General features: G+C 34.7%; 1 pseudogene; it reads right to left on the bottom strand.

Moving 5' to 3' along the window:
• Positions 1–30,014: 30,014 nt before the first annotated feature.
• LOC136121962 (dysbindin-like) lies at positions 30,015–133,322 on the bottom strand (annotated as a pseudogene).
• Between the last annotated feature and the right edge of the window lie 10,857 nt (positions 133,323–144,179).

Below are 144,179 nucleotides of genomic sequence, written 5' to 3'. Positions count from 1 at the left end.
GGATTATAATTGAGTTAAATTAACAGAAGGTGGGAGTGTTTACCAGTAATTTGGGAGAAGAGTAATTGCTTAGGGGCATGGAAACATACAAGATGGTAAACACTGAATTTGTTTTTAGCTGTTCTATCATCAGAATGTACCTAGCATATGATAAATATTCAGTAAATACTTATTGAAATATTTGTTGAGTAGTATGAACTTACTAAACTTTCTCTTTCTCTCTTTCCTTCTTTCTCTGTCTCTCTTTTTTTTTCAAACTTGACCTAGTTTTATATTTAAAAAATAATCTTTAGCCTTTGTGTGGAGAACACACTTTAGGGATTGGTGAATGGAAGATGAATCAACAGGACCCATTTAGGAGGCTGTTGTGATGTCCAGATGACATGTACCAAGGGCCATGGAGGTAGAAAGAAGTAAAGGGAATTTGAGATACATTCTGGAGGAGTCCTGGTGCATTTGATGAATCACATGTAAGCTCTGGAAAAGGGAGAATCATGGATGATTTCTAGATTTTCTAGTTACAAAGGACAAGTTTGCTTCAGAAATTAACATCTCTGCTTTGGATATTTGTGGTTTAAAATTATTATTAAACAAACAAATAGAATTGTTAAGTAGTTACAGACACCAATATGAGGGATCTTTTACTTACTGTGTGTGTGTTAGTTTTATTTTATTCTTCCTTAGTTTCTAATTTCTAAGTAAATTTCATTTTGAAAATTTTATTTCATCATTACTTAAGAGGAAAGAAAGGCAATGAGAAGGAAGGTTTCTTTCCACATTTAGACCTGAAGAGCCAAGAATGTTAGAGCACCTCTGGAGAGCAGTGATTATGGTTTCAGTGATTACATTATCTTGAAATATATTGTGGAAAACATGATTCATTTTACAATGAGTTTCCTAAAGTGGAGTAGTTATAGCATCATGATTACAGCTTAACCCCGTGATGGGGCTCCTGAGTTTGTTCGTTAACCTCCTTCCTAAACAATTATCAAACTGTCATTGCTATTAATATTTACTCACATCTACTCCACCTTCAACAAATATAAATGATTAAACTCTCCCTGTGCCCTCACTATGCCTCACGTAGACTTCTAATGTGGCATCCAACACATTTTGGCTCCTTATTTGACTAGATTGTAACCCCCTTGACATAGTGTGATGGTATCTTATTTTTCTTTGTATCTCTTCCATTAGCACTGGAACATCCTAATAAATCATTGCTTGGTAGATGAATGAATAAATGAGTGAATGAGTGAATAGGGCAACACTAGGGTACAGCTAAGTGGGGTTATCCTCCAAAGCCCTTGATTTTCTGGATCTTGCTCTGTTGGCAATTTGGCATTAATCTTAGGTGAGAGTAAGAGATGAAAAAACATAAGGAGATCAAATGTCCCTAAACAATGGGGAACTAAAACTCTGGTAAATTCAGTTATATTATGTTTTTCTATACAGCATCTATAAACAGCAACTCTTTCTCAAAGTATATAAGAGCAACTGCATGTTTTCAATGCACACATACGACACAAGCAAGAATTCTGTTCCATTTATAATAAAACAGAATGCAGACAGATTAATTAACTATAACATCTGTAACTGTTAATGTAACTAGATTCAGTTTGTCGGGCTAGTGTATATATTTCATTATACACAAAAGACACGAGAAGCCAAATTGGAATCAATAGGATGCTTTGTAAGCATGAAATTAGAACAAGAAAATTAAGTTCTGTGATTCAACAACCAGAAAGCATAAAGCTAGGACAGTCAAATATCACATTAAAAACAGACAGACATTGGTGACTGCTATTTACCAAAGTCTGGTTATTGAGTTAGAGGAGCCTCTACTCTAATCAATCCTCAGGTCAATACTTCTAATATTTGACTTTTTTTCTTTGTACTCTGTACTTCATCCTTCTCTCACCCCTCCAAATACAAAGCTTCATATTTATTCCCCACCAACACTGACACAGGTTGAATACTGAAGGATAGTGCACTGATATATAGCCGTGAAGATTGAGAGGGAGAAATGTTGGAACACACTCATTTCTCCCAATACAAGAGATCCATGTTATTACACAGGCGGGATGTAGTTTCAAATATACTTTGAACTAGGTTGTTCATATTGACTCCCTTTTTGGTGCTCCTGTTATGTAACAATATTGTGCCAGTGAAAGGAATAGAAATACAAACCAAGGTGAAGTAGTTATGTAGGCAAATTTCAGTACAAAGTGGAAGAAGAGAGAAATATGAAATATGAATAAGATTTAGAGTCAGCATTATGGAGACAGTGATTAACACTGGAAAGAGTAGCAGCCCAAGTGCATGGTCTTCCAAATGAAGTTTTATTCAGCAGAAACTTGAAAGATAGACAGGGCTTTAGCTGACGGATTGACGGTGAGAACTTTCCAAAAGATGTAAGAGCACACCTACAGATACTAAAGACCCATGTATGAGCATAATGTGCTCAGGAACAATACCTAATTGAGCACTGAACAAAAGTCCATGAATTTACTTCAAAGATATTGTTTCCAAAGACCAACATTATGAGAGATATGTTGTGTTTATGTCCTTTTAGTTAAACTTATAATAAGATATATCTAATTTTACCAATAAAACAGTAATATTCTTTAAGAATATAATATTATTTTTAAAAGTATTGTGTGTATTGATGAAGCTGCCATAATATCAAAATTGAATCATCATCCAAATATAAACTAAACAATGGAAGGTATTAATACTTGAGATTATAATGTTGATAGAAAATTAAAATTTCTTCTCTAAGTGAAAAGTAAACTAACTCTTGGGCTTAATGTCTGAAAATAATGAAGGGATACAGTTGTTATTTTAAAATGTGAAGTATAAAACTGGGATTTTTATTTTAAACACTCAGAGAAAACCAATGTCTTTTCTCCTCTCACTGGCTTCATAAATTGTTTGCTTTTGTGCTGCTAATGAGTAGTCTTTTATTATTTGTAGATGTTCTGAAACATAATCTAAGGTCTCTACTGAATGTCATCTGTGTCTATACAACACAAGTAATATTATGGTGGGACCACACTCTGCAAAATCTTTCAAATGAAGTAGAAGACTGCAAATAAGAAGAAGCTTTCTTCAAGGCTTAGGTCTACTGTGACCTCTTCTAGCAACTATTTCTGTGGAAAAGTGGTACTGGAGTTTCCTATTCAGTGATCCCATATAAAATTTATGTATCTGTTTTAGAAAAAAATTACAAGTATTTATTTACACATCTATCTATTTTTCATAACCTAGAGGACCTTAGAAGCAGCAAAGAGACTCAATTATTTCTGATATCCCAGCACCTATTAAAGTGCATGACATTTATGAAAATACTCAGTGATGTTTTAAATCAAATGTCTAATAGATTAAATTGAATTGAAATGTACAGGGGGAGATAATTTATCTGAAAAGGCAAAATTGGCATGTAATGACTTCAGAAAAACTTGCAAAGCATACTTTTGGAGCTCCTTAACTCTTATATAACTGTATTGTTTTAATAACTACTTAAATCAAAGGTCACTTTTTCATTAGTCTTTCATAATACACACTTGATTGCATGCTATCTATAGCATGGCCAGCCAGACTTTGCAAAGATGAAACAGCAAACAGATGTGGCATAAATCTGAAAAGACAGGAATTAAAACTCAAAATTAATGGAGAATTATCACTCCACCCCCTCCAAGATTGTCATAGTCCAAAATTTCAGTTGCTTTGAAATAGTAACAATTACGAAAAATGAAAATAGCTTAGTCCTTTCTTGCTACCTTAAATGAAGTTTAGAATTTGATCATGGAAAAAAAAAACTGAAAAGAAAATGAAGGTGTTAGCTTCAAAGTAGAGTTCATAAAGCAGAAAGTCTATGGGTTGGAGGTGAAAAGATAGCAGTAGTTCATTATAATGGATTATTCCATAAAGAGATGAACCTAATAGCCACCACCAGAGAGGATAATACCTTAATGTGAGATGTTTAAGATAACATAATGGATAAAACCTGAAGGCTACAGATCAATTGCTTAGAAACTCGATAAGAGTAACTTTACTACGTGAGATAAGGGAGTTTATAAAGCATACAAATTATTATATTAAAAGTGATAAATTGCTTGTCCTTTTGTCTTGGAAATTTTAATGTCTAACTCATGCATTTTATATTTTTGTGGTGTAATTTGATTAATAAAATATCATGCTTTCATTGATGAGCAACCATGGCAGTACTGTACTGGATAAATAGATAGGGTCAAGTCAATTTTTTTTACTTTGAGTTTCTACTAAAAAGACAAAACAGGGAGTGTGGAAGGGGATTAAAAGACAGAGCACAGAGGAATTTTAGGGCAGTGAAAATACGCTATATGATACCATAACGATGGATATGTGCCATTATGCATTTGTCCAAACCCATAGAATGTACAACGCCAAGAGTGAATCATAATGTAAACTGTGAACTTTGGGTAATTATGATCCGTCAATGGAGATTCATCAGTTGTGACAAATATACCACTATGGTGGGGAATGTTGATAATTGGAGGTGCTATGCATGTATGGGGGCAAGGGATAAAGAGAAATTTCTATACCTTCTCCTTAATTTTGCTGTGAAAATTTAAACTGTCCCAAAAAAATAAAGTTGTAATAAAAAGACAAGATGACCTCTGACAACATTGCCATATTTTATAGATTCTGTATTTATATTGTATGGTTTGCATAAGGATAGCAAGAATTTTGAAGTAAACTAGGTGTATTTAAAAACAAAAAATATTGGGCTTCCCTGGTGGTGCAGTGGTTGAGAGTCCGCCTGCCGATGCAGGGGACGTGGGTTCGTGCCCCGGTCTGGAAAAATCCCACGTGCTGCGGAGTGGCTGGGCCCATGAGCCATGGCAGCTGAGCCTGCGCGTCCGGAGCCTGTGCTCCACAACGGGAGAGGCGACAACAGTGAGAGGTCCGCGTACCGCAAAAACAAAAAAAAACAAAAACAAACAAACAAACAAAATTAAAAACAAACCTTTAAATGTCTCTTTTGTTCTTAATAACCCCAATCTGGGCTTGGGGAAGCAAAGATACTGCCACTTGGGGGCTCACGGTTATCAATTCTTTTTTTTTCTGATCATTTTGACGTCTACTGGGCAGTAGCAAGGGCAATACCCACCAAAAATAAAAAATAAAAAATAAAAAAAGGACAGGCTAGAAGAATTGGGCTGGTGGTGGTGTCTTTCCATAGTCTTAATTATTCCCTATGTGTTCCAAGTTTTTCTTTCCATTATAAGGAGCCTCCCAGTTTACTAATAGAAAGCAGCATTTCTTAGAATTTGATCTATAGAACCTTAGTTTTATGGGATATTACCTAGAAACTAAAATATTCTAGGGTTAATAACTTTGAGAAAGGCAGTGTTAAACACAGGCAGAACTCCCTACCACAGTTTTGTTTAGAGGATTTTTGATGCTAATGTGCACTGTAAATCTCCAAAGGGTGATATTGTGTATTTGATGTTTTCCAAATTTATTTGATGACTAATAGATTTGTCTGAATACCTAAGCACTTTAAACCAGGAATTTGGCGAAGTGAGAACAAACTCCTGAGATGTGAGGGTCAGCTTTCTCAATACTCATCAGAGGACAACTGAAAGTGTGTTGATGCATGCTTAAAATATAAAGAATGATTACAAGAGTACGGGAAAGGGACTCCTAGTTTCAGCTGGTGTATCATTCAGAGCAGGGTGAGCAGTGGCTGATTTAAGGGCAGTATTTGACTCCAAGTTTGCCCAAGCAGAACTGAGTACAAACACTACCTCACTCTCAATACCCCACCACTATAATCTTCTAGGTATTAAGTTGGAAAAAGGTAGAGTAAGAAGAAATAGCTGCTCACCTTCACAAGGAGCGAAACACAATACTTGAAGGGATGATGTCGCTGACATGTAGGGCAAATGGGGACTTATCAAGGTGGTTAATGCCCCAACTTCTATTGACAGACTTTCAAGACCTTCACTAAGCTTATCTTTCCTTAGGCTCCTTAAAAGGGAACTGCTGAGGCAAGAAGAATCCAGCATCCTACCTTAATGTGCCATTGATATGATGAGGCTGGGCACCTACAGAAAATCTTTTGAGTACTAGAGGGAGCTCAGACTCATAATGAAAATGAGAAAAACATTGCTCAATTGGGGAGGGTGAAGCAATTCATCAGATACAACTGAGACAAAACCCAGCTACTATCCCTTCCCATTAGGGTGGCTAATTAAGAAAAGGGGTATTTCTAGCAGACATTACCTAAATAAAAATCCAACAGAATCTATCAAAAGCTTAGGCTTGCAAACTGTATTTTGGAAAGGTTTGAAGAGCAAAGAAACCCCAATGCTACAACTAACTAGACTTACCTGTACTCTCTTGCCCTTGCAAAACATAAGTGGGACAGAGAAAGAGGGAGGGATAGAGTCTGAAAAAGTATTAAAATAATGATTGTCACCAATAAGTAGGGACATGTAAATTTATGATGGAACCACCATTTTAATCTGCTAACTAACGTGGGAGTCTTGCTAAACTCCAATCTTAACATTAAGGGTTCATTGTAGAGACAGAAGGGAAGTAAGTAACTAAAATAGAAACTTGAAACATAATCAGAGGGCCTGATACCCTGATGTCTATGAGTCCACTTGTGAGCTTAAAGGAAAAGTGATCAGAAGACATAACAAGGACTCCAGGGTCCATTGTGCATCAGAAGAAGCAAAAGTAATGTTGATAATACCCATGGAATAAGCACACTTTTCTCTTTTCCTGAGCAAGTTAAGGATTCTTGTCAATCTCAGATTGGGGAGATCTATATATTAAGGGGATAAAGAATAATATACCTTTAAGAAAATGGAGGCCAGCCTCTCTTATTAGTGTTTTGAAAATGAAGAAAAGAAAAGAATAAAGATAGTTAACTAAGAGTAAAAAGACATGGGAATTTAAAAAAATACTATTATTTTTATTCATTTTAACAAATTTTTACCTGGGGATGTTTATATATTAAATATTTAATTATTTATGCTGAAAGGAAATAGAATATTAATAGCATTATATTGTTATTTCTAACAGAATAAATGTGAAAGATTTTTTAATCTCTAAACTTCTAAATAAGGCTTTGTGAACCTTAACTTCCATAAATTGTACACATTGGAGCGTAAGCATTTCAGTCTCATACACTGATCTTCTTTTAAATCAAGGTAAAATTTTATTATAAGCATCCATAGCTACACCTTCCAAAAGAGTAGCTACCATTTTTATGTATCAGTTAAAGATATTTAAATACTGATATTGGATTCCTTCACAACTGAAACATACAAAATGTATTAGAATCTGTGCTCATAACAACTTCTGCATAGCTTTGATAGAGTTTCATTGACTTACCTTTTTAATATTAGAAAAGTATCACAGATATAGACTTGTTCCAAAATGAGAGGGCAATCATGTTGCAACATATGTCACCCCACTGATTACCAAATATTATTTAAGTTGTCTGACTCCCTAAGCAGATGTCCTCCTCCTCCCTCACAGCTCCATGTGTGCCTTTCCTGAATTAGGAGGGTTATATTTATTTCGACTAAAGTTTATAATTAGGTCTACTGCTTTTTTTCTAATTTTATTTCACTTCATTAAACATTTGTTCGATGTTTATGATGTGCAAGCATTGCATGGTGTATTGAGGGAAAGTGTGGAATAAAATTATCTGACTTTATGGTCTAGTAGAGGAGAGTCACAAATAAATAAAGTACCATGTACATTGAAACAAAAAACACAAATGAATTACAACACCAACATGCCTATGACTACTTAAAAAATATTTTATGAAAGCTGAGCAATTCCCTGAATGACATCTGGAGGCCAATTTATATTGTAATAGCTGGAGAATGAAAAGGAAGAGTAAACGTTGCAAGTAGTGGTAAAAGTACGAGAGAAGGGAATGGAGGTAAAAAAAAATAGATGGATTGGTTGGGGAATGGGCATTATTACTGTATAACTGGGACACAGGATGTCTGGATAAAATTTTGCACATGAGACTGTCAAAATCAGACATAGAAGACATTACATTTGAAGTCTCGGTGAAGAGTTTTATTTGGGTAATTCCCTTTTGAACATGCTGAATAGCTCAAGCTTTTTCTGAAGAACAGTGTGATAGACTTGTTGACCCAAAACAAATAGTCTGCTGGATATTTCTCCAGCAAAGATGGGTTTATTCGGGATCAACAGAGAACTGAAACATGGGATCTGCGGCAATGGTGGGCCACATGCAAGTCCCCACACGAGAACACTTTCATAGAGGGGAGAAAGGAAGTTGGCAGGGCTATGGTAAACAAAGAGTCCATGGCTTTTCTTTTCCTGAATTCTTGCAAGGAGAGGAGTCTTTTCTCGTTGTTGGGCTCGGCTATCCTCACAAGGCATGAGAGCATCCTCTTCTGGTCTCCTGAGTCTACTTAAGGTTTCTGTTTATTAATTTTTAGAGACTGGAAAGGCAGAAAACCAGCTCAAAGCAAAGAGATGGCAAGAATTGACAAAGTCTCTATTAAGGAAAGGGAAATGTTTACAATTGTCGAAGATTTCTATTTAGGGAAATTAAAAGGATGGTGATACTTTAAACATGAAAGAGAACCCAAGGAGAAGACCAGCTTTTGATAGCCAATAACATTTGATTTTTGATATACTGAGTGTGTACTGTTGTCGAAACGCCCATCATATATGTTCAGCCCAGCCTGAAATAAAGGTTTGAAATTCAATAAGTCAGAGCCAACATTCAGAAGTGATTCATAAACATGCTACCTGAAATGGTGGGAGTAGATTAATCCAAGAAGAGAGCTCAAGGAGAAAACTGGAAAAGACCTAGTGCATAATGTTAAGGAATAAAATTCTTTTTTTTTTTCACATCTTTAATGGAGTATAAATGCTGTATAATGTTGTGTTAGTTTCTGCTGCACAACAAAGTGAATCAGCTATACATATACATATATCCCTATATCCCTGCCCTCCTGAGCTTCCCTCCCACCCTCCCTATCCCATCCCCCTAGGTCATCACAAAGCACCGAGCTGATCTCCCTGTGCTATGCAGCAGCTTCCCACTAGCCAACCATTTTACATTTGATAGTGAATATACGTCAATGCTTCTCTCTCACTTTATCCCAGCTTCCCCTTCCCCTCTTGTGTCCTCAAGTCTGTTCTCTACGTGTGTCTTTACTCCTGCCCTGCCACTAGGTTCATCAGTACTACTTTTTAAAATTCCATATATATGCGTTAGCATATGGTATTTGTTTTTCTCTTTCTGACTTAACTTCACTCTGTATGACAGATTCTAGGTCCATCCACTTCACTACAAATAACTTAATTCGTTCCATTTTAAGGCTGAGTAATATTCCATTGTATATATGTGCCACATCTTCTTTATCCAGTCATCTGTTGATGGATACTTAGGTTGCTTCCATGTCCTGGCTATTGTAAATAGAGCTGCAATGAACATTTTGGTACATGACTCTTTTTGAATTATGGTTTTCTCAGGGTATATGCCCAGTAGTGGGATTGCTGAGTCGTATGGTAGTTCTATTTTTAGTTTTTGTAAGGAACCTCCATGCTGTTCTCCATAGTGGCTGTATCAATTTACATTCCCACCAACAGTGCAAGAGGGTTCCCTTTTCTCCACACCTTCTCCAGCATTTATTGTTTGTAGATTTTTTGATGATAGCCATTCTGACCGGTGTGAGGTGATACCTCATTGTAGTTTTGATTTGCATTTCTCTAATAATTAGTGATGTTGAGCATCCTTTCATGTATTTGTTGGCAATTGGTATATCTTCTTTGGAGAAATGTCTATTGAGGTCTTCTGCCCATTTTTGGATTGGGTTGTTTGTTTTTGTGATACTGAGCTGCATGAGCTGCTTGTATATTTTGGAGACTAATCCTGTCAGTTGCTTCATTTGCAAATATTTGCTCCCATTCTGAGGGTTCTTTTTGTCTTGTTTATGGCTTCCTTTGCTTTGCAAAAGCTTTTAAGTTTCATTAGGTCCCATTTGTTTATTTTTGTTTTTATTTCCCTTACTCTAGCAGGTGGGTCAAAAAGGATCTTGCTGTGATTTATGTCATAGAGTGTTCTGCCTATGTTTTCCTCTAAGTGTTTTATAGTGTCTGGCCTTACATCTAGGTCTTTAATCCATTTTGAGTTTATTTTTGTGTATGGTGTTAGGGTGTGTTCTATTTTCATTCTTTTACATGTAGCTATCCATTTTTCCCAGTACCACTTATTGAAGAGTCTGTCTTTTCTCCATGAATATTTTGCCTCCTTTATCAAAGATAAGGTGACTATATGGGTGTGGTATCATAATAGATTTACTTATGCTTATTCTCATCTCTCCTGAAAGTAAACTCTTCTTTTTCAACTCCATTTCAAATGAATTATTAGATGCTTAAAATTTTCCAAAATATGATTTTTGCATTGATTTAGGTATAAAGGGCTAAATTAATGCAATTTGGAAGATCAAAGAGTAAATCTTGGGAAAGATAAAAATAGAATGCATAGTAAACAAGTATAGGCAAATTATTTTGTTGGAAACTACTACAACATTAAAAACAAAATAACAAATATCCATTATGTGAAGTTGTCAGTCATAGAAAAGCTACTTTTCAAAGTCCAAAGATATAAATATATCTGAAACATTTGAAAATAACAATTTTACCTGTTATGATTTACTAAGGTCTTCTGGACTTATATAATTGACTTACCACATTCTGATTGTGGCACATATCTTTATACTTTGTATATACTTTATACTTTATTCTGTATCTCTTTTAAAATGCATACAATGCTACTTGTCCTTATGTCTTATTTTTTTCACATTTTAAACCCTGAGGTCAGGGACTGTGTCATATTTAGCTTTATATTCTCATTGTCACCCAATACAATGCTTTGAACACTGCAAGACATCAACTAAAATGTTTAATTAAAATATGGTCCAAAAGACTTAGCACAGCATATGTCAATACACAAAGCAAAAACAATGTTTCCCAGCCGTGAAGTGTTTTTAAGGTTTGACCTTGATTTTCAGCAAAAGTTTTGAGCAAGGGAGGAGTAGGGGGAGGATTTGGTTGCTGCAATTCTCTCTTGATGAAAAATAAAATATAAATTTAATATTCCTTATCTTTTCCTCTTTTTCCTTTACACATTTTCAGATCTGTTTGTTGTTTACCAGTGAGCTAATAATGCCACAGGTCTGCTTTTCTTCTTCACCTTCAACACTATAGTGAAATTCTGTCCAATTTTTTGACCACCTGAGTATGAACTCACTCAATTCAAAGAAATTCATCAGTGCAAACCACACAAACATATAAATTGACAATTAGGAAAATTAGCTATAGGTATTCACAATATTTCTATAACAAAGTGTATCAGTTAACAATTCTCTAAATGGTCAAAACAGCTAAATAGCATTTTAATATAATCTTCAGTTATTTCGATGATCAATTTCTTCTGATTATAGGCATTTTCAGTTTAAATATGATTATCTTTGTAACTGTGGCAATTTGATCTGCCATTGGTTGAATCCATGGATGCCAAACCCTCAGATGCAGAGAGACAATCATATCTTATTTTTATTTGCACATTTTTTACATTGCACTGATTATAAATCTGTGCCTATAAAATGCACTTGAAAATGTTCAATTAGTTTTATGAAGTAAGGTGATTTTTAAAAAATAGTTTCAAAATAGCTGTTTTACTGCATCTTGATTAATGGGTTGTTATAGTCCAAGATAGACAAAGCTTTGTCTATAAAATTCACAAAAAACAATTAATGACTAATATAATAATATAGTAATTGTTAATAAAATAACACCTTTTTAATCAACTTAAAAATGGTTCCTTAGAGTCCACTATAGACACAGAGAAAAATTTTCTACAACAATTCTCTGTGGACTAAAACATATACACAAGTGCCTGTCTACTCTGAATAAAGGCACATTGAATATTATCTTTTTTTAATTGTTTAAATGTCTCAATTTTTTAATCATATTTTTTTGCCTAAATGATTTTATTGTACTTTATTGTCCTATATTTTATAGAAGAAGGTTAATAGGTGGGCATACATATTTGATTTTATAAATACATTAGAAATCTCATTAAATTTTCTTTAGGATTAACCCTTCCGAGCTACATAATTGCAACACTTTTGATTTTTCTCAAAGGGCTTATATTTTTCAAAACTTTTAATCATTTGGTATTTTTTTTACTTGCCTCTAGACTTCTCTTTCACAACTCTCCCGATACAGAAGTCATTCTTTTAGTTCAGCAAATCCCAAAGCCTTGAAGAATTAGGGAAAAAGTACAATCCATAGCTTGCCAAATTAGGGCACTGATAAACATCTTATGCTTTCTATTGGGACTACTGTGGGCTATACTCTAGGATTAAAGGTAAACTATCAGTAAACAAGTTCTTATATGGACAGTGATTTAGCTTAAACATATGTAAGTGGCCCTAAGAAATTCAGTCCCGTGTTTGTGTGTGTGTGTGTGTGTGTGTGTGTATGTGTTTGTGTGTGTGTGGAGTAATGGGGCTGCATATGTCAGCAGGTGAGTGTCAGTTGCAGATGGGAATCAGGGAAGAATTATCAGGAGTACTATATAATGAAACTACCTTTCAGTTTATTTCCACAAAACAATAAACAAAAACAAGCACACAACAAAGGCAATCAGACACACTGGGACAGCATTATCATAAAGGAGAAGCAACAGAAACATCAGAAAATAGAATAAAAATGGAGTCCTTATATTGCTATTATTAGATACAGGTTTTTAAAAGACTGTCATTATGTTCAAGGTGATAAAAGGAAAGATTAAAAACATTAGCAAAGCAGGAGGAACTATAGCAGACTAAGGAGAAAACTAATCAAATATAATTGTAAAACTAAAAAAATAGAAAAATTGAAGTTAGTAAATTATTGGACATTAACTGCAGATTAAACACAGATTAAAAACAACTAAAGATTACTGAATTGATAATCAGGTTAAAAAAAATCCCAGAAATATTTGGAGAGGCAAAATGAGGGAAAATATATGTGCAAGACTAGCACATCTAGGAAGCAGTCAGAATCTGAAACATGTCTAATTGGATTTCCAATTAATATGTATTTGTTTTCTAAAATTGATGCAATACTTCATTCTACACATTCAAGAGAAACAATAAAGTTTAATCATGATGACTATTAAGAAATTAATATCAAAGTGTAGAAAAAACAAAGATAAATAGAATATTATAAAGTTATCTAGAAAACCAGAGTATTTTCAAAAAGGCAATGTAGACACAGTTTCTTAACCTATGTATCTACTAGGAAAATGCAGGTAATATGTAAACTTAAAATAAGATGGCTGTTATAATCAATTAGTTTATTTTTGTGAAATAAGTTGAATATTTTGGATTAAAATAGCTTCTTCCACTAATATTTTCAAAAATTATTTTGAAATAAAGTATATTATTTTGAAAATGCCCCAAATCTTAATTACAATAGAACATACAATTTCTCTAGAGTATTGTGTTAGTTGTGCTGCTGTAAAAATATACATACTACATATTTATTGGCTTAAAACAATACGAATTTAGTAACTTACAGGTCTGTAGGTCAAAAGTCCAACATGAGTCTCACAGGACTAAAACCAAGATGGTTGAAGAACTATATTCCTTACTGGATGCTCTATGTGAGAATTTGTTTCCATCCTTTTTTTTTTTTTTTTTCAATTTTTAAAGGATACACACATTTCTTGGCTCGTGAACCTATTCCTCTGTCTTCAAAATCATCATCAATAAAGGGTTGAATCCTTCTCACATCTCATCACTAACTTCCCGTTCTACCTCGCTCTTCCAATTCTAAGCATGCTTACAATTTCAGTGTGCCCATCTGGCTAATTCAGTGTTATTTATCTTTTTAAAGTAAGCTGATTTGTAACTTTAATTCCATCTGTGACTGTAATTCCCCTTTTCAATGAAACTTAACATATCTACAGGTTCTGATGATTAGGTTGTGGATATCTTTGAGGGGGTCATGATTCTGCCTACCACATGTATTTTTTGACCTTTTTTTTGACTCTTTTTAAAAATAGACAAGACACTACAGTGTCACTTACCTATTTCGCTATTACTTTCGATCTCAAGATTGTCATAAATGTCTAACTCAGTGTCTTCTCCTTTCATTGAATAGTAATTCATTTTATTTGACTCCCCTTGAATATGTAGATGTGAATATCAGCAATTCTCATGGAAATTCCAGTCTCATAAGCTTAATATTGGCACCTGAATCAGCCATCAGAGGAACAATGCTAGTAGATAATAAATAAATTTGCTAAAATGCTGTGATATAGAATATTATTTCCATTTTTATATCCTTCATTGATTTTGTAAGACTGAATAAAAGAAAAAGTCATGCATTTATGATTTCAGATTTTTATTGTTGTTATAGATAGAAAACGTGTATTATTTCTCAGATTTTCCAACTAATATTTTCTTTATTTTTTTCTAATGATAGTAACTATGTAAACATATGTTTTTAAAAGATAGAATGCAATGTATTAACAGATGTTGAGTTTTTAATCACTCAATATATTCACTGGGATGATCACTTGGCAAAAACAATGTATAGGAGATATTAACATTGTGTCACATCTAGACTGAATGGCTTTAAATATGGTTCACAACATAGATAGATCATAAATATAACTTTAAAATGTTAATTAAGATGTTTTATGTTTCAGAAATCTAAAATTCTGCCAAACTGTTTTCTATTTTCCTATTGTATTATTTTTCTTCTGTGGAAATAGAAACTGCTATGTTTGATGTTTCAAAGGATTATGCTCTTATACAATATCTTGCATCATATTTTTATGAAGCAACTAATGTCTACATTTAATTTTCATCAATATAATTCTCAGTGATAGTTTATTTTCATCTCTGAAGATGAGTTTCTCCATGAAATATCATGAAAAAGGAAATGCTGACAGTGGTGGGAAGTTTTTATATGTCCCTTGTTGAAATGAAAAAGTGTGACTTGTAGTTGTTTCTTCCAATTCTGTCTCTAAATAGTTTCACAATTTTATTATAAGTCATAAAATAAACCTGCAGGGAAATCTATGTGTTGTACTGAATTGTAAAATACATGATAACTTAACTTCAGTAGAATTACTTTAAGAAATCATTTCTTTTATACTTCAAGATTTAAATATTATATATTTAAATAGGTGAGAATACTTTTTAAAATGTTCTAAAAATTCTAAAATATAATTTCTTTCAAAATAGCATCTAAAAGAAATCCAAACATTGAAATATTGATTAAATAAATTCAGTTTTTTTATTGGTGTAGTACAATAAGCTAAAAAGAATTTCATTGATTATGTTGATGGACAATCACAAATTTCCATAAAATGTATTTGGTTCTTGAAACACTGTAATTTTGAAAACAAAAACAGTGTACTTGAAAAAATTTTAATCACATGCATTTTTTATTACTTTTTTTAAACAGTTTTTGAATTATTAGCCATTAAAACATTTGTAGTATGATACATATTGGTTTGACTAAAAAGTATAAACTGACTATGTTGGTAATGGGTCCTAAAGCTGCACATTTTCTGTGCTTTCCTTTCTTGATGGATTTTCTTTCAATAAAACTCAAGGCTAAATGATCAGTTCATGAAATATTTAGCCACATTACTTCCTGCATTTTCTCATCACCCCTACTTTAAGTGTGCTTGTGATAAATATTGTAGCTTTTCAACTGTGGAGGTTGAAAAGTGGGGTTAGACTCAAAAAATAAACTGTTGAATAAAAACACTTCACCTAATGTGGATAAAAAAATAAAAAAGAAATAAGACTAAAAAACAAGTGAGTTTTTAAAGCATAGAAATAAAAGGGAATGGGATAAAAAGAAAAAAGTAGAAGACTGTTTAAACATTCATTTAACCAGGTGTATTCATTGGGATGATCACTTGGCAGAGACAATGCATAGATATACATTTGGGATCTGACTAGAAATATATCTTTTTATTAATTCAGATTCTAATTCTAATCAAATTTATTGCATATTACCTGCCTTAATTTATACTTATGATACATTTGGAGCCAGAGCATCTATTTAACTTGTAGTAATTTAATTATATTAGATAATGTGTTCACTTTTCATTACTCTGCTAGTGGTTCTAACAACGCAGACTCAATGGTGCTTGCAAAGCAGACAGGAGAAAAATCGCTTGATAAAAACACAGTGTTCTGCTCTGCTTCTGTGCCTGCTTCCTCCCTTCCTCCTTCCCTCCCTTCTTTATCTCTCCCTCCCTTTCTTCCTTCCTTACAAATCTCAGTGATACAGTAATAATTTAATAACATTTCAAATGTCACATGTATCACCTGTGTGAAAAGATATTTTTAAAGATGAATAAAAAGAAATCTCATTACAGACTAGCACTAACAGATGAACGTTTGCAGTCGATATTGATGTAGATAACACTAACCTTAAACACTAATTAAGCAAAAGTATTCCCATTCTTCTCATTAATAGACCTGTATTACAGAAGTTTTACTCAATTATTATGGTTGCTGTTATGTACTGAATTGTGTCCCCCCCAAATTCGTATGTTGAAGCACTAACTCCCAATGTGTTTGGAAATAGGGCCTTTAAAGATGCTATATTCCCTTTAAACTGACATTTATAATAATTCTTTATTATTTTGATATTCATTTTATCCCCCCAATAAACAGAAAACAGCGTCTTCTCTCACTGTAGGCCTAAAGCTGTTTGTAGCAGGTGCTTAATAACTGTTGGTGAATTGGGGTCTTTTGGAGCTAAGGGCAGTCTTTGCTGACAGCCAGTAAGGGAAAGGGACCTCAATACTACAGCTACAAGGAACTTCTTTCTGTCAAAACCTGAGTGAGTATGGGAGCAAATTCTTCCCAGAGCCTACCAGTTAAGAGCTCAGGTTGGCTGAAACCTTCATTTTGACCTGAAATCTGGAGCAGAGCAACCTGTCAAGTTAACCCAGCCTTTTCACCTATTGAATTGTGAGATGTTAAATTTGTGTTGTTTTAAGTTGCTAAACTTATGGTATTTGTTATGGCATAGATACAAAACTAGTACAAGTGGATAAAGGTACTGTCAGCCAGATCCATCTACAACAAAGTTCCCTATAAGTCTCTCACGTACAGGTAGGGACCATTGATGGTTGTTGCTTACATCTATTGTCATTAGGGTTTACAAAATGGTGATTTTCCCAATTCAATCATTTCTTCTGCATTTATTAGCTGGAATTCTTCTCTAAAGAACTTTATCAATAATTTAGCTATCCTAAAATAAATTTTGTACATGAAACACAGACTAAATGCCTAATTTTTTTCTTCTTTATTAGTTTTCAGAATACTAAGATTGATTTTGCCTATCTAAGGCAACCAAGTAGGCTTTTTTGTATCATCATAAAGTCAAGGATTGTTATATATTTATGTGTTTCAACCACATTACTGTCAATTTCTTCATTGCACTTAAACAGTCTCATGTGTGGACAATGCAAACCCCTTCAAGATGGATCCTGTATTTTTTTGTCAAAACTCCATTATTCTATGATAGCATTATTACTTTCTGACACTGCAGATTATCCAAAGTTTATCTTGTGCATTTTATGCCCTGGACATTGCACTCTACATGCCCCCCAAGACTCTCTTGTTTCTTTGGGGCTTTTAGAGACCACAGATTGGGCATTTAGGAGTGGTTTTGTAATTGCTTCAAGGTTTTTCAGTAAACAGAGATTTTTTGTGTTATTTGTTTTTTAGAAATAAAAGATAAATTATAAGTTTATATTACATTTACAGTCCAGAGGTTATAATACATGGTATGCTTAACTACTTTGATTTTTATACTTGAATTTTTAAAAATTTTGGTTTCTAAAAACGTTGCTATAACTTATTATTAGTTTTATTTATTTGACAATTCACATTATAATAATAAGGTTGTTAATTTTGGTTTAAGATTTCTTTGCAGGTTTTTCGTTTGTTTGTTTTGTTTTTTTGGTTCTCAGAATTTATCCCTCTTGGGAAATATAGTCAAAATACTGTATCTTAAAGAATTAAAGTATTCTTCACTAAGTGGTTATGTCACCAACTTTATATAACGTTGATTCATTTATTTCTGTTGTTGTTTTTTAATTTAGGGGTCATGTTTTCTATATATTTTAATTTCATTTAAAAATTTTTAAACATATACATAATTCAAATGTTAGAAAAAGGTCATTCTGAGAAAAAAATAATTGATTGTGAATTAATTATAATAGGAGAGGGAAATCAATGCAAATATTCCAAAAATGGATTCACCCCCCAAATTATTTATTTTAGAAACAGTATCTAGATGCTAGATGTTACTCAGTATCCCAAGCCAGAAATCTAGGAACTGGTTTGCTCATTCCTGAATGAAAAATTCAGCAGTTGTATCAATGTTACAGTTTTAATATTAGATACTTCTCTCCATTCCCAGCATCATCACCCCACTGCAGATCATCCTGACTTTTCCTGGATAACTGTAATTGCCAGCTATCTGGGCTACCTGGCTTCATCTGACTCCATATCCATCAGTGCTCAAATGAGTGGTAGAAGGACTTTAAAAAATACAAATGGACATGCCGTTCACCTGCTCCAAAGAATTAACAGACTTCTATATGCTCCTAGGCTAAAAGTCATCACTTCTTCTTTTGGTAGGTTGTAATCTTATAAATATCTATCTTGTTTGTAATCTTGGAAAATAGACCATAAGCCTCATGAAAACTGTATGTGGTAGGGTAGAGATGTGTGGAGAATCAAATGGGATTAAGAGATGAAAATATTCTCTATGACTAAAGTCCATAATTTCATCAAACTGGCTTTGGCTCCTTGTAGCTGATTTGTTTACTAATATTTTTTACTTCTGTATAAGAGCAAATTTATAAGATATACAAGTAACATAGAAAATTACTAATATGGATTTGTGGAGAAGGCAAAACAATTAATTAAGTACTTTTGCCTTTTAGTGTACATTAAATGAATATGTTAACGTTCCCACTCTTGTATCTTTATTCAGGACTTATCCTTTGGGTAAACTTAAGACCTTAGTGATGCAATATGCAAATCTAAACTATTGTTTAATTTTCAAGATGCAAATATTATATATTAATATAAAAATATGTAAAATGAATAGGCTATTTGTAGCATTGCTTGTATTTCTAAAGAATGTGAAATACTCAATATGCTAAACTTTTACAAAAACTCATATTATTAACTGTTGAATGAGATTAAATAGGAAAAAATATCACAATAAAAATTGGACACTCTCCATATTTCAGGAACAGATTTTTACTTTAGGATTTTTTTTTTTAAAGAAGGAAATTAAAAAGAAAAAGGGGGAGGGAAGGAGGAAGGAAGGAAGGAAGGGAGGGAGGGAAGGAGGGAGGGAAGGAAATGGAAGGGAAGGAATATTAATAAAAATATATGTTTTAATTAGAATGATTAAATCTAAGAAAGAAAAGGAGATTGAAGATATATATATATACACACACATATATATGTGTGTATATTATATATAGTCACATATATGTGGTCTATATTAGGTAGGGTTAAAAATTAGGTGGGTTAAAAGTAACAAAATCATAACTGTTAGTTTTCCTGGGAAAATCTGGGCTCCTTTTCATTGTCTTAACACCCTGTCTAGTTAACATTACTTTTGTTCCCAAAAAGTATGTGGCACAAACAACAAATCACATGGTCACATGTCACACAAATACCTTAAAGGCAGTAAAATACACTGCAAACTTATTGTCTTTTAGAATAATCACAAAATGTATTGCTTGATCCCCACTAATCCTTTGTAAAATTTCTATTACATAGTTCTCAGATGATGATTTTGAGGTGAGAAAATAATTTTTTTTCTCACTGAAATTGGCATTTATAATTTTTCTATAATTATGTCTAATTGAAACTCAAGTATCCTAAATATATCTTCAAATTTAAATGATTGATCACAGTTACTTTTAAAACATTACAAGTATTAAAATCATTAATATTTTTATATAATTATTCTATTTTTTGTACCTCAAAATACAAGTTAAGCAAAATGAGATTAAACACAAGTACTGAGAATGGAAATGATTTCCTACCTTAGCTATTCCAACCACTCTGTCTATTTTGGATCACGGATGTTTTTGAAAAGGATGGTAGAATCAATTTGTTAATGTGGAAAAAAAACCCATGAGGTGATTAAAACACATTAATAGGCATAAAGATTATTACAGAACATGATGACTCACAATTGAAGTAAAAGAATAGAGAGGGCTTTGGACACTCTACTCCATCTGAATGGAGTCCAAAGGTGTATTAAGCATCTGAGTTTGTCTCTCTTAGAAGCTAAGATGATGTCTGGACTCTGTATCCCTATAATTCTTTGGAACCACATAATGGTTCCAATGGAAAATGGAATTTAACTTTTGTCTTTGCCTTCCCTCATTTTTTTCTGCTTGAAGTACTATCTAAAATTTATTGTTTTTCAATTGATTTAAGATACAAGCAATAGAAATATAGAAATAAAATATCAAAATAAATGTGAAAGTTATTTCAAAGGTAGTCTTACCAATCATGTTTCAGATAACTTTTTATGTATTTTTTATCAGTTCAGAATCTATTTCTGGTTATACACTTCTCAGCAATATGTCCTAGCTGGGAATGGAAAGGTATGGAGAAAAAGACAATCACATTCATAGGTTGGTAGTAAACCAAAGAAAGACACTAAATTAATAAATGTCCTGAGTGGTGTATTTTAGAAATATTGGTTCGTAATAATGATAATGATATAATTTAAGCTAGTGCCACTATTAATCATTACTTTTGGTAAGAGAATAATATAGACAGCTTGATAAAGTTGTACTGTCTTCTGTTTTTTCACATAAAACAGAATTAAGAGGCCAGGTATGTTTTAGCTAATGTGCATTATTTTCTCTTCCTTCAAATTTAAAATTTTTTTATCATTATTCTTATAGCCCAAACATTTCGCCACTATATGTCTATTTGTGGATATCTTTTCAATTATGTTGCCTGGAATTTTATGAGCTCTTATAAACTGCACAGAAGTTATATTAATCCAAACTGGAAATTTTTCTTCTGCCCTGTGGAAGGTAGAAAAATTACTTCCCGAAGATGTCCATATCCTAATCCAAATTTGTAAATATGTTACCTTACATGGCAAAGTGGACTTAAAGATGTGATTAAGTCAAGGGTCTTAAAATGGGAAGATTATCATGAATTATCCAGGCTGACACAATATAATCTCAATAATCTTTATAAGAGGAAGAAAGAAGGGTTAGAATTAGAGAAGATATGATGACAAAAGCAGAGCTCAGAGAGGAGAGAGATTTGAAGAAGTTACACTATTGGCATTGAAGATGTAAGAAGGGCCCATGAGCCAAGGGATGTAGATGGCTTCTAGAAGCTGGAATAGGCAAGAGATGACTTCTACCTTACAGCCTTCAGAAGGAATGCAGCCCTACCAATACCTTCATTTTAGCCACATAAAACCCCATTTTGGATTTCTTACATCCAGACTGCAAGATAATAAATTTGTGTTGTTTTAAGCCACTAAGTTTCTGGTAATTGGTAGCAATAAGAAACTAGTACAAAGCCTTTGATTACTACTGTTTTAGCTTTGTTCCCTTCATAGTTGATAATTAAATTTATTTTATATTTGCTCTAAGAATTTTACATTTTTATACTTTTGCTTTTGTTTTGGGAAAAGCTTTAGATGTGTGACTTCCACAATGGTTATTCCATTTACTATGGTATGGATTCTGATTTTAAAAATTATGTGTCTTTCTCATTCCTGGTGTTAAATATTTAGTTGCCTGTCAGTACTACCTTACTACACCATATCCTATTTCATCCCACCCCACTCTTTAGTTGTGTTGGCTTCTGCTTCATAAAGATTGAAATCATGAACCCTACCGAGAATATCAGCTTTCTGAACTTTTCCTGTGGGTCTTGCAAGATCTTTTTTTCAGAGGTTCTTTCTGTCCCTCTCTGAGTTTCCTCAGTGAATCAGTGTTTTCTGTTCTCAGTATATTTTCTCCATTGGCCCCTAATTGGTTACTTTTCATTATTCATTGTCACACAGTACATTGGTCCAACCTTAGTGATTTTTAAACATCAGGTGTTACGGAATCTTTTAGCCCCCTATTCTGTCTGGTGATCGGGTAGTTAAATTTTGTCATTTTCTCCACAACTGAAGGGCAGTGTGATATATTTTCAGTCTGGTGTACTCCTATTTTGTTTTTATTTCTGCTATAAACCAGAGTAGTACATGAAAATATTAACTTCAAATATATATTATCTGCCTTCATAAATAATGCCTCATTTATAAGACTATGACTTAACTGACCATTACCTAGTCTGAATATTCAGATTGGTATATTTACTTAGACCATAATTTGATTTCAGAAATTTAGAGTGAGAATGTAGGAAGCAACTTGCCATTCAATTCTGTCTAATAGTTATTAAATATCATGCCCAGAATCTGGCAGTAGAGGGAAGGGAAGAAATGCACTTTGCAAAATTCCTAAGCTGAGCTACACTAGTTCATGCTACAGTTAAAAATTATTTCAACAACCTCGAACCCCAAAAGAGTTTAATAGCCCCAAGTGAAAACATCACACAAAGATGAAACTACAGTTTGATACACATCCAGTTACATTATTTCCAAGAATACAATCTTTAGTTTTGAACTCACTTCATGTTATAAAACACCAAAATAAATACAGCTGTTGGAAAACCTGGGAGAAGCATTAATGAAAGTCAGTGACTCAAAAGTAAGAAACAGCACATTGGCAAAATGACTACTTATGACTTTTGTGCTATTTGAGGGAAGAAAACAATACCTAAAGGGTTGCAGGCTTTTAGCATCATATATATTTTTTAATATATAAATATATAGATGTAAATGTGTGTGCTAGTTTGCCATAACACTGAAAATTAATTATATCTACTGATGTAGTAATTGAAAATACTCTTACATTGAAAAGTAACAGATACTTATGATTTGTTACAGAAAAATAAGACTAGAATATATGCCCAAAATAGCACTGTTTAATCTATTTAATCCTTCAGGTTTCTCGGGGTCTTTAATGCTGTGCATTTGCTCATTTATAAGTTTAGATGAAGATCTGAAGGGTAAGTAACATGTTGTAGCATTAGATAAGCTTTTAAACTCTTTCCCATGAGCCATGAGAACAATAATGAGTTACTTACTGGAAGGAGCGTGGTCTCCCTGGAGTCTCGGTAAATTATGTTTCTCAAGACCATGAGTTTATTTGTTGCTCTAAACCACTAACAGATTTCACTGGACTGTATGTTTTACCCAGACTAACTTTCTAAAGGCTTTAAAATTCAGAATTAAACAAGTTACAAACTTCACAGGCTTTCGTGGAAATGATCTGTGAACCTGTAAATGTTTTGCTGTAATGCTCTTTTGGGAAGATTCATATTTAGATAAATTTAATTGATTCATAAATTTTTCAATGCATAGAATTTCAAGATGAATTTCAAGTGTGATTCCTTGATCATGACTGATTTATGTAGGTTATATTGTAATTCTTATTTAATTAAGATATTTTCATTTTAACAAGAACATACACCCAGCCACAAAAAAAAAAGAAAGAAATAAAATGGAGGTATTTTACCAGTACCAAGCATGTGAACTAAATTCAAATATATGCATATCATTAACTGCCAATTTAATCATCGATAAGTTGCTTATCCTATGTAATCATTCATTTCCCTTTGTGAAAAATTAAAATATTGAATTAAATACATTCCAAAAAACCTATCAATCTCAAAACATTGTGAATATGTGTAAAGAAAAATAAATCACAATAAAGCAACTTGGTAAGTGTGGCACCAACAAAAGAAATAGACTGTATGTGATGGTTTAACTTATAGGAACTCATGGGTATTCAACAGGTGATAAAGATTTTACTAGTGAATTTCTTTATTGATCATATTTTAGGATTGTCCATTAGAGACAAGGTAAACTAGGTTATTATATCAGTATATCTCTGTTCATAATTTCCTATTTAATTATATAATCAGAAGAAAAATACCTTTTATGCCCAAATGTGAAGTGGGATTTTTTGCTGAAAAGGACCATAAAATTTTCACTTGAGTGATTTCTATCCATAGAGAATATTGCTGAATTGGATACACTAAAAAAAAAAAATCTACTTGCATATGCTACAAATTCATGTCATCCAACCATTAGTAGATGGAACACCATGAAAGCCAGAGGAGGAATCAAGAAAAACTAAAATATTCTGTATAAAGAACAAAAATTTGGCAGAAGAAGAAAAGGAGAGTAGTGAGACTTTATTGGCTGCTAGAGAAATGTATTATAATGCAGGTAATTGAGGATAAATTTGGCCAGTAAAAATACCCAGTTGTTAAAAGATCAGAATGCTTTCAAAACTGTTATGAAAATCTCCTCCTTTAATTGAAGATTTTACCAAAGCTGCTATACTGAAATATGTCTTAAAATAATTTTAATTTCACAATGATTTCTCATAAACATTAAAAAATATAAGCATATATCTTTTGATCTACTTCCTCCCCCAAATTCTACTCTCATCCCCAAGTGGAAACACAATTAACTGTTGTTATCACTTTTCTGTTTTCTATAAACATGTACATATATATAGTTTTTTTTTGACTGTTTGTGTTTTAAATAAACAGGATAATAATAAAATGAAATTTTAAAGCAATTTAGATTATTTTACATTTAAACATTTTAAAATTTTCACTTTGTCTGCTTAAATTAACAATATGTACAGGAAATTTTTCCATGCAAGTACACTGACCAATTTTAGTTTTAAAACATATACATTAAAGTAGGTACTGCTCTCATTGTATTTAAATTTTTTTATTACTAGTGTATCAAAAACATTGATTTTGTGTGTGTTTTGCATTTGTCATACTCATTAAACTCTTTTATTAAGGAAAAACATATTAGATTCTTATCATTAAATGTATCTATTTAAATAATAATTTTTTCTTTCAAATGTGTATACTTTTTGTTTTTTTGTCTGATAATTCATAGAGCTTCCAACTGTTAACATTAATTGGAAATAGGAGCATCTTTTCTTATTTTTTACTTTAGTGTGAATGCTTTCAATTAATTCTTTATTAAATATGATATTGTTGTGGTTCTTTAAAAGATATCAAGTCATTTATAGTCCCATTTTGCAATTACAAAGAAAGCATCAGAAATGTTTTTAATGTTATCATATGCCTTTTCTTTATTTACTGAGATTTTATTATGCTAATCATCCTTTAATTTGGGAGAATTTCCCAATGTACCATTCTTGAATTCATGAAATAAAGTCTACTTGCTCATGATGTTTAATGTACAATTTCGGTATTTTTTTTGTATAATTGCATTCATGTTTAAAATTTAGTGTAAATGCATTTATTTTCCATGCCCAGTTTTGGCTTCAGGATCATGATACCAAATATAAAGTTTTTTAAAATTTTATTATTTTTGGCTGCATTGGGTCTTAGTTGCAGCATGCAGGATCTTTCATTGTGGCATGGGCTCTTCGTTGTGGCATGGGGCTTCTCTCTAGTCTTCTGCCTGCCGGCTTTCTCTTCTCTAGTTGTGGCACACAGTCTCCAAAGCATGTGGGCTCTGTAGTTTGCAGCACATGTGCTCTCTCATTGAGGCGCACGAGCTCAGTAGTTGTGGCACCCTGGCTTAGTTACCCTGTGGCATGTGGGATCTTAGTTCCCTGATCAGGGATCGAACCCACATCCCCTGAATTGCAAGGCAGATTCTTTACCACTGGACCACCAGGGTAGTCCCCCAAATATAAATTGAATACAAAAGTACTCAATTATAGCAGCTCTCATACTAAATATAACTGAACTCAACACTCCAAGTAAAAGATAAATATCACAACACTGCATTAAAAATAAATGTGGTGCATTTGCAGTGGACATACATTATATGTAAAAATACAGAAATTTTGAAAGTAATAAGATGGATAAGAAAAAAAAATTGAAAACACTAGCCAAAAATGGTAAAAAATATATTAATAGCAAAATATACTTCAATGAGAGAATGTTATCAGTGATAAAAGAGGAAAACTTCGTAGTGAAAAGGGGGATTATTCAAAAGAACATAAGAATCCTAAATTTGTATGAGCCGAATGAGACATCTTTGAAATACATAAAGCAAGAGTTTAAATATATAAAAGAAGAAACAGATTCAAAATTATAGTTGGATATTTTTAACACACTATTTTCTCAGTAAATAATAGAGCAAGTGGACAAAATAGTCAATAAATATATATAAATTAGCAAACAACATTAATCAACTTGACATAATTTATACTTTTAAACACAACTACCAAACCACTTTTCTTGAGTAAATATGGTCCACATTCCAAAAATATAACATATTCTAGGTCATAAAGTAAGTCTCAAACATTTAAAAGCTTTGAAATAAAGAATTTTTTTTCTGAGTAGATTTAAATTACACTGAAAATCAACAGGGTTTTCTAGAATTCTTTAAACGTTTGAAAACTAATCAACATAAGGATTTGTGCACTGGTTACTATGAACTGCCATTCATAAAGCATTACAAAATATATATAAATTCAGGAAAAATTGGTCACTTAAAAGAAAGGGAATAGAAGAAGACCTACAGTTTGGGGCATAAAAGTTTGGAAATTTTGACATTTCTAGAACTAAAAGAGATAAGCTTGAAGAAGTTTTTGAGTGGTAGAGGCACACTAAAACTTATTTATACCCTGCAGCAAAAATCAGATTAGTTTTTTTGTTGTTTTTGTTTTGCTGTTTTTATTTTTGTTTTTGTTTTTAAGACTTCAATTTGGAGAGAATCATATTGTCAATGAGAGTATAAGACTGGTCTAAAACATTCTGTGACTCTTCAGTTCATCTTAAGCAATTGTGGAGTAGCATGTGGAGGCTGCCCAATAAGTAATGAGAGGCTACTGGCCTATGTTCATTTCAGATATAGCCAGAGAAGCCAGTACATGAGTAGCAACCTCCAAATGAGCAGAATCAAGAGCAACAGAGAAAAACAGACACAGCAGTTCCTTCCAGAGAGTAGAATCAGAGCCTAAAATGAAACTCATACATGACAGCAAGATTTAAGAATTGCTAGTGACCTTTACTGCTCTAATTTAGTTTTTACTCTTCCATTACATTAATTTCTCTATAGTTATCTCTCCCTGCCTCATTACTGTTATTTGATTGTTTAGGAGTGGTGGTGTGAAGAAAAGTTTCTAGTTCTTATGTTGGCCAACCACAAGGATCCATGTTGCCATCTGAAAGAAAAGACTGTATATCCTCTAGAAATCCTTGAATGTAAATTATATGTAGGAATTGGATGAAACTGTGGTTTTTCTTCATTGGCAAGTGGTTAAATATATTCTAAATAAGAGAGTGGGAGTAAAATACATATTTGGTAAGCAAAATGTTAGATTTTGCTAGAGATTAATCTATGTGCATAAAACCCAATGTACTCTTTTTCCTGGGAATACAGTCAGGATATATTTTCTGTGCCTTTTGGAGTGAAGTTGAACCATACATAGAACTAGGTTATGGCCAATGGAATGTAGAAGAAAGTGATATATACTACTTCTATGACTGAGCTGTAAGTACTTCTCACAGAGCATTCCCTATTTCCTTTTTTCCCAATCTGCATATATGATAAAGAGGATAAACAGCAAATTCCAGCAGACTAAATTATAGTATTTAGCCACTGAATGGTGGTGGAGATACATGTCCTGCAGACATACACATATAATCTCAGCCAATTAAATCTTTAATAATAGTTTAAGCACCTTGCAGGAACAATATCCATGAAAGCAAGGTTTACATTTGCAAGACCAATAATTGATGGAGAAAGAGATAAATTTTAGATTCCAAGGAGCTAGAGATTTAAGCACCTGGACCACCATAGTTTATTCCTGGGTCTATAGAATAGGGACAACTATGTGATGACAGAAGAAGCATTTTTCCACACAAATATTAATGAGCTTTTGAAAACCAGATGGCAGAAGATAATCTAAGTCATTATGACTTGGCTTTTAAAACTGATAGGTCCTTTAAAGGGACCCAGAAACATCACCTCCCTGAATTTACACCCAATGATGGAAATTATTAGGATAATTTAATAGAAGTCCAGAGAAGTTGTAGGAAAACCTGAAAGCAGAAGATAATTTTGTTTTACTTTTATGATGTGGAGAAAGGATTTTGAATCACTTAGGAGATATCCATGTTGGACATGTTTCCTGAAACATAGAATAGTGATTGCTGAGGGCTTTCTCTACATGTGAATCTTAGAACAAAATTTCAATGACCAAAATACTACAATGATAGTAGAAATTCTAGGAGGTTTGACTAACTGGGAAAGACTAAAGAAAGTTTGCAGACAGAGTGAACTTCATGCATGGAGCTCGTATTGATGCATGTGGACATTATTCCAGGTCATAAAACTCTGAGATCAGGCAGGAACCGTGACACAGAGGTGGAGGCCAGAGGAAAGAGTAAAGCGTGTGGATGAGTGACTCTCCAGTACTCCCTTGGGACAATACATAAACTACTGCAAATAATTGAACTGGTAAAAGGTTAGAGAACTGAACCCTAAACTTGGAAGAATATTTACCCAAAATTAGACTGTTTAAAAAATAGAATGAATTTGGCAAGATTAATTTTTCTACCACAGGTAGAAATGGAAGTTGTTAACTAAGTTAAGTTTATTATATGTCTGGGAAGAAAGTTAAATTTTCTGCATATGAGCTACACTATAAATTTTAAACTTACATTATTTTTTATTACACTTCCTTGCTTTTGAATAATATTTACCTGGTGACTTCTATGAATTTCATTATTTTTGTTCTTTTTGGGATAGCTTTAGGTATGTATAATTTAAGTATACATACATGGATATTTTGATTATTCATCATTTATATGCTTTATATAAAACTGTAGGTATGTGTATTTTGAATCTTGTTATTTAACACTTGCACGTTTATTGTGGTTTCTTTTGTCCTTATATTTATTCCAAGTGTTTATTGTATGTTTGAAACTCACCCATGTAGTCTAATTTTTCTTTTTAAAAATTTGTTGGATTATTTAAATTTGTTTTTTACTCTTTAAAGTTAGAAAGCATATGTCCTATTTATTGATTTAAATACTGAAAGAAAATAATAAAGCAAGTTTTAGATATATGTTTCTCAGAATACCAAAACAATAATAGTGCTATCCTGCATGTTATTTGGAATTCATAAAATAAATAAAAAAATAATAAACAATTAAATTAATTAAAATGAAGATAAATATTTTAATATTTCAAAAATTAGAAACATGATAAAGAAAAATGCTGAACATATGTGATTAAAAATTAAAGAATAATTTAAAGAAAAATGCTGAATATGTATGATTATTTTAATATATTTATTAATAAATAAAATTAATCCAAAATTATACAAAAATTATTACAAAATGAAAAATAAAAATGTTTACACAGAGATGGAAATGATATAATGCTTTTTTTTAGCATTTCAAGAATGTTAATAATATAGGAGGAAAGATTCCCATATAATGTTAAGAAAACTTAGATACAAAGCCAGATGTATATATACATTTTTATATCAATTACATAAATAGAAAATCTCAAATAGACTGACTCTTTCACATGCACAAACTGGTAACAGCTACACTAAAATAGTATTAAGGATTATTCTGTGCTGTAGGATTATGTGTATATTTCCTTTGCCTTTTTAACTTTTTTTTTAACATATTCTGCATTTTCTAAATATCTTCAATGAGGCAAAACAATGTCAAGACAAATATGGCATGATGCATCCTCTCTGATTTTGGGGGTCTAACAACAGAACAGGACTTATGAGGACTTTATTCCATGCCCCTTCCATTCTAGGGAGCATGGCATTACACTATCTCTGCACACCCAGGGAGAGTCCCTGCTGCCAGGGGGCCTTCTCCCCAACTGCCGCACCTCTCAGCTATCTGCAGGTAACCTGTGGAGAGGTACTATTCCACGTCCTGCGACACGGCCTCCTCAAAAACCTTCTGCTGCTCCTTCAGCCTCATTTGCTGGGTACGCTCCATTTCCAAGACCTTCTGGGTGTGCTCTACATCTAGTTCAACTTTGAAGATTTCAAGTTCATTCCTCTTATTTTTCCTGTAATTTTCCAGTTATTGGGACTGCTTATGCTTTATCTTTCTATTGCCCATATAAAACCTCCAGATTCATCAGGTGGGTTTTTTTTTTGTGTGTTTTTTTTTTTTTTAAACTGGAGAGGAATTCAGATGAAAGTTCTGAAATCTGGAGAGCCTGAGGAGGGGGTATCCTTGAGAGAATACAAGTGTTTCCTACCCAGTTAACTCATCTGTTTTTTCTTTTTTTTTTTTTAATTTAATTTATTTACTTTTGGTTGCACTGAGTTTTCATTGCGGTGCACGGGCTTCTCACCGCGGTGGCTTCTCTTGGCAGAGCCCGGGCTCTAAGCCCATGGGCTTCAGTAGTTGTGGTACTAGAGCACAGGCTCAGTAGTTGTGGTGCACAGGCTTAGTTGCCCCGCGGCATGTGGGATCTTCCCGGACCAGGGGTCGAATCCGTGTCCCCTGCATTGGCAGGTGGATTCTTAACCACTGCACCACCAGGGAAGCCCCAGCAGCTGGTTTTTATCTCCTAAAAACTAGCCATTAAATATGTCAGGTTTGCTGTCATAAATTCTAAATCTGGTATTAAACCTGGAAGTTGCTGAGGATGCACCTGTAACTCTTAGCTCTGTCTTCTTTTTCTCCCAGCATGCTGAAAGCATAACCACCTTGCTATCCACCAGCTCTCTAGCACCGGCACATTCTTTCATTCTTCTGTGAAGTGCAGCCCATGTATCTTCATACCTGCTAAGTAATTCTAGTCCAGCAGAGCACTTTGGCAAATATGGGATATTTGGGGGTCAATTTTTCCAGTTGTTGAAAAGCTTTCTGAAGTATACTAGTTAAGAAGAATTATAGAAAGATTGTTATAAACGAACTCAATATTTTATCTTATTTCTTTAATTCTAATATAATACCTATTCTCAACAACATATTAAAAAATGTTTTAAAGCTATTTAAACTTAAGCTATTTATGTTTTAAAGGCATTTTAACTCATGCAAGTTCTGCTTTTTGATGAAATAAAGTATTCCCAGTTCTCCTTTATCTTCTTTAGTTTCATCATGCTTAGATTCCAGTGCACTATTCACTTATTTCATATTCTGCCTATTCAAAGGTCTCTGAAGGAGAGAAATAATTATTCTAAGAATAAACGCTTTGCTTTTAAAAATTACAATCGTCTTCCTTCTTGGGAGGACTTCGTGATTTAGAATTCTTTCTAAACTCTGGCACCTTTGTTCCATTCAAAATATGATTGTAGAATTTCCAAGTACCTCAAGGATAATGGGAGCGTTTTAAATTTGAATCTCTACACCTCCTCCAAGGGAAAAACTGCTGATCAACAAAGTTAGATAAGAAAATCTTGCATAGTTAATATTAACAGCATAACTAGGACACAGAGAATACACCTTCAGTTTACTTTAATGGTGCAATAGCCACCCAAGACCACAGAGTGTGTTTAATGCCTGTACTTAAGTGGAGCCCACTCCTGAATGGAGGTTAACAGGCAATTGTGATGAACACAGGAGAGTGCTGTAGGGTTCTAGTAGGGATGACCACAGATGACATCTAATAATATTTATATTTAGAAGCAGAGGATCCTAACCATGGTAAGACAACACAGAGAACATTTAATAGGGAATTAAACAGAATGACTTTAAATTATGTGATACCAAAGACAGCAGTGTCATACAAGCAACAACTCTGAAGGCAATGGAGGATCCTCAGGAAGGGACTCTTTGGAGGCTTGGTGGTGAACAGAAATAAAAAGATGGCTGAAAATCAAAACCTTACTAGAATTAGAAAACAGCAAAGAATCAAAATGTGTTAGAACAGAAGAGATTCTATTACTTTCCATTTGTTGAAGAAAGAAAACTGTAGCAGCAGGAAAGGTTTCTCTTGAACTAAGAATTGAAGTATGCCACCAAACCTCACCTTTATATAATTTTTCTGCTGTTAGTCCCAGAAAAATCAAACAATAATTAAAAACATCAACAAAATATGAACACTGATCCCATCAGAGCTACCATAATAAAAGAAAGCATAAACATAATATTTTTAGACAAAAATTTCTCTAAACTAAGCTAAGAACAAAAAAGAAAAGTGTAAGACAACATTCTGACATGAATTAAATGTAATTAAACAAGCATTTGAAGAATTGTAATAATACCACAAATCAGAAATACAAAGAATCTGACTACAAATGGACAAATAAAAGAATATAAAATCAGAATTGAATGAATTAAAGAAATGAGAATAAAAGACTAGAATCTCTGGAATGAAGGCTAAATGACAAAGGTTTCCAATGGAGAATATGTACAATCAAAAACATAACATAGGTCTTCCCTGGTGGCGCAGTAGTTGAGAGTCCGCCTGCCGGTGCAGGGGGCACAGGTTCGTGCCCCAGTCCGGGAAGATCCCACATGCCGCGGAGCGGCTAGGCCCATGAGCCATGGCTGCTGAGCCTGCGCGTCCGGGGCCTGTGCTCTGCAACGGGAGAGGCCACAACAATGAGAGGCCCGCGAACCACAAAACAACAACAACAACAACAAATGGGATTTAGAAAATAAAAGTGAAAAAAAGCCCAAAAATGTTTAAAAAGGTAAAAGTCATGAGAAAGAAGTTGTGTGTGTGTGTATTCAAGACATACAGCAAATTAGATGATTTTTATAGAAATATTCTACTTAATAAATGAAAAAGAATTATAGAATTAAAATATTATTTTTCTATACCTAATATTAATCAGCAATGACTATTATTATGATAAAATAAGAGACAGTAGTGCTCCATGACTTTCTTTGTGGAAGAACACAGCTGCCCTATGGCATAATAGTCCAAAAGGGAAAAGCCTTCTAGATCTAACTAAGAATTTACAGGATGTAAAGAAGGCAGAGGGGTATGTTAAATCATACCATGGGGATGCAATCAGCATTATCCAGACAGTAGAAAACTCTAAGGACAGGTAAATCTGTGTCCTCAACAAATGAATTATAAGAGGAGGCAGGGAGAGAGAGAGAAGTGGAGGCTACAGCTAAAAACAGGCTTTAAGAGACATAGCAACTAATGTGAGGATCTTATTTGGATTATGATTCAGAAACATTATCAGCCAATTGAAAATTTGAATACTGAGTGAATATGTGATGGTAGTAAGTAATTACTGTCAATTTTTTTTTTTTTTTTTCCGGTACGCAGGCACACAGGCTGCGGACACGCAGGCTCAGTGGCCATGGCTCACGGGCCCAGCCGCTCCAAGGCACGTGAGATTTTCCCAGACCGGGGCACGAACCCGTGTCCCCTGCATGGGCAGGCGGACTCTCAACCACTGCAGCACCAGGGAAGCCCTACTGTTAATTTTAAGTATGATTATGTTGCTACCTTGATGTTACTTTTAAAAATATTTTTCTTACAGAGATGTGATTGCATACCTATGCTATTCTTTTTTAGTTCATGAAGTTAAAACAGAATCATAAGGTCTGCCCAAAGTGAAAAGAAAGGCTTCTCGCTAGAATCTGCAGGTCAAGGTCCCTCAAGTTCTCCTGTTTCTTGGAGTTGGCAAGCAGTTCTCTGAGGCTTTGGAGTGCTTAGGTCTCATCCCTGTGGTCCTCCTCCCTCATTTCATACTCCATTCCACAGTTTATCCTCTTATGGGCTATCACCAAAGGAAAATTCACAGCCTCAAAATTAACTCCATATAGAGTTCCAGCACAGCTTAATCATCAAACAAAATCAAATGATAAGTTTGTTAGGGATTTTATGGTTTCCTTTGTGGATTTTAACACTAAATATTTAATATGTCTCTCTACTTATATCTCTACCTCTATCTCTCTCTCTGTCTCTCTCTGTCTCTCTCTGTCTGTCTCTCTCTCTCTCTCTATCATGAGCTTCAAGAGCTTATGGAATAGAATGGTGAAAAAAAAACCATCTCTACTCTCACTCTGGTGGAATATGGCAAATAAAATGTTGGGTTGAAACTTATAGAATCCAGACAAAGTTCTAGCACATATTAGTGGTGAACCTTAGACAAGACTTTTTTTTTTTTTCGATCTTCAACATACCACATACCAAAGAGAAATACCCATTACAGTAGATCTAACAGAATTGTCTTGTTCATCAGATGATGACATATGATAAAGGGCCATTTCCAGCACAAAAAGCAAGATTTCTGCTTGATCAACAAATTATTTGTTTTTTCAATAGTTTATAAAAGTCGAATCCCAATAAAAAAGGAATACACATAAAAATCTATACATAAGTTTTTGTAAAATTAAGGGAGAGTTCATATCTAATGCAACTAGGAATAAACATAGCCTCTATATTCATCCTATACATATGTGCAAATACATATATACACATATGCATACACTTAAATGTTTTGTTTATAATATCCTTGGTATTAAAATTATAGTTACAATATTTATAATAATTCTTAATGCAAGGTGTATATACCAAATTAATACTTTGTAGATATTCAAAGAATTTCTAATACCTGAAATATAATTGCCTTTATTTTGTAATTTTTGCTTTATATTATGATTCAAAAATAACTATGAAGAAGTGGGGCAAATTCATTATTTTTTTCTTCTACACTAAGATATTTAGATTGATGATGAAGCACATCGTTAACCAAGGTAAAGGGAGGGACTCCTTACAGCTGCAGCTGGGAGTGAAAATCAGAAGATCTAAAGGGCAACTGTAGCTTGACACTTAAATTTTGGAAATAACAAGCTCTATCAATTTTATTTTTAGGAATATTTACTGATATGGAAAAATTTACAGGATTAATTAAGTAAAAATGCAAGTTACATAAAAATTCATAAACTCATAACTTAAACTTATATTTCTATAAATATAAATTTAAAATTCGGTATTCAAAATATAAAATATAAAATGAACATCTTGGAAAATATTAGAATAAACAATTAGAAACAAGAAAAAAATCAGTAAAGTTCATTATTTTATCTTGTGTGTTACATGATATCCACCTTGGTTAGAACATATTTTAAAATTCTTCTGCTTCTTTATGTTTTTGTTTTTCTCAAAAAAGCTTGTACTTTTTATAATAAAAATATGGAAACTTGCCAAGAGCTTAAATAAAAAAATTCCAACATCAATAATGCCATATTTGTTCATGTTAATGCTATATTTGTTATAATATAAAATATGAAGTACAAACCAAAATAACACCTTATGTTCCCTCACAATTATTCTTGTAATAAGACATTTCTTGAAGTTTTCATCAAGGTTAAGAGTGAACTAATGGTTCAGTAATTCAAAAGATATTATTACCTTCTGTGGAAAGCTAGAACAATCAGTGTAAGAATGACTAAGGGGAGAAAATCCTTAAGGTCACTTGACTTTTTCTCTGCAGTTGCCTAATCTGTATCTTCAAGAAAAATTGATTCTCCTTATCTTGAAAGACACTGGAAATAGTTACATAATAGAATATGAAAAATTTGGAAAATATTATGCCTCACACAATTTTGAATTATTGTGTTGATCATTTTATTTGTATTGTCCTCTCCAGAAATGCAAAGCTCCTCACAATTATTACATTATTTATATCTACTGGCTTTTTCAAGTGGTAAAATAAAGTAGAATATGCACAAACAGCAAATTTCATTACATAATTAAGGCACTCAAAAGGCACACTATTATCTATTCCAAATTATTTGTCAATTTTAACATTTCTGTTCTTCAAAAAATAAGATCCTACTTCTACTACATGGAAATAGGAAACAACAACAACAAAAAAGAAGCTCATATGAATGTTATTTAATGTATTTGTTTATTTCACATTGCGTCTGCCTGAAAAATGCTTAAACTGGCAAGCAATTCCATATGTTTAGCAGTCAATTTTTCTAAAAATATAATCATAACTCTATTATAGAGCTTCTATAAATTACAAATAACCTATAGAACAATTATAAAGAGCATGAGCCCTGAAGGTGAAAATTTCATAGGTGCAAATCTCAGCTTCACTAGTAACCAGAACTTTGCTCTTAGGCAAGTCAAGTCCCTTAGTTTTTTCGTATTTAAAATAGGATAATAATATAGGGTTATCGTGAAGATAGAAATGACTAATATCAGACACAAAAAAGCACTATATAAAATCTAGTCATTATTATAATTATTAGTATTATTTCTGCTGATAATATTATATTTACTACTAGTAGTGTTAGTAACACTGAAGGTAGTATTATTTGAATTTTACTTGCAATAAAAACTCAATAACATATTCTGATAGTCTGTGGTAGAATATTAATTCCAATTTCCTGATCATGAAGCCATTTCTACTGTACAAATGAAATCTCTTAGTGTTTTTTTCAGAAGAGAAGAAAAGCGCTAAGATGTAGAGGCATTTATTATCTGCAGATTATTATGTGAAAATTTCTAAGCATGTTATTGAATTTTTGCAACAATTGAGGTAATTATTTTTTGTTCATATTTTATAGATGCTGAAGCTTTACACTCTAAATGTTTGGCAAAGTGAACACTTTTTCTGTAGAAAAAGGAAAACTCAGTCTTTGACCCACAATATTATAATTAAGCCATTCTTTAGATGTAACACAAAGTAGCTGTATGTGTTTATTTTTCTGATATGGAAGTGATACTAATGGTCACATAATCTATTTGGAGAAAATGTAGGAGTATGGAAAGATATTGAGAGACATATTTTGCCTAAATCACAGGGTTTTTTTGTGAGGGTCCCAGGAAATGTTTGTGGAAATGCTTTGTGAACTGTGAGAATATATGCCACTGGAGCACTGCACAGCTTTGGGAGTGCTGTGGTAGTTTTGTGTGTGTGTTTCTTGTTGTTTTGTTTTTGACAAAATTGGAGTATTCAGTAGAATTTTTAAAAATTCAAGCTGGGAGTCACACATACCCCAGAAGAGATGTAGTTAAATTTTTTCTTTTTCTTCTTTATAATATCATAATCTACAAATGAATTTTTAGAATACTGTGTTAAATATTTTTTGACTTGTATTCCTTTTTATTTTTTAATATTCTATAAGCATTCAATAATGGTCCTTGAGAACTTGTTTGCCTCTTGGAATATGTATGTAGAGATAAATCTAAAATTTTCGTTTTGCAACTTTTTTTATAAAGCATGTTACTATTTCAAGAATAATTATTTTAAAAGAATTATATGCTCATTTTGATTTTACATAATATTTTAGAAAGTACTTCTTTTGGCTATCCTGTATTTATTATAAGTAATGGCATTTGCAATGAAACTAGTAGCTTGCAAAGCAATAATTATCATTATTGCATTCTCAATTGTAGAATTATACATAAAGGAATCACTAGAGCATTAAATTTCAGCCTGTAATAAACTTAAGAAAACATGTTATTCAGCAAGTTCATTTTATAAATGAGGAGATCTCAACACAAGGTTGGATGAGACAGATCCTGGACCTTTGCATCACATCCCATAGTCTCCTAGGGATTCTGTCAAAAGAAAACACCTAAAAGTGGCTCAACATGATTTAGCATGCAAATCATTCGAGGAAGTTTAAATTTATTAGTAGGCTTTATGAGTTAAATTTCAGAAATATCATAGGTTTTATTAATAGAGTTTCAGCACTATAAGTTTAAGATTCTGTGTCTCTTCAACTTTCCTACTGAAAGAAATGATTGTGATTTCTTAACCACTGTATCCTGGTGCCTGGCACATTGTCATCATCATCATCATCATTAAATATCTGAATAATTCTTACTATACTCTAGACACAGTTCTAAGAGCATTGGATAGATTATTTCCTTTTATTCTTACAGTCACATGAGGTCAGAACTATTATTATCATACTGATTTTACAGATAAGGAAACTGAGGCAGAGAGAGGCTAAGTTACTAGATAAGCATACACAGCTGAAAAGTGGCAAAATCAGTATTTAAACACAGAATTTGGTTCTTCAGCATGCATTCTTTACCATTGTACCATGTTGCTTCAGCTATATGTTCCATTAATTATGCATTCATTAGCTGATTTTTAGTATAGCCCAGTGAAGTATTTAAAACTCTGCTTAATATTCTATAATAATCTAATTGGGAAAATAATTTGAAAAAGAATTGAAATAACTGAATAATTGAAAAAGAATAGATACATGTTGATGTCACAGAACCAATGAGAAGATGCTATGGTCTGAACGTTTGTGTCCCCCCAGAATTTATATGTTGAAATTCTAATCCCCAAAGGTGATGGTATTAGGAGGTATAGCCTGTGTGAAGTGTCTAAGTCATGAGGGTGGAGCCCTCCTGAATGGGATTAGTGCCTTATAAAAGAGGCTCCAGAGGGATCCTCAGCCCCTTCTACCAGGTGAGAACACGGCAAGAAATAGGCAGTCTGCAACCCAGAAAAGGGCCTTCACTAAAACTCAACCATGCTGGCACCCTGACCTTGTACTTCTAGCCTTCAGAACTGTGAAAAATAAATTTCTGTTGTTTATAAGCTAAAAAAAAGAATAGATACATGTATAAGTGAATCACTTTGTTGTATACCTGAAACTAACACAACATTGTTAATCAACTATATTATATATATTCCAATATAAAATAAAAAGTTAAAAAAGCTACTGTATTCTCAGAATTACAGAAAAAAATAATCAAAATCAAAGCACTCAAGTGCCTTATCCAAGCTTATGTAATAAGAGGTACAAGTGACATTCAGAAAGGGAAAAACCTAAATATAATTCCAGTCCTCTTTCAACATCATCTTAAATTAACAGGTTGGAATATATCAGAAGAAAAATAGGCTATACTGAGGACTGATTCTAAACTTAAATTCATATTTTTCTAAGACTAAATATATATCAAAATATCTTTAATAGCAAATCATAACTTGGAGGGCACAAGCACAAATGTAGACACAAGAGCAAGGCAAATAATAACTTTGCAAATGTCTCTTATGAACAAATTGCACAGGGTATTTCAAAGACTCAGCAAGCACTTTTCTACACAGTGAGCATGATTCATGCCCACCCCCATATATAACTCCTCCATAGTCTTCTTACAGTGTATCTTTTCTGTTTCCTGCTTTAAATGTCCATTTTCAAAGAATCATTAAACCAATAAGAGAGTGTACTGGGAAATTCATGATAAGATGAATACCAATATAGTTTTTGCTTAAACTTTATTCAAGTTTTCCCTCAAACTTGAATAAATTAGGAGTCTATATGAGTAATGTCTGTAGCCTTATTGTTCTTATATAATCTTCAAGCATCAAGCTCCAGAATAAAAGATCTTAATCACCTCCCTGGGGCCCCTGAAACTTCAATTACTTCACCTAAAACAAAATCCCCCCCAAAATGGTATTCTAATTACCTACTTTTCTTTAGGATCAAAGAGATAGTACAAGAAAGACCCTTATAAAAGGAAAAATTTTTTAAAATAGAGAGCAATATATTGATGCAAATCATATTAATAAATTCTTATCAAATGTTAGAGGTTCTGTATATAGTTTTCTTTCTATTTTCATGATGTTTTTGGTTCTAGAATTGTAATATAAAGTTGATAAATAAGGAAAGGCTAGGATAGTATAATGAGTTAGAGTATTTTTTATTTTATTTTCAACAAAAATAATAAAACCTGTTTTCTGAGACTTGTTTTTAACTTACCTACTCATTTCCAATTCAGTTCTTGTTTTTTTGTCATTCTATACTACCTCCCTGAACAGAGAACTTTTGATCCTGAAACTGGATAAACTAATTCAGATTCTATTCAAGCAGTTCCTACTGAATAGGATGAAAAATGTGGTCAGTTGATTTGTGTCTTCAGTGAAGATAAATGCCTAGTAGTGAGTAAATATTGGATGCTTATGAACTTAAAATTAAAATACTAGATAAGTAAAATTTCTGGTCTCTACTCTGTGTCAGTTTCTGATTATGTTTTATTTTCCCTCCCCTCTTTTCACCTTCATATCTCAACATCAAACAGGACTAAGCCAAACTGAAAATCATGGCCTCATACTTTCTAGTTAGTATCCAGCCTAATTTAATCTGGCATCTTTCACCATTGAAATCTGCCCATTTTAGTGAATTATTTCAATCTTTATGTTTTACTTGCTCTTTGTACATTGTAAACAATTATTCATACCTTCATGGAAATTTTCTCCTATTTTGCTTATGAAAAACCAGTTTTGTACAGTTTTTATTGTTTAATTATGAACATTCCGTTTCAATTCACACATCTGTTTCCTCTTCTCCTCTTTCCCTCTCCTGTTGTTTTCCCTCTTTGTGTATCTCTGTCTCTTTCTGTCTTTGTCTCTCTATCTCTCTCTCAGTCTCCTCAATTTAAAATGCCTGTCTCAAAGATTTCATCCATTCCTTGGTTTACTAGTCATACTCGGAAGCCTCCTAAATCTGTATCTCTAGTCCAGGTAACTATCCTGGGTTCCAGACAAATATATACCTAAGTACTGTACATCTTCTCTGAGCCCTCCCACGGACATGTGAAACTAAACATGCCGAACGTGAAAAATGCTTGTCCACACTAATTCCAATATTAACATACAACACCATAAACTAAAAAGTTGCTCAAACCAGAAATTATTGAAGCAATTTACACTACTCTTATACCTTTTATCCTCTCTTTCAAATGTATCTGTCATCAGGTTCTGTATATTCAACTTAATATAAAGACTATCCCCACCTCTGCAGTTTCTGGTCTCACAGTGTCTTGGATATTAGTATCTAGTATCATAGTGTATAATATAATGTAAAGCCACATGGTCAGGAATGCCCCACCAAATGTCTCTTCACAACTGAAAACTAGGTGCTCTAAAATGCAAACTGAGTTATTTTATTTCCCTGCTTAAAATCATTCAACGGTTTCTGTTCACCACAAAATAGGTCTTAAGTTAGAAATGGAATAAAAAGATTCCTTATGATTTACTCCTTCTTCTGTGATCTTTACCCCATTGTTTTTTTTTCTCACTTCTCAAAATATAGTACTATCTGGCTACATCAACTTCCAAAATATACTACACTGTATTATGCCTTCAGGTCGATAGCCATGTTTTCATCTGCCTGGAAGATGCCTTTCCTCTGTATATCCTACACTTCTAACAGGATTCAGTTAAATTATTCTAGAGTAAAATGTTCACTGTATAACTAACTCAGGATAACCTCGTACACCATTTGGGGGCGGGTCACTTAAATTGTATATTTTTGTTGTTTTTGCCAGATCCATATGAAGTCAATGACTTAGATGCCCTTACTCGTAGTGTGATTATTCTTCGCTACTAATTCCACAGAAGTACCACCTTATTTCTTACCAGTTAGAACTAACTCCGATTTCTCATCCCAGGCATTCTATTTACACCCATTTGATTATAGACATTTCTTTCACTCTCCTTTCCCTTAAATAAGCTGGCATTTTTTCAGGGTCTATACTCATCTATTGTCACTGTATGTGATACCTTGCATAACCAGCCTAGGCTCTGAGCTACACTGCAGCAGAGCATTAGAGATCCCCACTGTGAGTCATGTTTCCATATCATACATGTTTCTGTGGCAGGACAAATTACTGGTGGATTTGTGTAACCCCTCTGTTGGGGAAACGTGGCACTTGGAATTAAACACTTAATCAAGTCTTTGTGATTCAAAGGCCTAGTTATTTTACTATAATAGCCATGAAATGCACAGTGTCTCCATTACCTCTTGTTCCCAATAAATGAAAAGTTTCAAGAAAATAAAGAGAAAATTTGAAACTTTTAATGTGTCACAGATGTCAGATGGCATATAATCTTAAGCACTTTAATCCTTTTACAGCTTTAATAAGGTTTAATTTATGTACAATAAACTGCCTATATTTAAATTATACATCTTGGTGTTTTAAAAATATATTCATAAAATATTAAATCACCATCACATTCAAAGTACGAAACATTTCTATCAAACCCTGCACGTTCCTGTGGCCCTATTAATGCATCCTTCTCTCTATCCCAACCCCAGGCAAAACCTGATCAGATTTGTGCCACCATTGAATTGATTTCATATTCTAGAATTTTATGAAATGTAATAATATGATGAACAATCTTTTCTCTGTCTTCTTTTATTCAGTAAAATGATATTGAATGTAGCAGTAGTTTGTTCCTATTATTGCTGAGTAGTATTTAACTGTATAGATATACCATATTTGTTTTTCCATTCTTCTGTTGAGGACATGTATTTTTTCCAATATTTGGTTACTATAAATAAAGTTTCTATGTATATGTGCATATAACTCTGTTGAACATGTGTTTTCAATTTTCATGGTAGTGAATTGCCAACCTTGTTTCCAAATTGGTTTACAGTATGTATTGGCCTATATTACAGCACAAGATAGTATTTTTATATGGCCAGGATTCAAACATTGGCTATTCGTATGGACCTCTATAATGATGAGCAAGGCAAGGGCTGCATCCCATTTCTCCCATCTGTAACATGGGGATAAAAACATAACCCTATTTAACGGTTGCTATGAGCAAAAATTATTATGTGTAATAATAAACATGAAGTATAAAATATAGTCTTTGGAAACAAACTAAATGTTCAAAATCGCATTATCATTATAATGATCAATTTCATGATCTAATTGGTAGATTATGGAAAAGAAATGTTTAATTGATTTACCTTCCAATGAAAACTTGTATAAAGCCTCTGTTAATTGATATACACAAATAAGACAAAACCATCCATAAATGAAAGTATTGGTTTGATTTGTTTCTCCTGGTTTCTATAAACTAATGTGCAATTAGTAAAGTCTATTACTTGGGGTCATATGGATAAGATTGGCTGATACAGTAAACTGAACTAATTTCCACTCAATCTGCTGTAGGTTTATGTGTATGTGTGTGATAATTTCCTGTTATATAATAAAAATTATTTCCTTGAATTTAGTAAGAAAATTAATTTTTAAAATTTATGATATTGATTTTTCACCTTCTGGAGATATTCAGAATTATAATCATCATTCCTATGTTATTTTTAAAAGCTAATTTGATTAGTTACTTTTAGAAAGTTCTGACACATAATTTACTCCCCTAAGCTATTTTAAAATTACATTGTATTGCATTAGGTGTTAGATGATTTGTATAGTTTATTTTTTTTAAAGGGAGAAAAAAATGACCTTTATATTAACTAGATGTTTGCAAGGTCTTTTTTCTCTATTTCTCTTTGGAAATACTTGTGTTGTTACCTTACATGTAGGGCAACTTCTATTTAATTCATACATTTATATGCAGAGAGTTTACCAACCTAATTCCAGTTCACAATTGATTTATTGTGAAATATCTGTTTACTTAAGTAACAGTGAATGTGATATACTGGGAAGGTTCTGTAAACAAATTGTGTTCATTTCTTGCACCTCAGCAAAAGTTCTCTTTGCTAGGGTTCCAAAAGTGGCTATTATATAGCTGGATCGCTTTTTTGTTGTTTGTTTTTTGTGGGTTTGTTTTAGTAACTTCAATAAAGGCATTGAATAACGCCTTCTAAATTGTAATAGATTTGTATCCCCTTAAGAAGTGATACTTTCAAAGAATACAATGATCAAGAAGTGCAGGAGAGATGAAAGTGAGGAGATGAAGCAAGAAAAGTATGGGAAAGGAAGAAAGGAAAGAAATTTAAGTTCTTTGTGGCTAACAGTTGAGAAAATAAAAGATAAAATATTTACATATTCAATACCACAAATAATATGTAACAGTATAATAAACAAATATGTACAAAAAGAGAAGAGAGTAAAGCAGTGATCTATTTAATCTTTTTATAGAAGTATAGTTGATTTATATTATATAAAATATTATTGTAATGTATTTCTCTGACCTCTGCCTCAACTCACATATGTTAGTATAGGTGAACATGGTTTTGAATACAAGAGCATATATAAAGTTAAATACAAATAAGGTTTTGAAGGAAAATGAAAAATTACTAGAGTAGGTTACCAAAGGTGTCCACAGGCTACAGATTATTTGTTTTACAGTGTTTTAAAAAATAGAAGAAAAGTAAATAAAAAGAAAATGAAAAATATATTGATCTTTCAAGATAGATGTTTAATGTTTCTAAATTGCCTCAGAATCCTCATAACCACAACAGTGCTAAGATGAACAGCCTCACACATGCTCTCCTATGAACATACATATGCTTTTTTTCTGGAATAAGAATTCTGGATCATAGATTACAATTTATTATATTTGGTTAAGTACTCACAGATTTGTCTTCAGATTGGGTGCACCAAACTAACTCTTATGAATAGTACATGTGCATTTCCATTGGCTTCTCTTCTGAATTTTATTTTTGTATACAGAAGGTTCTTATTAGTTATATATTTTATACACATTGGTGTATATATGTCAATCCCAATTTCCAAATTCATCCCCACCCCCACCCCTGCTTTCCACCTTGGCATCCAAACATTTGTTCTCTATATCTGTGTCTCTATTTCTGCCTTGCAAAGCAGCTCATCTGTACCATTTTTCTAGATTCTACATATATGCATTAATATATGACATTTGTTTTTCTCTTTCTGACTTACTTCATTCTGAAAGACATCCTCTAGGTCCATTCACATCTCTACAAATGACCCAATTGCATTCCTTTTTATGGCTGAGTAATATTCCATTGTATATATGTACCACATCTTCTTTGTCCATTCGTCTGTCAATGGGCATTTAAGTTGCTTCCATGACCTGGCTATTGTAAATAGTGCTGCAGTGAACATTGGGGTACATGTGTCTTTTTGAGTTATGGTTTCCTCTGGGTATATGCCCAGTAGTGGGATTGCTGGGTCATATGGTATCTCTATTTTTAGTTTTTTAAGGAAACTCCATACTGTTCTCCATAGTGGCTCTATCAATTTACATTCCTAACAACAGTGTAAGAGGGTTCCCTTTTCTCCACATCCTCTCCAGCATTTGTTGTTTGTAAATTTTATGATTATGCCCATTCTAACTGGTTTAAGGTAGTTTTGATTGTAGTTCTCAGCACCTCATTGTAGTTTTTATTTGCATTTCTCTAATGATTAGTGATATTGAGCACCTTTTCATCTGTCTCTTGGCCATCTGTATGTCTTCATTGGAGAAATGTCTATTTAGGTCTTCTGCCCATGTTTAGATTGGGCAGTTTATTGTTTTTAATATTGAGCTGCATGTGCTATTTATATATTTTGGACATTAATCCTTTGTCCATTTATTCATTTGCAAATATTTTCTCCCATTCTGAGGGTTGTCTTTCCATCTTGTTTGTAGTTTCCTTTGCTGTGCAAAAGCTTTTAAGTTTCATTAGGTCCCATTTGTTTATTTTTGTTTTTATTTCCATTACTCTAGGAGGTGGCTCAAAAAAGATCTTGCCATGATTTATGTCAGAGTGTCCTTCCTATATTTTCCTCTAAGAGTTTTATAGTGTCTGGCCTTACATTTACGTCTTTAATCCATTTGGAATTTATTTTTGTGTATGGTGTTAGGGAGTGTTCTACTTTCATTCTTTTACATGTAGCTGTCCAGTTTACCCAGCACCACTTATTGAAAAGGCTGTATTTTCTCCATAGTATATCCTTGCCTCCTTTGTCATAGATTAGTTGACCATAGGTGCATTGGTTTATCTCTGGGCTTTCTATCCTGTTCCATTGATCTATATTTCTGTTTCTGTGCCAGTACCATATTGTCTTGATTACTGTAGCTTTATCCTGATTACTGTAGTCTGAGGTCAGGGAGTCTGATTCTTCAGCTCTGCTTTTTTTCACCACAAGATTGCTTTGCCTATTCGGGCTTTTGTGTTTCCATATAAATTGTGAAATTTTTTGTTCTAGTTCTGTGAAAAATGCCATTGGTAGTTTGATACGGATTGCACTGAATCTGTAGATTGCTTTGGGTAGTAGAGTCATTTTCACAATGTTAATTCTTCCAATCCAAGAAATGGTATATATCTCGAACTCTTTGTATCATCTTTAACATCTTTCATCAGTGTCTTATAGTTTTCTGCATACAGGTCTTTCGTCTCCTTAGGTAGGTTTATTCCTGGGTATTTTATTCTTTTTGTTGTGATGGTAAATGGGAGTGTTTTCTTGGTTTCACTTTCAGATTTTTCATCATTAATGTATAGGAATGCAAGAGACTTCTGGGCATTAATTTTGTATCCTGTTACTTTACTAAATTCATTGATTAGCTCTAGTAGTGTTCTGGTAGCATCTTTAGGATTCTCTATATATAGCATCATGTCATCTGCAAACAGTGACATTTTTACTTCTTTTCCAATTTGGAGTCCTTTTATTTTGTTTTCTTCTCTTATTGCTGTGGCTAAAACTACCAAAACTATGTTGAATAATAATGGTGAGAGTGCGTAACCTTGTCTTGTTCCCAATCTTAGTGGAAATGGCTTCAGTTTTTCACCATTGACAATGATATTGGCTGTGGGTTTGTCATGTATGGCCTTTATTATGTTGAGGTAAGTTCCCTATATGCCAACATTCTGGAAGGTTTTTATCATAAATGGGTGTTGAATTTTGTTGAAAGCTTTTTCTGCGTCTATTGAGATGATCATATAGTTTTTCTCTTTCAATTTGTTAATATGGTTTATCGCATTGATTGATTTGTGTATACTGAAGAATCTTTGCATTCCTGGGATAAACCCCACTTTATCATGGTGTATGACCCTTTTAATGTGCTGTTGGATTGTGTTTGCTAGTATTTTGTTGAGGATTTTTGCATCTATTTTTATCAGTGATATTGGCCTGGAGTTTTCTTTTTTTGTGGCATCTTTGTCTGCTTTTGTATCAGGGTGGTGGTGGCCTCATAGAATGAGCTTGGGAGTGTTCCTCCCTCTGCTATATTTTGAAAGAGTTTGAGAAGAATAGGTGTTGGCTCTTCTCTTAATGTTTGATAGAATTAGCCTGTCAAGCCATCTGGCCCTGGGATTTTGTTTGCTGGAAGATTTTTATTCACAGTTTCAATTTCAGTGCTTGTGATTGGTCTGTTTATATTTTCTATTTCTTCCTGGTTCAGTCTCAGAAGGTGGTGGTTTTCTAAGAATTTGTCCATTTCTTCCAGGTTGTCCATTATATTGGCATAGAATAACTTATAGTAATCTCTCATGATCCTTTGTATTTCTGCAGGGTCAGTTGTTACTTCTTTTGTTTTTTTCATTTCTGATTCTATTAATTTGAGTCTTCTCCCTTTTTTCTTGATGAGTCTGGCTAATGGTTTATCAATTTTGCTTTTTTTCTCAAAGAACCAGCTTTTAGTTTTATTGATCTTTGCTACTGTTTCCTTTGTTTCCTTTTCATTTCTTTCTGATATGATCTTTATGATTTCTCTCCTTCTGCTAACTTTGGGGTTTTTTTTGTTCTTCTTTCTCTAATTGCTTTATGTGTAAGGTTAGGTTGTTTATTTCAGATGTTTCTTGTTTCTTGAGGTAGGATGTATTGCTATAAACTTCCCTCTTAGAACTGCTTTTGCTGCATCCTATAGATTTTGGTCATTGTGTTTCCATTGTCATTTGTTTCTAGGTATTTTTTGATTTCCTCGTATTTTTTGATTTCCTCTGTGATTTCTTCAGTCATCTCTTGGTTATTTCGTAGTGTATTGTTTAGCCTCTATGTGTTTGTATTTTTTATAGACTTTTTCCTGTAATTAATATCTAGTCTCATAGCGTTGTGGTCAGAAAAGATACTTGATACAATTTCAATTTTCTTAAATTTGCCAAGGCTTGATTTGTGACCCAAGATATGATCTATCCTGGAGAATATCCCATGAGCACTTGAGAAGAAATTGTAATCTGCTGTTTTTGGATGGAATGCCCTATAAATATCAGTTAAGTCCATCTTGTTTAATGTATCATTTAAAGCTTGTGTTTCCTTATTTATTTCCATTTTTGATGATCTGTACATTGGTGAAAGTGGGGTGATAAAGTCCCCTACTATGAATGTGTTACTGTTGATTTCCCCTGTTATGGCTGTTAGCATTTGCCTTATGTATTGAGGTGCTCCTATGTTGGGTTCATATATATTTACAATTGTTATATCTTCTTCTTGGATTGATCCCTTGATCATTATGCAGTGTCCTTCTTTTTCTCTTTTAATAGTCTTTATTTTAGACTCTATTTTGTTTGATATGAGAATTGCTACTCCAGCTTTCTTTTGATTTCCATTTGCATGGAATATCTTTTTCCATCCCCTCACTTTCAGTCTGTATGTGTTCTAGATCTGAAGTGGGTCTCTTGTAGACAGCATATATACACGTCTTGTTTTTGTATCCATTCAGCCAGTCTATGTCCTTTGGTTGGAGCATGTAATCCATTTACATTTAAGGGAGTTATCGATACGTTTTTCCTATTACAATTTTCTTAATTGTTTTGGGTTTGTTATAGTAAGTCTCTTCCTTCTCTTGTGTTTCCTGCCTAGAGAAGTTCCTTTAGCATTTGTTGTAAAGTTGGTTTGGTGGTGCTGAATTCTCTTAGCTTTTCCTTGTCTGTAAAGGTTTTAATTTCTCTGTCGAATCTGAATGAGATCCTTGCTGGGTAGAGTAATCTAGGTTGTAGTTTTCTCACTTTCATCACTTTAAATATGTCCTGCCACTCCCTTCTGGCTTGCAGAGTTTCTGCTGAAAGATCAGAGGTTAACTTTATGGGTATTCCCTTGTATGGGAATAAAAGGGAATTCCCTTGTATTAATTGTTGCTTTTCCCTTGCTGCTTTTAACATTTTTTCTTTTTATTTAATTTTTGATATTTTGACTATTATGTGTCTAGGCATGTTTCTCCTTGGATTTATTCTGTATGGGACTCTCTGCCCTTCCTGGACTTGATTGACTATTTCCTTATCCTTATTAGAGAAGTTTTCAACTATAATCTCTTCAAATATTTTCTCAGTCTTTTTTTTTTTTTTCTCTTCTTCTTCTGGGACCCCTATAATTCAAATTTTGGTGTGTTTAATATTGTCCCAGAAGTCTCTGAGATTTTCCTCAGTTCTTTTCATTCTTTTTTCTGTTCTGTGGTAGTTATTTCTACTAGTTTATATTCCAGGTCACTTCTCTGTTCTTCTCCCTCAGTTATTCCTCTATTGATTGCTTCTGGAGAATGTGTAATTTCATTTATTGTATTGTTCATCATTGGGTTATTTGCTCTTTAGTTCTTCTAGGTCTTTGTTAAATGTTTCTTGTATTTTCTCCATTCTATTTCCAAGATTTTGGAACATCTTTACTATCATTACTCTGAATTCTTTTTCAGGTAGACTGCCTATTTCCTCTTCATTTGTTTGGTCCGGTGGGTTTTTACCTTGCTCCTTCATCTGCTGTGTATTTCTCTGTCTTCTCATTTTGCTTAACTTACTGCGTTTGCGGTCTCCTTTTCGCAGGCTGCAGGTTCATAGTTCCCGTTGTTTTTGGTGTCTGCTCCCAGTGGGTAAGGTTGGTTCAGTGGGTTGTGTAGGCTTCCTGGCGGAGGGGACTGGTGCCTGTATTCTTGTGTATGAGTCTAGATCTTGTCTTTCTGGTGGGCAGAACCACGTCCTATGGTATGTTTTGGGGTGTCTGTGAAGGTATGATGATTTTAGGGAGCCTCTCTGCTAATGGGTGGGGTTGTGTTCCTGTCTTACTAGTTGTCTGGCATAGGGTGTCCAGCACTGCAGCTTGCCCAGTCATTGAGTGGAGCTGGGTCTTAGCATTGAGATGGAGCTTTCTGGGAGAGCTTTCGCCATTTGATATTATGTGGGGCTGGGAGGTCTCTGGTGGTCCAGTGTCCTGAACTTGGCTCTCCTACCTCAGAGGCTCAGGCCTGGCACCTGGCCACAGCACCAAGACCCTGTCAGTCACATGGCTCAGAAGAATGGGAGGAAAAAAAAGAAAGAAAAAGTACATAAATAAAATAAAATTATTAAAATAGAAAAAAGTTATTAAAAATGTCAGAACCCTAGGACAAATGGCAAAAACAAAGCTATATAGACAAAATCACACTAAGAAGCATACACTCACAAAAAGAGAAAAAAGAAAAAATATATATATATAAAAGAGAGCAACCAAATCAATAAACAAATCTACCAATGATAATAAGCTCTACCACTAAACTACGATGAACGTAAAACCAGAAACAAATTAGATGCCGAAAGCAAACCCCAAGTCTACAGTTGCTCCCAAAGTGCACCGCCTCAATTTTGGCATGATTCGTTGTCTATTCAGGCATTCCACAGATGCAGTGTACATCAAGTTGATTGTGGAGATTTAATCTTCTGCTCCTGAGGCTGCTGGGGAAACTTCCCTTTCTCTTCTTTGCTCGCATACCTCCTGGGGTTCAAATTTTGATTTGGCCCTGCCTCTGTGTATAAGTTGCTTGAGGGCGTCTGGTCCCCTCCCAGACAGGAGAGGGTTAAAGGAACGGCTGGTTAGGAGGCTCTGGCTCACTCAGGTCGGGTGGGGGGAGAGGGAGGGGTATGAAATGCAGGGCAAGCCTGTGGCGGCAGAGGCCGGCATGACGTTGCAACAGCCTGAGGTGCGCCATGTGTTCTCCCGGGGAAGTTGTCCCTGGATCACAGGACTCTGTCAGTGGTGGGCTGCACAGGCTCCTGGGAGGGGAGGTGTGGATAGTGACCTGTGCTTCCACACAGGCTTCTTGGTGGCCATAGCAGCAGCCTTAGTGTCTCATGCCTGTCTCTGGTGTCCGTGCTGATAGCCGCGGCTTGTGCCCATCTCTGGAGCTCGTTTAGGCGGTACTCTGAATCCCCTCTCCTCACACACCCCAAAACAATGGTCTCTTCCCTTTTAGGCAGGTCCAGACTTTTTCCCAGACTCCCTCTCAGCTAGCTGTTGTGCACTAGCCCCCTTCAGGCTGTGTTCACACAGCCAACCCCAGTCTTCTCCCTGGGATCTGACCTCTGAAGCCCAAGCCTCAGCTCCCAGCCCCCGCCACCCCCCCAGTGGGTGAGGAGACAAGCCTCTCATGCTGGTGAGTTTTGCTCGGCATGGATCCTCTCTGTGGGACTCTCTCTGCTTTGCTCTCTGAACCTCTGTTTCTGCACTCTCCTCCATGGCTCCAAAGCTTCCCCCTCCACCCCAGTCTCCACCAGTGAAGGGGCTTCCTAGTGTGTAGAAATTTTTCCTCCTTCACAGCTCCCTCCCCAAGGTGCAGGTCCTGTCCCTATTCTTTTGTCTCTGTTTATTCTTTTTTCTTTAGCCCTACCCACGTATGTGGGAAGTTTCTTGCCTTTTGGGAAGTCTGAGGTCTTCTGCCAGCGTTCAGTAGGTGTTCTGTAGGAGTTGTTCCACATGTAGATGTAGTTTTGATGTATTTGTGGGGAGGAAGGTGATCTCCACATTTTACTTCACCACCTTGAAGGCTGAGAGCAAGACTAGAATTTTATTAGACTGAATCCATGTGGGCTCTTTCAAGATTACTTGGGAATAAAATTTTTAATACGTAACTATTTATCCATATGAAAATAACCAGAATTTTAAACAACTTTAACTTCTGTATACTGAGTTTTCCCTCCCTGAAGAAGTGGATAATACTATGTACTTATATTTATACATTTACATCTTAAAGTGATTTTTATTTTGTAACCCAAGTCTTTTACAATCAGAGGAACTTATAATAAGAAGTGATGAGACTGTGCAATATGCCAAACCAACTTCCCAATAAAGATTAAAATATTTCAGGGACTGAATCACTCTTGGAGGTCATCTATTCCACCTTTCTCATTTGCCAGTTTGAAAACTGAGGTCCCAAACAAAACGAATGAAAAACTGTTCAGGATCATATGGTTAATTGGCAAAACGAGATCAAGATCTATGTTCTCCTGATTTCTCACCTAGAATTTTTACAATATTATGTGCTTTTGTTGTATGGTTTTAGCCATTGTAGGTGCTATTATGTAGTGTTGGCAATTTAGTGTATCTCAAATTAGTCTGTCAATAAGATTTTTTAAATCTAAACAGACACAACATTGACTAACCATTCTTCATAAATATGAACTTAGACTTCAAAAGTGTGTGTGTGCACACACGCGCGCATGTGTGTGTATGAGGCCTAAATGCAAATATAGAAAGTTTCCTGTAATCTAAAGGCAGCAAATACAAAGCTGTCTGTTCAAGATTTAGTCAATGGAGATTTTTTTGAAGAAAATATATCAAAGAAGTAAAATAAATTGGAAGTTAACAGTTATATTTCAAACAACTAGCTATTAACTGAATTTTTAAAATCTGCTGATGACTGAGGCATAAAAAAACTATAATTTTCTGGAGGGAGAAATGCTTCAATGAACATGGGAGAAAAACTGGTAATTAAAGAGAAAATCTGTGCTATGGCATGTAAAATTTCTTCTGCATTATTTGCTCTGGCCCTCCACCCTAATAAACGAGTTATTGTAAAATCAAGGTCAGTTTCTCATACTAACAGTATTCCCACAGCATCCTCCCACTCATAGTACCTTTGTTCCAAAGCCATGTGAATAAATGCTGTTATCATGCAAAGAAATGTGAAGTAACATATGCATCTGTATTATCTATGAATCAATGTATTGAAACTTCTCTAGGTATGCTAAAGTTGGAAATATTTGTGGATCATTTGTTACACATCTCACAATAGTGGAAAATTCTGCCAATATATTGGGTTTTTTTGGGATTTCTTTTTGCGGTATGCGGGCCTCTCACTGTTGTAGCCCCTCCCGTTGCAGAGAACAAGCTCCAGACGCGCAGGCCCAGCAGCCACGCCTCATGGGCCCAGCCTCTCCGCGGCACGCAGGATCCTCCCGGACTGGGGCACAAACCCGCGTCCCACACATCGGCAGGCAGACTCTCAACCACCGCGCCACCAGGGAAGCCCCAATGTATTGTTAAAAATTAATGCTGGCATTACAAGAGGGCCCTGAGTGGTTTTCAGTACGAAAGCTAATACATTTTATGTTAGCATTTCTGCTTGGAAAATTCCTAACTAAGCTGCCAAAGGGGGTTAATAAATTTGAGTTAGAAAACAAATTTGTTATTTTTTATATGCAGCCTCATGAATATACTGTTTAATATTTATTAGTAGATCAGTAAAATTTCCTTGAATTGTTTGATTGTATCATGACCTAAAAATCACTCTCACAAATGTTTTGACAATACATACACTTAATGTCTTGAGCAATTAAATTATCATGTTTCTGAGTATATACTTTGATTAATACTTTAAGTTCATGATCCAGAAAGTTCACCTTGATCTGTCTTTCAGGCTACAACATAGATTTCCCCTTTAAAATATATAATGAACAAGATTTATCATCTCTGAAGGGTACAATATTGAAAATAAATAGTTGCATAAAAAATAAAACGCTATCCCTTTTCACATAAAGAACCTACTATTTCCATATAATTTGAGTTAAGTCTTAAACTAAAGATATGAAATATTGACAAAAAAGAACTGATGGCATAATTATAAAAGATTAAGCACATTCTAAGTACCAGGTAATAATAGTATAAATACTTATTATTAAGCTTTAATATGATTTTATTCGTGATAGATATTATAGTCATGTTTTTAGATGAAGACACTAAAACTCATCTTTTGAGTAACTTGTTGAAGCTTACATAGTTCTCTGCACTAGTAAAATGCTCTATGTATTTCAAAATACATCATTACTCATCACTCTATACTGGGGCAGAACCTCTGGATACATGGCTCAGGGTCCACTCTTCTAAAACAGACTAAGTCCTCCACACCACTTATTCCTGCCTGTACCAGTTAATATTAAAGTGTGCATGGCCCTGACCACCTATCTTCTATCACCCTAAGTGTTCTGATCTTTCTTATTACCTGAATCCTAAACTTTTTCATTGTACTCTCAAGAATTGTGCACCATAACTAAGAAATCCTCTAATAACTTTAGTTTCTCATCTAAAAGTTCTCTCTACTTCCATTCTTTCTTTCAATGACTCATTATTGAGAACATCACTGGACTGGTGGCTGTTCAATAATTTTCTTGAGTGACTGAGTTTTTGGAGATTTTGGGGTTTGTTTCAGTGTTCTCTGTTATCGCTGCAGATAGTATTCAGAGATTATTGTTAATTCCAAAGTTTTAAAGAAACCCTGCTGCCATGGTCTGAATGTTTGTGTCCCCCTAAAATTTCCATGTTGAAATCCTAACCTCCAAAAGTGATGTGTGATGGTATTAGTAGGTGGGGCCTTTAGGAGGTGATTAAGTCATGAGGGTGGTACTCTCATGAATGGGATTAATGCTTTTATAAAAGTGATCCCACAGAACTCCCTAGCCACTTTCACTATGTGGAGGACACAATTAGAAGTCTGCAATGCAACAGCGGGCCTTCACCAGAACCTAACCATGCTGGTACCCTTTTCTTAGACTTCCAGCCTCCAAAACCATGAGAAATGAATTTCTGCTGTATATGAGCTCCCCACTTTGTGGTGTTTTGTTATAGCAGCCCAAATGGACTAAGACACCTCCCATGTTCTTCTCACATCCTTGTGATTGCCCTCATTTATTCCTGCTACAAACAGTTCATCAACTGGCATGAAGTTTATTCTCCTTAAATTCCAAGTCCTGCTATGTGTCTGTGCAAATTCTATGAGCAGCTGAATATTCCATCAATCCCTCTGTTTGGTGAAGTCCTTAGCCTATTCATAACCACTGACCTTCTAATCTTTTCCAGTTCAATCAGTCATTACCACGCTCACACCTGGAACCCTGTCAACAAATTAAGTCAATCCAATTCCAAGTATGATTCAGTCATCCTACTCTGAACCAACCCTTGCCTACTCCCAGTTTGCTCATTTCTCTGGGACTTCTTTTCAACCTGGTCAAGATGTGCAATCCATTTCTCTACTTTTTCCCACTTCATTAACATTATTTATAATTATCCTCTTATTTTTAATTTTCTCATTATCCAGCTTAGATTGCTAATTCACAAAGATTCTTTGCTGGCCTAAATTTTTTCGAACCTTGTTTAAAAAAATCCCAATATTGAATGAGCCTAATTCTGGATATTCTCTACACTGGCATCTAAGCAAACTAGTACTTCTAGGAAAAAAAATCATACTAAGAGACAAATTGTTTCTTCTATAAATTTGTGGGAAAACAAATAATAATAAGCCATTAGAAAGACTAAGCAGTGTTACCATCTTTCTGATCATTCTCTCTACAATGACTAAATCAATTTTTTTCTTTTCAGTCTGAAACTTCTAACTCTTCCCCTCATTCTCAGAAGATTACTCTGCTTTCCAATTTATAGAGACAATAGAAGTTATGAGATGGGGACTCCTTTATTATACAATTACTCAACACAAAATACTACTTATATCTAGCGGTGTTTGCCCAAACTACCATCCCAAAAAGCAGAATATGGGCAGCATCAGCAGCTTTGTGCAAGAGCTGGTGAGAAGATGCTACCAAGTGTTAAGAGCTTGGAATAATGAACCCTCCAACAAGTAACTCATGCCCAAAAGGAGAGGATTCTCTGAGTGAGAAAAGCAGAAATTGAGTATGTGAATTATTTTAAGTACCAGAAAAAGAAAGTATAGTTCTGGAGTTGTGGGTAAGGGCAAAACAAAACAAACCAAAACCAAAAAAAAAAAATGCTTGCAGAGTCAGCAAGTGATCAAACAGGGATGTGGTGGTCAGAGATGTAAAGAATCTCAGAAATATCCATCAAATTTCTTTTGCAAAGAAATCCACCCTGCATGCAAAATTCAAATATAGCAAGGCAGAAAGTCTGGGAAAAAAGAAAAGGGAAGTTAATTTAGAAGGTAGAAGGGGCAGAAAGAAAGTACAGTGACAGTAAAATACAACCTATAAATTTGAGAGCACTTTCTTGAAAGGCAATACCTATAAAGATTTAGGAATATCTGGAAACAAGAAAGCATATATAAAACAACAAAAATATTCTGAGTGGATATAAAGCTATGAAGTGGCTACACAGGTCACATTTTGACTACTTCATGATGAAAATAGATGAGGAAATAATAAATTGTGAAACTTTGTAAAGTACCCTGGCTTTACCACCCTCTTCACAGGGAACTATAGTTATTCATATATGGGGAACAAAAAGGTTATTATGAGAATAAATGAAGTTGAATCAAATTTTGTTTATGATAAAATAAAGTCATTAGGAAAATAGGGACTACAGACCATATGAAACCATTATCTAATATGTTTAAATGAAATAAAGTAAATTAGTAAGGGGGGAGGGAGACGCAAGAGGGAGGAGATATGGGGGTATATGTATAGCTGATTCACTTTGTTATAAAGCAGAAGCTAATACATCATTGTAAAGCAATTATACTCCAATAAAGATGTTAAAAAAAAAAAGATGCATCAGGCCAGAATTGTAAACTAGAAATAAACTTAAAAAAAAAAACCCAAAAACCTATATAGGCCTCAAAATAATTTAAAAAGTCAGAAATAGGATGTCTTGGGATTGAGACATCTCGATCAGATGTTGAAAAATTTGATAACTGATAAAAATCAAGAAGTATTAAAAAATAAGGCTCATTTTAGAAATGAAGTTTAAATCAGGAGAAAAATAAGATCAAAATATACACCACAAAAAGCACAATAAATAAACTAGAAAATAGAAAAGGAAAATTGTGTTATTAAAATTTAAAAGAAATAAATGATTTGAAAGGAAGCAATAAATGCAAAGCATAATTAAAGAGGGTGCAACATGTATAGTTGGGATCTTTGCAAAGGAAAGCCAACTCAAGAGTTCAGGGCAGGTAATTAGCTAATAGAAGAAAACTTTCCTGAAATAAAAGGAGATGTATATCTATATATTGAAAGGTACACTATGAAACTTTATTCATTAAATATTTCTTGAATTATTTGATTCAATGAAAGTTTCTAATCTAGTTGCTGGTCTCTTCATACACAGAATGAGTCCACATTTATGAAAACTGGTTTATTCCGAAACAGCATTTTCTCAAGGTGTGTAACCTGTGCTAAATTTTTCTCAACTTTTAAGTAGTTGTAATCTCTGGACACTGTAATAACTTTTAGTTATGTCTAAATACATAGGAAGCAAATTCTTCATGAGAATGAAACTGCCTTAAACTTTCTTCAAAATAGTCAAAGACAACTAAAAATCCAAGATCATGTGTTTGAACAATCTGTTGTCTTATACTCTTGCTCTCATTCAAGCAATTGCACTTTTTAAAAGAATTTGGTCATGTAACATGTATGAAGGAAAATCATCTCTACATCTGCTTTTCAATTAGTTCATTCAATTTGCTGAGCCTGCTCTTCTCTCTTCGTTTTCTAATTATGACAGAGAATCTGAAACAGATGGAGAAGAAACATGACCTACTTGGAAATTCAGCAGCTGGGCCTCTAAGTTTTGTAGAGCAATATCAACATTAAGGAAACATCAATTCAAGTGGATTCCAATATGCAGTTGAAGTCATTAGTATGGATTGTGTCAAGCTTTTAAGCATTTACCTTATTTACTGAATGACCTAATGTTTCTAAGTGGTAATGGGGAGAGGCTGGAGTCCTAGGAAGATAAGGATAAACTCTAATAAGAAGGTCCTTAGGGCACCCACCTGAATTTCAGAATTACTGTCAAATAAATATTTACTAGTGTCCTTTCTCTTATGTGTAGACAATAACTATAGATATAGGTGGCTGACTAAAAATTAAGTGCTAAGCTGCAATCAGATACTGAAACTGAATTCCAATATTCTCTTTAGTGAATCTCCCATGATATATATTCCATACACGGAATATTTTATCTATGTGCATATTAATTATAACTATTAAAATAATCACTGAAAATATATCTCCTGATCTACAGAATATATGAAATGTATATTCTCAGGTCCTTGTGCTAGATACAAAATAAATATGAGTAATGTGAATTAAAATTCCCATGAATGTATCATTTTGCAAAATGAGCTTTACAAATTCCATGTTTTCTGCAATCCGGAAAAGAAAAAAAATGATTACCAAACCAAATGATGATGCTGAAACAGTTTATCAGCTGAATGATGGCAGTCAGCAATTAAGAATAGTCAAGCTTTGCAGAAAGCAACAAGATATTTAAAGGAAAGGTACTTTACAAATATTATGAAAAAAGGAAAAATGTCTATGACTCTTTTGTGCTTTTAGAATAGGGAAATAAAAGAAAAGAAAATTTTAAAAGTAAAAGCACCAGAATACATTTTAAATTTTATAAAATAACAGTAAAAGAGTACTATGAACCCTTAACTTTTGTCTTTTTAGCTTTTAGAACAATAATAACATAACTAGGACTTGGTTGTAATTCTAGTTCTAGCACATCCATTTACAATTTATTTTATATTTCTAAACCTCAGATTTATCATATATAAGTGGACTCCTATGATAATGAAATGAGGTAATCAATGTACGATAATAGGCAAACCAAATGGCACACTGTAGCTTCCCATAATAGGTGTTCGATAAATACGGGTTTGTTTTTCTTGTTTTCCTCTATTATAATCCATTTTTCCAAAGTATGAGTAAATGAAAAATAATGGTTACACCCACCACTTCAACAATGATTATATTCACAATCAATTCTGTCCTTTCTATCTCTAATTTTAGATAAGGCCATAACATAAATGACTTACCTTTATTTTTAGATTAACTGACTAATAAAATAATGTCCATGGAAACCATAAGATACCAAAGGAATGTAGATGCAAATAAGTTAATGATAATTTAGAATTTGTATTAGTTATGGTAATAGAAGTTCCTATACAGATAACCCCAAAATAATAGTTTAATGCAATATAAGTTTCTTTTTCACTATTCTGATTGTTGATGGTAAGAACTGTCACTGTGCTTCATAGTCCTTTAGGTGTTTAGTGAGTTAGGAGTTAGAAAATATGCTTTTACATTTGGCTACTAAAATTTCCTTGAGAGTCACCCTCAATTCAGCAAGGACTGAGAAGGACAAAGAGACTGTTGAAGTCATGCAGCAAGTTTCGTATAGAAATGGCATGGAAGAGGCATGCATCACTGCTCTTCATAATTCACTGGCCAAGGCTTAGTCATTTGGTCATAACTAAGCTCAAGGGAGACAGGGAGAAAAGGGAAACTGGTTTTTCTGAATTTGCTAGTTAATCTGTGCCTAAGAAATAGTGAGAACTAAATATATAAATAGGAATAACAGTAGCTTTTATATGGTTATGTGTGTAACATAATTATCAAAAAAGTTTTCCATGTGTGATAGAAAATTTAATTTAGAAATACATATATTCATTACAAAATGAGAAGTCTTTGTCAGTGCATATTAATCACCCCAGTGAGTGTTCAGTATTGGATCAAAAAGCAAGGATTTTTTTTGACTATATATATTATTCTGTATTACCACATATGTATATAACAGGTGGGGAAGCAAATTAATAACCTTTATAATATGTGTTAAAGATAAGTACAGCAACTTTCATTATTAATGGCTTTCTGGGGTGGGTGAAAGGGAATAGAAGTATTAGTCCCAAAATAGTAATTTTGCAAGTCTTGGAGTTAGATATCTTAATCCAACTATAAGCACGTTTTAAAGATTTTAAGGTTTGAGATATCAAGCGAAGGAACAAAAGAAATACTTTTAAGGTAATTAGGGGAAAAATTGCTCCATTAAAAAAAATTAAAACTATCTTCATAAACTTTCCCTGATATATTTAAACATTTCACTTAACCACTTAAATTTAGCTTTATAAAAAGTGATAAGATTTTTCTAAATAAAATAATTTGACTCCAAAAAGAATTTATTTGAACACAGAAAACAAAATTAATCTTTTCAATGAGCCATTATTCTCTATTAAATCTAGTATTAATAAGAGTCATTTGAGATCTTATACTGGTTAATGTTAGAACTCCTACAATTCAAGAAAAGAAAAAAAGAAGGCAATCCAATAAAAAGGCATATCATGATTTAAGGATTAAAAAGAATTAAGGAATATGACAGGCATTATTTAAACAGAGAAAAAATAGGTTATTCTAATATATGTTTTTAGGTCCTTTGAGGAATGTAAAAGGAAATAATATTACTTATTAATTTCCTTTAAATTATTATTAACATATACTCACATTTTCCCCAGTTTTTCGTTTCTTTGTTTTTGCTTTATTTTATTTATTTATTTTTCGTGCCTGTGTGCCTAAGAGATTTAGAGGGCAGTAGGTTGTATTTGTCTTTTGGCCATTGACATTAATGAAGACCACTACTGCCAGGAGTTATTTCCTGTCACAAATAAGTAGAATGTGAAATTGTATTTACATAGGTTAAAATTAAGCTGTTTTCAAAATGAGAGTTTTATACAATCAATATATGCACCAATAACACTAATAAAAATTTTCCAAACATAATTTTAAATGATACTGCAGAGTATATTAATAAAATCGGCTATAATTTTAGGCAATAGTTATTGTTCAAATCCTCCAATTAATGACTCCCAGTGGAGAACATTTTATTTCCTACAGGAAGCTTCAAATGTCAAAAAAGATGGAGTCTGTTCGAGAAAGATTAAATTAGTATGTTGGATTTCAAAAAAGTTCATAGCTTAATTCAGTTGACTTTGCTAAAGTGGTCTGTGCGATTTGTAGTCAAGCCTTGTCAAGTAAAAGTTTACGTGAATCAAAATGCTTTTCTAAATCATTTTAATGCATAAGTTAAATGTTTTGACAATACGATGCTGTTGCTATTATTTCATCTAAGTTTCAAAAGGGTTCATTAATGATGCCTTCCACAGACTACCATACAGTCGCCTAAACACTTTTTTAGTTTCAGTGATGGTTTCAGTCCAAGTTTGGGAGATTAAAAAATCAACATGTATTCTTTGTCCAAATAACATTGATACCAAGTATTATCACAGTTCATAAACTCTCTGAGCCTTGCTCTTTTATCCTTCTAGTAGACTCTGTGAATGATTGCAAATCCCCAATCTTTTAGATAGATACATACATACATACATAGAAGATAGATGACAGATAGATATTATGTATTTATATTTAATAAATGTATATCAGTCTTTATCACTCTATATGTAGTTATTTTAAGAGTTAAAAAAGGACAAACCTTTAGCTAGACTAACCAGGAAAAAGAGAAGCCTTAAATTCTTAAACTCAGGGATGAAAGAGGGAACATTATTACTGACCTTCCAGAAATAAAAACGACTATAAGGAAATACTATCAACAGTATGCTTATGTGCATGTACAGATGTACACACACATATTTGCAGCCAATATTCGTCAGGTAAAAAAATGTATAGTTATGGTTTTTGATTCGGTTATCAAGAATCAGTCTTGTGGCTTGGAAGCAAAGAAATCTAAATGATACTGTATCATTGTCAGCAAGGTGAGGGTGAACTAGTTTCATAGATTCTGAAGGAGGGGCAGGAAGTACCAAATCTGGTTGGTTGACATTTGTTTGAGTTCCCAAACCTGAAACTTTTAACAGAATTTCTTGGGTTTGAGGAACAAAATGAAAACAAATTTAGAGAAACTCTCAGATTTATTAAGTCAGAATTTCCTGGAGGAAGGAATTAAATATTGTGATTTAAACATTAGATCCAGGTATTTGTTATGTAGTCAGAGCAGATATATTCCTGGAGGGGAAGTCTTCGTGTGACTGCATAAGTGTAAGGTGAATGGTAACAAAGCTTCAGTTCTGAGTTTTAGCTTCCAGATTTTGAGAATGTAAAGCACCAGTCACAGAGCACACACTCAATTAAACCTGTAATACCATCTACCTATCTATTGGAAATCTGAGCATACAAACACAAACAAGCTGTATATTAAATATACTTCATTTGAGGCTACACATACAATTAATTCATAATGTTTTTTTTGTTTTGTTTTGTTTTTTGTTTTTTTGCGGTGCGCGGGCCTCTCACTGTCGTGGCCTCTCCCGTTGCGGAGCACAGGCTCTGGACGCGCAGGCTCAGCGGCCACGGCTCACGGGCCCAGCTGCTCCGCGGCATGTGGGATCTTCCCGAACCGGGGCACGAACCCGTGTCCCCTGCATCGGCAGGACGACTCTCAACCACTGCGCCACCAGGGAAGTCCATTCATAATGTTTTAAATTAAAAATTGGAACTGGAATTTAAAGTAGATGTGTTTAACATAAATCTCTATTTCCACAGGTAGAAAGAGAGAGAGAGAAGGGAAGGGGAGAGAGGAGAGCCGAAAGGGAAGAGATGATGGTATTAGAGAAAACAGGCATTTCATCCTCAGTGTCATCATTTTATCCACATGGGTCTTCATGCAATATAAATGCTATTATTTTTCTGTTGTTGTTTACTTTAGTGCTTACATTCTACTGATTTAATACACAATTTGACTTAAAAAAAACTCTTTAATTTTCAAGCTATTTCTTTTGTCTGCATATTTCTCAATATAGCTACACAGATATGTCAAATTTAAATATTTTCCATAGCATATAAATATGTAATTATGGCTATTTTTATATCTCTTAATACAAAGAAATAGCTTAAGTATTAAATAATAAGATCACATAAAGACTCTCATGAGAATTTATGGCCATAAATCATGCTTTGAATTTTCAAATATATGCGATAATTGATATGAGCCTCTAGATTTACAGGCTGAGAAATCGACTTTTAATTATTTTTTTATGTAGAATATTTTCAGTGTTTTTGTGAGTGAAAATAATAGAAAGAAACTGAGGCTATTACATATACGTTAGTCTCAAAATACAGTCACCCAATGGAATTACTCAGGTTACAAAAGGTCCTTTCCCATATACAAGCAAGTATCTCCTCAGATTGAATCACACTGCTATGAAACTCTGTAACAGATAGAACTCCAGTCTGTCATTTAATTACTATAAAGAAAAAAAATACATGATCTTTTGATTTATGGAGATGTTAATAATAAAATATCAGTCACAAAATTGTATTTTCTTTTTTTTTAATGGAGAATAATCTTTATTAGTAGAAATCAATAAGTCATCATATGACTTTATACTTTATGACCCAGGTCTAGAAACCATACAATTACTAAACTAACTCCTCCCCACTATTAGAAGCAATCACTGGACACTGCAAAGTTACCCCTCTCCTCTTAGCATCCAGGTCAGGACAGTATACATAACATCAATTTGGATGAAATTCATCCACAGACACTGATTCAAAATATGACAGACTTCGCTGGCTAAGAGAATGTGCAGAACTCTATTTAAGAATTTAGAGGGACCTCCCTGGTGGTACAGTAGTTAAGGCTCTGCACTCCCAATGCAGGGGGCCTGGGTTCAATCCTTGGTCAGGGAACTAGATCCCACATGCATTCCACAACCAAGAGTTCACATGCCACAACTAAGGAGCGGTAACTAAGACCTGCCGCAACCAAATAAATAAATAAATATTAGAAAAAAAAAAAAGAATTTAGAAAAGACTGCAAAAAGCTGTGGAAAATCTAATACACCCATTCCCCGGCTCTAAGCCCTTTTAGTCCCTTAAAATTGCTAATACTACAATCTCAGACAACTCTAATGAGAGGAAAAATGAGCAAAATCACCTTTTGGTTTTTAATTATCTTATTGGTTTTCGTAAAAATAACAAGTATTTAATGTAACATGCAAATAGAAGTATATTTTCAAATGTCAAAAGGGAAACTTGGAAAATAAAATGAAGAATTTTCCCCAATAAACATTTTGGTACGTACCCTTCCTGACTCTCTGCACCCATACCACAGAGGTTTTTGATTTATAACTAGAATCACACTACATATAGTTTATCTAGAACTTTTTGACTTGTCAGTACATATGAAAAATTTGTTTTTCGTTGCTATATTCGTTGAACGCAAGAGTCCCTGACACGTAGATAGAACTCAATTTACCTCATGCTTCCTAACATCTCAACAGCACCCTATTACACAAATGTCCCATTGCTCAATTATTTCCTTCCTGATGAAGTTAATTTCAAACTTTCCCGATTAAAAAAAACAAGACTCAAACTGGTTATATCCAGCTCAGATTTCTCCCCTGGGCTTCAAATTTGAAATGACCACTATATTTCCACGTCTAACAGACATCCGAAAGCTTCACACAGCCCAAACTGCAATTCTTTAGTATCCTCCCCATTCCCAGCCCCCAAATCCCTAAACCTTCTCTTCCCTTCCCTACCACCACAAATCCACTTACTTAAACCAAAACCTCGCATTCTTCAACCAGCCAATCCTGTCAGTTCTACCTTCTAATTTTCTCTGGATATTTCTTTCCCTCCATGCCAGCCTTAACCCAAGCAACTTCATCTCGTTTAGATTAATGCAAAAATATCCTTCTTCCCTTCTTGCACCCCATTCCCCGTAATCTATTCTGCACAGAGCAAAACGACTTCATTAAAAGACAGAGTTAGGGCTTCCCTGGTGGTGCAGTGGTGGAGAGTCTGCCTGCCGATGCAGGGGACACGGGTTCGTGCCCCGGTTCGGGAAGATCGCACATGCCGCGGAGCGGCTGGGCCCGTGAGCCATGGCCGCTGAGCCTGCGTGTCTGGAGCCTGTGCTCTGCAACAGGAAAGGCCACAGAGGTGAAAAAGACAGAGTTAGATCAGGTCATTCCTCTGTTAAAACCTTTCAATCATTCCTCAAAACTCTCAGAACAAAACCCAAACTTCTATCAGAACTTGTAAAATTCTAAAACGTCTCCTGTCCACCTCTCTAAATGGGCCAAATCCTCTTACTGAACCCAATGCCCCAAAGGGCCACGTGTTCACCGAAACATGCACTTCCCAGGCCCAAAGCCTCCCCGTTCCTTTCAGAGCAGGGGGACAGAAAAGGCACCCACGCGATCCTGAGCACCATCTTCCTCTCCTTACGTCTTTCCCTTTCCTCTCCTACCCAACACCCGCCTTCCACCTGCAACGGCTCAATCTACCACCTACCTTAAAGATGACGTAGCCGACGGACGTTTCAAACAGCACCAACATGGTGAGGATGGGTCAGGGTGCTGCGCGGCCCGCCCCCGAGCTCTTATATCAGTGAAAAAAGACCAAATCTGCAGCTCCCCAAGGCCTGCAACGCCGCGGCTGGCCAAGCACCAGGGCGCCCACCTTCCCTCAAAGAACCAGCCCATGTTGCCTAAACGTTCCACACTGCACTACAAGCAGAAGGTGTGAACGCGCTTCTTCTCCAAGGCTTCTGGGATAACACAAAATTGTATTTAATTCTCTTCTGTATCCTCTTATCCAGTCCCCCTTCCCCTTTCCACATCCTTGCTCACAATGGCCCACTCCCAATTAAAAGTAACCATAATTTGTAGTAGGGAGAGGCCTTTTTGTAAAGTATCCATTTATTGAGAATTGATAAAACATTACTGAGATTTGTTGCTAATGCTGTTAGAAGGGGATCATATCTGAAATTGTAGGACTCTCCAACATTGTCATAAATTTGCTGAAAATCTGATCAGGTTTTATTATTTCTTTTCAGTGACAAGTTCTAAATAAGTTCTAAATATATATGATTTGTATTATATCCCCTTCACACTATCTGGAATTTGATATATTTCCTGTATCACAGGAATTTTTCATTAAAATAAAATATTAAATGGGAAAATGATGGATATTTACCTCAAAGTCAAGTCAGGATTCTGGGATTATAGCTTTAATAACAAAAATATGTGATTTTCATGAGACTGATGAAGTTGTTTGGGTTTGGAATGTCTTTTGCCTAATAATGACCTTAACATGTTTGAAAAATGAAGATATTTTGATATATGCAAAATAGTTGCTGCTTATGAAGGTTAACAGATAGCATTTAAAATAATTATAAATTTCATAGATTTTCCGAGGGGTTAATTTCTAATATTTTGAATCATTATGTCACAAGTTTTTCTTAATAATTATATCTTAGTTTTCTGATAAAATGATGTAATAGGATTTAATTCAATTTGATTCTTTATAACAGATAGACCTCATATTTTATTTAATAATATGTAAATAATTATGCATCTATTATTAAAATATTGTAGTCTTTAGATAACATAAAATATTATTGTCCTGTCCTTTTTGAGATCAATAATGGATTGCCATTAAATTTTATATCATATAAATAAGATGCCATTTCATAAATTAGTGAAAACATCATAAATATATGAACATTGCTAGTTACTTATTAAGAACCCAATCAAATGTAATGATTAACATAGTAAAATTTTTTGAATTAATTAAAGTATCTCTTTTTCTTCTTTCCCTTACAAAATACTTGTCTTAATTTATACCATATTAATGAGTAAGTCATAAGGAAACAATTATTGTACATACACTTTATGAAAATTCTGATAATTTGAAAGTTATTTTTATTGGCTTTAAATTAAAAGCAAGCTTTGTAAAATACACATTTAAATAAGAAAGAAAGAAGTGTGTGCTCATGGAATTTTTTTTTCTCATAGGGAAAGTAGTTGTCACATTCCTCTTTATGTTTCTTTCCTCTTTTGGAAATCAGCTTCTTTTCCCCTTCTTTGCAACCTTTAACAATAGGACTAAATCATGGAGCTTTAACCCATTACCTCATGTATGCACATTCTCTGCCACTCTAGACCTTGAGCGATGCTGAAGGTGGTCTATGAGAGAATGGAAGTCAAACAGAATGAGTGCAAAGGCAAGCAGAGGAGACTCAGGAGGTATTTTCTGTTGGAATCCTGGGAACCTACATGAATATAGTGTAATTCTGGCATTGTAGAAATAGAAGCAGAATACAAGTAGGCAGGGATTGGTTCAGACATTATGGTACCTCACCTTTCTTCGAGTCCTATGTGGCACGGAAGGGATCCAAAGGTTCTAGGGAGGAAGGTCAAACATAGCTGAGATTTGGGAGACAGCCCTGACCTTCAAAGGGTGGTGTAGGTGAGTGAAGAGACCTTGAATTAGAATCTGTGGAATGTATAGTTTAGGCAAAGACCATATAGAGGACAAAGCTAAGAATCTGGTATTTGCAGAACCAGGGAGAAGTGCAGGGGACAGACTGGAAGATAGTTGGCCCTGACTACATCCAGATAAGAGACCATACATTAACTGTAAATAGTTTTTATTAGGAGAAGCAGCGATAGAAAGTTGAAATGAATCCAGGAAATGGACTCACAGTGGATTGAGCAGGCAACAGAAAAAGACTGTACAAATGATCAATCACTCTTTCCACCATGAGGATATATACACCTTCTTTTGTCCCTAGATGCCAACATGGTATGCCTTAAATCCTTGGGTTGCCTCTGGATTTGGGGGTTGTCTTTTAACAAAAATGAAAAAAATCAGCCATTATTTGAGCATCTCTTCTTTCCCATTCTCTATATTCCTGCTTAATCAGGTATGTGTTCAGCTATCTCATACTATCCTTCATACTATTTAACCTCTCATATCTTCCATCTGTCTACCTAGACTACATTTTATACAATTTATGTTTTTCAGTTTTTGTTTCTTTAGCTGTGTTTAATCTGCTAGCTGATCCATCATTGAGGTTGAAATTTGAACTACCCTATTATATTTTCATTTCATTAAGCTTTTCTTCAAATATTCTTCTCCCAAGCTTACAATTTTAGTCTTATCTTCTAATGCATCAAATGTACCAAACGTATTTATTTTATATGTAATTCAGGTAATTGCAATAGCTGAAGTTATTTTGGATCTGTTTCTGCTGTTTCAGTGAATTAGGTATATTAGAAAGTTCAGGATACAAAATTTACTCAGAGTTTGTCCCATGCTGTAAGTGCAGTGGTAAGTAAAATCTGTATCGTATTGTCCCTTTCTTTGATGTTACTAGGTTTGTCTCTTTTCTTCCTGTCAAGATCTACTTCTTTTTTCTTGACCTTCATTCATTTTGACCCTTCCTTTATTTTGTTGACTACTTTTTCCCTATTTTTAATCCTTCACTCCTTCCAACCTTCTCATTCTTCATGCTGTACCTATCTCTTCATTAGGACCATCACCTCCTTTCATATGTCTGTATCTGTGATTTAAGGACAAATTACAGAATTTCAAAGTGAATCAAGTAAATTTCCTACAGGCCTGTGATTGTAAGAAAGGTGTGTAACTAAGTGTAACCAAATCAGTAAAGTCATATGTGTCTTTCTAGCAGACACTATGGTCCATCACTGACTTTCTATGTAGCCTGAAATAAATAATTCATCTTAGTATTCTAGGTCCTTCACTCAATAAAATTACATAACTGGCATTTATGGATATATAAGTTTTCTGGGCCTTAAGTTTCTGTAAGCTCCAACAATAGATTAATAAAGATTAATAGAAGGCATGTCTTTATTCATTTACATACTGATGTCATTCCCTCAACATTGATCTAATATTGATAGAAGACAAAAATACTAAGTGAAAAGGACTTAAAATTTCTGGAAATATTAAGAATATATTATATTCTTATACAATTTTCCTTTTTATAATGCTGCAGATGAGAGATATTGTTCATAATTTTAGTGATAGAGAGCTTTTCTCCTAAAGAATTGGCATTCATCATCTTTTCCAACAATGACAACTAGATAACTGCTTATGTTTTCCTGTTGTGCCTTGTTTTCTATGAAACTCTGGGACATCTGAAGCTCATGTATAAAAAGGGCATTAAGATGCATGCTTGGTACCTTTGCTATTTTCTTCTTTGACTATGATTTTCTATTTTTGTTTTACCATTTCATTTTCTATGACTTTCCCGGTAAGCCATCAGCCTTGAAACATTTGCATGAAGAGAGAAATATATGTATACACATACATATGTATGTGTGTGTGTATATAGATATATATATATACACACAAAATGGCTTGTAAATGGGAGATTCTGCAAATAATTTAGAAGGTTCTAAAAAGTCAAGTAATCCCACATGCATTTGACATTTTTATAATGACAACAACCATTATTTCTTATGATCCTTTTTTTCTTTGGATCAGAGACTGATATTAGCTGAACAATGTAACAGCAAACCAAATTCTGTTTTCACCTGTGTTATCATGGAAATTAACTTAAAATTTCAAAAATATAACACAATTTGTATTTTGATTGTAATATAGTTTTCATAAACTTATAGAACTATGTCAATATAGAATAGAAATGAACACTATAATACACGAACACAAAGCAATCTTAGAGATGAATATATATAAAAGTCATGTTTTTCATCCATCTAAATCTTGTCTTTTTCACTTTATCCAGAATGTGATTGACATTACAGAAAATCATCTTAAACAAAGAAATGTTATCTATACGTGGATGAGGTGGGGAGGTTTGATTTCATGTGTCACTGAATAAATAGAAATTTATTTTATACTTCATATTATTGGAGGAAATTGTTATTGCTTAATTAGTAAAAATCTGGTTTTCCCATGCCCTATCACATCTTGTACTAGATATAGGATCAATTTTTAGATAAATATTTTTAGAAATAAAAGAATATATATGTATATTATATTTGTTTTATAATAGATAAGGTACAGGTTTTCTCTACTAAAATCTAATTAGCCATCTCTAGTGTGATAGAATAAGGGAATGAAATCCAAGGCTCCCAGAGAAAGCTATCAAATTGATGGATTAATGGGGCCCAATTCATTCAGGTTTTCTGATTCGTTTTTTCCCTTAGTTCCTATATTTTTCATTTTATACCATTCTGTTTAAGAAATGTTCAGTTTTTTAATCTTTAAAATTGAATTATATTTATAATTAGTAAGTATCAAATAGTTCATTTAAGAATACAGTTTTCTCTGCTAGTTATAGTATTTCAAGTTGGTTTATTTTCTACTTTTAAAATGTATCATCTAATTATATTAATAATTTATATAGTTTATTTATTAATATTATAGACAATTAAAGAATAAACCAATGGGAACTTCTGTAATTAAAGGAAGCTTATTTTCTTCCAAAGAAAGGAGAAAATTATAGAAACTTTAATCTCTCAGAAAGTTTGGCATACAAAATATCAGTAAGCATTCCAAGTTTCAATCTCAAAATACTCCTAATTTCTACCAAGAAGTGGTTAACCAGTTCATATAAATCATTTCTAATAAATTAAACTTACGTCACTGGAGAATGAAGACAAAACATAATTTTAAAATGAAACTCTAATATGAAGGTATTATTTCACTTCATCTATTAATGTGGTCTTCTGAAAAATTAAACTTTTAGTCTAAATTCTGTTTTCCCTCTAATCAAATGTCAGTAGATAAATTAAACATATGTCTTGGGGAATCTTGATCTTCTCTGGGGAGAAGGGGAAAAGATTACTGGAGCAAATAATTTGCAAATTTAAATTCATCAATGCTTACCAATTCTGATTTTTTGCATAAACCCTAGAAACATGGATCAGTGCATTTTTTTGTGGGCATATAAATTTGTAAGGTAAATGATATTGGTTCTTCAACATTAATGCACCTGAACCAAGAAAAAAATCTTTTATTATACTATTATCCAGTATGGTAGCCATGCAGATATTATACTCAGATCTTTAGTTGTCTCCATAGAGATCCAGAGATGACTAAATTCCCAGCCAAGGAAGGTCTCTTACCTAAGATATGGAAATAAGGAATGAAGACATCAAGATGGGTTCCCCTGATCACCGGGGCTCCTCAAACTTCTCTGAACACTGGGTGCTTGTAGAGGTGGCCCATCTAATGTATTAAGAACTTGCACTTCCCTTGCTTGAGGAGATACTGTGGACTAATAGGCATTCCCTTCAGGAGCTGTCCCAGGCTGATAATTGCAGTTAAATCTCGGCATAACCAAGCTGGCAATATGCTAACTTCAATATAGAGAAAAGAGATTACAACCCAAAGGAGCTGTAAAAATTAGCTAGCATGTAACAACAGGATCCAAGGGAGTATTCCCGGTATTGGATTTTGTCCTTAGCAACACTATGTTTTATTAACTAACTCATCAAATTCCTGTCAGTAAAGCCCTCTTGGCTGTTCCTCTGACCTTGCTGATTTTTACAGTGGTTAAGTAGCACCACTGGCCTCTACTGCTGTATTTCAAGGGACCTGGAATAGGAAGTAAATAAGCAAGAATTCATTGACTTAGGGGCACTTTTATAGAACAGAATATTTAACTCCCTGGCAAGGACCCTAGGGATTAGGCAAATGGGCTGCTAGGGTGGCACTTATAAAACCTAGAAAAAGTGATGACCCCTAGTGAGGTTGAAGTACCTGAGTTACCTTGGCAGATGCTAGATAAAGGAATAAAAAGGCTCAAGGGGCATGTGTATAAAATAATTATGTAATGTAAGACCAGAGGACCCACAAAAGAGCATGTGCCGTAGGAAGGCCCAGAGAACTCACATTTAGTCAAAGATTTAATAACTGCAGTGGTGAAAGGGACACTAGCATCGCTGAGAGGAGGCTCTCCTCCACAGGCTGGAGCTAATGGTAGAAGATGTAGCCACAGAGCTTGTGTGTTAATATAAAGGAAAGAATGGGTCTTCAGAATAATAGAGGCCAGGTGTTGTTGCTTAACCACCTGATGCCAGAGAGTCACAAATTGCTGAAAAGATCAACAAGGTTGGAGAATGGTAAAGAGACCTTTACTGAGAAGGAGTTAAGTTAGTTAATAGAACACAACATTACTGGGGTAAATCAAGCAGGGAATGAAGATGCTCTTCAATATCTATAATCAGAAGAAAGCATGAATGGAACAGTAGGTGGTTTCCCAAAAAATACTTATGATCCCTTTCTCAGTTCCCAGACATGAACCAATTTTCATATCTAGAACTCGTTGACTTAAGTCAGTATGTACTGAAATGATTCCTCCAGTTCTTCCCCCAAAGAGCCTATGGATATTTACTCAGGTGACTGCAAACCACATGAAAGCAAACACCCAGATATTTGAGGACTGTTGGATATAGGGTCATAATTGATATTTATACCTAGAAACCTGAAGTGCATAAAGGCCCCATATTTAAGTGGAGGTATGCAGGGGCCAGGTATTAAGTGAAATATTAACTAAACTTGTGTGATTATTTCCCCAGCCCCTGAGTGTTATAATTGGAACTGACATCCTTAGCAATTTAAGTCCTTCACCTACAGGGTAAAGCTGTAATAGAGGGAAAGACGAAATAAAAACCTGAAATTGTTCACTTTCAGGCAAGAGAGTAAGTCAAAACAACAATGCATCTCATGAAGGAATGGGGGTAGAGAGTGAGTAATGGTAAATAATGGTGCAATCCTTGAAGTTCTAAAGTATTCAAACTTGGTGGTCCCAATGTAATTCCATTCAATTCATCAGTGTGTCCTCTGCCAAAATCTGATAGATCTTGGTGGCCATTGCAACTCAGACAAATAGTAGGCACAGTTGCAGCTGCCATTCTGGACATATTTATTGCTGTCATAGATTAATAAGACCTCAGATGCATGGTATACAGCTGTTGATTTGGAAAATACATTTATTTTTATCTCAACAGAGAAGAAGTTCCAAATCATTCCATACCCACTTGGACCGTACAACAATATTCATTTACAGTTTTGCCCCAGGCCTATGTTATATCTCCTTTCCTCTGTTCAAAGTGCTCTAGACCATCTGGAAATCCCATAGAATATCACTCTGAATCATTATATCAATAGTGTCATGTTGATCAAGCCGGATAAACATGAGATAGCTAGCCTGCTGAAGGCTTTTTGAAGCTACATGCACTCCATACAGTGACAGATAACCCTTTTGAAGATTGAAGGATCTGCAACCTCTGTAAAATATTTAAGGATACATCAGACAGAATACAGCAAGAAATTCCCTCCAAAGTAAAAGTCACTTTGCTGCATTTTGCATCATCTACTGCAAAGGAGCCACAGCAAATGATAAGCCTCTTTACATTCTGGAGGTAATACATTTTACAGCTAGGGATACTGCAACTGCCCCTGTTCTCTGTGACATGGAAGTCTGCCTGATTTCAGTGGGGTCAAATGTAAGAAAGGGCTCTTCTCTAAGTTAGGGTACAATGCAAATAGCCTTACCCCTTTGGGCTACACAATTGGAGACCTTATGTTGTTAGAGGTATCATTGGTGGGATATGACCCAGTATTGGATGTATGGCCAGACCCAGTGGCAGAATCACAATGTGAGCCACTGGACCTTTAGAACAAAGCCATGCCACCTGTACCGGAGTATTACACCTTTCAAGAAATAGGTTTTAGTATGTTAGTAGTTCTGATAGAGACAAATGTTTGACTCTGGGTTACTAAGTGCCCATTCATTTGGAACTGCTCATTACGAGCTAAATTCTGTTGGACCTACCAAGACATAAATATGGACCAGCTCAGCATTAGTCCATCATATGATGGAAATGGTACATCTAGTACCAAGCCCAAAGAAGACCAAAGAGCATGAGTAAACAATACAAGCACGTAGCTCAGACTTGCATGAAACTCCATGGTATAAAAAAGGGTCCTTAGCTTACATATATGGCTACAAAGAAGGGGGGTGGTTCCCATTTAACTAGCTGAATGAGGAAGAAAATCTTGAGCTATGTTGATAAGTCTGCTCAGTGGGTGCATGTAGCTGAAAAATGGATGGCAGCTACATTACAGGGGCATTCAGGGTTTTCCTTGAGAGGTAATACTGAGGTAAAATCTTAGCATTGAACAAAAAGTTCATTCAATGAATGAAAAGTTTCAAGAAGTGAACTGATCATCCACTTCTGTGAGAGGTGAAGTGGTCTGAGGTAAGAATATATACAGAATTCTGGGCAGTGGCTCACGACATAGACTGCTGGTCAGGTTCTGGAATAACAATGACTAGAAGATCTGAGACAAAGGGGTGGAATAGAATCATGTACATGGACATATGGGATTAGACAAAAAGTGTGAGCATTTATGTATTAATGTTAATGCCCACCAGAAAATATCCACCATGGAAGACACATTGGAAAACCAAGAATACAAAAATGAACTGGCTAATCAGTATCAGCCAGCTTTTGTTATTAGCCATAATGGAATGATGGCCACAGGAATGGAATGACCACAGTGGCAGATATAGAGGCTATATTTGGACCCCAAAGCATAGACTCCTCCTTACGAAGGTCAGTCTAGCTATCGCCTCATGTGAATGTTTAGTCTGGCAGAGATCAATACAGATTCCCCCACTATGGCACTATTCCTCAAGGAGAATAACCAGCCACTTGGTTGCAAGTTGATTTCTTTGGGCCTCTTCCCTACTAGAAGAGCCAGGGGTTCATCCTCACAGGGACTGATACCTTTTCTGGGTATGGGTTTCCTTTTCTTATTTGCAGAGTTTCATCTAGCAACACTGAATGGGTCCCTACCAAGTGTTTGACCCATAGCCATAGAATCTTATAGACCTTACATATGACACACTATCAAGAAGTAATCAGCCTGATAAATCATTGGAATGACCTACGGGAGACAAAACTGTAGCGTTAGCCAGAGAATATACTCAAGTACCAGAGGAAATACTCAAAAAGGAGAGGTTGCCATCCTCTAGGGTACATTATATATGCTAAAAGCAGGGCCTTAGTATGCATTCCTGAAAGGAAGAATACATGATTCTGGCAAACAAAATAGGAAGAAGGAGCAGACCCCACTTATCATCCCTACCCATGACCTCCTACTAGAGAACTTTGGTCTCCTGTCCTTGAAACTCTAAGCTCTGAATGATTAGGAGTGCTGGTTTCCATAAAGGCCACACTCTTGTCAGGGGACATAGCAAGTGTCCTATTGAAATGTATATTATAGCTGCTACCTGGGCACTTTGAATTCTTTGAATCCATTGATGAGTGGGTGGGAAGAGTCACCACTTTGGAAGGAATAATTGACTCTGATCAACAGGAGAAGCCTGCTGTTTTGACACAGTTGGAGCCAGAAAGTATAGAACCCCAGTGATTTACCTGTTTGCCATTTGATTCTCTCTTGCCTAATAGCTATGGTGAGTAAACAAATACAGCAACCCTGGCCTTTAGAAGCATAATATTATCTAAGGCTCAGAGGGTTAGTGAATAAAAGTTTGGGTCACATTACCAGGAAAGTATTAATAAAGACCTACAGAGGTGATAGCTCTGAATAAGGGGGATTTAGAATGAATAGTGCGGGGAAGAAGATGATTAACATTTGCATCATCACTTGTGACATTGAGACCATCACTTGAGACCATTACTAGTGACATTAGCCATAACTTACTTGTCCAGCTAACTTCCCTCTTCTAAGTTTCTCCTCAGATGACAGGCTACAGAAAACCTGGAGAAATCTCTGCTAAAAAAAATATGGAGGATTGATGCAGCTCAAGAGGTGTAAGAAGTCAGCTATACAGGCTAATAAGTGTGTCACCCAGATCTCCCTTCAAGTGAGAAACTGATCTGAGAACTATAGACAACAGCCTCCAGCTTCTATATATTTCTTTTGAATTCATTGTAGCCACATTCTCTCTGGGCTGCCCCCAGCCAATGTCTAAGCATGGCAAAGGTACTAGAAGTACTATAGCTGTAGTCTAAAGTGCTTCCTACTATCTACTCTCCCTTTCTTCCCCTTCTTGTTTCACAGCTATCAGATGTTCGTTGAAAGTTTTCTAGCCAACCCCTGGTCCTTCTCCTCTTCACCTTTCCTAGATATTAACCTTAATAAATCCCATTCATGTTTAATTCTCTCCATGCTTCTACTTCTTATAGGACCCAACATGGCACACTAACTCTACCCATCTACTAACTCTTGCACCCAGAGGAAATGAAATAAGACCCATAGCACTAGTAGTACCTTAGTTCAATTATAGTTAATCCATCACAAGGTACATTTACTGAGTGCCACAATATGGCAGATAGATATAGATATAGATACAGATATAATCATCAACTATTGTCATACATGTGCACATATAAATGAATGAGATATGGTCTTTATTGTCAAGAAACATAGGGTCTATCTGGAGAGACAGATACATGTAAAATTACTAAAATCACATTCATTCAGTGATAAGACCATGTCATAAAGGAAATGTATCAAAGTGTTTTGGGAGGAGAGAATCTCTGGGAGGATTTTATAGTGAAAGCTTCTAGCACTGATCTACTTGTGGTACATTATATTTTCCAAAAATGACCATAAGAGCATTTGTAGTCTCACATGATCTTTCAGAAACTTGTCACTCTCTCAAAAGGTAGAGTCCATTTCCTCTCCCTTGAACCTGCTATTGTATTTGAAACTGACAATGAATAGAATGCAGCAGAAGCGATACTGCACAGCTGCTGAGTTCTAGATCCTAAAAGACAATGCAGTTTCACCTCAGGATAGATGAGCTAATGCATAAAAAACAAAACGAAACAAAACAAAACAAAAAACCCCTGCTACCTTAAAGATTCCGTGTTGGACAGACGCAAGGAAAGACTGCACAGAGACAGAAAAAAATGGTCAAGAAGTCCCAACTCTAAAGCTTCCTAGTCCAGGCCCCAGACATATGAGTAAGCAACTCATCAGATAATTACAGCAAGCAGCAGCCTTCCAGCTGCTCCAGGGGCAGCAGAGCCTAGCTTTCCTTTTCAAGGACTTTCCAAATTGCAGTCCAAATCATGACTAAAACAAATATTATTTTAATCAGTTAAGATTTGATATACAAAATGAGGTCAAATGTACAAACTTCCAGTTATAAATAAGTCATGGCAATGTAATGTACAGCATGGTGATTATAGTTAATAATTCTGCACTGCATATTTGAAAGTTACTAAGAGAGTAGATCTTAAAAGTCTTCATCAAAACAAAAATAGAAAATTTATAATTATGAATGGTAATGGATGTTAACTAGACTTATTTTGGTGATCATTTCGCAGTGTATACAAATATCAAATCAGTATCTTGTACACTTGAAAGTTATATAATGTTGTATTTCAATTATACCTCAATTAAGAAATTTGGTGTAGTTTTCTAGATTCAATTGCAAATGAATTTCAACAGTTTTTCAATTGATTGATAAATAGAAGTGTATATGAGTGTGCATGTATTATCTGTTCATCATATATTCATTAAGGGGATTTCTACTCATCGATTTGTATGAGTTCTTCATTTTTAAAATATGGTATTAGTATGATTCATAACTGTTATTTTCAAATGACAAAAAGTTTCTCGACTGAAGCTAAAATAGAACTTACCAATTCATAGAGCCAGAAGGGCCAGGCATTTAAAAATTCCAGACAAAGATTCAAATGTTCAAACAATATTTTAAGAATCTTCCATTTTATCTTTCAAATGTAGTCTTATTTTTATGTTGTTCATTTTCAACCAGTCTCTCTCTTTGTGGTACTAAAAATGGCCCTCAGCAGCTCTGGATTCCATGATCCACAGAGTCAATTATACCATCAAACTCAGACCATTTCTTAGAAAGTCATTGTAGCATACTTCCTGAAGATGATTCCTTGGGTTGGCTGGAGAAATATATTCATCTGTGAATGGATACATATGGCCTGGAAGATGGATTGCCCTCATGCCCTCAATCTTAGGCCTAAGTCATTGGTCAAGCTCTATCACAAAATACAGACAAATTCACTGAAATATCCTTTTAAATCATTTATTACAAATATATTTTCCTGTTTCATTTTTGGCCATTTTTTTAGGTATTTCTTCTTTGATGAATAGTTTTTTATTTTCATGTAGACAAGAGAATTTCTCTTTACCTCTTTTCTCTTTCCTTCAACAATTTCTAATGATTTCGTATATTTGATAAAAGTTATTTTCTTCTACTTTTAGGCAGTTTTTGATATTTATTATATTTTAATTACATAAAATTTGAAATTGATCTGAGCATCTATATTGATTTATTTTTCCAAGTGTTAGCATCTTATCTGAACATCATTTGTTGGATAATTCTTCCTTTCTTCATTGATTTGTAAATCGTCTTGTCATAAATTAAGTTTATATGCATAGTAAGTATATTAAGGATTATTTGGGGCTATGAATTCCACTAAGTTGTTGGCTCTATTTTTTATCAGTAGCACATTTCTTTGACTTCTATATCTTCTCATAATTTATTATTCAGGAGTTTCACTGATTCTTCCAATTTAAATTACTCATTTTTATGCCATGCGTTAGCCAGTAGTTCAACCCTCAGAAATATATTTGTTGTAATGAATTATCTCAGCTTTCTTTCTTTTGGAATGAATTACATTTACTTTGTAACAGCTTTATTGATGTAAAACTGACATACTATAAAGTCCACATGGAAAAAGTGTAAAATTTGATGTTTTGACATATGCATATAACTGTGAACTATCACCTCAATCAAGATAATAAACATATCCATCAACCCCAAAATGTTCCTCATGCCTTATTTTAATCCTTCCTTCCTGCCCTTTTCCACAGTTGACCTCTTGTAGTCAGTGGTCTGCTTTCTGTTAATATACATTAGATTGCATGTATAAGATTTTATATAAATGCAATCCTATAATATACATTCTTTTCATCCGAATTCTTTCACTCACCGTAATTGTTTTGAGCTTCATCCATACTGTTGTATTAACAGTCTCCTCCTCTATATTGCCAAACAGTATAATTCATATGTCAGATTTGCCACAATTTGTTTATCTGTCATACTACTTATGGCTATTTGAGCTGTTTCCAGTTTGGGGCTATAACAGAAAAACAGGCTTCTACAAACATCTGTGCAAAAGTCTTTGCGTAGATAGAAGCTTTCATTTTTCCAGATAAACAAATATCTAGAAATGGAATGGCTAGGTCTAATAGCAGATGAGTGACTGACTTTCTTTTTCAGTGTCTAGTCGTGTTTTAATCTTAGATTTAAAATGAGGAGTCAGCTTTATGCCTAATTGCTTTCATAGGAATTATCAACTGTTATGAATCAGATGAGCAAGGGAAACATTACAAAAAGAGACAAGACCATGGGGTCCTAGAATTTAAAGCAAGAACAACTCTTGATGATCACAGATTCCTAAGCCCTCATTTTACAAAGGGAAAAAAACTAAACAAAACAAAACCTCAATATCTGAGAAGAGTAAGTGACTTGCCCAAGGTTACAGAGAAGCAGGACAATTTCCAAAGATAATTGCTGATCTATTTATTTTACCACTAACATTGGCTTTAAATTTTTTTTCAGTCAGCCTTTTTAGGCAGGAAAACATGCAAAAGTGTTTTTTTTTTTTAATATTTAGAGCAATTTTACGTTCACAGCAAAACTGAGTAGAAAGTACAGAGATTTCCCGTATACTTCCCGCCCCCAAACAAACATAGCCTTTCCTGTTATCAAAAGTTGCCACCAAAGCAGTACATTTGTTACAACTGACAAATCTACATTGACATATCTTTTTCACCCAAAGCCCTTAGTTTACATTTGGGTTCACTCTTAGTGTTGCACATTCTATAGATTTGGACAAATGTATAATGACATATACCCACCATTATAGAATCATACAGAGTATTTTCACTGTCCTAAAAATCCTCTGTGCTCCACTTCTTCATCTCTCTCTCTCCCTAATCCCTGGTAACCACTGATCTTTTTACTGTCTCCATAGATTTGCCTTTTCCAGAATGTCACAGTGTTGGAATGACACAGTATGTAGCCTATTCAGATGGGCTTATTTTACTTAGCATGTGTGCATTTAAATTTCCTCCACGTCATTTCATGCTTTATAGCTCATTCCGTTTTACTGCTTAATAATATTCCATTTTATGGATATTCCACAGGCTATCTCTCTACCTACTTACTGAATGGCATTTGGTTGCTTCCAAGTTTGGGCAATTATGAATAAAACTGCTATAAACACCCTTGAGCAGTTTTTTGTGTGGACAACAATGGACTTTTAAAGAAACTACAAACTATTTTCCAAAGTGTGTAATTTTACATTTCCTACCACCATTTTATAAGCATGGAGCTTATTCTCCAATTGGAGCAGTTTCTCCAATTCTCAACCATTACTTAATATGGTCAATCCATTTAATTATAAATATTCTAATAGGTGTTTTCGTGTATCCTATTGTGGCTTTATTTTACATTATCCTAACAAGAATTTGTAGAGCACCTCTGAAAGAGCTTTTATGAGACGCAAATATCACTTGACATCCAAATAGGATATCATTTGACATCTAAATATTAAATACTTTTCTCATATTTGAGCTTTCTGGTTCCTTTACTGATTTTTTCAGAAATTTTGTATATTATGGATCAAAGTTTCTATCATTCTATGAATGATATTTTCTATCATTCTATGAATATTATTTGTCTTTAATTTCATTTGACATCATTTAAAATCAACAATGTCTTTCAGTGATGAAATTCAAAATTTATAATTTTTTCCTATTTTGGATTGTGTTTTTGGTACTGAAACTAAAAAATCTTGGTCACTGAAAGTAATAGATATTTTCTCATTTTATTGTTGGAGTTCTATACTTTTAGGTATAGACTTATGTCTATGATCCATTTTGAATTTCCATTTGAATTTATATATGAGGCAAGGTATGCATTCAAGTTATTTATGGTTAATTTCCATTATGTATATAGAATACATTCAGGAAGATAATTTTTGATAAATTGAATACTTTAACATTATGAAATAAGATTCTTTAATGCTTTTGTCATTATTTTATCATCTGAAACCTACTTTGTTTTGATATTAATGTAGTCACTCCAACTTTTCTTTCAATTAGTGTGAGCATGTGTCATTTTGTATCCTTTTACTTTTAATCTATTTGTTTATTTATATTTAAAGTAGGTTTCTAGTAGGCAGCATAGAGTCGTGCCTTCCTTTTTGCTCCAATCTGACAATTTCTGCCATTTATTGGGGTGTTTGGATACTCTATATTTAACATTATTATGTATATGTTATAGTTTTCAGTTTAGGTCTGTTCTTTTGACATTTCCTTTGTATTTGTCCCATATGCTTTAGTTCCTTTTTCCTCTTTTTTCTAACCTCTTTGGATTAATTTAATATTTTTTATAATTTCATTCTATCTCTTTTACCTATCACTCACCAAACGCTGATGGCAAAATGACATTCATTAATGTTTCCACAGGAGAATATCTCTGTTTTATAGTTCCTACAGATTATATAATCGTTTCACCATTTTTTTCCATTAGGGGTTTTGCATACAATAGTTCATCTTATTTTTTTAGACAAAATCATTAATCTGTTTTTAAACTATAGCTACGCTGTTATTTATCCAATTAACAGTTGATATTTTCTGCAATGATAGGCTATTCAGGTCTTTCTCCTGGATTTTTAAAAGAGAAATGCCCAAGAGTCCTGGTCAACATGACACAAGATTACAGTGAGAAAATGTATTTAACTATCATCCACCTGTGGTCGCACCATCTTCTAAACTGAATGTTAAAATCAATTGCATATTGGGTTTTACAAATGATTTTATTCTTTGGCCCTTTAATTCTATTGATTTGGGCACCCTCCACCCAAACTTCACTTTGCCTGACATTCATTGCCCATTCCCTAAATCACACCATCACTTCCATCTCTGCATCTAGTACAGTACAATTTTGTTGCCTAAGAGAATACTTCCAAATATTATTTTACTCTAAATTATTTTGAACTATTTTAAGTTGGTTTAATTCTATTAGAAGTCCAAGGTAAGGGCTTCCCTGGTGGCGCAGTGGTTGAGAGTCCGCCTGTCAATGCAGGGGACATGGGTTTGTGCCCCGGTCCGGGAAGATCCCACGTCCCGCGGAGCAGCTAGGCCTGTAAGCCAAGGCCGCTGAGCCTGCGCGTCCAGAGCCTGTGCTCCGCAGCGGGAGAGGCCGCAACAGTGAGAGGCCCATGTACCGCAAAAAAAAAAAAAAAAAAGTCCAAGGTAAAACAAAACACACTTACATATTTAAATGTTAATTAATTATAAAGAATTCCAGTATTATAATTGATTCAACAAGTCCATAAGACCCTTAAATGTATTTATGTAGTATTTTCTCTAATGTGTTCTAAACATCAGTTTATAATTTACTGTTAATTCAGCAAGAATATTTTATTAAGCACATGCTATAAGCCATGAACTCTGCTAGATGCTCTGACAATTCATGACTCAGAGTATTTCTCAATTAGGTATTGCTCTATCATTTGCAACTGCCCAGATTTATGCTCAATGTGTTTATTTGTATTATGATCCTACATGCCGCGGAGCGGCTGGGCCCGTGGGCCATGGCCGCTGAGCCTGCGCGTCCGCAGCCTGTGCTCCGCAATGGGAGAGGCCACAACAGTGAGAGGACCGCGTACCGCAAAAAAAAAAAAAAAATTTGAAAGCTTTTGATTCTTGCTGGTCATCAACATAAAATTAAACACAATAGGTGTTCTGTTTGATTCAAAATAACTAAAATTTCATTATAGTTTCATTATCTACAATGAAGCTATGACAATGAATAAGTATTTTAGATTTTGCCAATCTGAGATTTTATGTTGCAAGAAAATACATAGTGACATCAAAATAATTGCTTACAGTTATACTTTTTTTGACAGTTTCTAATTCTGTCAGCCTCCTAGTATGGTATGGAATTAAACATATGTTATATTTTGCATAAGATAAGGGTCTCACAATATGAAATCATCAACCATATTGACTATAAATTGGCATATGGGAAATTTCTAAGAGGAAAATCTTTAGATGTAAATCTGTGAAGTAGAGATAATTATCCCATCTTTACTTTGACTTCTAGAATGGATATACTACAGATACATACTTAAAAACCCTTTTATTTTTCAAGGACAGATGAATAAGATATAAATAACTGTCTAATTCAATGACTCACAGTGAACACAAATTAAATTACTATGGTATATAAATAGGAATACTCTATACAAGGTCTGGAACCCAACCCAAAAAATAAAAGTACTATTCTGTATCACAGATATGAAGGTTATTGTTTTTATTTGGTAGAAGAGAATTCAATATGCCCCCAAATTTCAGTGGTGCCAAAAGGCAAAGAGGTTAACTATAAAACCATTTGTGGGGAATGATGATAATTTAACTTAAATATCAAATTAAGATACCATTTACAAAACTAACACAACATTGTACATCAACTGTACTTCAATTAAAAAAAAGAAATATCATTTTCAATTCAGGAGAATGCATTTATCACTGCTGCTAAGGTATAGTTTATTGGGTGTTATAGACTTTGAAAAAAGAGACACAAGGTTTGATATATATTCATACTGTAGAGTGATTTCCTATTGCAAATGATTGGAACAGACTTCTGGCATCCTAATGTTCCTGTGCTGATGGGCTCTTGTTTTGTTCACTGTGTCTAAAGCAATAAAATCCGCTTGTAAGCTCTCCTCTGGCAGCTGAGCACTGCATGCGTTCAGGTCATTATGGCAGTAGGGATGCTCAGTTGGGAAAATGGTATATAAATAACGATAACGTGAGCAGAGTCTGATTAATCCTTACTGGCCAGTGACTATTTTTAGGATCCTCTTGCATTTGGAAGGATTTATGCTTCTGAGGAATTGAATGTAAGAGTGTGAATGCTAACTCCATTCTGACAGCACAAGAGGAGCTTTTAGAAAACAATTACTTTAGAAGTGAGTTCTGAAAATCAGAGCATTTTTAAGTATACTTATGTAGTTTTTAAGTAAGTATGCATTATGTTTTGAGAACTATTCCTATGAGAATATTTTATAAAAGTCCCCCCAAAATGTAAATCTCAGGGAAAGACAACAGTTGTTTTCCATTAGTATTATATTCTATTTCTTAGTGATAACTTTTTGATGTAGTCTCTGCAATTCATTTTATTTTATTTCATTATTTTAAAAAATTATTTCTACCTGGTACACTTTCTCATTCTCTCCTTTCTTTTCTCTCTCTCTCTCCTTCACACACACACACACACACACACACACACACACACATACACACACACACACCCCATAGAGATATAAAATAATTTTTCCCAAATAAAGAAATAAGGTAGAACTCAGAGGTAGATACATATATTCATGTATCTGATATTTGGGATATTTATATAATTGCATTTCCAGTTATACAAAGCAACATGGGTAGCTTCCAAACAATTAAGTACTTTAGCTCTATCAATTAAGAGAAACAAGCTCATATTGTCAGTTAATAGCATACATCTTCATATCAACTGTGACTACATATTTTAACGTTTTCATTACCTTAAAACCACAAAACATCTGATCGAGCTACACATGTCTATTATTTGCAGCTTTTTCTGTGCTGGTAGGATCTAATGTTTTACAAACATTATCATAAGCTCTATCAGACACTTAATTTAGATTTATAAGTATACTACCACAAATATCTTGTGTTGATGACTTAACCAGATTGATAGTTTTCTTAATTTCAATATGATAGACTTATTGGTGCTTTCGTCTAGCCAGTCTTTAGATGACCGATAATACTGACTGTGATTACTTCTCCTGGTACTAGCCACCAATTTTTGAGCATTTGTAAGAGATGCTATTCCAGGTATTCACATTTATGATTTATAATTATGAGACCTACTGTGAATGTTATGTAATATTATGTAATGTTATTTGTATAATATTATCCCTATTACACAAATGAGAAGGGCACTACAGTTCAAGGGTAATAGCTTGACCTATATAACAGAACTAAGTTAGTGAGCTAGGTCTATAATGTAAAGGTCTATGGTTCCAAAGCCATGTTATTTTACACATTATGTCATGCTACCTGAGGCTGATTTAATTTGATTTCTATTTTTAAATATTTTTGCAATCTATCTGAAATCTAATCACAATTTGTCATTATCTCTTACCATAGGCAAAATGAATTCTTGAAACTAGTCACAGCCATTTATAGTGAACATTTGTGACTCATGTTGGCCATGGGGCACTACAAAGATGAATGTGATAAGATCCCTAAAATAACACATTGCAGATTATAATGAATAGTATTAATACACACTTGGGATTTAAAAATGCTATAAAGGAGTAATTAATTTTAACTTGTACAATCTAGCAAGCCTTGTAGGAGAAATAGGCCTTGACAAATAAGTAAAACTTGAATACATAGATATGAGGACAAGAAAGGGGAGATAAAAGACTTTAAGCAAAGGCACTGAAGTTGAGAAACATTAGACTGAAAACTGCAAACATGGACAGAACATAGTTTTGCTTTCCCGAGATGGTATATGTCTAGGATTTGTGTTTGTTGTAAGATACAATGATAATACCCTCACTACCACCACCACTACAACTTCTTTACTTCTTTCCCTTCCTTCTGAAAATACTAAAGTCGACAACTAAATATAGTAATTGACTAAAATTATAGATTCTATAATATATAATGTGCTTTATACACATTTTAGGTTACTTTATTATAAAATAGTAAGCCAATTCTAAATTTCAAAATTACCTTTATGACCTATTGAGAGTTGTTATGAATGAAACTGCTTGGACGCTGGGAATAATTTGATTTGATGATTACAACTCACCACATTCTAAGGAAGAATTAAACTTGGAAAGAAATTGAACCTATGAAAGAACATGTATATACATGAGCATATTTATTAACTCTTATCTCCTATATCATCTCTCAGCATTTTGTACCTGCTTTTAATATATCATTTAGAGAACTGTATTTGAATTATTTATTTTACATGTTTGTTTCTCCCCCCAAATTCAGTCTGTTCTGAAAGAAGTTCCACATCTTTCCATTCTTTAGGTTAATAGGACAAAATACTTTGTCATATTTTCATCTTCTGAAAAAGTGTAAAGTTGATTTATATTTAATAATGCCTTGTTAAATTCAGAGAATAACCTTTACTATGAAAGCACAAGTATTGTCATATTTCCTACAGAAAAAAATGCACTTGTATGACACTGAACCAAATGCATCTATTTTATGAGCACTGTCTTATTTTTAGTTTAAGAAAGCTCAACAATTATTTCAAAAATTATATTTTCAATTGGGGTATATTAATGTAGATAAACATGCATAACTCATCTGGATAAATGCCTATTGAAAAACGTTGAGATAATTCTGTTTTAAAGAGGGAGAGACGTAAGTCATTTACAATTGTTAAAAGAAGTATAATTAAAACCATAACAAAGAACCAAACAGAAATTATGGAGTTGAAGAATAAAATGAATGAAAAATTTTTAAATTGCAATGTAGAGTGTCAACAGCAGACTTGATGAAGCACAAGAAAGAATCTGTAAACTCAAAGACAAATTATTTGAAATTACCCATACTACCCAAAGTGATCTGTAAAGTCAAAGCAATCCCTATCAAAATTCCAATGGTATATTTCATAGAAGTACAAAAAACAATCCTAAAATTCACATAGAACCACAAAATACCCTGAATATCCAGATTAATCTTGAGAATTAATCTTGAGAAAGATAAACAAAGTTGGAGGTAGCACACTTCATGATTTCAAACTATATTACAAAGCTATAGTAATCAAAAGTGTATGGTATTGGCGGAAAACAGACACGTGGACCACTGGAGCAGAATAGAGAGCCCAGAAATAAACCCACACATATACGGACGATTAAACTTCAACAAAGATAACCAAGAATACCCAGGGAAGAAAGAATAGTATCTTCAAAAATGATGCTGTGAAAACTGGATATCAACATGGAAAAGAATTACATTGTATCCTTATCTTACATCATACACAAAAACCAACTTAAAATGAAGTAAAGATTTAAACGTTAAGACCTGAAACTATAAAACTTTTAGAAGGAAACATAGGGGACAAACTCCTTGACATTGGTCTTGGTAATTTTTTTAAAATTTGATACTGAAAGCACAGGCAACAAAAGCGAAAATAGACAAATGGGACAGCATCAAACTATAAAGCTTCTGCACAGCAAAAGAAGCAATCAACAAAATGAAGAGGCAACCTATGGTATGGGAGACAATATTTTCAAACCATATATCAGATAAGGGGTTAATATCCAAAATATATAAGGAACACATTTACTCAACAGCAAAAAAAAAAAAAAAAAAAGAATGCAATCTGCTTAAAAATTCAGCAAGAACCTAAAAGACATTTTTCCAAAACACATATAAATGGCCAACAGGTATATGAAAAGATGCTCAACATACTAGTATTTCAGAGAAATGCAAATCAGAACCACATTGAGATATCACCTCACACCTGGTAGACAGTCATTTTCAAAAAGTGAAAAAAGAATTATTGGTGATGATGTGAAAAAAAGGAACTTTTGTACTCCATTGGTGGCAATGTAAGTTGATACAGCCATATGGAAAACAGTATGGAGTTTCCTTAAAAATAGGACTATCAAATGATTCAACAATTCCAATTCTGGGTATATATCCAATGAAATAAAATCACTATCCTAAAGAGATAGTCTTCTCCACATTATCCCTGACCTCCAGTATCATTTTCCTCTCTCACCAAATGCACACACTCTAATATATTTCAATTCTGTCCTTGGGTATATATCCGTCCTCATAAAATATTTAGTGTTGTGTTTATTTATAGGAATTTATGCATATTTCCCTTTTTATTTTCATAACTGCTATAACTCTTTAGATTTTATTCTATTCCTTGCTCTTTAAACATACATAGTTATTAAAGTACATGTATATTTGCATTTGTAAATGCTTTTCCTTAGAATTCCCTAATCAAGCAGCAATTTGATATTTTTGTATTTTTTTCTAATTTATTTCTATTTTTCTAAATTTTAACATATCTCCATCCTAATTTTAACTTCTGCTTTAATCATACTGAAACTCCTTTGGTCCCAGGCCACTTGTCATGCTTTTCTTTCCTTTCCATCCTTTTCATCTTCCTAAAATCCCTTTTCCTTTCCTGTGTGCTTGAAAACTCTCTTCCAAATACTGATTCTTTAACTTTTGACATTGCCTGCATTATTAGTAAGTTAGTTAAATAAATGAAGTAAATTAAAACTTAAATTGACTTAAAACACACACACACACACACACACACACACACACACACACATACACACATATACACTCGTTAATTTACAGAACCAGAGTCTTAAAGAGAAGGCAGGTAGATGATTAAAGCAAGGACAAATTGTTTTGCTAGAATCCTGGCTTTGCTCTTCCCCCAGCATGTTTGCTACATCCTGAGACTGGACCCTTCATAACTGCAGCAGCTATTTGGGCTATGCTTGCTCATGCATAGTTGTGAGCAAGGGAGCCTGTCTTCCTCAGGTTGCATTTTAATGGTAAGGAAGCTTCTTTCCATGAAGCCTGTATCAAATTCTTCTCAGGTTAACTGACCAAATTTGCTTAGGCCTGCCCTTTTGTATGTCAGATACTCGCAAGGGGGAATACGTTTACCAGGATTAGATTAGACTGTTTTGAACACATCAATTAGTTTCCCTTGAAACACATGGGTTGAGATCTTGAGGAAGCATACGTGCATCAATCAGGTTTCTCTTACAAAAGGAGAAAGCAGCATTTGCACATGAGAAGAAACAACATGGATACCACACAGACTCACTCCTTACCCTGTTTAGTAAAAGTAAATAAATGCTCCTATCTCAGACTTACACAGCACAATAAATATAAATATGCATATGGGTATCATATGTTTCATTGTGGAAGATCAATACTTTCAAAAACTGGATGAATATTAAAGAGTTAACTTTATTAGATTTGGCTTCCTCATCATTAAAGAAGGGACATGATGTTAATCACCTCCCTGCGAGGTTGTAGTTTTTAGCACCATTATTAGCACATCATACTTGGTAACGTCCTAAGCCTGGGTTGATTATTCGACAGTGCTATTATTAATAACTCTCCATTCTAGATGAGCATGAGCTCTGCAGTTTACAATTTTCTAGTATGATTTAAGTTATAACATTTGACTAAAGTCAAAGTTTAAGAAAAAACAGCCTCTTCCACTCTTGTTAAGAAATTATATTGTAATTGCAGTTGTTTTTGAAACACACATTTATACACACACAAATACATACACACACACCCATACACACCCTCAGTGTAGAAATTCTCAGTTGCAGGTGAGATAGTATCAGGATTTCCTTTTAGAGATATTTGGGAACACCCATCTATTACCTTATTGTATATTTAATGTTTTTCGTTCACAGATATCCTTCCTGTCTTAGTACATTCAAACTTGCCTATTTATCTTCTTTTGATCTTTCACACTTTAACACGAATGTCTTGTCAGCAGAGACAGCTTCATTGGCCCACCCCTCCAATACTAGGACCATGCTTTAAACAGATATCTAGGACCATGTCCTTTGTATTCATAACTCAGAAGATTTATTAAGTAATAAATTATACATTTATTTGTAATGATTTGTCATGTTATTTTCAACAAGACTCTTTTTGGATTTTGTTCATAATATTATTCATTTCCTACCACATATTCAATAAATATTTGTTAAATATGGTGTACTGGGTAAGATTCTCTGGAGGCTGTTAATTTATGAGTGTTCTGTGTGGCCTGGGGAAAAAAGTCAATATTCTAAACGGATATCAATCTCAGGCTATAACCTCAGGTATTACAAATGTAACTTCACTTTTCTATTAAAGAACTTAATTTATAAATGAGCTTTATTACATTACATGATAAAGAAACATTATTCAATCAGTAATGAAAATCGCAACCCATTATGTGTTTCCCGTCAAAACAGGTCTCTTTCACCCCATAGTGAGTTCTATGATCTGGGGCTTAGGTAACCTACTTGGAGGGTGAGATTATAAGTTCTTTGGGTACAGTCACCTCACCCCACTGGCATATGTTGAGTCATCTCCATCCTCACCAAGTCTCACAGAGCCAGACCATATAAAGTGTTGTTGAGGCCTCCTTCTCCCAGTCACAAGACTTCTCTAAACCTGGTTGTCAATACCATGTCCACACATTTCTTGGGCACAACTGAAACATAATGTTACTCATACTGGTACATAAAAACCTAACAAAACTTTCTCAGGCCCCTCTGACTAAAGGGCTCTTGCTAGCGTTTCTATCCTATGACTTCTGAACTATGCTGGATGCCATAAATGCAATGAGGTGTGCCAACTTCTCAGGCAACATGAAGAAAGCAAGGCTACATTAACAGTGTCAGTTAGAAAGGTTTGATTGATAAAGAAGAATCATATGACCCAAAATAAAAATACTTATATACTCATAGTCTATTGCAGGAAAAGATACAATATGATGACAGCATTAAAGTAAGGATATGTATCACAGATGAAGGATGCCTCATAGGAAGGTGTCCGAAGAAGCCAGGTGGGAGCCACAATTGCCCTGCTTCTGTAGGGTTTATCAAACAGATTTTCCCTCTCAGATCAGGACCCTTATATGTATACAAAATACCTCAGAAACAGAACCCCAAATGGGGACTCCCTTGAGGTTTCTGATGGTCACGTAAGCATATTCTACCTAATCAGACCCAACTGCAAATTGTCCCAGAAACCTCACAGATACCAGGTGCAAATCATCGATCTCACTGTTATCAATAGAAGAATGCTGACAGGCTGATACAAACCATCTCCAAACTCCATAGACCTATGGCTACCAACCAACACTATTTAATCAATATGTTTCGTGCCTCGATCAGCATTCAGTGCCCTGCAGGTAATTCAGCAAACAGAGCAGGCCAATTCCAGGGTGGAATTAAACTCAGCACAAAGGAAGAGCCTGGATTTATTTGAGCAATGCCTTCCAAAATACATTTACACCTAGATTATTTCTCTCCTTTTATCCTCCAACAACAGTCTATAAATATTTAAATCATTTGGAACTGCACCAGTGTTCTGGCAGGAAAAGAAGGCACATTCAAATACAGCAATTAAGGAGCCTTCAATAAAGAGACATTTTCAAACGGCGGCTGGTTTGACCAATACAGGATGCTGCTATTCCCAGAACTAAAAACAATGGTAAAATATTAGCAGCCCTAGGTCAGAGTAGCCAAGGAAATAATAGCTTTTGGAAATAAGGAAAAGTAACTGTATGGAAAGGATAACTGATGGAAGGTCCAAGAGCTGTGCACTTCAGACACTGGATGCAGCAAACCAATGTTGATCAATAGCAATATGGCTCTAGGGGAAAGGAGAATACATACCCTGGCTGTATTCTCTTCCTTGACTCTGATATTCTTCCAGAGGGCAGGGGAAGTCATTGATACATTCAATACGGTGCAGAGTCTGAGACACAGAGCACGTGGAGAATATGAAGAATGCATCTGGAGAGGCAAGAGGAGAATATCCATCATGGTGTCAGGGAAAGGTAAAAACCTGGCTCTTATGTCATGGTGCACTCTTGAATATCCATAGTATTTTATGGAATATAATTTATGCTCGACTACCCTCAAGGATTGAAAAGTAACGCTGCAGGACAAAACAACGTGAAAGCATAGGCATTTTATACTCAGAATCATTTTTTTTCTTTTAATTGGGGAGATTTATTTATTTTATTTATTAATTAATTATCAACATCTTTATTGGAGTTTAATGGCTTTACAATGTTGTGTTAGAGTCTGCTGTATAACAAAGTGAATCAGCTATATGTACACATATATCCCCATATTTCCTGGCTCTTCCATCTACCTCCCACCCTCCCTATCCCACCCCTTTAGGTGGTCACAAAGCACCGAGCTGAACTCCCTGTTGTATGTGGCTGCTTCCCACTACCTATCTATTTTACATTTGCTAGTGTATATATGTTCATGCCACTCTCTCACTCTGTCTCAGCTTACCCTTCCCCCTCCCTGTGTCCTCAAGTCCATTCTCCATGTCTGCATCTTTATTCCTGTCCTGCCCCTAGGTTCTTCATAACCATTTCTTTTTTGTTTTTTAGATTTCATATATATGTGTTAGCATACAGTATTTGTTTTTCTCTTTCTGACTTACTTCACTCTGTATGACAGACTCTAGGTCCATCCACCTCACTACAAATAACTCAATTTCATTTATTTTTATGGCTGGGTAATATTCCATTGTATATATGTGCCACATCTTCTTTATCCATTTGTCTGTTGCTAGACACTTAGGTTGCTTCCCTGTCCTGACTATTGTAAATAGAGCTGCAATGAACATTGTGGTACATGGCTCATTTTGAATTATGGTTTTCTCAAGGTATATGCCCAGCAGTGGGATTGCTTTGTCATATGGTAGTTCTATTTTCAGTTTTTTAAGGAACCTCCATACTGTTCCCCATAGTGGCTGTATCAATATACATTCCCACGAACAGTGGAAGAGGGCTCCCTTTGCTCCACACCTCCTCCAGCATTTATTGTTTGTAGATTTTTTGATGATGGCCATTCTGACCAGTGTGAGGATTGTAGTTTTGATTTGCATTTCTCTAATGATTAGTGATGTTGAGCATCCATTCATGTGTTTGTTGGCAATCTGTATATCTTCCTTGGAGAAATGTCCATTGAGGTCTTCTGTACATTTTTGGATTGGATTGTTTGTTTTTTTGATATTGAGCTGCATGAGCTACTTGTATATTTTGGAGATTAACCTTTTGTCAGTTGCTTCGTTTGCAAATATTTTCTCCCATTCTGAGGGTTGTCTTTTGGTCTTGTTTATGGTTTCCTTTGCTGTGCAAAAGCTTTTAAGTTTCATTAGGTCCCATTTGTTTATTTTTGTTTTTATTTCCATTTCTCTAGGAGGGTCAAAAAGGATCTTGCTGTGATTTATGTCATAGAGTGTTCTGCTTATGTTTTCCTCCAGGAGTTTGATAGTGTCTGGCCTTACATTTAGGTCTTTAATCCATTTTGAGTTTACTATTGTGTATGGTGTTAGGGAGTGTTCTAATTTCATTCTTTTACATGTAGCTTTCCAGTTTTCTCAGCACCACTTACTGAAGAGGCTGTCTTTTCTCCATTGTATATTCTTGCATCCTTTTCAAAGATAAGGTGACCATATTGCATGGGTTCAACTCTGGGCTTTCTATCCTGTTCTATTGATCTATAGTTCTGTTTATGTGCCAGTACCATACTGTCCTGATTACTGTAGCTTTGTAGTATAGTCTGAAGCCAGGGAGCCTGATTCCTATAGCTCCAATTTCTTTCTCAAGATTGCTTTGGCTATTCGGGGTCTTTTGTGTTTCCATACAAACTGTGAAATTTTTTGTTCCAGTTCTGTGAAAAATGCCATTTGTAGTTTGATAGGAATTGCACTGGAATTGTAGATTGCTTGGGCAGTATAGTCATATTCACAATGTTGATTCTTCCAATCCAAGAACATGGTATATCTCTCCATCTGTTTGTATCATCTTTAATTTCTTTCATCAGTGTCTTATAGTTTTCTGCATACAGGTCTTTTGTCTCCTTAGGTAGGTTTATTCTTGGGTATTTAATCTTTTTGTTGTAATGGTAAATGAGAGTGTTTCCTTCATTTCTCTTTCAGAATTTTCATCATTATCATATACAACTGCACGAGATTTCTGTGCATTAATTTTGTAACCTGCTATTTTACCAAATTCATTGATTAGCTCTAGTAGCTTTCTGGTAGCATCTTTAGGATTCTCTATGTATAGTATCATGTCATCTGCAAACAGAGACAGTTTTACTTCTTCTTTTCCAATTTGGATTCCTTTTATTCATTTTTATTCTCTGATACTTGTGGCTAAAACTTCCAAAACTATGTTGAGTAATAGTAGTGAGAGTGGGGAACCTTGTCTTGTTCCTGATTTTAGTGGAAATGGTTTCAGTTTTCACCATTGAGAACAATGTTGGCTGTGGGTTTGTCATATATGGCCTTTATTATGTTGAGGTAATTTCCCTCTATGTCCACTTTCTGGAGGGTTTTTATCATAAATTTGTGTTGAATTTTGTCAAAAGCTTTTTCTACATCCATTGAGATGATCATATGGTGTTTCTCTTTCATTTTTTAATATGGTTTATCACATGGATTGATTTGTGTATATTTAAGAATCCTTGCATTGCTGGGATAAACACCACTTGATCATGGTGTATGATCCTTTTAATGTGCTGTTGGATTCTGTTTGCTAGTATTTTGTTGAGGATTTTTGCATCTATATTCATCAGTGATATTTGCCTGTAGTTTTCTTTTTTTGTGACATCTTTGTTTGGTTTTTGTATCAGGGTGATGGTGGCCTCGTAGAATCAGTTTGGGAGTGTTCCTCCCTCTGCTATATTTTGGAAGAGTTTGAGAGTGATAGGTGTTAGCTCTTCTCTAATGTTTGATAGAAATCGCCTGTGAAGCCATCTGGTCCTGGCTGTTTTTGTTGGAAGATTTTTAATCACAGTTTCGGTTTCAGTGCTTCTGATTGGTCTGTTTATATTTCCTGTTTCTTCTTGGTTCAATCTCAGATGGTTCTGCTTTTCTAAGAATTTGTCCATTTCTCCCAGGTTGTCCATTTTACTGGCATATAGTTGCTTGTAGTAATCTCTCGTGATCCTTTGTATTCTGCAGTGTCAGTTGTTACTTCTCCTTTTCATTTCTAATTCTATTGATTTGAGTCTTTTCCCTTTTTGTTTGATGAGTCTGGCTAATGGTTTATCAATTTTATCTTCTCAAAGAACCAGCTTTTAGTTTTATTGATCTTTGCTATCATTTCCTTCATTTCTTTTTCATTTATTTCTGATCCGATCTTTATGATTTCTTTTCTTCTGCTAACTTTGGGGTGTTTTTGTCTTTCTTTCTCTAATTGCTTTAGGTGTAAGGTTAGGTTTTTTATTTGAGATGTTTCTTGTTTCTTGAGGTAAGATTGTATTGCTGTAAACTTCCCTCTTAGAACTGCTTTTGTTGCATCCCATAGGTTTTGGGTTGTTGTGTTTTCATTGTCATTTGTTTCTAGGTATTTTTTTATTTCCTCTTTGATTTCTTCAGTGATCTCTTGGGTATTAAGTAGTGTATTGTTTAGCCTCCATGTGTTTGTATTTTTTACAGTTCTTTTTTCCTGTAATTGATATCTAGTCTTGTAGCGCTGTGGTCAGAAATGATACTTGATATGATTTCAATTTTCTTTAATTTACCACGGCTTTATTTGTGACCCAAGATATGATGTATCCTGGAGAATGTTCCATGAGCACTTGCGAAGAATGTGTATTCTGTTTTTTTGCATGGAATGTCCTATAAATATCAATTAAGTCCATCTTGTTTAATGTGTCACTTAATTCTTGTGTTTCCTTATGTATTTTCATTTTCGATGATCTGTCCATTGGTGAAAAGTGGTGTTAAAATCCCCTACTATTATTGTGTTACTGTTGATTTCCCCTTTTATGGCTGTTAGCATCTGCCTTATGTATTGAGGTGCTCCTATGTTGTATGCATAAATATTTACAATTGTTATATTTTCTTGGATTGATCCCATGATCATTATGTAATGTCCTTCTTTGCCTCTTGTAATAGTCTTTATTTTAGTCTATTTTGTTTGATATGAGAACTGGCTCTCCAGCTTTCTTTTGATTTCAATTTGCATGGAATATCTTTTTCCATCCCCTCACTTTCAGTCTGTATGTGCCCCTAGGTCTGAAGTGCGTCTCTTGTAGACAGCATATATATATGGGTCTTGTTTTTGTATCCATTCAGCCAGTCTATGTCTTTTGGTTGGAGCATTTAATCCATTTACAGTTAAGGTAATTATCAATATCTATGCTCCTATTACCATTTTCTTAATTGTTTGGGTTTGTTTTTGTAGGTCTTTTCCTTCTTTTGTGTTTCCTACCTAGAGAAGTTCCTTTAGCATTTGTTGTAAAGCTGGTTTGGTGGTGCCGAATTCTCTTAGCTTTTGCTTGTCTGTAAATGTTTTAATTTATCTTTCAAATCTGAATAAGATCCTTGCTGGGTAGAGTAATCTTGGTTGTAGGTTTTTCCCTTGCATCACTTTTAATATGTCCAGCCACTCCCCTCTGGCTTACAGAGTTTCTGCTTAAAGATCAGCTGTTAACCTTATGGGTTCTTTCCAACTCCAATGTTGAGTGGAGTTGGGTCTTAACTGAGATGCAGATATCTGGGAGAGCTTTCGCTGATTGATATTACATGGGGCTGGGAGGTCTCTGGTGGTCCAATGTCTTGAACTCAGTTCTCCCACCTCAGAGCCTCAGGCCTGACCCCTGGCTGGAGCACCAGACCCTGTCAGCCACACGGCCAGGTATGTGGGGAGTTTCTTGCCTTCTGGGAAGTCTCAGGGCTTCTTTCAGTGTTCAGTAGATGTTCTGTAATTTTCCACATATATATGTATTTTTGATGTATTTGTGGGGAGGAAGTTGATCTCCACATCTTACTCCTCCACCATCTTGAAGGTCCTTCCCTATAACATCTGAGAAGCAGGTGTTCTGGCCTGTGTGATCTGGCTTTGTGTGTCTCTGTGGAACCGGCCTCACTGCATCATGCTCCATCAGATGAATTCTTAATAACCCAAGGGGCACTGCTGAAGTCCTAACACATCTTTAACCTGACTCTGTTTTCAAACTCATAAACTCAAAATATTGAGAGGCCAACCAGAAAGTATTCATATTCTTAATTTTCTTTATTAGCAGTAAATATGAAAACAAGGTTCTCTTTTTTTCACAGCTCTCCCAGGAATCATGAACTGAAGTCTGAGAAAGGCAATTATGTAGAGCTGTGATGGAAATTAACAACTAAAGCAGTGCCAATTGAATTGAACTCCGGATACAAATGCTGGTCCAGGAACCATTTGATTCTGGTCTTTAGATGGCTTGCATGAAATAGATTTTTGGTTAATTACAATAAGGCAGAATGGAGGAGACTCCTTGCCTGACAGCTGTTTTCCAACAGCCAGATGAAGAGACACATAAGGTGGGGTCCTGAACAAAGGAGCTCCTGTCCTCGTGGAGTTTGGGGACCTCTTTGGGTCGGTGGGAGTTTCTCACCCTCCTCCCCTTCTCGCCCATTCCCAGCAACTGGAGAGGTAATCACAGAAGGGACCAGAGAGTTGGCAGCAGGGAAGAGGGCAGCGGCTGCAGCCGCCTCTGGCTGTGGTGTGGTGCCTCCCGCAGAATCATTTTCTCTTCTGATATTTTAGGGTGGAATTCCATCCTGCATGTAGTGATAAATTGGCTGGGGAAAAGGCTATGGGGCAAAAGGAAATTACCAAAAGCATAAAAGACATTGTGTTAATATACTAAAGTATCATTTACTACTATGGTTATGAATACTTTGATTTCTATTATCTCATTTTAATTGATAATAAGGTATTTATATCTTTAAATAATGTTTTGATATTTATATATTTATCAATATATTTAAGCTAATCTTTTCTATAGTTGGACAAATAAGGATATTTAGGCTACAAGAAATTAAACCACTCTTCTAAAGTCACACATATACTGGTTGCTTAGTCATACCTAGAATCCACACCTAGTTCTCTGATTCATTTTTCTTTCTACTATAAATGTGACTATATAAATCACTTATTTGATGCAATATAATAAATAAATAAGCAAACAAAAATTGGCCATACCATTTCTTCTAAATTTCAACTATTTCGTTTAAATTTCAATGACACTGGAGCACAAATATTAGAAAAAAATACAAAAGTTATGCATTTTGAAAACTGAACTGCTCAATTTGACAACAACATAATAGAGTACACTACATTGTGACTATTTATATGTTGGGATAATATTAAGAGTCAGAGATTGAATATTTTAACAGCATTCCAAATGCTACAAATTAAAATATGTATAGTTACCATCTCATTTTATGCATTAGATTTTTATAGAAATTACAGACAAAATGAGATATTTCAGACATGAAATATTAACACGCCCAAATAAACATCTATATATTTTTTGAAATTAATGTTTAAAGTCCATCACAGATAAGTGCTACATTGTTATTTCCTGGAAAACTTTTGAGTAGTCAACTATACCTATATGGTACTAAAATGAATTTTCATGATTTAAATTGCAACGACTAATCCAAAAGCTGAATTATTGGGTGTGATGACAAATTTTCTACGTCAGCTTGGCTAGGTACCCAGATAGCTGGTCAAGTATTATTCTAGATGTCTATCAATATGTTTTCTACTTAATTGTCCAGGTTCACCATTAACCACTATTTCCTGTTCCAGGGCCTCTAGGTAAATAACCCAATGAAGTTTGTATTCATTGGTTCCTAAACATTTCATTCTTTATGCTTCTTAGTCTTAGCTAACTCTCTTCTCTCTCCTTGTCTTCAATTATTTTTCAGCACCCTTTCCTTCCAGTCTAGAAAAATCATTGCTTATTCTTTAACAGAGTGCCCAAAATTGCACTCTGTTAAGTCCTCTTTAACTTTTCCAAACAAATTTGTCATTTCCTTCTCTGTGCTCCCACTGTGTTACTCACACTTAACATGTACTATTAAATATTTCTGATATTCAAAAAGCTTAAACAATAATATGAGAGAATCATGCTCACACAAGCTATTGTAAGAAACAAAATACTATCAGTAAAATAGAAGCCACCTTCTTCTCAGAGTTAACCACTATCTTAATATTGGTATTTGTTGTTTTTATAGATATTTTATGTTTTTATTACATTTTATATCCTTAACTATATAGAGATATACAAATATATAATATATATATTATTTGCATGTCTTAAAGTTTTAAATTAATATTCTCTATGTATGTATTAATATGTATGTACTAATATATGTAATATATGTGTATGCATGTGTGTTTGTGTGCTCTTTCTTCTACAACTGACTGTTTTGGAAAAGAGGTTCAATAAATTTGTGGTGTATGTATTTATGAGGAAACTTGTGGTACCTTTGCATGGCATAGATGTAACTTATTTAATTGTTATCCTGATAACAGACATTTTGGATGTCTGTAATTTTTTTTTCTGTTACAAAATCTGTTGCTCCAATATCTTTGTACATATATGTGCATTACTTTCTCTAGGCCTCACACTAAGAAGTGGAATTGTTAGCATCTAGGACATGCATATTTTACCTTAATTTTTATATACTGCCTAATTGTTTTCCAAGGTGGTGTTCCAATTTTATCCAACTAACAATGCATAAAAGTTCCCATGGCTCCATATGTTTGCCATCATTCGGTGTTGCTAGATATTTTATTTTTTCATAATTTAATGGATGTGACATAGTATCTCACTGTGCTTTTAATTTATTTTCCACTAACTTCATATGTTCTTGGTCATTTACTGCTTTGTCTTCTGTAAATTGCCCATTCATTTTTTTTTTCTTCCAGTTTACAAGACATCTTTTCTGTAGCCTGTGATAGCCTCAAGGGCAGAGGCCATGTATTATTCATTTTTCCACCCTGGCATTTTATGATGCTCAATTAAATGTTTGATGATTGAAAATCATAAGTTCCCAATAGGGGCTAGTGCAGGCTTTTGGTATCTTTCTCATGTGATAGCCACTACATAAGTTCTTACATTTATGTTACCAGTCAGGGTATAGTTTCCTATTGTGCTTTGAATTTCGATGTGCTTGGTTAAAAAAGTTAATTCAAAAAATATTCTAGTGGTGAAGAATGATACATTTATTAGAAATGCTGCACATGGCTTCCTCTGCTTAGCTTAATTATAGCAATTTTAAGTAGTGAAATCCTGTGGTGGAAAATACTTTTTAAAAGTCTGTCTTTATTTTTGTAGACTTAAGTATATGGCTGGGAGTTCATAAGGCATAACATTAATAAAAGTCATAGTGGAAATATTTTCCTTTGTTTTCTGTTGAATGTTGCTCAAAATAAATTGTATGTTAGCTGATGCCTGTAAGTATTTAGATTTTATAATAATGCTGTAGTTTAAATAGAATTTGTTCCAAATGATTTTGAGCTTCATATGAACACATTGTCCAATATTTTTCTGTCTATGCCAATTATTATACTTAATATTTATTGGGCTTCTGTAATGTACTGTTTGAAAAATATAAATTATATAAAGCATTTAGTAGAGATAATTCACATTGTAGAATTTAGAAGGTAAAGATGTTCAAATTGCTACATACAAGGCAACCAAATTTTGACATATTAATTGTTGTGACCTTCCTTTTTATTTAGGAGGTATTTGGAAAATTCTATGCTCACTTCTTTCATATAAAAAATGTGACTCCTCAGAACAAAAACAGTGAAATGGTTGGCTTTTGATTTTGAAAGCTAAGGTCTAGGCATATGCTATATGAAGGGGTTCAGATTTATACCATAAGGAATGACAAGGCATTGCAAAATATTAAACATGGGAGTAGCAGGATTAGATTTGCATTATACAATAATTAATATGACTGAAGAGTGAAAGATAGAGGAGGGAGTGGTTAAAAGTAGGGGCACTTAGAAGTCAATGGCAGGTCTTAAGGAGAAATGGAAACTGAACAATTGATATACAATGGGGAAAGGGAAGAATAAAATCTAGAGTGGTTTTCCCAGATGAATTGAGAGGGCTTAAGAGTAAGAGTAACAATAGCTAACATTTATAACAGTAGCTAAGCAATGGTGGCTAGTAAGTGCTTAACCACCAGCTCTCTGGAACCAGGGCTGGGTCAGAGGAGGGCCCTGATTTGTAGTTTGTCCATTGTTTTGGTGTAAATAGCCCCAGTATGGCCAACTTCAAGCTACCAATAAAATATCACTCAATAGCAGTTGGTCAGAGATGTGAAAAATCTGCTCTCACAAGCTGCTGTGAGTTGGCTCCAATATGCCACTAAAATTTTTTCGACATGTGTTAACTTATAATCCTCATGACATGTCTGTCTAAGTCAGGGTTTCTTAACCTCGATACTGTTCACATTTTGAACAAGATAGTTGTTTGCTGCAGGGTGCTGTCCTGCAAGTTGTTGAATGTCTAATACCATCCTGGCTTCTACCCACTAGATGCCATTAGCACATCCCCCACACTAGTTGTGATAACCAAAAATGTCTCCAGTCATTGTCAAGTGTTCCCTAGGGGGAAAAAAAATCAACTGCAGTTGAGAATGACCACTTTAAGGCATATAATTTTCTTCTTCTTTTCCATCTTCTTTTCTTCCTCTACTTCTTCCTGATTCTTTATTTTCCTCTACTTCTTTTTATCTTTGCAAATGAAGAAATTGAAACTTAGAAAAGTTAGATACATTTCCCGTTGGACCATTCAATATATAAACTCAGTCTGACTCCAAAGCAGATAGATGGAAGGACAAATAGATATATAGAGACATAGACATAAATATGTAATCTCAATGCTATAATTACTGGATAGGAATTATCACAAATCAACCAGTTCTTATCCTGACACCCATTTTGCATGGTCATTAATTTCATCCTTGGTTTAATAGAGAGTTTCTGCTTGTAGAATAAAACAATAATATTAAAATTAATAAATTATTAACATTATTTTAAGATAAAATTTTGTTGTGATCATTCATAATCATATCTCTGTGACTCAGTTTATGTTTTGTGAAAATGGGATAGTAATATATCTACATCAAGAACTGTTGTGCAAAAAGTAAAATAAGAGAAAGACAACTACTGTATGATATCCCTTATATGTGGAATCTAAAATAGCTGAACTCACAGATACGGAGACTAGAATGGTGGTTACCAGGGGCTGGAGGGTGGAGAAAACGGGAGACATTAGTCAAAGAGAACAAATGTCAAGTTATAAAATGAATAATTTCTGGGGAATCTAATGTACAGCATAGTGATTATAGTAAATAATAATGTATTATACACTTGCAGGTTGCCAGCAGAGTAGTTACATCAGTACCTGTTTTCACTAACTGAAAGAAACCTGAAGAGGATTTCCACTTAAGAAAAAAGCCATTACTGTACTAATACAGATATTTTGGACAAGCAAATTGGCATGACTGGAACTTTTGGAAAGCAGGGGAACACCCTTTGCTTTAGGCCATTTCGGCTTAGGAAAGGTTTCAAAGGAATACTCTACTTTCAGAAAGCACGGAAAACCTGTGTTACCTAACATTATGGTAGTAATCATTTTGCAATATATAAGTGTATCAAATCAACAGCTTGCATACATTAAATTCACACAGTATTATCTTTCAATTATATCTCAAAAAAGCAGGGAAAAAAACGGCTTGTTACGCATATTAACTAAGAGACCTACTCTGCTTAGAATAATGCCTGGCACATAATTAGCTATAAATGAGTCTTAGTATAAAGCAAACAAATAAAAACGATGAAGAGAGATACTATTAAAGAGTAGCAATGGTTTACGTATTTTCAGTTTTATCAGATGTTAGGAAAGTTTCAGGTACAAATTTAGGGAATCATAGGTTTCTAAATCTACAAGATAAGCAACAAGACCTTGCTCTAAGCACATCACAAATGTTTTAAGAAAATGTTATGACATAAATTGTCCTACATGTATAATATATTATACATCCTCTAAGACACATAATGTTATGGATATGCATACCTAAAAGCTTGGATTGGTAGTTTATCAAAAGAAGAAGAGGAAGAAGTAGGAGGAGAAAAGGGAGAAGAAAGAAGAGGAAAGAGAGAGAAAAAAACTATTTGGAAAATTTGTCTACTTAAGTGTCATTTTTTTTTCAAAATTTTTAATTATTTTGGAGTATGTTCAGAGGTCAGTAGCAAACCCACCATAAGTCTAAAGAACAATAAGCCTGGGAATCAACTTAGGAAATTATTCTGAACACATGTGCCATTACATGTTTAACTCTCAGTAAGCAGAAAAAGTCTAAAAAATTTTAGTACAAGTAACATTGTTTTATATGTCCCTTTTAGTTTTTGTTTAAATATCTATTGTGCCTTGATTGATAAATATAATTAAATACAATGCTAATTTCCCCATATGATTAAATACAATGCTCTCTAATTTCCCCAACAAAGTTAAGGAGAAACTGGACTGAAAGTACAAAATTCCAAGTCCAGTTGCAAAATTATATTATAAAAGTTTCCATTAAAGGCAAGTGTTTTCAGTCCCCTCCCGTCCCGACCTACTGAAATCATCTCAATAAAACTTAACATTTCAAAAACTTTTGTTATATATTTGATTTGTTTTTGGTTATTTGAATGAAATAATTTTTAGATCTTTTAAGGTGAAAATTTTCAAACATATTTTGTATAGCCCTTTTAGCTTTATATTATTGTATTGAATACTGCAATATCTCGATCCTGGTGAGTTAGGCAAAACAGGGCTTTCAATCCAATTTTTAGAATAAAGAAATTGAGACTCAGGGAATCTTACATTATAACTTTAGTACGCACAGCAGGCAGCTGCCAGAGATAGTAGGAATGTGATCTTCCTATCCTTAGTGACTTAACCAAGCTTGCTTTACATTATAAAAATTCATTCTGATTTCATTTATGAATGTAATTTAGCTCTCTGTGAATCCTGCAGGGGTCCTTTCTTTTCCTCCTGGGTAGTTTTAACTCATAATGAGTATGTCATGTTTGCAGATTTCATATTTTAAAAAGTTGAATTAAAATATACTTTCCATTTTAAGTTTACTAATTTCTGATATATCTGTCATAGTAATTTCCAAAAGTTTTGAGCTTTCAATAATTAAACTATTTGAACAGTTTCCCTATGTTTCCAATTTTGTAACACTCATCCAACAAATATCAAATGCTGATTAATGCCAGACTTTGTTTTAGGCATAAGGGATACACTGGAGAATAAGGACTAATCCTCTCCTTTTTGTGGAAATCATGGCAGAGCTGGAGAAGCAAGTAATAACGAGATAAAAATACATATTTTAAAACAGTGATAAGTGTTCTGAAGAAAAGTTAGGAAGGGAAAGTGGTAGGGTATTTTATTATAAGATACAAAGTAACATGATACCCCTAGAAAATTACCCCTAGAATTTGGGAGTTGACATTCTTTATAATTTGGGAATTTTGTCCAATCATAAATACATTAAATTATCAATAATTTTATATGTAAATATCTACCCTCATCCCAGGAATCAGTTGACTAATTTGGCTGTTCTTTTTTTGTAAACTACGAAGTTTTGTTTTAATATATAACTTATATTGGTGTCCTTAATATTAGTAGTCTTTATTCTTCAGTCTAAATCTCTAATAGTTGGATCATAGCTCACAAACTTAGAATTTTAAAAGTAGGAAGAGATCTAAACATAGAATTCCAAAGTAGGAAGGGATTAAGGAATTACATTTTGCTGATCAGGGCCATTTGGGCCTAAAGAAGTTAACCAAATTTCTGAACTCCTAAGGTGACTTGAAAACTCAGCTTTCCATTTCCTATTTTATTATTATTTTTTTGTATTCTTTGTGTTGATATGATACACCTTACATATACCTATAATAACCTGTCACCTATGTGATGCAATCTTAAGGGGAAATATTAGAGACTCCCTATACCCTCAAAAATCACCTCTCACACTGGATGATGCCTGTAACCCCCACAGTTCATGAACAGTTCATAAATATTCCTTCTTAAATTTCACAAAGCCCTGGCAAGTGTGATATAGTAAACATTATTTGTTGTTCACCCATTTTTTATGAATTAAGCTTATCATATGCTTTCTGAGATCAGGATTTAATAGTGTGGAAAAATAAAAGATCTTATCACCAAGGGGATGAGGATTGATAGGCAGCCATATGGAAAACTCAAAAAGCAAATGTTGTCAATTTCACAGTTTGGTTTAATAAACACAGCCATGAGAGTAGAGAGGTTCTCCAAACACTGAATTGTTTTCTGTGAGGAGGAAGTGTGGAGGTCATATCCTATAGGAAATCTTTATCTCCTGCTTCCAGTTCAAACACTCCCTGTCCATTACCTGAACTATTTCTTAGTTCCTCATTCAGTCTTCCATTGCTATGCTCTATTCTAGTCCATTGCATGGACACCAGGTTAGTTTCTCAAGTTCAGATCTAATTATATCACATTCTTCTCAAAAGCCTAAATTTCCCCTCCTTCTATTATATATGAAAAGAATCAAAATTTCTTACTGCTAGTCAAGATATTCCCAATCTAACCCTGACTATGCCTTTTTTCTCTTTACACCTTGTATCATTATGTGTCTTTCTGTGGCCTCAAAGAACATGCTCTTTAAATATATTTTTAAGAGAATCTTTAGAGGTAATTGTTTGATGGAACAAAACTAATCATGCTAAGGTGGTATATGGTTCAGAGAAATAATAAAGGGAAGAAAAAAGAATTATATAAGAAATGGCGAACTAGATGAATGATTTTTAATTATATCTACTATAAAATGATCTTTTCATAACAAACATGGATTCTGTAGAATTATACATTGTGTTTCAATGCAGACGCATAGTTATGTTAGAATAAAACATTTCACAGCTCTAAGATTTGTTTCTGGTCCTCCAAAGTTCCTGGCCCTCAAATTCCAAAATAAGATTCTAAACTTATTTTTAATCCTACCACTCAGGTAGGTTAAAGCCCAGGAGGAGGGCATAACCTCCTCTCTGATCCTCTATTTATTCAGAAAGTAAATTTTAAAATTGAGAACTTTTAGTTATTATGCAGAGAACTTACCTACCTTGAACAGAGGAACTAAATGGGGAAACCTCAATCTGGATTAAAGGTAGGAAAAAAAGGGTTCCTAGAGAGTAGGCTTTTTAAAAATAAAGTTATAAAAGACTCAAGATGATTCAGAAAAGCATTATGCAAGGATGGAGAGAGTAGAATAGGAAGATAAAGAGGAGATCTAGTAATGGGTTAGGTCAGGGATACCCTAATATATATTATTAGAGATTTAATTCTGAAACTGCCTTTATTCATCAAAATCAAAATTTTTCTCTACATTTTCATATGTTAATATAAGTAACCCTTATAAATCTTTTCAGAGCATGGATCTGATAATTGGAATTATTCAACACCAGGGATAGCCTAATTATTCTGGGAATTGTCACTGATATCTGCCAAAAACTTGTTTTCTAGTATAGTGAATGCTAACAAAAGGTTATTATCACTATAGATTATAAAGCGATATGCACACAAAAAGTTCTGTTAATTTTTCTGGAGAATGAGATAGTGGAATTTGAATTGCATTTTTATATTTAACTCTCAACTAGAATATCAAAATATAAGAACAACATGAAAGAGAAACCCTTTGAAATCTATTTATTTTTCCATAACTGCATATTATATTAGCTTTAAGAATGCACCACCCAAGACGCACACATTAATTGATACTTTTGGTTCAAAAGAATCGTAGTTCAAACACCACTATTTTATTTGCATTTTCTTAATAATAAATGACACATCTTATTCTTGAATTCATTATATTCATTTGAGCCTACCAACCTGCTGTAATTAACATTTAAACACTTTAATGTTTATGGCATTTACCTCAGATGCAGCACAGGTACATCTTTATTTCTTACAAAAGTGTGGAATTGTGAGTTTACTCAGACAAAATATTGTACAATTCCCATGGGCCCTATCTTAGCCTGAGTCCCATACAAAATAAATTGATGTGAGGCAAAAGTGTATGTGCTAACAGTTAATTGAGTAGTATAATTGCAAGGACGCAAAAGTGAGGGATAAAAGGGATATAAAATGAGGGAGAAAGGAGAGCAAGTACAAGGAGATGTTTTTCTAAGCTAGCTACAGTTTCCAAACAAGCTCAATTTCATAGGGCAACTTCATAGCTGCCCCTTGAATTATTGTGCCTGACAAAATCCCACAGGGGCTATAAGTGGTAGAGAAGCATATGTCTTGTTTCTAACCTCATTTTCTTTTCCCCTTCCCCTTCCTATCCCATTTGATTACATTTGCCATTATTTGCCTTGCACTTCCATGAGGTCCTGTCACCAGTCCCCTCCAGGTGACTGATGCAGAAGCCAGACTCTGCTACGCACTGTCTGCCAATGCATAAATATTTCAGTGTGTACCTCTTTGTCAGTCTGTGCTGCCCATGGGGCGTAGGGATCTGTAGGAACAGCAGTGGCAGTTAGCTAACACCACAAACTTCTGCTAGAGCCACATCAGAATCTGGAGTAATACATGGACTGATTTTTGTAGAGACTCTAACCTTTCCTACTGTAGTAAAATATTTTGGGTGGTCTTCTTATAAAAAAAACCCCACAGTGGTCTTTGTATTAGTCAAGTTTCTTCAGAGAAACAGAAGCAATAGAATGTGTAAATATAATATAGTAAGAGAGATAGAATGTGTAAATATAATATATTAAGAGATTTATTTTATTTTGACACAAACCATCATGGGGACTGGGAAGACCAAAATCTGTATGGTAGACTGGAGACTCAGGGAAGAGTTCATGTTGCAGCTGAAGTCTGAAGACAGTCTTCTGGCAGAAATTATTCTTTCTTGGAGACCTCAGCCTTCAACTGATTGGATGAGGCCCACCCACACTATGGAGGGTAATCTGCCTAACTCAAAGCCTACTGATTTAAATGTTAATCACATCTCAAAAAAATACCATGACAGCAACATCTAGACTGGTGTTTGACCAAAAGCTGTGTATGATAGCCTAGCCAAGTTGACACATCAAATCATCCATTACAGTCACCTTACCTTAAATGTATAAAATGTGTGTACGTGTGGGTATGTGTATGTGTGTATACATATATATTTCCTTTTCTTTCACATTTCACTGATCAGAAACATCTTCCTGAGGGTTCTTCCAGAGGTCTTTATGATTTTCAATCCAAACTTCAAAATCAAATGAAAAATTTTTCCTCATTTTAGGTCACCTTGTTCTCTATTTTAGGTCACCTTGTTTTCCACCTTGTTCTCCGCATTTATTTCTCTGATATATGCCGTGTCTGTCTCATTCTGGGTCCCTGTTTTCAATTATTTCAACATTAAACATGCTTTATTACCATTCTCCACTCTTGGAAGAAGTAATTTTGATTATTCCAATGATCTAAACTTGCCTATACTTTTATCTTACCAGTTAAAATTTTAAAAAATTTATTTATTTAATTTTGGCTGTGTTGGGTTTTCATTGCTGCACACGAGCTTTCTCTAGTTGTGGCGAGCGGGGTCTACTCCTTGTTGCAGTGCATGGGCTTCCCATTGTGGTGGCTTCTCTTGTTGTGGAGCATGGGCTCTAGGTGCACGGGCTTCAGTAGTTGTGGCACATGGGCTCAGTAGTTTTGTCTCATTGGCTCTAGAGCACAGGCTCGGTAGTTGTGGCACACAGGCTGAGTTGCTCCACAGCATGTGGGATCTTCCTGGACCAGGGCTCGAACCCATGTGCCCTGCACTGGCAGGTGGATTCTTTTTTTTTTGCAGTTCGCAGGCCTCTCACTGTTGTGGTCTCTGCCATTGTGGAGCACACGGACATGCAGGCTCAGCGGCCATGGCTCACAGGCCCAGCCGCTCCGCGGCATGGGGGATCTTCCCAGACCAGAGCACGAACCCGTGTCCCCTGCATCGGCAGGCGGACCCACAACTACTGCACCACCAGGGAAGCCCTGGAAGGTGGATCCTTAACCACTGTGCAACCAGGGAAATCCAATTTAAAAGCAATACAGCTCATCAATGAATTCAGTAAAGTTGCAGGATACAAAATTAATATACAGAAACCTGTTGTGTTTCTATACACTAAAAACAAACTATCAGAAAGAGAAGTAAAGAAAACAATCCCATTTATATTAACATCAGAAAGAATAAGATACCTAGGAAATTGAATAGAATAAGATACCTAGGAAAAAACCCACCTAAGGAGGTAAAAGACCTGTACTCAGAAAACTATAAGACACTGATGAAAGAAGTTGAAGACAGCACAGATGGAAAGATATGCTGTGTTCAGTCTCCCTTTCCATCCTCGTAAAGCAAAGTTATCAAATCTATTTTTCAGAAATTTACTCACATGACACCCTAATTGTGACATTTATTGGCAATTGTTTAGCTCCTTATTTGTGGTGGTCTATCTTTAAAGAATTCTCCAATCATTTATTTTCTTCTATCACTCAAATAAAAATATTAGTGAGCCGCACTGTCAGAATGTATTTAGTATTAAATTCAAATGTCATGATGTAGAACATAAGTAATCAAAAACATGTATATTGTCACTTTCTGTCAAACTCCTAAGAGTGGGTAAAACATGGTAATTAGGAACAAAAATGTAAAAGCCAGGCTGACTGTATTCAAATATTGGCACTGCCATTTCCTGGTTATGTCATCTTGGATCAGCTAATTAACCTCATCTAAAAAATAAAAATAATATTAGCACACATATCATAGGGTTTAATGCTATTTGAAAGAATTACAGGTGTAAATTTTGTAGAACAGTGCCTGGCACAGAGTAAACATCATGTTAGTGACAGCTATTATTATCAATTATCTGTGCAACTACTTAGCGTTTGATATGGGATTTCAGTAAAAGAACAAAACTGCAAAGTGAAAGAAATAACATCATATTCTAATCTCTCACTCACTCTTATCTAGTCATTTTACCTACATAAATCAGAGGATGCAGGATTGGCATTCAAGGAAACTGCAAAACTGTACCAGCCAGCAAATGATACAGTGATCAGTGATGACTGATATAAATTAAATTATACAAAAATATACAAATTAACATGCAAGTCATACTGGAATTTTGTACACTAAAAGCTAAGTCGTAAAAATAAACAATGGGTCTCTCACTAGGATTCAGGACATCAGAGTTGCAGATAAAGGGTTTTCTTTTCTTTTCTTTTCTTTTCTTTTTGCTTGTCTCTTCTCTTCTTTATTCTTTTCTTTTCAGTAGAGAGCTCTCCTATCATTTTGACACTATACCAACTCACCTATTTGTATCAAGACTCTGTCCATATTGTTATACAAAATCCAGGTACTTTTGTCTTAGAATCCAGTTGGTTAATGTACCTGTCTTCAAAGAGCTGTCATCACACTACCAAACATATCCTGTGTGCTTTGTGTCAAAGGAAGGAAGATGTCACATGCCTATGAAAGCACCATCTGAGAATCATTTTATTTCTTAGTATAAGCTTAGTGCCCGGCTCATAAATAGTATTTAATTAATATTTGCTCAATACATGCCTTATTTATTGGAATTCACACTAGAATAGCTTTCATCATAGAATGGATCCAATGAAATTATTTTGGTATCACAAAGAACTTAAATACCAGCTACATAATCAACCTAACTGAAGTACATATATTTATTTAGCCACTGTTTTTAAGTACCTAAGAGGAAATATAACATGGAAGTTATCTGGGGAGTCTCTGATATTTGACCTATCTTAAACATGGCTTCACCACATACCAGCCATGTAAATGACTAGTGTCCACATCAGTAATATGGGAGAATAGGTATGTCTATAATATAAATTCATATATATTATATTTATATATACATATAGGCGAGAAAAATTACATGATGTCCAGAAATATTAGTACCTCATATAGCCTTAACTCAAATAGATATGTCCTAGAATACAGAAGAATTATAGAACATCAAAAAGCTTAAAATTCAGCTTCTAAGACAGAATTGAAGTCACATAATACAGTTGGATGACAGAATTAATTAGTACCTAATGGAGTCTTGGCACTGGACTAAGTGCATGGATGGAGGGGGTTGGAATACAGAAGAATGATATAACATTCATCCTACCCTCAAGAAGTTTTCAAATATTAAATGTAGCAAAGTCCAGGATTCTTAATTGTAACATAAAAAATCTGGACTGGTCTTTGTCACAGTTTCTTCCCAATTTAATATTCTGTGTTCAGTGTGCCAGTAGCAACAAATAACTCAAGAGGTTAGAGCCTAAGCATTTGATGCAGTCAGCAAGTGTTGTGAAAGTGAGAGGTAAGAAAACTCAACAAGTGTTACATTCTCAAGGGGAAATATTAGAAAGTAGATCTTAAAGAATTAGTAGGATTTGGATAGAATAAAATGGGAAATCATTCCAGGCCAAGGCCAGCCATAAGACTGGAATCAAGAATGAGTGAGTGCAAGTAGGAGCATATAGAAGAATACAAGTGGGATAGTCAAGACGATTTGAGGCTTTAGAATTCAGAGAGAGGAAATAGTTTTGTTGTCATAAAAGGCAGGATTTTCTTTTTTTAAAGGTAGAGTAATATTTATATTTATCGATCTATATCTATATTATACCACAGTTTACTTATCGATTCATCCATGGAGGGGCACTTATGTCATTCCCACATCTTGGCTACTACGAACAATGTGGCAATGAACATAGGAGTGCCGGTATCTCTTTGAGGTACTGATTTCATTTCCTAAAAGTACATACAAACTTGGAGGACATAATCCTAAGTGAAAAGCCAGACACAGAAAGAAAAATAGTGCATTATCTCACTTCCATGTGAAATCTAGAAGGTTGAATACATAGAAGCAGAAAATAAAAAAGGTCATTACAAGGGTCCAGAGGGTACAGAAATTGGGGAGATATTGGTCAAAGGGTACAAAGTCACATAGGATGAATAAATCTAGAGATCTAATATACAGAATGACTATAGTTAATAATACTGTGTTGAATACCAGAAATTTGTTAAGATTGTAGGTTTCAGGTGCTCACAACCCACACAAAAATGGTAACTATGTGCTGAGATGGATATGTTAATTAGCTTGACTGTAGTAATCATTTCACTGTGTATTTTTATATCAGATCATCATGCTGTATACCTTAAATATATATATCATTTATTTATTAAACATAAATACGTTTTAAAAGAAGAAAGAGAGAGGCTTTGTAAATTTTGAAGAAGTAAGTGACATAACTAAATAGTCTAATTACTCTGGCAATAGCAAGGAGGATGTATTGAAAAGATCAAAGCCTAGAAACTAAGGTATCAGTGAAGTGACCCTTCCTGTAATGGGACTGTAAAGAGGTAATATCCCAGGGTAGAATCATAATAGTGAAGACAAAGGAGAAAGGAACTGAGACGTAGATTTCAGAAGTTGGACAAATACAGGACCTGAAGGAAAACAATGACTAAAAGATTACTTTCTGGTTTCAAACTGAGGTGATTGGAAGACTGGGGATGCAGCCAACAGAAACTGAAATAAGAGGAGGGAAGTGTTTATTGAGGAAAGAAATACTCTTCATTTGTGACATATTGAGTTTTAAGGGATGCTTAGTTAGCTACCACATAGAAAGCTGAGTGATGCAGCTTATAAATCAATTGGCAAAAAAGGCAGAGATTTAAACTATGTAGGCAGCCATGTAAAGCTCAGATTGTGAGCCTGGGTAATTCTGCAAGGAGAGAAGAGAAAGTTCCAGAGTTGAGTTTTGGAAATAACCACTATTAAGATTCAAGAGAGGGGAAGGTGGATCAAGAAGCTAAATTACCTATGAAACGTCTATTATAAGAACTTATGGGGCTTCCCTGGTGGCGCAGTGGTTGAGAGTCTGCCTGCCGATGCAGGGGACACGGGTTCGTGCCCCGGTCCGGGAAGATCCCACGTGCCGCGGAGCGGCTGGGCCCGTGGGCCATGGCCGCTGGGCCTGCGCGTCCGGAGCCTGTGCTCCACAACGGGAGAGGCCACAACAGTGAGAGGCCCGCGTACCGCAAAAAAAAAAAAAAAAAAAAAAAAAAAAAGAACTTATGTAATGTCTTACATAAGTCTTGGAATAGCCCCTGAAATGCCACATTTTTATAGCCAAGAACAATTTTAAAAGTCAAAGAATACAAATTAAGTTAGAAAAGAAATATATGTCATTTCATCAAAAACAAATGTTGACATTTTAATTAGGCATGCCTTTCCTCTCCTCCAAGCCCTGTGTAACACATAGTACATGTGAATTGAATGTGAGCTGTTTGTGAAACTGAGCTTGAATATTCAATATGGTTGGCAAAGAGAACCTTATCTGGTAAACTGTGACTATTGCTTGATATTGTGGTAAGTAATTTGAATATTTGAAACCATATATCTTACCGGAAAATTCATAAGTCTAAGATGGCTTTTCTTTTGCCTGTCTAAAAGGTGAGCAATCATTATTGTGTATTTGTAAATTATTTATAGATTATTCACAGGAAGAAACATTTTCTTCTCTCCCATTCTTCTTCATATGTAGATTTTTGCTAATTCTTTTTTGTTTGTTTGTTTTATTTGTTTCTAGATTCATTTTCTCTTGATGCTTTTATTTTACTTTATTTTATTGGTCTTATTAATATTATTTTTATTAATTTTATTCATTACTTAGATTTCAGGGAACATTATAGTTTGTGGAAAAATATTCTGTTATGTGCATGTGTAAAAAATAACAATTTTTATAATCAGAACCAGTATTTCTGATTTTTCAACATTCAACATTTAACATTTTTTGTCATTTACTTTGCGGCAAACACAAACATAAGTGCTTTATGTGCACTAACGTTCCATGTACAAGACAATGTTATGAGGTAGGTATTTCTGATACACGAATGTTTTGAACATGAGAAAAATGGGTCATGGTGCAGTCAAATAACCTACCTAAAACCACACCTGTATGACATCCCAGATGCTTTCTTAAGACCTCTGAGATTTAATGACAAGACAAATATTTTTGTTATTGTTGAGGTGAAGCCATTAGAAAACAAAGAATATTGGGTTGTTTATTTTATGGTTTCGTTTTATTTTCCTCCCCATCTGCACTTTGTGAAATCTGCTATCATTTTAAGTTTGTCTAGCAATACTACTTATTCATAACTTACTTATTTCTGATTATCTTCTAGGCACCACTATGACATTTTAGGCACCTGACATCAAATGAAATAAAGTGACAGAGATTTTGGTTTTATAGATCTAATGTTCGATTTTCTACTAGTGTGAAACAATAAAAGAGAGAAAACACTTAGCGCAGTTCATTTTGCTTTTTTTCCCCAAGAAACATATTGTATTAGTTTGCTAGAATGCCACAGACTGGAAGGCTTAAACCACAGAGATTTATTTTTTCACAGATCTGAAGGCCAGAAGTCCAAGATTAAGGTGTTGAGAGGTTTAGTTTCTTCTGAGGCCTTTCTCCTTGGTGTGTAGATGGTCACCTTCCGGCTGTTCTCATGTGATATTTCCTCTGTTAATGTGCAGCTGTAGTGTCCCTGTTTGCCTAAATGTTCTCTTCTTATAAGGACACCAGTCAGATTGGATTAGGGCCCCACCATAACACCCTTATTTAACCATAATTACCATTTTAAATACCTTCTCTTCAAATTCAGTCATAGTCTGAGGTACTGAGGGTTAGAACTTCAACATATGAATTTGGGGAAGACATAATTTAATCTATAACGTATCATTAATAAATTCATAATATAAATAATCAATAAACACTGATTTTGCATATATTTTTCAGTAATTGATACATTAGTGGGTAAAGTTTTATAAAAGGCAAATACCTGGTTACCTTTCTGATACCAGATCTAAGTGTTACTATTCAATGTTAAATGTAACTTTAGTCTAAACCAAGTCTGAAGTATTCACTTTGAAGTATCTCTCTGCAATTATAGCCCTGAAGGGAATATCTAGTTTGTTCTTTGAGTTTTAATTACAGATTATTTTAGGATTTGGCAATAAAGGACTTTTACGAATACTTCCCCCATTCTCTATCTCTGTTAGAGGAGGTCTTGTCCCAATCTAGTAATGAAACCTATATTTGAATATAAGAATCTTTGGCTTCACAGACTTTTATTTTGATTAGTTGATGTTGGCCAAACTCAAATTATTGTGGTTGTGGGCCTTTTGAAGTATTGTTTTAAATTTGTTGTTTGTCACTTATTATGGGTCACAAAATAGATTTAGTTTGTGAGATCCATTATTATTATTCCAAATGAAACAGACTAAAAGAGAAATAACAGAGTAGAGCATAGGTTTTATGCATTTCAGGTGTGTGTGTGTGTGTGTGTGTGTGTGTGTGTGTGTGTGTAGTGTCATGATGTAGAAAGTGTATTTTTAATGTGCCAGAGTTAAGAGGTTCAAAAGTCACCATTCTAAACATATTGTAAAAAGGATAAGTATCAGATTTGCTTCTGAATCAATAATCAAAATCCCCTATTTAATTAAAGATTTTAAGTAATTTCTGAGCCTTTAGAGAAGAGAAGAACTACTTTAAGCCTAAATCCACAGGTACTTAATGAAAAACCTTTTAACTGGGGCCATAGTAGCCAAGAATAAGCACTTATTATCAGCTATAGCTATACACTTTATTTTCTCATTCCAGAGAACCACTTATACACCAGCCATATCACTTAGAAATAAGTGTGGCTTGTGATGAATGTTGTACACAGAATTCCCCTTGGAATTCAATGTTACTAATAGGAAATGCTCACCTTAATGGATGACTCCAGATAAACTGAGGGGTCATCTAATTTTCAAGATATCACCTAAAGGAACAGAACAATTGGGCCACTGTCTCCCAGATCAGTCAGTTACTACTGTGTTGTCAAGAGTAGGAGATTCTTTCAAGAGGAACATATGTACCTGAACTTTGGGGTCAAAACTATGCTGTTATGTTTTACTGGCATATTTTCTTATATATTTTAAATGATATTAATATTAGACAACAGCACAACATTACTGCAGATTTTCTGATAATTTAAAAGATACTTTATCTTTTTCAAAATTGTACTATTAGTAAATAAATATATTTGGTATTTTTATTATTTATTTTTCCCTAATCAGTCCAATCAAATCTTTAAAAGAAAGCCCCTGTACACACATTTATTTATAAGGATCCATGATAGTACTGCTATCATGAAAAGATAAACAGGGAAATAAACAAAACATTTAAAACAACACAGATATTTTGGAAAAATATTTGGATGAGATAGGAAAGAACATCTGAAAGATACAACAGATAGAAGAAGAACATATTTAATTTTAGGTAGAAACTATTTAATAATTGCACCGGTTAAAAAGAATAATCTGTTGCTTAAAAAATGAAAGATAACATAGTAGAATAAAATAAAAGCACATCTGTTAATGCCTAGAATAGACATTAAGGGGAAAACAACAATGATTTCATAGAATTTAAAAAATAAATTATTAACACCTAAAACACATGATTAGCATTATTTGTAATAAAAAGAACATAGTATAAGCTTTAGGACTCATAAAGAGATACTAATAAGATAGACCCATGAAAGGAAGAGACTGCCATTAAGAAGAGAGCAAATAAAACATAAGAGAAGTGAACTTTGCTAAAAGAGCTTGTGTATGCAATTTCAATGTGTTTTAGTCCCATAAAATTTACCAAGTAAAGCAAACAGATGACCTAGAACATAACCAAAAGAAAATGTAAGCTATTTCTAGGTCTATTTTCCTTAACATTAGACTTCAGAAGACAGAAGACAGAGGAAGATAAAATAATGAACCCCCAGATTTTTCCAAACGAGAACATTTAGAAACACTTATAATGGCAAACAAATGAAATAATGACTAAAATGAATAGTCAAGAATTCTGAAAGTATGTCATCCCTTCATAAAAGGAAATATAATTTGAAATTAAAGAAACCTATCAAATAAAGTTACAAGTAGGGAACATATGAAACATATGAAGTATATTGCTTCACCACTTTGGAGCAGGAATATGGGAAAGGAGGAATGAAACAGGGCAGAATTCTTGTTTGAACTAGGACCCTCAAAATCTGTCTTGGGGTCTTCTAGGATATCGCTGTTTAAAGCTGGCTTTTCTTTCAGGGTATTTTTAGGGACTTTTTGAGATAAAAGTCCCCATCACCAGGCACTTCCCACTAATGGTTGTTTTTACCCAAGAGAGTGAGTCCTTGCTTCATGTGGCTGCAAATATTTCTTTTCTCAGTTCCAAGACTTCTCTTGGCTCACAAGTCTCATTCTGCTGACCTCTCTTCTCCTCTCCAAGTGGCAGCAGTATGCAAAACTTAACTTTATTTATTCTTTTTTTTTTTTTGAGGTATTTACAATATTATATGTTGCAGGTATACAACATAGTGATTCACCATTTTTTTGGTTGTTGTTTTTGTTTTTGTTTTTGTGGTACGCAGGCCTCTCACTGTTGTGGCCTCTCTCGTTGAGGAGCATAGGCTCCGGACGCGCAGGCTCAGCGGCCATGGCTCACGGGCCCAGCCACTCCGCGGCATGTGGGATCCTCCCGGACCGGGGCACGAACCCGCGTCCCCTGCATCGGCAGGCGGACTCTCAACCACTGCACCACCAGGGAAGCACCACCATTTTTAAAGGTTATACTCCATTTATAGTTATTATAAAATATTGGCTATATTCCCTGTACTGTTCAATACATCCTTGCAGCTTATTTATTTTATACGTTGTAGTTTGTACTTCTTAATTCCCTGACCCTATCTTGTTCCTCCCCTTTTCCCTCTCCCACTGGTAACCAGTAGTTTGTTCTCTATATCTGTAAGTCTGTTTCTTTTCTGTTATACTCACTAGTTTATTTTTTAGATTCCACATATAAGTAATATCATACAGTAGCTTTCTCTGTCTGACTTATTTCACTAAGCATAATACTTTCCAAGTCCACCCATGTTGTCGCAAATGGAAAAATTTCATTCTTTTTATGGCTAATTCTTAACAAATGAATGTTTTCACAACCTTCTCTTATTATTCTTCAAGTAAGGGAAGGCGTTTAAGAGTCTTCAAGACTCTCAAAACAAGCTCTCTCCAATTCTTTTGACAAGGTGCATGTTGCATTTGACATTTTGTTTGTGAATTTTACACCTACTGTATGTCCATGTCACACAGAAACTTCAATTTTTAAATATCATTGCAAGAAAAACTAAATTAAAAGAGAAAAACGTAAGTAGAATAATGAAGGAACTTCAAGCTAAGTTAAATAAGGAAATCTTGACCTTGTGGCTTTGACTCTGTAAAAGATAAATTGTCTTCAAATATTTGAGGAGATAAAATTAGAGTTGTTGAAAAATTGATAGAGAATATAACTGTTTCCAGGGTGTAAAACCTTATAGGAGAGAAGTTTTTCTCAATAAAATTGAGACCTTTCTAAGAAATGAATGAAAAAAAGTTGAATCAACAGTTAATGAGTGAACACAAGAAAAGCAAAACAGTCATCCTCATAAGCAATAAGATACAAAGGACACTGATTTTTGAGATTACCTAAATATTTCCCCATATCATTCTTTCTTGTCATAAAGTTTAAATACTCAACATTACAAGTGCGTGAAGGACAAACATACACACGTATTTTCTCACACATACTACATCATTTGCTATTCAGGAGGTCTAAGATCCTTTCATCCTGCTCGATATTTTTACTGTATTCACAGCTTTAGAATTTTGTTTGGCGAATATGCAAACAGATCTTATCAAAATGAATTTCTCATTTCAAAAAATGCACTTTAGATACTGGAGTCAAAAATTACTTAGTAGTCCTTGATTTTTGTGTTTTAGGGCCTTTGGTTTTCAAAGAAAGCCTATTTTAGAAAGCCGAAAAACTAAATCCCTATTTCACACTGACTGGGGCCATACCAAAACAATTTTTTTTTTCCTACTCTCTGAAAATAAATAATTAAGTAAGGCAGAGAACAGTTATTTTATGTTTAAATATTTTTTTAAAAATTACAAAATTAAATGAAAGAAATCATTATTCTTCTCTGCTATTGTTTCAGTGTGTGACCATCTCTAAAACAACGAGGGCACAGTCCCATAGGTCTGGGAATGATATGGACAGATGGACAGAAAAGTCCTCTGGGTTCTTTATTAGTTTCTGCCATTCTTGAAGTGGTAATCAATAAAAAAGTTTTCTCATAAAATAAATTGAATATTTCACTGGTAAAACGTGATTATATTCTTTATTCCCATGGCTGACCTTAATAACTCACAAACTCCTTAGGCATTTTGTGTTGTCTATGAGTTATGAGACTTTCATACTCATAAAAGAAATAGAATAATCACCCTTCACTGCAGAGATATTCTATACTCATATTAAATCAGTAAGAGGCACATGGTTCCTTTTGATTGCAAGAAGACTGAATAAACATGTCAGGTATCTATCTAAATTCAGATGTATGACACCTGAGGATCACTATTTTGAAAAGGAATTTTATGTCTGCATTGCCAATAATTTTTTTTAAAAGTCCGGACATTTTATTATACTTGACTTGAATTCGGAAAATATGATTCTGTATAGCCTATTACATTTTAGGAGGGCTCCTTGACTTATTTTGTAATTGCTTATTTAAGCATATCACCTTCACGTTAAAAAATACAATTAGATTATTTTAGTCTGTCATCATTATATTTTTATAGAAAGAGATTTAGCAATTATGTTAACTTGTAATTTGTATGTATCATCTGCAGAACACCCATTGTGGTATATAAAACTGTGGGGATTCTAACAAAATTGGTTCCCTGACAAAAACAAGGTACTGCATAGACTGCATTAACAGAAATGACTAGATCAATTGAACTCTCCTGAGAAACATCAATAATGCATCTCTCTATACTTACTGAATAAATAACCCTAAACAAGACAGAAGGATATGATAGTGAGACAACATTTTATATTTTAGAGGTAGCAGTCCTTTAAAAATAACAGTATTGTTCTCTTTTCATTTATAAAGAAACGCTGGCTGGAGACGTTGAATAATTTATTCAGGAATACAAAATTATATGTGGCCAACTGAAAAACTACAACTAATTATTATTTAATTTTATTTTTTAAATTAACAAATAGAAAATTTGAATCTTCTTGGTGTACAACTTTAGCACATGTATAGATTTGTGTAATTACCACTACAATCAGGACATAGAATGATCCCAGTGCCCCCAAATCTCTCTTGTCCTGCTCCTTTGAAGTCGTATCCTCTTTCTACTGCTAACCTCTGGCAAACACTGAATATTTTTTGTCACTGTAGTTTTGGCTTCTCCAGTATGTCATATAAATGGAACCATATAATATATAATCTTTTGAAACTGACTTCTCTCAATCAGCATAATGCCTTTGAATTCATCCATGTTGCTAAGTCTGTCAGTAGAGATAATTATACCTATATATATATATATGGGGGGTTCACGCTAGCTCTCCTGTAAATAGTAGAGTATAGGCAAGAGTAGAAAAAAGAAGAAAGGTAGGACAGTAAGGAGGCTAGAGCTATAATCCAATGTGAGAAATGGTGACATATTCTGGAGGTATTCATGGTAGATGTGAAAAGAAACAAATACAATATATATTTGGAAGTTGGGATTGACAGAATTTGCAGTGTGAGGGAAAAAAAAAACAGGCATTATTTTTTGCTGTCTTAATTTCTGTTGGCTTTGAGGTTTCCTTGGTTTAGATACCTCTGTACCACCTTATTCCATCCTATATTTGCTCTCCCTAGCCCTAGTTTTCCACTGAGTGAGCAGAGTAACTGTATAATTAGATTCGGTTACACAACCCAAATAGGACACCATATTTAAGGTGTGGAAAAGATGTTAAATGTCTTATTTATGTCTTTGCCAATGAAGAACCTAAAATCCACTCAAATACTCAAATACAGTAGAAGAGATATTGAAAAACTGGCAGAATGTCAAGTGCACACTTAGAGTAAATCTCATACCAGACTACTGAAGAATTAAGTATCTGTTCAATTGTATTTTTGTTTTCAATTTTTATTTGCACTGCCTAACTTAGAAGCTTATAGAATTATTGGATTGAAGAACTGGTTGTAAATTAAAAACAGCACACAATAATATTATTGATTTAAATTGCATTGTTTATATCTAAGTAAAATGTTTATCTGTTATCTATGTATGTATCTATCTAATATTTCATACAGATTCTCTTTATCCTCCAAACCTGTAAGTTACATTAACTTTTTACAATTTTTACATGACTCACGTTAGTTCTGTTCAAAGCAAAGGGGATCTGTGGTCAGATAAACAGAATAACCCATTGAGTGTATGACTCTTACCCTTTCCAAAGGTAACTTATGCATACTTCAGATATACTCTAAGAATTCATTATTTAAAGAAAGTAATATATGTTATACTTAGAAAACATGGTTTTCCTAGGATTAACTCCAGGTATTAAAAGAACTTGAAATTAACTGTGGATACAATTTTTATTAATATGTTATATATAAATTATTAACAGATTAAGAAAGTAATCAAAAGTCATATCAAATATTCTTATTTATATCTAATATACATATCCATAATTTTGCAAGAATATACATACATACATATATAATCATGAGCAATAGAAAATACAAATTCTAATAAATAGAAAAATAGAATGACTGAAGGAAGGCAGCATAAGGAAATGCCTCTGGAGTAGGGAGTATTTTGTTTTCATGTTTACCTGATCTGTTCTGTTTGCCTGGATCTCACTGCAGTAATCTATTCACCAGGATTAAACATTCATGAGTCCCTTAAAAGCAGGTGTTTAGTTTTTCCAACTCTGAATATGGGAGCTCCAAAAAGGCTTCACAGAAAAGTGAAGCTCTCATAGGGGAGTGTTTCTTTTTGAAATGTTTAATTAGTTTTCACTGAATTTCAATAAAGTTGAGCTATTGACCAGAACACCTGCTTGGCTTTGAAGACCACTTTCAATTTAATTTTAGGCTTGTTTAGGTTTAAGTAAAATTAAAAATATACCAGCAGGATCTAAAAATTCAGATGTTATTTGCATTAGTTCCTTTGGTAAATACTGTTACAATATCCATCTAGAGATACTCACTTGATAGCAATAAGGATATCATAAGAATATCTATGGGGTTTCATAATAATTTAAAATTAATTAAAAGAACTAGTAGTTTAAACTGTAATCATTTTCAAACACAATAAACACAAGAACATCTTAGTATTTAGTGTTCTTAGTATTTAGTGTTTTTAAATTATTATTTATAATACATTACCTAGAATCCCTCTTTTCATTAGCATTTCCCATTAAATTTTATCAAGTAATATACAGTGGAATTAAAATATTTTAATGCTATTAAAACAAAAATTTTATTCAATCTAAATCAGTATTTTTAAACCTAGAAAGTTGTTTTGGGGAACACATATTTATATGTGTGTGAGTTTAACACTGAAATATATACACACACATTCATACATGCATAAATATGTATATATATAATGCATTATTACAAAACACACTTTTTTTTTTTTTGGTACGCGGGCCTCTCACCGCTGTGGCCTCTCCCATTGCTGAGCACAGGCTCCGGACGCGCAGGCTTAGCAGCCATGGCTCACGGGCCTAGCCGCTCCGTGGCATCTTCCCAGACCGGGGCACGAACCCGTGTCCCCTGCACCGGCAGGTGGACTCTCAACCACTGCGCCACCAGGGAAGCCCCAAAACACACACTATTACTATAAATGACATTGAGCTTGAAAACTGAGGCCATTTTTTAATGAATGTGGTTATTTTTTTTCCCCATCCTTTTGTTTTGATCTATTTCATATAACAGGGTAATACCTTAATGAATACATTGCTGGAGGAAATAGGCTGAGGAACCAAAAAGGGATGAATATGGTGTCCACAGCCTTTCTTTCCCTCTTCTTCTACACTGTGGCCTCTTCCTTCATTCCCAGACATCCAGGGCCATTTGCCTATGCTTAAGCCACCCCCTTCACCACTTTTGGGTAGTCTTTTATTATTGATTTACTTTAGATATAATTTTATAAATACTTGTTTCATTGTAAATTTTCACTGAAATGAATTAAGATCTTGGTGTGAAAAAAATTATGACTCACAACTCCTCTAACAGTTATAACAGGTTTCTACCATAATTCTATCTGGTTTCTTTAACGTCAAAAATCCAGAGCACAACTTAAGACTTAAAATAAGTAATGCAACTTATTTTTTAATAACCATGTGCATTTCTTTAGAGTACTGAAATAAGAATTTAGAGCTTGAGTTCAAATTCTGAGTCAACGTATGATGCTTGGGTAATTAACTTAAACATCCATGGATCTAATTTGTCTTCTCTGTAAAATCAAAGGGTTTTTACTAAATAATTTCTAATCAAACACTGATAGCAAACTATGGAAATGAGAGCACAAAACAGAAAAACAAAACAAAACAATTTCCCAATGTTAGGGAAGTAGCTAAATGTGGCAATATGGTTGATAATCTGGTGCCCTATGCAAACACTAGAATTCATGTTTTATATAGCATATACTAGGGGACAACACTCCTGATATCATGGCAGAAACGATTCCATTAACAAAGACAATGAACCTAATTTAACACAGAAAATAAAAATACACCTAGGAAAAATGCCTAAAATAAAAAGTACTACAATTTTATTGTATTTTTCCCGTTTTAGGAGTATGTGTCCTTTTTCTATACTTTTATATTTTTTGTTTTATAGAATTATTATAATTTCTCTTATTATTAGGAAAACCATGCTATTTTTGAAAATGATGGATTGATGTACTTTTAGGCAGTAATACCAAGGCAGTATTATCTTGATCTCTTGCCTAGTTGTTCTTAGTAGCATAAGCTGTGAGGATCCTGAGAAAGACAATCACAAAGAAAGCAAAGCAATAATTTATTATTAGCTAAGATTTGGCTTACTCCTATGGTAGAGCTCTATCATGCTGAGCTGGAATATGAACATGGCACCTTTCTGCTGTACTAGGAAAGCCAAAGTCTGGAAATACGTCTTTTCTTTAAAGTCAAAACAGGTTTTCTATTTATGTACTGACTTATTTGTACATCAAGTATTTATTTTGCACCTTCCATTTCCTCCAAGCAACAGGAAAAAAAACCCTATAAAAACCCCTACCTACATGGAGTTTATATTCTAGTGGAGGAAGAGGAGATAGATAGACATTAAACAGGTAAACAAATAAAAGGTAAGGTACATCAGGTAGTAAAAAAATAATAAAGTCTACTAACACAACATTGCAAAGCTATCATACTCCAATAAACATTTTAAAAAAAGAAAAAGAAAATAATAGGCACATTATAATTTGTACAATTGTCCTTTAAAAATTAGGAGCAATTATAGGAAAAAAGAAAGATGTATTGAATCTAAATAAATCTCCCTGCCTGTGCAAAATTATTTTCTTCAATATACTTTGTAATACTTCATCTAGGCTAGTTTTAAATGCCTCCAGGGATTGTATTAGAAATACTGTACAGAATAACTCTATTCTCTAAACTTGCTAACCATAATGAGTTGTAATAAGGGTGGAGTGGCAGCCAGAATAATATTTCTATTAAATTTTTGTCAATATAAGTAAAAAAAAAGAAAATAATAAAGTCTAAAACTTGAATGTTAAATAGGGAACAGAGAGAGGAGACAATAATTGATTCAAGCATATCCTCTGCACCAGAGTAGAAGATGGTTTAGCTCATGAACCACAGAACTGTGAGCCTTTGAGCCTGGGGCATCAGGTAAAGAAGGATGTCCTATACAACAGCATCCATATTATGGCGTATGAATGGGAGAGAGAGAGAGAAATACATGACAGAAAAGATGGTAGGGCTTTCTTTCTAAAGAGCCTTGGGTTTATGTCCCCTTGAGACTCGTGGAAGTGAGAAAGCAGGAAAGGAAACTGATTCCAATTAAGGGAGCACAATAAATTAATAAGCACCTTCTTTGCAAAAATTAACCTTGCTGTTATTTCTACTCCATTATGTAGAAAGAAATATGCAACAGCAAAAGGAGTCTCAAAAAAAAGGAAATCACAGAAAATAGCCATTAATTTTTACTACTTTAGTTATATTAGAGAAAGTCTCAAAAGGGACCATAACTATGTATATTCGAAATTTTAACTCAGTATACCAATATTACCCATTGTCATGGTTACTCATTTTATTATTCTAAAACCTGAATAACCCTTTTACTCTCTGGGGATGAAGTGACTTGACCAATTCTTGGAGACTGGAAGAGGATGCTATGGAGGAGTTTTGAGTTACCTCTAGAAATTTAACAAGGATTGTTTCTAAAGGGATTATGATCTATGATATATAATCTAGCAGTTACAGATCCACCAGAAATATGACCATCAAATGGCTCTGTCTAAGCAGAAATACTAAATATACCACTTAGGCATACTAAATGGAGGACAAGGGATACAAGATTTCCTTCAGCCATTATAATTATATTTCCTCTTCTTTCTTGGATTTGATGTAGGCCCTTAATATCTGTTGTTAAAATGTGTCTTCTACCAGTCTATCCACAGTTGATACTTTTAAAATAATGGCTTTTATGGTATCTAAAAATTTTAAATGACATACATTAACTCAACACTGAACTATGCATTTTCCATATATAAACTCCTGTAATTTTCAAGCGTGTATACACACACACACACACCCCTTATCTGTTAATTTATAATTATTCAAAATTTTTACACATCAAAAAAACTGAGGCTTAGTGTAAAAGTAAGGAAATTAACAAGTTTTATACATATTGTAAGTAGTGGAACCAGAAGTGAAATCCAGTTGTTTCCAAGCCTCTGCACTTTTTACTGACTAAAATTTTCCTCAGGCATGATGACAACGATAAACCCATATTTCTTAGAGCACTCTTTACTTTAGAAAGCATTTTATTTCTTTTATGTCATGTAATCATATCATCAGCTCTGTGAAGAGGGTAGGATAAGCATTTTTATTCCCATTTGACAGGAGAATGCTTTTGAATACAAAAAGTGCTATACAAATGTAATATGGTATTATCAATGTCTTTGAAAACTAAACTTCAGTGGTAAACAATTGAAACACAATATTTACTGTACAATTCTTCCATTTACTGCATCAAGATCCCATTGATTTTCTAGTGTGTCTAGGACTAAGTCGACAGTATGTGTTTAGTGATGAAATACAATCTAAGTTGATGATAAAGTTGTCAGAAGAAAGAAATATACACTTATCAACATTTGTGCTAAAACTTCAGTTGTTAAAAATGAAATGCTCCTTCAGGACAACAAGCTCCATTGCTTAAAAATACAGTTTTATTTCCTACACAATGCACTCTCTTAGAGTTCCTGAAGTTAAATGAAGCATAGATTGGGCATATCCACCATTCTCATCACAGCTGTTGCAAAATCATGGAGCACATTGCAAGCTCAATGGGAAATAAATTAACTGCCCATCTGTGCAGTATATATTTTTTGGCTTCTCATGCTTGATTAGTGGGAGGATTTTTCAGTATACGATAATCTAACCATTTCACAGAGATTATGTGTGAAATTGAAACATGAACAATAAGATCCTTCCTTTACCTCGAATCTTCTAGAAACAATTAGGACCTACTGCATGAATAAGTTATATTATTGCGATTTAACAAACATATTTGAGAGAATTAGTATCTCTGAATCAGACAGTTAAGGATTAATGGCCTCAAAACTAGCATTTGGTGGACATTAGATATGAGCCCTTTAGGAGTAAAGTAATAGCTATAATATTGAAAGGGGGTTAATATTTTTGTGACAAAAATATAAATGCTGCCTGAGAAATAAATGGTTTGTATGACTTTGCTAGTCCTCATTAGAGAATCACCAGCAAAACATGGGCATATTCTGCTCAAGTAAACAGAAAACTCTTCACAGAAGAAGTCAACATATATAATCAGTAGACTTATAACAGTGAATATAAAGGAATTTAATGGAAACTTGATAGTAATCATTAAAAAGCAATAATCAATGTAATAAAATAATGTATGACTTCAAATGATTGAGATTTTTAATTAGGGCTATTTTTACACAGTGCAAAGTCTGAGCAAGGACTAGAAGATGGTGAAATAAAAGTATAACATTCACGTTCAACCAGTATTTCTCATTTGTCTACATTAGCTCACTTATGGAGCAGGAAGATAAAGTTCAAAAGATAAGGAGAAGAAAGGCATTCTAAATCAAAAGTGCACTCTACTTTGTAACCAATAGCAAAAAGGTAATATATTCAGTAAGATGTTGCATACCACGCAGTCACAGCCTGAAAATTAATTCATTATTTAGGTAGTGTTTAGCCTTTCATTAAAGAAAAGGAGTGCAAATAATAGATCTTCCAATACAGTTAACATTCAAATTATCTCTAAATGTCAGCTCTTTCCTTAAACATTTTAAGGAAGAAACTTAAAAGCAAATATGTGGCTTTGCTATAACAGAAGTGAGAGCCACAGGTTATGAAAAGAGGGAGAGGGATGAGGATAGGAATCAACTAGACAGCCTGGGTGAACTTCGAGCTTAATTTGGAAAGGTTATAAGTCAGTTTTTGAAACAAAAATGCTGTTAAAAATCACTCAAAATTCAGTGGTTTATTACAGCAAACATTTATTCTCATGTTCACAGGTGTGTGGATTGGAAGAAAGCTTGGGTAATGTCAGCTGGGCTTGAATGGGCAGTTCTACCTCAAGCAGTGGTTACATTCAGCTTAGATCCAGCCTGTGGGTGGAGCCCACGTCTGTCATGTATTTTTTATCTTCCTTGGTTAGTGGCTACCCAAGACATGTTCTCTTCTAGAATAGTGGTAGTGCAAGGGTCAGGTCAAACTACACAACCACATTTACAGCTTCTGAAAATACAACAACCACTCCTAATCCACTGGCCAAACCAAGTCTCATGGTCAACGCCCAAATCAGAGAAATAAGAAAGTACACTATGCTATAATGAGAGGAGGTGCTGAAGGCGTTTCCTAGAGTCCCTATTCAAAACATAGGGACTCTAGGAAACAAAGTCATACAATATACTATAGATTGGAACAGAATTTCATGGGGGAAACAGATAACACACCCTTAAATGGGTCTTTGTTACCTGCAGTGAAAATCACAGGCAAAGTGAAGAAATTGGTTCACTGAACATTTTGTTCTATGATGAAAGTCCAAGATTTGCATTGACTTTATTTTCAACACAAACCAATTACACCAGGTGAACATAGAGAATCTTTGAAGGAATTGTCCATGATAACTACTGGGTGAAGGTGCAGCTAATGTTACAGAATCTCAGCTAAACCTGGAGTATATAGTAGGGTTTATTTACATTTTGCCTTCAGTTTTACTCTGACTTTGATTTTTCATGTTTTGCTGTCAGCAGGAAATAAATGTATAGGAAGGTGTCCAACCAGAAAAGCAAAGTAAAATATCCATGAGTACGTATTAATATTTCCCTTTAAAAATAATATTTTAGTTGCACTAAACATTGTATATCTGTACTAAATAAATCAAATGTATAGGGAAAATTACAAATAAACTCATGTTATTCATCTAAATTCTCAGTCCATTATTATTCTCTAGCATACTTTAAGCACCTACTATGTGTTAGTCACTGTGTGTACTCCTGTGGTTACAAGGATGAAAATGACATATTTTCTGACTTGAAGAACTAGTGCAATTGGGATAGACTCTTTAGACATTCTTTCTATCCTTACAGTGGTTGATTTTTTTTTTTTAAGAAAAAATATTGGACAATAATAGGAAATACACTTGACTAAGTTTTAGGAATTTGGATTTTAGCCCTAAATTTGTCTCTAATTATACATGCTACTTAAGCAAGTGATGAGAATACACTGTATCTATTTCCTCTTCTAGAGAGTGGAAATCATGGTATTTGCCACACATATTACTAGAATTTCTGTGAAGGTCAAATAGAAGTGAACATAATATCAAGTTAAAGAAAACTATGGAAATTACTCTTTCGGGTCTGTATCATACTTGTGATTCTTTGGTCACTTGACATGAAAATACTAAAACTTAACATTTGAATTTTGCTTTTAATTTTTAAAAATATTTCCCATATATCATTGTAGAATAATGGCTCCACAAGTGTTCCTATGTCCTAATCCCTGGAACCTATAAATATTTTTCCTTACATACTGAAAGATACTTTGCACATCTGATTTAATTAAGCATCTCGAGACAAGGAGATTATTCTGATTTATTTAGATGGGCCCAGTAAAATTACAGGATCCCTATAAGAAGGTCAAAGTGAAGAAAAGTAAATCTGATGGAAGCAGAGGTTAGAGTGATGTGGCCACTAGCTGGTGAAATTGGTAGCCTCTAGAATCTTGAAAAAGCAAAGAAAAAGGAATGTCCTAGAGCCTCAAGAAAGAACCAGCTCTAGTGACACCTTGATTTTAGCCTAGTAAGACTGATTTTGGACTTCTGACCTCCAGAACTAAAGGTAATAAATTTGTGTTTCCCTATGGAAATGTGTGGCAATTTGTTTTAGCTACAGTAGGAAATTAATATACCCATGTATTACTTTATCTCTTTATTTTGTTATTATATTACTTTATTCATAGTCTTATCTCATTACAAATTCTTTCCACTTCTTTCAATGTATGTGCAAGTCACTGCTTTTACTCAGTATTATTTATTATATACACATGTTTTTCCCCTTCAAGAGAGAAGTGATTAGTCATTTCAAAAAACCTAACAAATATTAATTTATTATCTATATATCAAATTTCCATCATATAAATAATAACTATTAATATATATTCATTTAAGACTAGTAAGAACAGTAGAATTATGTTTTTAACTAACACTACACATGAATGAGAAAGAATTTTCACATACAACTATGAGATAATTTATGATATTCAAATGATATTTGCTAGAGTTTATACAAAAGAGTGACAATGGAAAAGCTTACCACTAGTTCAGAGAACCTAAAACTAGGAAAATGAGCTAATACTTAGCTTATGCACTGAAAACTGAGATTTTTAACCACAGGTTATAAACCATGAAATCAATGATTTGAAAATTATCAAAAACCTAACAAATGGGCTTCCCTGGTTGGCGCAGTGGTTGAGAGCCCGCCTGCCAATGCAGGGGACATGGGTTTGTGCCCCAGTCTGGAAAGATCCCACATGCCGCGGAGCGGCTGGGCCCATGAGCCATGGCCGCTGAGCCTGCGCGTCCGGAGCCTGTGCGCCTGCGTACCGCAAATGGGAGAGGCCACAACAGTGAGAGGCCCGCGTACCGGAAAAACAAACAAACAAAAAACCTAACAATTGAAATAGAGTCAAGAAGACACATAATTTGAAATAAAAGAAGAGGTAGATGAAGAGGCCAAGTAGCCTTGTTATTGAAGCAAGAGAGACGGATCTTAGAGGCAACATAAAGAACATTTTGAAGTCAGTAAGAGAGAGAAAGGGAGAATGAGAGGAGGGGGGAGAGATAGCGGACAAGAGGAAGAGCAATACATTATATTATAGTGCAAATAGATGTCAGACCACCTATCCAATACTGGATATAGATTATATAATTAGTATAGTAATATTTTATATATGTAAAAAGTTTTGAAATTCAGGGCTTCTGCTAGTTTATATCTGTTAATTAATTACAGATTTTTTAAGAATTTGATTCTCTGATAGAAAAAATTTAAGGAGTACAGATTTTCTTGGCCCTATTCTGACAAGTAAAACAAACATGGAAAACAGGAATAATAAAAATCCCATATTGATATGGCCATACCTAAAATAAATTGTGACTATATAAGCACAGACCCCAGACCTCCTATGTTGGTGACTCTCATCACCAGCTTTCTGGAGGGTTTTTATCATAAATGAGTGTTGAATTTTGTTGAAAGTTTTTTCTGCATCTACTGAGATGATCATATGGTTTTTATCCTTCAATTTGTTAATATGGTGTATCACGTTGATTGATTTGCATATATTGAAGAATCCTTGCATTCCTGGGATAAACCCCACTTGATCATGGTGTATGATCCTTTTAATGTGCTGATGGATTCTGTTTGTTAGTATTTTGTTGAGGATTTTTGCATCTACGTTCATCAGTGATGTTGGCCTGTAGTTTTCTTGTTTTGCAACATCCTTCTCTGGTTTTCATATCAGGGTGATGGTGGCCTCATAGAATAAGTTTGGGAGTGTTCCTCCCTCTGCTATATTTTGGAAGAGTTTGAGAAGGATAGGTGTTAGCTGTTCTCCAAATGTTTCATAGAATTCGCCTGTGAAGCCATCTGGTCCTAGGATTTTGTTCGTTGGAAGATTTTTAATCACAGTTTCAATTTCAGTGCTTGTGACTGGTCTGTTTATATTTCGTATTTCTTCCTGGGTCATTCTTGGAAGGTTCTGCTTTTCTAAGAATTTGTTAATTCTTCCAGGCTGTCCATTTTATTGGCATACAGTTGCTTGTAGTAATCTCTCATGATGCTTTGTATTTCTACAGTGTCAGTTGTTACTTCTCCTTTTTCATTTCTAATTTGTTGATTTGAGTCTTCTCCCTTTCATTCTCAGTGAGTCTGGGTAATGGTTTATCAATTTTGTTTATCTTCTCAAAGAACCAGCTTTTCGTTTTATTGATCTTTACTACAGTTTCCTTCATTTCTTTTTCATTTTTTTCTGATCTGATCTTTGTGATTTCTTTCCTTCTGCTAACTTTGGGGGGGGTTTGTTCTTCTTTCTCTAATTGCTTTAGGTGTAAAGTCAGGTTGTTAGTCCACTGCCTCAGTTTTAGGATGATTCATTGTCTATTCAGGTATTACACAGGTGCAGGGTCCATCAGGTTGGTTGTGAAGATTTAATCTGCAGCTCCTGAAGCTGCTAGGAGAAACTTCCCTGTCTCTTCTTTGTTCATACAGCTCCTGGGTTTCAGCTTTGGATTTGGCCCTGACTCTGCGTGTAGGTCACCTGAGGGCGTCTGTTCTTCGCCCAGACAGGATGGAGTTAAAGGAGTGCCTGATTAGGGGGCTCTGGCTCACTCAGGCCGGGGTCGGGGGTTGTGGGGGGGAGGCAGGGGAAGGGGTACGGAATGAAGGGCGAGCCTGCCGCAGCAGAGGCAATGTTGCAACAGCCTGAGGCACCCTGTGTGTTCTCCTGGGGAAGTTGTCCCTGGATCACAGGACCCTGGCACTGGTAGGCTGCACAGGGTCCCGGGGAGTGAAGGTGTGGATTGTGCCCTGTGCTTGCACACAGGCTTCTTGGTGGCTACAGCAGCAGCCTTAGCGTTTCATGCCCCGCCCATCTCTGATATCCCCGCTGATAGCCGCGGCTCATGCCCATCTCTGGAGTTCATTTAGGCGGTTCTCTGAATCTCCTCTCCTCGCGTCCCAAAACAATGGTCTCTTGCCTCTTCGGCAGCTCCAGACTTTTTCCTGGACCCCCTCTCGGCTAGCTGTGGCAGTAACCCCCTTCAGGCTGTGTTCACACAGTCCACCCCAGCCCTCTACCTGGGATCTGACCTCCGAAGCCAGAGCCTCAGCTCCCAGCCCCAACCTGTTCTGGCCGGCGGGTGAGCAGACAAGCCTCTCGGGCTGGTGAGTGCTGGTTGGCACTGATCCTCTGTGCGGGAATCTCTCCGCTTTGCCCTCCGCACCCCTGTGGCTGCGCTCTCCTCTGTGGCTCCGAAGCTTTCCCCCTGCCCACACCCCGTCTCCGCCCGCGAAGGGGCTTCCTAGTGTGTGGGAACCTTTCCTCCTTCACAGCTCCCTCCCAGAGGTGTAGGTCCCATCCCTATTCTTTTGTCTGTTTTTTTTTTTTTTCTTTTGCCCTACCCAGGCACATGGGGAGTTTCTTGCCTTTTTGGGAGGTCTGAGGTCTTCTGCCAGCATTCAGTAGGTGTTCTGTAGGAATTGTTCCCATGTAGATGCATTTTTGATGTATTTGTGGGGAGGAAGGTGATCTCCACATCTTACTCCTCTGCCATCTCGAAGGTCCTCCTATAGCTTTTTATTTACAGTGTATTTTGTCTGATATTAGTATAGCCACCCCAGCTCTCTTTAGATTACTATTTTTCATGGGCTATTTCTTCTATCCTTTCACCTTCAACTTGTATGAGTCCAAAGTGAGTCTTTTATAGACAGTGTATAGTTGGATCATGTCTTTTATCCGTTCTGTCAATCTCTGCTTTTTGACTGGCAAGATTAATCCGTCTACTTTTCAAGTAATTACTGATAAGGAAGTACTTCTGCCATTTTGCTATTTGTTTTCTGTATGTCTTATACCTTTTTGTCCCTCATTTTCTCCATCACTGCTTTCATGCTGATTTTCTGGTAGTATTCTGTTTTGATTTCCTTCTCTCTCTCTCTTTTTTTTCTTTGTGAGTGTGTACATTTCTTAGGGTTTATGGTGACAATGTGTTTTAACAAGTCAAGCTAAAGACCTCACACTATGTGTCATGTATTGAGCCCTGTGCTGTTTGTGTTTTAGTGGCATCTCCTCAACATTCTATAGCTCCTGTAGTAAGCAGTGGTGATTGAGACCACAGTGATCACAGCCAGGGGCTGACCTCAGTGAGTTTCCTACATTTATCCATTTTACAGATGAAGAAACTGGGCTTAGAGGCTTTGAGAGATTGAGTGACTTGCCAGGTTTACAGAGGGGTCACTGAGCTGGGTGGCAGATGGGTGGGGCTGAGGAAAGGGCTGGAGAATTGGAGGTAGGAATCCCTGGACCTGATACTAAGCAGGGCTCCACACATATCTGCTGCACAGAGAAGTGTGGATCAGTGTGGCAACTGGACAGTGCTACAAGAGGAAAGTGCAGAGCCCTGCCTCTGCCTCCTAGTGCCAGTGGCCTAAGCAGATGCATGTTTTAGGTGCTGAATAACAAACTCCTTGTACTTACTCAGCTTCTTGCCAGCTGGGCCAGCGTCTCTGCGCCTCGCCAAGTTCCTGGCCAGGTTGACCATGGTGTGTCTCCCTGAAGGAGTTGAGGCTTGCATTCTGACCCAAGATGGATCCCTGGTAAGTACTTAGGTCTTGCTTCCTTGGAATTTGTTTCTGGAAAGGGAGTAATATTTACAGTTGAGCATGTGGGGGAAAGTACATGTGGGGAATGTTGGAGACAGATTTAACTGGGGTCCCAGCAAGCTACTCAACTCCCAGGAATGGGGTATGGTCAGGACCTGTTTCTGTAGCCCTGGTCTCAGAGGAAAGGACAGTGATGCTGACACTGGTAGGGCAAGGCCAGGCAGCACAGGCTAGGGGACAGCTGTACCGCCCCCAGGGCAGCTTCGCAGAAGAGCTTTCAGGTCTAACTAGGAAGATCCTGTGGGTCCTTAGGTTCCCAGCCAGACCATGCTTTCCTGTACCATCTCCCAATGGGAAGATCATGCCATGTCCTCAGGGTACTGCCTACGCTCAGGATGAGACATGAGAAGTGATGGTTGTAGATTTTAGGAAGCAAACCAACAGGTTGTGGTCAAAGAAAAACTTAGTGCAACAGTATCAGTAGTGGGTTGATGGTTCATGGGGACAAGCTGGCAGGACCTGCTGAACACGAAGCCAGCCTCACTGGGGAAGGGAGTATATGGGTGCTATCCCTGACCCCCAGGCCCTTCTGGAGGTGGGGTAGGATCCAGCCCTGTATTTACCATGGGAAGAGCTTACAAAAGTGAACTTCTGCAGGAGGAAGCTTACCTTGGATTGGGACGTAGATGGGTACCAAGCAGCAGAGAGAAATGGCACCCTACCCCTGGTCTTTCTGGGGCCCCCATGGTCCCAAACCCTCCCCTAACCACCCAAGGGCCGGCAGCATCTACCCCCTGGGGTGCATCTGTGTCATGTCAATTGTAGGGGCTGCCACAGAACAAGGGTGGGTAAGTGGTAGGTGCTCCTCTTTGCCTGCTCATCTAGCCTGGGTTACCCTTTGGTGAGGTGTTCTAGGCTTGGGGCATGGGGTTCACGGGGTTGCAGCAGGACAGCTGAAGCCATTGCCACTTCTTCCGTGCTGGGACAGCCGTGATTCGGGGTGCCCAGGGGTCCCAGGACACAGACCTCAACCAGTGGTGAGGAAGCCACAGCCTAATGGACGCACCTCACTGCTGCACCTTCTTCTCAGACAAGCTCTCCATCATGTTCATGCTGTTGCATTTGAACTCGCTCGTCCAAAGGTCATGAAGAACTGGAGCGCTTTGAGAAGCAGTAGCAGCTGGAGAAGCTGAGCCCAGCCAAACTGCTGCTGCTGAGCAGGAACAGGGGCCACTGGGCCGACTGGCTCCAGGTGTACAGGTGAGGCCAGTCATGCGGCCTGGCGGCCAGCGAAGCTCCAAGTTGTTGGGGTGCCAACTGTCACCATTTCCTCATGAGGCGGCCACAGATGAACCCCACCCCCCAAGCAGGGAGCCAAATGCGGGAGGGGTGGGAGTGAGGAGCTGCATTTGCGGGAAAGCCAGGATCCCAGAGCTCCACTAGAAAAACCAGAGAAGCGCGCTGGCGCCGCCGTTTCCCGGCGCACTGAGCGCATGCGCGTCGTGCAAGCTGAGAGCGCCCAGTACGTCCCGCGGAACTACAGCTAGCAGAGCGCTGAGTCATGCCGCCGAGCCGAGAACCCGGACGTCTCAGAGGCAAGGAAATCCCTGTCCCTTGTCTGTCCCTCTCTTGATTTTCTGAATAGTGCCTTCATATGGCCAAAAGTTAATTTTGACAAAGGTTAATTTGTCATTTTTTTCCTTTAAGTTTTGTGTATTTTCCGTTCTATCAAAGAAATATTTGCTAACTTAAGGTCACGTTTTTTCCCCAAGTTTTCTTTTAGATATTTATGATTTTAGCTCTTATATACAAATCTGTATAATCCGTTTGAAATTACTTTTTATATGTGTCATATCACTGTTGTGGCCTCTCCTGTTGCGGAGCACAGGCTCCGGACGCGCAGGCTCAGCGGCCATGGCTCACGGGCCCAGCCGCTCCGCGGCATGTGCCATCTTCCCAGACCGGGGCACAAACCTGCGTCCCCTGCATAGGCAGGCGGACTCTCAACCACTGTGCCACCAAGGAAGCCCGAAGGTTATTTATTTTTTTCCACATGAGTATACAGTTACTTCAGTATCCTTTGTTGGAAAGACCGTACTTTTCCCATTGAATTACCTTGTCACTTTAATAAAATCAAATTGAATCCATATATGTGTGGGTCACCATATGGGCCCATGCAAACACTCCTTTCTGTTCCAATAACTTATATATTTAATATCTATGCTTGTGACAATACCATACTGTCCTGATTACAGTATAACAATAATGTACTGCAACTCCTTAACTTTGTTTTTTAATTTTAAAATTTATGTTGCCTTTTGTAATGTCAATTTTTTTATTTATAAAAATTGAGAATAAGCTAGTCAGGTTCTTTAAAAGGCCTGCTGAGATTTTGTTTGGGATAGTGTTATATGTATAAATCACTTTGGGGAGAATTATCACTTTAACAAAAACAAGTCTTACAAATCATGAAAAGAATGTAGTTTGCCATTTGCTTAGGCCTTCCTTAATTATTTTCAGTAATATTTTGTAGATTTTAGTGTATAGGACTTGCACATCTTTGCTAAAATTATTCTTATTTTCTTTTAATGATACTATGAATGGTTAAAAACCATTAATTATAATTTATTTTGGAATACTCACTTCAAGCATATATAAATAAATTAATTGTTGTAAATTGATTTCCTATTCTACAAATTTACTAAATCTAGTTAATTCTAGTAGAATTTTGTAATTGTTTTAGTATTTTCTACATATACAGTAATGCGTTTTGAATATAGTTTTTTTAAAACTCCTTTTCCAATAAGTTTGCCATTTGTTTATTTATTTTTGCCTCATTCTTGTGTTACTGTAATGTATTTATATTAGCTTCCTTGAAGTCTTTTACTGCTAAATTCAAAATCTGAGTCTTCTTGAAATTAAGTTTTTATTTATTGGTTTTTCCTGCTCAAGGTGGGACAGAGTTTTCTGTTTCTTTGCATGTCTAGTAATTTTATTTTTTTATTATTTTCTTATTCAGATATAATGGACATATTACATTTTGTAAGTTTATGGTGTGCAATATCTTGGTTTCATACATTTATATATTGCAATACAATTATCACCATAGAGTTAGCTGACACCTCTAACATGTCACATAATTATAACTTTTTTGGTGGTGAGAACAATTAAATTCTAGTCTCTCAGAAACTTTGAAGTTTATAATACAGTATCATTGACTATAATCACTATGCTGTGCATTACATCTCAGGGACACATTTATTTACTTACTAGTTGCAAGGGAGATATTGTTTAAGGGTAGTACTTCTGTTTAAAACTTTGGGCATTTTATATAGTTGGTTGCTGCTTTTTAGTAGACAATATACTTATTAATATTTAAGATTTGCCTGCACAGTTGCTGTTGTTATTGTTTTTGCCTGACTCTGTATGTCTCTCCTGTACACAAGTAGTTTAGTTTCTGTGTAATATGATTTGTTATTTTCAATATTCACATCTTGGATTTTTGTTCCCAATTATCTATAATGATAATATTCTGTCTCTCATAATGTTCATTTCTTTGTCCTTTCTTTTCCATTCTAAGAGCTTTTCTTCAAACTTGCTCAACAACTGATGAGTTGTTTTAGTGGTTTATTGCATTTTTTGTTGTTTCTTTTGTTTTGTTCTTAGTTTGTTTTTTTGTGTTGATTGGATTAATTCTGCTCTTTACTCTTTTTAGTATAGATTTGAATAGATTTGTCATTTCCATGACATTTTTCCTTATTTCTTCTACTGAGTATTTAATATTTTCTTGCTTTTTAATATTAGCCAGCTTTCTCCTGGTGATTTTAGATGTTATGCATTGAAGCCACATTCTTGTTATCTGTTAAAGAAAAAAGACTACAAGATTATCCAATAATAGGGAGTAGGGAGTACCTGTTTACCTTTCAACCTCCTAACAAGGTTTTGTTTTGTTTTTTTTAATTTTTATTGGAGTATAGTTGCTTTACAATATTGTGTTAGTTTCCACTGTACAGCAAAGTGAATCAGCTATAATATATACATATATCCCCTCTTTTTTGGATTTCCTTCCCAGTTAGGTCACCACAGACCATTGAGTAGAGTTCCCTGTGCTATACAGTAGGTTCTCATTAGTTATCTATTTTATACATAGTATCAATAGTGTATGTGTGTCAATCCCAATCTCTCAGTTCATCCCACCCCCTCCCTTTTCCCCTTAGCATCCTTATGTTTGTTCTTTATGTCTGTGTCTCTATTTCTGCTTTGTAAATAAGATTGTCTATACCAATTTTTTCAGATTCCACATATATGCATTAATATACGATATTTGTTTCTCTCTTTCATACCTGCTTCACTCTATGATAGTCTCTAGGTCCATCCACGTCTATACAAAGGACCCAATTTCGTTCCTTTTTATGGCTGAGTTGTATTCCATTGTATACATGTACCACATCTTTATCCATTCCTCTGTTGATGGACATTTAGGTTGTCTCCATGTCCTGGCTATTGTAAATAGTGCTGCAGTGAATGTTGGGGTACATGTGTCTTTTTGAATTATGGTTTTCTCTGGACTTTTTAACTTTGTTTTTCAATTCTTCAGCTAGAAATGAACTCAAGAAATGCCAAACTTCTAGCACAATTCCTTGATTTTAGCACTTTAATTTTTTTATTCTTTTCTACTGGTGTCTTCCTTTTATTCTGTTTGCCTGACTTTCAAGTTCTTATAGCTTTTGTGGGTACACAAAGTCATGATTCTCTCCCACTTCATGACTGGACATCTCTAAATATACAATGCTACCACCAGTCAGTTCCTAATTTCAGCGTGTGACTTGTGATATTTACAACTACCTACCCCACTTTTAAAATACACCGTGAATGTGGAGAATATAGAATTTCAGAGGTTGAAGGGAGGGATCATCTTAACTTACAAGTCAATTCCCTATGTGCGGAAGTAAATGCCATCTTCTCTGAGCATTCTGTGCCCCAAATTTCTGGGTCAGCAGATGGTGGGTAATAGATATAAGAATGAAACAACTTTCTAACTTTTTCCTTAGTGTCTTCTCATGAAGCAATTGTGGTACATGCTGTAAGTTCAATTTCAGTTAGGTTTTTCAGATTTGGATGCCATATCTTATCATTAATAAGAGATTCCCCCTCATATTGTCAATTTGTCTGCCAGTCTTTCTTTTTCCAAATTGCTGAGAGTTTTCATTTTTCTATATATCCATGCATAAAAAATTGGGAAACTCTACAGTGGTGAATGCTCAGCCGTTTGTCATTTTGATCTAGGTGTGTCTAGAGATACATTTGAAAGCTTTATCATGATTGAACCGTATCTATTCCCTTTGACAGAAAAGTCTCCTTGATTTTATTTTGTGAGGTTATGTGGGGAAGCTGTGCTATAAATCCTTCATCCTCTTCTTGTTCTTTCATAAGCCCTCTTTACTCAGTAAAACTTTGATTTCAGAGTTTTTGAAGTCTATTTCCAAAAATCTTGCTACCAAGACTGCATCCAAAGAAATTATAAGAACTGGACTCATACTTTTGACAAGATTTCAAGTAATTTATAGCATTTAAAACAAGACATTTTACCTCAATGTGTTCTGTTGTATTGTGGATGAAGGGGTATAAATTAAAGATGTAAATTACTATGATTTTTAAAATTAAGTAGTAGCTAAAGAGGAATTACTAGTTTTAGTAATTATTATGTTGATTTCTGTGTTCTCTGCAAGGTTTTAGATTTGATTAAGGATGGGTAGCTTTTCTCATTAGTGATTCATTTGTGCTAGCAATAAATAATTATTCCATTAACTGTTAGTATGGTGTTAATTTATGCAGATTAAAATTTGATATCATTTGCCTTTGTTACTTAGAGCTTGCTGTAAGACATGACGAATAGGGTTAGGAGCCTCAAGCTCTCCTTTTGTTTTCTTCAGTTATTGCTCGTATGAGTCTGAGCAGGTATCTTTATTTTTCTAATACAAATTCTGCATCTTAGAATGCTGATAGAATACCTGCATTGCCTTTTTCATGTCTCCCACCCCTAGCATTGAATATGGTAGTATATGAGATAAATTTAGGCTATAGAGTGATATCAAAATGGATGTCATTACCATAAGTAATATTAACCATCCAGTTTATAGAATGATTCTGGATACATACTTACTCATTAGATATGTGGAGAAGTGTATCTAACTGCAGTTAAATCCTTACAATATCCTCCCAAATGACTCCCTTGATTTCAGTCACTCCACATGCCATTTCACCGGAGACCATTCCCTCACTGTTCATTTTTTATGTTTCTTCTTATTGCCAGTAGAAAAACTTTAAAATGTCTTAGCATGGCAAGTTGAGTACTTCATAAGATTTCCTCTTATAAGTTCATATAATCTTATCTCTTGCTACTGAACCCTCTTCTTCTGCTATTCTTTATGTATTTTGTATTTTGTAGATACCAAACTGCTTGTTAACACCTGGACATGCCAGGGTCTTTCTTGACTTGTCTTTACTCACAGCCTTCAATATCACTGAAGTAACCTAACTCTTTTTGTTTGTCCATACAAATCCAGGGTCAAATATTACCCTATCTGGGACTCATGCTACATTTGCTAAAGTCAAATTTAAATGCTAACTCTATAGAGCCCACTAATCATTGTGTTTAAACCTGTATATATTCACCTAAAGGTACCTAGTTGTGTTGTTAATTGTGTGTTCCATCTATCATTAAGTAATGAAAGCTTTGAGAGCAGGAACCAGTTGTTCTCAAATTTGACATAAATGCAGAATACTTTTCTGGCAAATAAACGAGTTAAAATTGGGTACATTTATATAGCTGAATGATACTAAGCAGGTAATTTAACTTTATCTCAGTTTGCACATTTATAAAATTGAGATTATAATGTCCAGGGAAAAAGCTTGTTCATGCAATTAAGTGGTATCATTTATGTTATTATTATTGTTAGTACTTTTTAAACCTGTTGGTCACAGCATTCATTTGCTTCTCCTACCACACTGTATTCAGCACTCTGCTCAGATGTACGATAAGTATTTGTTGAAAAAAATTCTCAGAAATTTGACTATATGCCTCTTAAGCTGTGTTTTACAATATCACTTGTTGAAAGATGTATACTCACTGCTCTAATAGACTCATAAAATGGACTACACTTAAAGGACATTTATAGTTAGGTACTGGTCTTACATTTCAATTAGGAATTGGGTTGCTGATAAAATATTTAAAGCAAAAAGAGCTTGATATTAAGTTTTACTTTAGGTAGTAACCCAGTTAAACACTGCATCTAGGGCTTCCCTGGTGGCGCAGTGGTTGAGAGTCTGCCTGCCGATGCAGGGGACATGGGTTCGTGCCCCGGTCCGGGAGGATCTCACATGCCACGGAGCGGCTGGGCCCATGAGCCATGGCCACTGAGCCTGCGCGTCCGGAGCCTATGCTCCGAAACGGGAGAGGCCACAGCAGTGAGAGGCCTGCGTACCGCAAAAAAAAAACCACTGCATCTAAGTAAAAGTAATACTCTAATTACTGTGGAATTGCTATAAGCACTGGGTGACACTCTTGCTATTGTATTCTCATCAGGCATGACCTTCCATTCTGCAAAGTCTTCAAAATACTGAATGAACTGGCCATTCATTGATTATACCTTCATACTAATGCAGTGTAACATTTCACATGCAATTAGGACACATTACTTTGAAGAATAAAGTGGCCGAATGAATCTCACTGGGCTGTTAAAAGCCAGTAACACTGCACAAAGTATTGGATTATTTGATGTTAAAATGAGTACATGTTTTATTGGTATTTGCCTACTTTCTTTTTCAAACTTTTAAGATATATCTTAATTAGGCAATGTGAAGAGCCATAATAGAAAGTTCCTGAATAAAAAGGGAACCGCAGAAAGGATTACTGTGCTGGGAGTCAGGATGTCTGATTTAGACTTAGCTGTGCTACTGGCTAAATGTTTTCCTAAGAGGTACTTCACCCCTATGAGCCTCAGTGTCTCTCTGAGTCAAAAGAGAATTGACTTGTAACTTCAATAATGATTACCTTTATAATCATTAAAACCTTTGTAATAGAGAGACATTAAATATATCTATTATGTATACCTTTATATTTATGTCTTTATATATAGATAGCTATATCTATCTCTTTATCACATGTATCCCTATATATGTATACCTAAATACAGATATGTTTACATTTCCATTTGCATGCATAGATGTAATATAGCTTAACAGTGTTTAATGTAGAACATCACTATATATTATATTTTTGGAACATAATACACAGTTTATTCTCCAATTAGACCATTTTGAGGATAATAATGAATAAAAAATCTTTATTCATTATTATCCTCAAGATGGTCTAATGGCTCTTGGATATTGAGTCTAGGGAGAAAACTAATATCAAGAGACTCAAAATACTGTCATAGTTGCCTTCTTACAGTGGGATTATACAGAAGCACTGTGATTAGAATAAGGACTTGGTCCTGCTCCAAGGCCATGCCACAGCAAGTCTGTTAGTTTACAGATCCAATCATTGGCTGTTTCGCCTATTCCTGAATGTATAATTAGAGAAGATAAAGTTAGCAAAACACCATTGGGTCCCCTGACCTATGCAGTAAGAACTACTATTGGGGAAAAGGCAAATGGAAGTCTTTAAAGCTTCCCTCCTTTGACAGATTAATGAAACTGAAACAACATTGTATCACAGGTGCAATGACAGAAATTAGAACCGCTCGTAATATACAGACTTAAAGAATGCAGCACTGACTGTGCCCATCATATTTGTTTTTATTTTATCAGAATTACCTATGCAAAACCCTGATGAATTATGGCAGAAGATAATTAAACTTAGTGAGCATGCTGGGATAACTCCTCTAAAAAGAGGGGTGGCACTATATTTCATTTTGAACCTCCAACAATTAAAAGAGTCACAGTGTTTGATCAGCTTCTTTTGAGTTTTGGAAAGATTGTATACAGTACTCTTTGGGAATACTCTTCTGATATATTTGCCATGTGACTCAGAAGGTTGTCATTTTTGAGAAGGCTCTGCAGCAGGTCCAGGCTGTGGTCCAAGAGGTATTTATGGAATATAAATATGCCTTGTGAGGTTCCTGACAAGTCATGATAGGGTATCTCAGTGCAGACCTCTAGGTTCTGGAGCAAGGGCACATCCCTCCAGGCTTAATGTGTAGCCTCTTCAAAACCATATTTTAAAATATTTCTTAATCATGGATAATGGAGCAACCATACCACTGTTAGTGATCCTCTGTGTCCCTTCCCTTGGTCTGAGCAAATTACCCACAGAGGGCATCTCTCAGAGCCTTTCACATTAAGAGGACTCTACCTTTCTTATAAGTCATTTTGACAATCATCTTCTGTTCATTCATGCTTCTTGAGGACCTCATCCCAATCTAGTAGGTTAACAGTTATATCTTTCAAATATATAGTATTGCATGGTTTTCTCCATACTGATCTTTTCATAAGAAACAGTCCAGGAACTCAAATAACATGTTTATGTAATAGATTCCAAAACTCAGTATTATTTATAACAAATATTTTGCTTTAATAATAATCTTGGTGCTAGCATTACAATTTTTTCTTGATTAATATTGAACTTCGCAATTTGTAGAACAACATGCTAATGATAGACATTTCTCAATTAATATTAGAGCATGTTGTCATATATTTAACACTACAACACTAATAAGTATGTTACTGTCCAAAAATGTTGTAGTAGGGATTTAGAAAAAAATAAATAAATACTTGAAAAATTATGCAGACATGATATATTTTTTCATGACTATCCAGGGAGTAGTAAGATTTCTTCCACTGAAATAATTCATTTTTTTTCCAAAGAAAGAATGAGAGAGAGACAGACAGGGAATGAATGAAAGAAAGCACTTGCAATAAGACTGAAGGCTTGGACTCTTGTTCCAGTTCTGCCATTTATTTTAGTCTTGGGCAAGTCACTTCACCTCTTTATGTCTTACAGAATTTTGTGTAGAATGAGAAAGAATACATAAAGTTCTTTGTAAATAATTAAATTAGATTATTACAATACTAAAGATACCTTTTAAAAGTAATATAATCCTTACAACCTAAAATGTGTAACGTGTGTGTGTGTGTATTAAAGTTTTTTGCCACCTGGATATAAATTTTTCAGTTAAAATAAATCACACAATTCTGCTTTTAATTTTTGGTATGGCTTTATAGACTAATACATACATAACAAACCAATATCTTTATTTGATTAGCTTGGAGTTGGAAGTGTGGTAATACAAAGGTGAGAAAATGAGGAGATGGCTGGTTATTTAAAAATATCACTTTAGTGTTTCAGTGATCACTTTGAAAATGAGTTAACCTCTGTAGTTTTCGTGTATTATAAAAAGGTAAAAAAGAAAACTAAATTTGTATTGCTATCACATTTAATTGAAATACCAGCAAAAACCAAAACGAATAAAAAGTATTTACATAATCATTACCAAATTAACCTTAATTACCTCAGACACTAGTGTACTTTCTTCCAGGCTTAGGTGAACAACATAATGATTTTATAATATAAAGAAAATGGCCAAAGCTTTGGAGTCAAGCAACCTGATTTTCTCTCCCACCTATCTTACTTTCCAGTTATTTGATAAGGAACTAGTTTTTTAACCAATATTCACAATGCAAAGTAAGTGATGAATAGTTAGCTTGCTTACATTCAGTTACTTTTGTACAGACATCTATACTGCAACCTTGAAAAAGTACCTAAGCTTCTATCAGTTGGAATTTATGAAACATCA

This window comes from Phocoena phocoena, chromosome 4 (assembly GCF_963924675.1).
Source record: "Phocoena phocoena chromosome 4, mPhoPho1.1, whole genome shotgun sequence".
In the NCBI taxonomy this organism is placed as follows: Eukaryota; Metazoa; Chordata; class Mammalia; order Artiodactyla; family Phocoenidae; genus Phocoena; species Phocoena phocoena.
This window is presented reverse-complemented; position numbering and strand designations above follow the sequence as displayed.